Raw genomic sequence first — 134,380 nt, 5'->3', positions numbered from 1 at the left:
TATCTCTCTGTCCCGACCTTCTCTCTCAGGGACCTCTCCCACCAGAATTTAAGGTTGCTACATTTAACCGCGTGGCTATTGAAGCTGCTGTTCTGAGGGCTCGTGGTTTTTATGAGAGTGCTGTCCTCACTATGCTTAAGGCCAGAAAGTACTTTTCAGCCCGCATTTACCATCATACATGGAAGGCTTACCTTGGTTAGTGTGAGGAACGCAAGCTCCCCCGTCCTTGCGTTTCTCATTGTCCAGGATTCTATCCTTTTTACAAGGGGGTTTGGATCACAGTTTAGCTAACCGCTCCCTAAAGCTGAGAAGACTTTTTAGCAGGGGGAGGATCATGCGGTCCCCCCCCTTATCGTCATCCGATTCGCTTGTAGGATCTGAAATTGGTTTTGGATGTCTTACAGTATAATCCAGTTGAACCCTTGAGAGAAGTCTTTGTTTTCTCTCCTGGAAGGTGTTTTTTCTGGTTCCAATTACCTCTATCTGGAGGGTCTCGGAGTTGGCGGCTCTCGTTGTTTTCCGTTTCTGACCTTTCACCAAGACAAATTGGTCCTCCGCACAGTGCCCTCCTTTATGCCTAAAGTGGTTTTGGCCTTTCATGAGTGTCGTCTTCCTGTCTTTTTATCCTTCTCCCAGTCATCCAAGGGAGCATTCCCTCCATAACCTAGACGTCACCCGTTCTCTGCGGATTTACCTTTCTATCTCATCTTCCTTCCAGCGGTCGGATTCCCACTTCATCCTCCAAGAAGTTCCCAGGAAGGGTTTGGCGGCATGTAAGTCCACCATTGCTCGGTGGATTCGAATGATTGTTTGCGAGGCTTATCGCGTCCAGGTGAAGGTTCCCCCTTTCCGAGCCATGGCCAACTCTACCAAATCGGTTGGGGCTTCCTAGGCTGTGTGCAAACAGGCCTCTGCCCTTCAATTGTGCAAGGCAGCCACATGGTCTTCTCTACACACCTTTGTCAAGTTCTAAAAGGTGCATACCTTTGCCTCTGCAGGCGCTTTTCTGTGTCGCAAGGTATTGCAGGCATCTGTGAAATAACTGACCATATCCTGTCTTCTGTTCCCACCACTGGGGACTGCTCTAGGATGTCCCAAGATCTGTGTCCCCAATGTAACGAACGAACGAACGAGAAAACAGGATTTTTTTCAGTACTCGCCGTAAAATCCTTTTCTTGTCCAATTCATGGGGGAACACAGCTCCCACCCCATTGTTTTCAAGGTTTTTTTGCATTACGGTTGTCAGTTTGAGGAATTCCCTTTTAGTGTTTGACATACTTATCTTACCTTGTAGCTTCTCTAACTGCTTGGGACAGACAATAGCTGAGTGTCTGTGGGCAGGGTAAATCCTGTAGTTGGAGTCACTTTTTTCTTTATTTCATAGTGTCAAGCCATCCGAGTGGCAACAGCATATACCCACTGTCTGTGTCCCCCAATGAACTGGACAAGAAAACTCATTTTATAAATCTTCAACCAATAGCTAACATTTCAAGACTTGGAGTTTCTTTTTCAAGGTAACCTCAGCAGGTTCTCACAAAAATAAATTGGTTTTGTGTGTTTTTTTTTTTTTTTCCTTTTTTATGTGCAACCACTGTTTTTTTTTTTTTGTTTTACTGTAATTTTCTGAAAGTTGCAACATAAAAAACATGACAAAACCAGCATGTGAATACACCCTAACACCAATCCGAATAAAAATTAAACTATAAGGCGTTTTAGAGCAGCTAGCCTGCTTATTGATGCTTTCCTGGCAAAAATGTTAAAAATACAAAGTCCTAAACAATGCATGATAAAGCAGGTGACACCGTTTTTTGTCACGCAACAGTAGCAATCGTACTACTTTTTCTGACCCAAGTCTCAAGTCATGATCTGTCATGTGATAGTTGCAGATGTGTTCCTATAGACTGCGGCTGATACTTCACAAGAAGTTTTGTGTACAACCCAAGACTTATTCTGCTGCGGTTTCCTTTCTAAACTGTAGGTGTAATTATGACTGCAGCAAATTGCCTTTTTTATAAGAAGTTCCTAAAACAAAGTCTTTTGAAAGATACAAAAGAATATTTGTTGTACTTCTTAAAACGAGGCATGAATATGCTTTTAGTGACCATTAAATAGCAATAGCAGTGAGTATTATGGAATAGTAGTCCACGCATTAAGATGTGGTAGGATGCATAAACAGTGAAATTCCTTTAAATCTAACATCCGATAAGCCAAAAACTCTAAGAATCCACCACTTGTTTTTATTGCCATCCTGTCCTGGAATTTCACAAGACAAGAAAACTGAGCAGAGAACCAATAAGAGATCCTCAGATTATAAAATAATCTAGTTTAGGCAAATGGAGCCAGAATAAACCCAGATTTACACCTGAATTAATAGTGAAGGCAATTGAATGCTTGGACAGATTCCTGTCCTCTGCTAGATTCTTAGGGGTGTGCGACCTGTGCCTTGACACAGGGCGCATTGCTCCAGCAGGTGGAATGTGGCGTTGCGCTGGCTCCCTTCGCCTGCTTGTTTCATAAGCGCCCGGGCCCGGTGACTCAGCAGTTGCGTTTCCGCCGGGGCGATGCTTCACTTAGTGGGCGTTGCTATCGCTGTAGCGGCTGCTTGTGGCGACACCGGGCATGAGGGCCCTGGCGCCAATAGCAGCCGCTGCGGCACTAGCTCTGCTATCTCCCTGCTCTGCTATCTACTAGTGCCACTGTAGCTTCCTGAAGAAGCGTAATCCCCGTGTGGCTGGAGATTCCGCTCCTGGAGCGCTCCTTGATGCCTCTGTCCATATATGGACAGTGACATCAGGGGAAACTCCTGAAGCGGAATCCCCGTCCACAGCGTTGCAGATGCTGTGACCGGGCATTCCACTCCAGGGGAAGCCAATGACGTCACTGTCCATAAATGGACACAGACGACAGGAGCTTCTCCTGGAGTGGAATCCCCGGTCACAGCGTCGGCAGCGCTGTGGACAGGGATTCCACTCCAGGTGATTTCACTCCATGGGATTCCACTCCAGGAGTTTCCCCTGATGTCACTCTCCATATATGGACAGAGACATCAAGGAGCACTCCAGGAGCAGATTCCCCGGCCACGGCTACAGTGGCGCTATCTACAGGAAGGGGGGGTTTGCTATCTACCAGGGGGCTGCGTGGTGCTCCCTACCAGGGGGCTGCGTGGCGCTACCTTCAAGGGGGCTGTGTGGCGCTACCTACAGGGGGAATCTGTGAGTGGTGGGCTGATAGTCTTCAAGCGGTTTCCGCCTCTGACCTGGCACTGTCTACAAGGGGGAAGTGGGGGGGGGGCTGTATGGCACGATCTACAAGGAGGAGGTGGGGGATTACAGGGAGGCTGTATGGCAAAATCTACAGGGGGGCCACTAAGCAGACATTATACTGTGTAGCGGTACTACAGGGGCATAACTAGAAAAGACTGGGCCCCATAGCAAACTCTTCACTGGGCCCCCCCCCCCAGGTGCCACAAGCAGCCCCCCGTATAGATAGTGCCCCTGTAGAATGTGCCATACAGCCCCCCTGTAGACAGTGCTATACAGCCCGCCTACAGAATGTCACTCTTAAGGATAGCAGCACCACCCCATGACCCTTTAATGAGTAATTGGCACATAGTGTGCGACAAATTAAAAGGGGATTTTAAAGATTTTGCTGCATCTGATAAAAATATACATTTGAAAATATTGTCAGGTCATGTATTACTGCATGGTGGCGGTTCAAGGGGTTAAAACTACAAGACACGTTCCCATGAAATATACAATGAATTGAGAACAATTCCATCTGTACTGCAATTTTGTTATTATAAATATATTCTATATAATTACAGCTCCAGAACGAAGCTTTGACATATATACAGTACCAAAACCAAGCTCATACATATATACTGTCACGACGCGGGGTGTGGACCCACTGGGCCGTACCGTGTAGCGGGGTAGCAGCTGGCCAACAAGGTACAAAACAATGTCTATAGTTCTGAACGGGTACCTGATGCAATGTAGGCAGGGGCATGACTTGACTTTCACAGCAGGTGACGCCGCGGATGGAGCGGGAAGACAAGACTTGACTTTCGCAGCAGGTAACAATAGCACGGGATACAGGGTACAGGCAGCAGGAACGGGTAACACTGGGAACTGGAAAACACTGGGAGACCTTTTAGCAAGACAAGCTAGGGTATACAACAACGCTCAGGCAAGGAACCTGTGGGCAGGGCTCCTTATTATAGTCCAGCAGCCATTTGGGCTGATAATTGATGTAAGGCAGCTGGATGCGTACTGGCCCTTTAAGGCCGTGCACGGGCGGGCGCGCCCTGCAGGACACAGTCCGAGGACCCGGAAGAGAGTGCCGGCGTCTCCCTGGAGGGAGCGCACGCCGAGAAGAGAGGCGTCCATGGCCGGGATCGTCAAGGGGTAAGTCAGAACGACGACCACCGGCCATGGACGTAACATATACAGTACCACAACCAAGCTCAATACATATATACAGCACTAGAACCAAGCTGTGACATATAGGGCACGAGAGCAAAGCTCAGTACATAAATACATCACCAGCCCCAAGCTCAGTACATATATACATCCCCAGAACCAAGCTCAGTACATATATACAATACCAGAAGAAAGCTCAGTACTTAAATACAGCACAAGAACAAAGCTCAGCGCATAAATACAGCACCAGAACCAAGCTCAGTACATATATACATCCCCAGAACCAAGCTCAGTACATATATACAGCACCAGAACAAAGCTCAGTACTTAAATACAGCACCAGAACCAAGCTCAGTACATATATACAGCCCCAGAACCAAGCTCAGTACATATATACAACACCAGAACAAATACAGCTCAATGTAGTGTAGCCTCTGCCGTAAAACTACAGCTCCCAGCATGGCCCGAACAATAGTAAAGATGTGCTGGGAGATGCTGTTTCACAAAATCATACCACCCATCATCTCGCTGCAGATCATACAGTGACTACAGTGCTGATTAGAGGCAGAATAAACATTTACATTAAGTGACTCACCGGTGACGTCTCAGATTCTAGTTATTTTCTTCTCCGTCCCGTCCAGACCTCTATGATGGATTTCTTCCGGCCACGACTCATTTCTGCAGTTTTCCGCTCAGATGTCTTCACTACTCACTTTTAAAATATTTCTGCACTTCTGCACCTATAAAAGTTAAAATTCTCAACACCTCTAAATATAATAAAGCGCCATACACTGCACCACTAACTATAATAGCGCCATAAACGGTGTCCCTGATTATAAGAGCACCATACACTGTGTCCCTTCTTTTAACAGCACCATACATCGTGTCCCTGATTATAATAGTACCATACACTGTGACACACACACACCCCCCCCCCCCCCGCCCCCGTGCCCCCTGTAGATGGTGACCCCCCCCATAGAGCCTCTGTAGATGGTGCCCTACATAGAAGGCCCTGTAGATAGTGCCCCACATACAGCCCTCTGTAGTTACTGCCCACATATGGACTCCAGAGCTGCAAGGCAATATTGCTAACCACTGAGCCACCGTGCTGAACTACATATAGCTTCCCCATAACGGCTGCTAGCGGCGCCACCGAACATATGTAGGGGTGTCGGCTAGCGGCACGGGCCCCCTCAAGCCGCAGGCCCCATAGCAGGCGCTACGGTTGCTACCACGGTAGTTACGCCACTGACAGGGGGCATAATACTGTGGGCACAATTAGAGGACAAAATACTGTGTCCTTGAAGGGGTTGTAATATATTATATTTTTAAATATTATTATTATACTGTATGGAGGCACTAAAGGGGCATTAGAATTTTTTTATGGGGCATTTTTTTTAAATGATGGGGTTGGGGCGCCGAAAGATCATTTTGCACGGGGCGCCATCTAACCTAAGGCCGGCCCTGATCATTATAATAAACGGCTCTAATTCAGGGAAACTTATAAATACAGTAATGCCCAACGTTAAAAAAATAAAAAAAAGTGTTTTAAACAAAGTTGGCTTCTCTAACTCTGACGATCACCTGCTATGACTGTGAGATGCTGAGTCTGGCCACTCATTTTCCCTGCAGGAGAAATATAACCGTGCTGAATTGCAGTACATGTAACGTTATTGACGTGCCGAGCCTGCCAGAGCAGCTCCCTGTTCTGGCTCATAGAAAGAGGTACCAAATGGAGGATCCCTCTCTATAACATCCCTAAGCACTTTAGACATTAGACCTCATATTGACAGCGATGTCTGGGGCTTCCCCAGAGCCTTGAGTCCCATGCAGAGCGCTAGTATAGGCTCTGCTCCGGGACTCTGGGGAATCCCCTGACATCGCTGTCCTCATATTGACAGCGATGTCTGGGGCTTCCCCAGAGCTGGAGTCCCGTGCAGAGCGCTAGTGTCGGCTCTGCTCCGGGACTCTGTGGAATTCCCTGACATCGCTGTCCATACATCGATAGTGATGTCAGGGGCTTCCCCAGAGTAGGAGTCCCAGTGATGTCAGGAGCACAGCTGGAGTCCCAGGAAGAGCCTACTAGCGCTCTGTCAGGGACTCCAGCTCTGGAGTTGCCCCTGATATCACATTCCCATCCAGGAGAATCCCCTGACGTCACATTGTATGGACAGTGACGTCAGGGGCTCCAACAGCAGAGGAATCCCCAGCCAAAGCGTCGGCAACGCTCTGGCTGGGGATTCCACTCCTAGAGGGAGCGCCAATGGAGCGCTCTACTTGGGGTGTGTGTGGCAGCATCTGCGGAGGGCACTGTGGAAGCATATCTACAGGGAGCACTGTGGCAGCATATCTACAGAGGGCACTATGGCAGCATCCACAGAGGGCACTGTGGCAGCATCTACACAGGGCACTGTGGCAGCATCTACAGAGGGCACTGTGGCAGCATCTACAAGTGGGTGTGTGGCAGTATCTGCAGAAGACACTGGCATTATCTAGGGATGTGTTGCATTAACTACAGAGGGCACTGGCATTATCTACAGAGGGCACTGTGGCATTATCTACAGAGGGCACTGTGGCATTATCTACAGAGGGCACTGTGGCAGCATCCACAGAGGGCACTGTGGCACTATCTAAAAAGGGGCTGCCCAATCTTGACGTGTGTCTGCCAAACGCTGCCAACTGAGCCACCGGACTGCATTTAGCGACACTTAAACTGGAAAACTGGATTGTTTAAATAAGCACGTGGAGAATTCTCTCAAATTTTAAACCTAGCGGTATTATTATAGTAATGTAGTATTAGTGTTATAGTAATATAGTGTTATCGTAGTTCAAATAACTAATTGATTAACAATTATTTTGTATTGTATCGAATTTGAAAGTAATGCGGCCCATCAATTTCCCATTTTTTCTATATGTGGCCCACTTACCCGGCCGAGTTTGAGACCCCTGTCCTAGAGCATCATTTATGGCATATCATTTGCATAAATGTCTAGAAAAACATGGCTGCTTTCTTACAGAAACAGCTCCACACTTGTCCATTGGCTGTGTGTGGTATTGTAGCTCTGCCCCATTCAAGTGAATATAGCTGGGCTGCAATACCATGCACAACCCATAGACAAATGTGGCGCTGTTTCTGAAAGAAAGCAGCCATGTTTTTCAACTCTCATACAACCACTTTAAATATTTGAGACATTTGACGACATAGTGAGGCAATATCATCCATAATACATATCGTATTACGGATATTTACAAATACGTTCATCTGAAGGAGACCTTTGGCTGGATTCATACACGTGAGTGTTTACTCGTGATTTTGTTGGCGTTTTTTTCACATATTGTTTTGCCCAAAAATGCTACAGCCAGATGATGATAAAATATGAGAACGTCTACATACACTGCGTTTTGGTTTGTGGTGTTCTTGTAGCATTTTTGGGGTCAGTACTGTTTTCTTCAAAACGCAGCATGCTTTAGGTATGGTGTTTGTTCTGCCGTTTTTTTTCTCATAGGCTTCTATATGGGACTTCTAAAACGCCACCAAAAAGGCATGTACAAAATGTCACAAAATAAACTTTAAAAAAAACGTTATTAGAAATGTCTTGAAAAACATGACGTTTTTACATGCATTTTATAGCACTACAAAAAAAGTGTGTGAAGTCATGTTCACACTTAGCATATACACCGCGTTCCAAATTAATATGCAAATGTTATTTTTCGCTGATTTTCCTAAATAGTCGATGCAAATGACAGTCAGTATAATCTTCAAGCCATCAACCGTTGGAGTATAATGCAAATTGTATTGAACAAATCTCTTAATGATAACAGATTTTTTTAGAAGTAAAAAACTCAAAATGCAGTTTCAAATTATTATGCACAACAGAGATCAAAACATTTTAAAGGTTGTAAAGAGAACTAATATGGTAATTTGTTGAATTTGCAGCATCAGGAGGTCATATTTACAGAAATCAAAAGCTCTTTCAATCAAAAAAAACTTAAACAGGCCAAGTTACATGTTAACATAGGACCCCTTCTTTGATATCACCTTCACAATTCTTGCATCCATTGAATTTGTGAGTATTTGGACAGTTTCTGCTTGAATATCTTTGCAGGATGTCAGAATAGCCTCCCAGAGCTTCTGTTTTGATGTGAACTGCCTCCCACCCTCATAGATATTTTGCTTGAGGATGCTCCAAAGGTTCTCAATAGGGTTGAGGTCAGGGGAACATGGGGGCCACACCATGAGTTTCTCTCCTTTTATGCCCATAGCAGCCAATGACACAGAGGTATTCTTTGCAGCATGAGATGGTGCATTGTCATGCATGAAGATAATTTTGCTACGGAAGGCACGGTTCTTCATTTTGTACCACGGAATAAAGTGGTCAGTCATAAACTCTACGTACTTTGCAGAGGTCATTTTCACACACCGTCAGGGACCCTAAAGGGCCTACCAGCTCTCTCCCCATGATTTCAGCCCAAAACATGACTCCGCCACCTCCTTGCTGACGTTGCAGCCTTGTTGGGACATGGTGGCCATTCACCAACCATCCACTACTCCATCCATCTGGACCAACCAGGGTTGCACGGCACTCATCAGTAAACAACACGGTTTGAAAATTAGTCTTCATGTATTTCTGAGCCCACTGCAACCGCTTCTGTTTGTGAGCATTGTTTAGGGGTGGTCGAATAATAGCTTTATGCACACTTGCAAACCTCTGGAGCATCCTACACCTTGAGGTTCGCGGGACTCCAGAGGCACCAGCAGCTTCAAATACCTGTTTGCTGCTTTGCAATGGCATTTTAGCAGCTGCTCTCCTAATCCTATTAATTTGTCTGGCAGAAACCTTCCTCATTATGCCTTTATCTGAATGAACCCATCTGTGCTCTGAATCAGCCACAAATCTTTTCACAGTACGATGATCACGCTTAAGTTTTCTTGAAATATCCAATGTTTTCATACCTTGTCCAAGGTATTGCACTATTTCACGCTTTTCAGCAGCAGAGAGATCCTTTTTCTTTCCCGTATTGCTTGAAACCTGTGGCCTGCTTAATAATGTGGAACGTCCTTCTTAAGTAGTTTTCCTTTGATTGGGCACAACTGGCAAACTAATTATCACAGGTGTCTGAGATTGATTACAATGATCCAAAGGGCCCTAAGACACAATACCATCCATGAGTTTAATTTAAAAACTAATAATTAAATGTTTATGACCCTTAAATCCAATGTGCATAATAATTTGGAACACGGTGTATGCTGCAGATTTTTACATTCCGATTGGTGGGTGAAAAATCCACAGGATATACAGTAGCAGAAAAATGGATAAGATTCTAAAAAAATCTCATCCACATGCTGCAGCAAAATTCTGCACAGAAAATGTGCATAAATCAACTTGCAGTGCAGATTATAAATCCGCAGGATGTAAATTTTTGTTGCGAATTCAATATGCATTTGTTGCAGGATTTCCCCATGGAGTTTAATAGGGAAAACAAAGTTCTGCAACACATGCCATTGTCTGCAGAATTCGCTGCGTTTACGCTGAGTATTCACAGTGAATTCCGCAGGTTATGGCACTGCCATAACAACACATCCTTGCTCTTCTGGCTACTCTGTGTCCAGGCTGCCCCCTGTAATGATGTTTCATTAGGTGACCCCAATCACATGCTGCAGCGGTCACATGTGATGAAAAGCAAGGATATGCTGTTATGGCAACGCCCCAAGAGGTAAGGATAGGCTTTTTTTTATTTTTCTAACAGTTGTTTTCTGCAACGGAAAATCCGGTCGAATATACGCACACCATTTGGTGCAAATATTCGGACGGATTTCCTGGCATGTTCTGGGTCTACGCTGTGAACTTTTCCGCAGTGTATATGTCCTGTGTGAATATACCCTTAAAGAGATTGATGATCACCACTTCAGGTGGTGCACTGGTTAAAAGTCAGTATCAAGGACCCACCACTAACCCTGAGTGAGCCCATCTTATACTTTGTGCAATGGTGGCAATGTATGTAATATATATGGCTTGTCCAGATGTAGCGGATTTGCTGCAGAAAATGTCCGCAGCATTTACGCATCAACTAGCAGACCATCCGCTGCAGAAAATCCGCCCCATTTCATGCGTTTTTTCCAGTGCAGATTTTTGGTGCGTTTTTTTCAAGGGTTGTGTGATGGTGATATTTCTTTTTCCTGTGATGTCATTTCCACCCCTGTAAGAATCTCCGCAGCAAATTACGCAGTACATCAGAAAACGCTGGAAATCAGTCCACTTTCCGAAGCAGTAATTGACATGCTGAGGAACTAAAATTACTCACCACAGGTGAATTTCTGGACTGATTTTCTGCAGCGTATGGATGACATTTGTTAAATCTCACCCGCTTTGCTGCTACTGTATTCTACTGCGTATTTTGCATCTGCAATTCTGGACGGAAAATACGCAGCAATTCCGTTACGTGTGGACAAGCCCATATAGGAGTAAGGGTACGCTCACACGTGCCGTACTTTCATTGTATTTCCGCAGTGGAAAACTACCTTGTACGCCTATAGGGAAAATATTCTGCAATGCAAGAACTAGAGAAACCTGTCTGCGTTGCGGAATATTTTTCCCAAAGGCAAGCAGCAGTTTTCCGCAGCGTATTCTTACATGTATTTTAAATGTTAAATTAAACGTGTCATTAGAAAAGATGGAAAACTGAACATAAGTAAAAGTTTCTAAATTCTTTGTATCTATAACTAAACAATACAACTTCTCCATCACAGAAAACATGATCGAGATCGCCACCTCGTGGATTCAATGAATTTTCCATTTGTGGTCTTGCTTGAGAACCATGGTTTACCCAACACATAGTTGACATACCTCATAAATAATTACTATACCGCCCAACTTTTTGGATGGTCAAAGAAGGATAATTATGATTCATTGTATGAAATATATTTTTCATGCATGTATATGCACTTGAAGTTTTTATTTACACACTACCAGAAAAATTATCTCAATAGATAATGGTTTTAAATAAGACACAGGTCCATCAAGTTCAATCCTTCGCAATAAATTACACGTCATTTATTGCTAGATTAGTTATAACCCTCAATGCCATTTGTCAGTAAATAATCTTCTAGCCTTTTTTTAAATGCTGACATAGTATCTGCCATTACTACCTCTTGGGGTAGGGAATTCCAAAGTTTGAATACTCGAACTGTAAAGAACCCTTTCCTATATTGATGTCTCAAATTCTTATAAATAATATCTGCTTACAACTGGAGGCCATTACACAGCAACAGCCCATGTGACATCATGTGACCTCTAAATGACATCCATAATTTTTTTTAACTCGAAAAAAAACAAATAACACTATAATGTATTACGAAATGAATCAGCACAACATTTTTAATCTAGAAACTGAATAGTGGACATTTGGCAGAACTTGCAGTGGGTCCATTCTGAGTTTACTGAGGCACATGCAATTTATAGTACTGGTCTCCTTTTCTGAGGGTGCAACCTTTGCACTTCATATATTTACATCTAATTCGTATATTTACACACAGTGATGTCAATGCACAGGAATCATTTTGCGGCTTTTCACCTCAGTGATAATGAACACAGCATATCACAGTACAGGGATAAGAAAAAATGATGTCTCCACAAGACAGTGATGTCACAGCACATATGTAATAACCAAATATTACTAACAATCACTGTCACAGTGCACCACTGTATGGAATAATGCACAAGTGATGCCACAAAACAGGAATTACAAACATAGTGATCTCACAGTACATGGATAATAAGCATTGTGATGTCATAGGAAAGAGTTATTCCATACAGTGATGTCACAGAACAGGGATAACATGGGGATGTCAAACCTAAGGGCAAAGGACAAACCACAGTGACTTCACAGTGATAATGAACACAGTATTATAACACAAGGATATGCAACACAGAGATGTCACAGTACAGAGGAAATAAACACTGATATTACCTTATCTGGTAGAGTAGCCTTCAGGCACTAGGTCCCAGGTGCAACTGCTACGTCTACATCTCCTATGGTTACGCACCTGTATGGGACCCTATGATTTAAAGCATACCTCACTATTCAGATGACTTTTCAGAATCGCTGTCATATCTGTGTAACATGAGGAATAACACTATTTCTGGCCATAATATGACAGTATTAACCCCTTAACGACATGTCACGTACATGTCATGACAGCCGTTAAGGGGAAGTATTGGAGCGGGCTCACGAGCTGAGCGCGCTCCATACTCAGCGAGTGACGGCTGTGTAATATAGTCAACATCTCACTGCAATAGGCAGAATCAAAGATCACTTAGATACCGCCCGTTAAACAACTTAAATGCAGAGGTCAATCGTGACCCCGGCATTTAAATTGTTCGAATCAGGGGGGCGCCTCACTGCAACGCGCCAGGGCTTCAAAGGAGACTGTTAGTATCACCATATACTGCAATACATTAGTATTGCAGTATATCATGCAAGCAATCCAACGATCGCTGGTTCAAGTCCCAAGGGGGACTAATAAAAAACAGTTAAATAAAGTTGTTTTTTTAAATGTTCCAAAAAAATATATATTAAAAGTTAAAAAAAAAAAAACTTTGCCCATTTTCTGGCTCTCAGAATATTTTTTTCTTACTTAGCAAATAGTTTTTGTTATAAAAATGGTAAACATAAAACAAAACATGCAAATTTGGTATCGCCAAAAACAAAACTCCCCAAAATTAGCGTAATCGCTGTTTTTTGCCGATGTCACCCTACAAATATTTTTTTTCCAGTTTCCCAATCCATTATGCTGTAAAATAAATTGTACCATGAAAAACTACAACTTGTTCCGCAAAAAACAAGCCCTCTGCTGCCTATGTCGACGAAGAAATAAAAAAGTTATGGCTTTTGGAAGGCGGGGAGGAAAAAATTACAATTAAAAAACTCAAAATTGGCTAAGTCATTAAGGGGTTAGCAGTGTAGCTGTGAATGCAGTATTGGGTGAAATATAACATTCACTAGGAAGCAGATGCAGAGACTGTGCCTCTCTCATTTTGCTCCTGCACCCTCCCCATAGAATTCTATGGGCAGCTTTAACCTGATCCCTCAATGAGCTGATGGTCCGTCTCCTAATGAGAAAACGGAAAAAGCATTAACATCAGAGTGAGTATACAGTTCGGAGGGATGGGTGGGGGGGCATAAAGACATATTACAAAGTTTGTTTGTACTATTGATTAATGGAAAGTTTGTTGAAAGGTTAGTGACCATTTAATTCCAGAGCTGCATTCACAATTCTACTAGTTGACAGATACTTGCCTAACGCCTCATGCACACGACCGTGTGTGCCATCCGAGTCCCGTCAGTGATACAAAGAAAGATAGAACATGTCCTATCTTTCCTTGGATTGGAGACTCGGACCTTTTTTCACAGACCCGATTCACCCGCTAAAATGAATGAAGACTATCGGGTGCCACTCGGATGCCGTCAAAAACGGCCCAAGTGGCACAACGGTCGTTTTGCAGTTTTGCAGAGCTTTTATAATACAATGCTCTATGTTGCATTGCATCATTAGTCTTTTTTCTCACATTATTGTACAGTGCCAGCACTGCCAAGTGTACAGACTATTCTTCTCAAAATGTAAATCACCAGTAAGCTATGTACAAGAAGAAAATGCTGAAACACAGGATCAGTACAAGGCAAATAATGTGTTGTACATTATTTCCAGATAATGATAATATCTATGAAGCTGTAAATACAACAAAGTTAATTAAATACTTGTCTCCTTACATTCCTAAGGGCTTATTTACACAAACGTATAATACGTCCGTGCTACGCGCGTGGAAATCACGCGCGTCGCACGGACCTATGTTAATGAATGGGGCCGTTCAGACTGTCAGTGAATTTCACGCAGCGTATGTGCGCTGCGTGAAACTCATGACATGTCCTATATTTGCCCGTGTTTCGGGCTGCACGCATCCATTAAAGTCAATGTGTGCGCGCAAATCACGCTCGGCACACGGAAGCACACGGAAGCTACAGTAGTAAAAACTATGAATGAAAACAGAAAAGCACCACGTGCTTTTCTGTTTGTAAACATAAAAACAGAGTGTCATCATGATGCCGGCTGCGCGAAAATCACGTAGCCGTGCACCATATGCTGATGACACACGGACCTTTTGGTGCGCGCAAAACGCAGAGTTTTTTGCGCGAGCAAAACACACACGCTCGTGTGAATCCGGCCTTAGGCCAAGTTTACATTTGTATCCCCTCTATCCCTTAGCAAATGCTGAATACTGTCCTAGTGTACTTGCTCAGGCATTCTCTTGTGCTTTGTTGTATTCCATTTGATCTCCGCTTGACAATGAGCTTTATTCACTATTTGTGACTTATGACATCAGCTTCTTTATGACTATCTGCCTGTGAGCTAACTCCACCCATGGCTGTCCGTGTCTGAGCTTGCTGCTCCTTCCATATGATCTACCACTATGTTCTTGCATTTTAGCTGCATGTTCTTTATTACATGTTTGTCAGAGGTGCATCACCAAGAGCTGCTACCTGTAAAACACTTGAAGGTGTCCCTGGCAGTCGGTAGATTCTGTGACTCGATAGTTGCCATCAAATATCTGCAAAGACAATTGCTGCTGTTGAATAATAAAGGAAAAAAAGTAGACCACTCTCCTGTGTGAGAACCCCAGCCACATTAAACATAATATGAAATGCTGTTTTAAGTGACAGGCAGATCATACTAGGTACATAGGTCAGATGCCTCCAGCCATTGTAAAACAAATTGATTGTAGTCCTAAGTGCATAAAATGGAAAGAAGAGTGTGCTATTCTGTGTAAACAGCAAAAAAGTGGGGTATGAATTAAAAACTCAACTCACTCTGAATAAAAGGTAACATCAGGACTTATTAGTAAGACTTCGTTCATATCTGCATCAAGGCTTCGTTCTGGCGTTCCATCTGAGCTTCCCGTCAGAACGGAACTCTGAAACAAACGGAAACCATAGGTCCCCATTTGGTGACGGATCCGGAGCAAATTGTTTTCATTTGTCTCAGTTGTGCAAGGGTTCCGTCATTTTGGCGGAAGCAGTACCGTAGTCGACTATGGTATTCAGTCCGTCAAAACGACGGTACCCTTGTACAACTGAGACAAATGAAAACCCTTTGCACTGAATCCGTCACCACTGAATTCAATGGTGATGTAAACGGAAACCTATGGTTTCCGTTTGATTCAGTCAGAGTTCCATTCTGACACGGAAGCTACAACAGAACGCCATAACGAAGCAGTGATCAGATGTGAACAAAGCCTTACTGGTGGAAATTCATACATAGTTACATAGGTTGAAAAAAGCATGTCCATTATGGTCAACCTTTGTCGATCAATTATACATAATTTATTGCTAGATTATTTATAACCCTCAATGCCATTTGTCATTAGATAAGCATATAGCCCTTTTTTAAATGCTGACATAGTATCTGCCATTACAACCTCTTAACATTCCATAGTTTAACTTCTCTAACTGTAAAGAACCCTTTCCTATACTGATCTGTCTGAATTGCCTTACCTTCACACGTAATGAATGTACCTGGGTCCTTTGTAAAGTCCAGCTCTTTGTATTGACCACACAAATATTTTATACTTGTAATAAATTAGATCATATCTAAGGCGTCTTTTTTCCAAGCTGAACAAGCCGGAGTAGTCAAGCCATTAGTCGTGTCTTTTCAAGGTATTTCAAAACTAATGATCCTTTCTTTTTAAAATAGAGATTAAAAGAGTTCAATCACCTGAACCAACCCATCTCTAGGGAACCTGACCATCCATCTACTACTTGTTACAGCTATGTACAGCCCATGCATCCAGCTTGATTCCTTTGCTTGGTGCTCCACATTTTGTTGGATCTATTGCATGTGCAAAGACTGTTATAGATAGCATTATGCTCGGATATTCTTTTTTTTGTGGACATTTTTTTCCTCTAGTTATAGATTTTACAGTGAACACATAATAATATAGCACTTAATATTAAAGCGCTTCTCCAATCACAGGATCACACTTTAGAGACTAATAGTTATATTTAGCTGAATATTGTATTTCATCACAAATAGTGCTAGCAGCCAATAGCCGCTAATTACTATTTTCATATATGTGGAAGCAGTAGTCTAAACTGTGATGCACATCGTTAGATGTCCGCACACTCCAGTGAATGGCGGAGACATATTTGAGAGACATATTCGAGGGTATTCTAAGACTTGAACTGCAAAAGTATATAGCAGAGAGAAGTCTAATACCTGATAACCATCATGTATTCATAAAAAACAGGTCATGCCTAACTAACATGTTCGGTTTCTATGAGGAGATAAGTGCAAATATGGATGTTGCTCAAGTGGCTGATGGGATTTATTTGGATTTTTCAAAAGTATTTGATACTGTTCCACACAACAGTCTTGTTCTGAAGCTACAGACACAGGGACTGGGGGACCATATATGCAAGTGGGTAAGGGACAAAAAACAAAGAGTCGTTATAAATGGAACTTACTCAAAATGGGCTGAAGTCAGCAGTGGGGTACCACAAGGACCTTGTGGATGGGATTGATAGAAAGAGTCTGTTTTTGCTGACGATATAATTCTTTGTAGGATACTTAAAACTTATCTTGACTATAAAATATTACAGAAAGACCTAGATAAGAAGGCAGCATGAGCAAAAACATGGCAGATTAAATTTAGTGTTGATAAATGTAAAGCAATGCACCTAGGACGCAATAATGGCATTGATGCATATACATAAAATGGAATAAATCTGGGGATAACGGAACAAGAGAAGAACCTGAGCGTCACAGCGCGGGGTGTGGACCCACTGGGCTGTACCGCGTAGCGGGATAGCAGCTGGCCAAACAGGTATAATGCAATGTCTATAGTTCTGAAAGTGTACCTGAGACAACGTAGACAGTAGCGGGGGTTTCAGGCTAAGATGAGACTCCGACAGTAGACAGACACCCAGCGGGGTGCGACACAATAGATGCAGAGGGGGGCATAACACGACTTCAACTCTTGAAGGCACAGAGGCACAGTAGCACGGGATACAGGGTACAGGCAGCAGGAACGGGAAACACTGGGAACTGGAAAGCACTAAGAGACCATTTGCAAGGACAAACTTAAGGTAACACAACAACGCTCAGGCAATGATCGAGAGGGCATAGCCCCTTTTATAGTCCAGAGGCATTCTGGGCTAATTGCAGCTATTCTGCAAATGTGCGCATACTGGCTCTTTAAGACTGTGCATGCGCGGGCACGTGCACCCTACGGGAGACAGTGTCCAGACCAGGAAGTGAGTGCCAGCGTCTCCCAGGAGGGAGATGCCGTCGGGAACTCGCTCGTCCATGGCTGCGGTCGTCAGAGGGTAAGTCAGGACGACGGTCCGCGGCCATAGACGTTACACTGAGTATTCTGGTAACAAATAAGCAAAGCAGCAGCACTCAATGTCAAGCAGCAGCTGCAAAAGCAAATAGGATTTTACGGTGCATAAAAAGAGAGATAAAAACCCGGGATTCAAATGTAATATTACCACTCTATAAATCCCTTGTAAGGCCACATCTAGAATATGGAATTCAGTTTTGGGCTCCACAATGCAAAAAGGATATAGGAGAACTGGAGAGGGTTCAAAGACGGGCAACTAGATTATTAAATGAGATAGAAGGTGTCGCTTACAATGAAAGGCTAGAAAAATTGGGCTTGTTCACCTTGGAAAAAATACATCTTAGAAAGGTTGAACTCGATGGACCTGGCTCTTTTTTCAACCTATGTAACTATGACATGTAGATCAAATCTGTGGCACTCTGCAAATGGTCTGGGTGCTATAGGTGGGGCACCCACCCCGTCAATATTAACAAGATAAACTCAAGCACTCCTCTGGTCAATATGCAAAGAAAATATTAAATTTTCGGATCAGGTAATGAAGTAGAGAAAATATGTTAACATTTCGGCCACAGTCCGTGCTTTGTCAAAATTCTATTACCGCTGGTCAATAGAAAAACTACGGGAGCGCAATAGGAAAGGTAACTAGTACCATGGAGAAATGCGTCCCCCCAAATTAATTCAAAGCCATAAGTTGGTCATAATAGGAAAATAAGGACAAAAAATTTCATGGCATACATATTTACAAAGGCCACAGACAACAGTATGTTATAGGCCTGATTAGTCAATTCTATATACAACGATCAGCCATAAAATTAAAATCACCTGCCTAATATTGTGTAGGTCCCCCTTGTGCTGCCCACACAGTTCTGATCTGTCAAGGCATGGACTTCACAAGACCTCTTAAGGTGTCCTGTGGTCTCTGGCACGAAGACGTTAGCAGCAGATACTTTAAGTCCTGTGGGGCCTCCATGGATCAGACTATCATTACGTCCTACAGATGGTTGATCAGTTTGAGATCTGAGAAAATTCGAGGCCAAGTCAACACCCTGAACCTTTTTGTCATGTTCCCCAAACCATTCCTGAACAATGATTGCACTTTAGCATGGCACATTATTCTGCTGAAAGAGGCGACTGCCATTAAGGAATACCTTTGCCATAAAGGGGTGTAGTTGGTCTGCAACAAGGTTTAAAATGTGTAAAACGTGTCAAAGTAACATTCACATTAATGCTGTCAGGGATCATTATCATGTATATTGTTTGAAAAATATTATCCTCACACATATGTATATACATTTCAGTTCTTTGTGTAATATACTGATATATATAACAAGTTCTTTGTTCATGTCGGACACACCTATGGAAGACACCGCCCCCTGGAATGCAAAGAGGAGTGTGCAGAAGAATGTATAGCAAAAGTTACAGCAGAAGAGCCAATGGAATTCAAGCAAGTCACACATCTATAGGGAGGGTCATGTGTCTTCTCTGTGTGTGTTTCTTTGTTCTGAATAAAGTTCAGTCCCTCCTGGCTGACATTGAAGCTGTACCTCAGACATTTGTGTGGTGTACTTCTCTCCAGGCATGCCTTCAGCTTTCAATTTACAGAGGTGGTTATTCGGTGTGAAATGCGGACCTGACAATGCCAGGACCCAAGGATTCTCCCAGCAGAACATTGTCCAGAGCATCACAGTGTCTTTGCCAGGTTGCCTCATTTCCATGGTGCATCCTGGTGCCATCTTTTCCCCAGGTAAGCAATGCACACACATCGGGCCGTCTCCATAATATAAAAGACAACGTGATACAATAGACAAGGACACCTTCTTCCACTGCTCCATGGTCCAGTTCAGATGCTTATTGTAGGCGATTTCAGCGGGCACTCTGATCAGTCTGTGGCTACGCAGTCCCAAACGCAGCTATCTCCAATGCACTCTGTGTTCTGATACCTTTCTATCATAGCCAGCATTAACTTTTTCAACAACTTTTGCTACAGTAGCGCTTCTGTAGGATCGGACCACACTGGCTAGCCTTTGATCCTAACAGCATCAATGAGTCTTGGGTGCACATGACCATGTTGCCAAATCACCAAGTCGCTCAGATCCTTACACTTGCTAATTTTTCTTGCTTTCAATACAAACTTCAAGAACTGACAGTTCACTTGCTGTCTAATATAAACTATTTATTGACAGGCTCCATTGTAACAAGATAATCAATATTATTCACTTTACCTGTCAGTGGTTTTAAAGTTATAGCCAAATGGTGTAAGCAGACAGTAGTCAGTAGCAATTCTAGCACATCAACCACATAAGAGACGGGTCTGGGGGCCGAGCGAGATCAAAGAACGGCTACAAAGCATGTCATAAATTAGTCCATGGTATTGCGTATAGTCACAGTAAAATATTTTTTATATTGCAGACGTCTTGTATCCATCTTGATCAGACCAAGTGATTGGGCCTATTGTTAAGTTATCAAGAGTTTTAGGAGCCCAATGGTTTATTAATGGGTCATGGGTTAAAAAGTTAAAAAAATATATATTTTTATTTCTTTCATATTATGTAATACCTTGGCTCAGACTGTGAAAAAGTTTTGGCAGTTCTGAGAAAAGTGGATCAGTATAAACTTACATTGTGCACATGTTTAAGCACTCTGCTGGTGAAGAACAGTCTAAATTATTTAGAAAAGTCTGAAAGTAAAGAAATAATCTTAAAGTATCTTCAATACAAAAAACAATTAACTCAGAGACAGAAAAAGAACACAGCGCCTAAGTGCAGATCACAGTAGGTAATATTGCTAAACTGTATGGGTTGTACTAGAACAGGCACAAAGCTGATGTAAGCTCACCAGGGTAGGTGAAAGTTGCAGCTGCAACATTATATTCTATAGCAAAGGATAACTGTCGACACTACTCAAAAAACGTAAATGGCGAGCGCTGCTGGGACCAGTGCTTCCAAAATATTCCAATGTCGGTGGTGCTTAGTGCAAATGAGAAGTCAATTGTGGAAATATCCAAGGAGATATATATCACAGCACTCACAGGTAGCAAATAGTATAAATTCTTTATTTTCGGTGCTCCATGACAGGAATTGTACAGGAGACAAACACATTTACGTCCTCTTATGCTTTCTCAAGGAAGATTGCATAACCACACCTAAATAATCCATCACGTGACATTACCATGGGAATACAATGAATCTAAAGTACAACATTTAGAAAATAAATACACATTATAAAAGAACAGCAACACACAATTACAACAATATCTATAGGAATGAGGATAAATAATTCCTATCATTGAAACCCAAGGGTCCTAAGGCTTCGGTTTTAACAATCCAGTTAGCCTCACTTTGCAAAAATGTAGTATGTCTATCCAAATCATTAGACAGGGAAAATACTCTTTGTAATCCTGCAAACTCTAATGTGGATACATCACTACTGTGAATATTCTGAAGACATGCAATAAATCTTGGGTTGGTTATACATTATTATTTACTGATGTAGTTTTCTATCAAAATCAGATAGTATATAATAAATGTATTATATACTATCTAATTCTATCTAATAGTATATAAAATTTATTTGTGTCTTTATGCATTTTTATCAGGATCTGATTAAATACAGTCAAATACAGTCAATCATGACATCGTTTTTTACTGGTCTTGGTGTTTGTTTTTTACTATAAATGATTGTTGTTTTTATGTAATTGTTATCTGGTCTGATGAAGACGCCGGTTCGCAATGAAACGCGTCACCAATAAAGTTTCTTATCCTTATGGATTTTGCCTTTGGTGGTCAGTAGCATTACAAGCCTCCTTTCTTCTGTACCATTATTATTCAATGCTAAAAAGACTGCAGCACTTGAAATTCAGTTTTGCAGTAAGAAAAGCTTGTCCCACACCCGAAAGTCTTACTTAAAATTGGTTCCTCCCTTTAAAAATGTAAGGGGGCTGGATGGCTTGCATCACACTTTCTATGCAATGATGATAACAAGTCTAATAAAAATCTCGAAACAAAATGGAATTTTCCACTTTGGTTGTAGTGTCCATTTAAAGGGAATGTGACGCTAGAAAAAAATTTATATTTTTTTTAGTTAAACAATTAGTGTATAGGTGATTAAACATTGTTCTAATTTTTTTAATTTTTTTTCACGAGTCAGGAAATATTATAAATTAGATTCTAATTTATAACATTTCCCAGTGCTGGTCACTAGATGGAGCAATTCCCAAAATTGCAGCATTGCATGTGGTAAAGCAACCACATTGCTTTATGCTGCAAAATTTGAGAAAACTCACTCGCTCTAGTGAGCTCTCAAAATCCCCCCCTCCTTTATCCTGGCTAGTGCCGGGAGAAACGAGGGGATTGAACGGTCAAACCTCCTACACTGTGTGTCACCATTTTTTGAGCTAACACACAGTGTAGTAGGTTTACATACACTAGTAAACACACAGTAAAACACGTACATACATAGACCTAACTTACCTGCTCCTGCCGCTCCCTCCGGTCCGTCCGCTCCGTCTGCTACCTCCCGCTCCAAGTGCAGAAGTCCGGAAGCCGCGACCGGAAGTAGTAATCTTACTGTCCGGCCGCGACTTCCGGTCCACAGGAAAATGGCGCCGGACGTCGCACAGTTCAACTTGGACTGTGTGGGAGCGGCGCATGTGCCGTTCCCACACAGACGGCGTACAGCATAGTGGATGGAACGGGCCCCGTTCGCATTCACTATGGGACTGTATGTGCCGTATTCCATGTCTGTATGTGTCATACAGAAATGGAAAAAAAAATGGCAGCCCCCATAGGGAAGAAAAAGTTCAAAAATACATTTTTTTAAAATATTTAATTGAATATCTATGGACAATAGTTAGATGTCACAGAGGCTAGTCTCCTAACAAATAATATAGAAGCCCCATGCAACTGCAACTCTGTTTGTATATGATTTTCAGAGGAAACAAAACCCACAAGGCTATAAAGTCAGTGACCAAAGTCAAATGTATTTACAGAGTGAACATCTGCAAATAAAACAAGAGCGTCTTGGAAAAGAAAGCAGATTTCAAGGCCCTGTGTTTTTCATTCAAGGATCACATAGTCAGGTGTAGATCAAGATGGTCAGGCACAAGTCAATTCAGTCTTTCAGAATGCAAAATATAATATGAAATATAAATAAATAGCAATTTTTTTTATATACCATAGGAGCCTCTATGGAGAGTATGGCTGGAAGCAATGTGGAATTTGTTAATGGAATATAAAACCCATGACACGGTTCAACACGATAACCCCTTGCCATAGGCCCTATTAGGACATATAGATGCCATAAAGGGGAGGGTCCCCCACTCAGGTTCATTTTCTTGTAAGTCGTAGCTGAGAGTCATATTAATGTTTAAAGAACCAACTTTGTTCTCAATACTGGAGGACATGGTCCACAGCCCATGAAGAGTGCCTAGGCCCTTTTTTCCCCAGGCAAACAAGAGGATACAGCCCTTTGTACATATTCTCAGCCCTTCTGCAGGGTGAAAGTCAGCACTAAAATTATTTCTACTATACAAACTCTTTGTAAATTGGGAGACCAATTGGAAGCAGTCAAAGATAGTGGACTCTATTATCCCCCCTATTATTCAGAAGGCGAAGACAGTACAGAGACCCGCAGAAGACGCTAGACACGGCAGATGTATGTATAGAAGAGATGGAAAATTACTCCAGGAACTACAGTTTTTCCATATGGGGTTGCGAGACACCTATACCAATATCCTGCCTTTAGTATAACCTGATAAAAACCCTTATTCCAAGAGTGCCCACTCACATTTAGAAAATCGATAGATAGGGCCCTTAGCACAAAATGTAGTGAAGAAATTTTCAGGAACATTTTGGTAAAACCCACTTGTTCATCATGAAAAAGGTCACGGAGACCTCTTGTGAACAGAGGATCACGCTTTCAGATACTGAAGTACAGGTATAAAAAAACCTTATACATAGCGCCGCTCAACCATGATGGACATGTGCCATAGTTCCCATAGCCCATTTTTATTATTGTCTGCTATGCTGCAACCCACTATTATGCTGCTTCATGTCACTTATTTTGATGAAAATGTACCACAATCTTCCTATTTTAATTTTGTTTTAAAGGCAGTGGGCACCCTAACTACGATGGTCCTTATAGTATCTACAAATGCATGCAAAGTACCGGTCTTTCCATTATCGTTTAGAGGACCAAATATTTTTCACAATTCGATACCCTGTACAATACTGGTTTCCTCCCTTTAAACAGTAATTTATTGGAAAAAGATTTACAAACCTGGTTGTCTTAGGCCCCATGCACACGTCGGTGCAGTATTTACGGTCCGTAAATACTGCACAGACAGGCCGCGGAGTGTCATCCGCATTTGTGGACCATTGTCACAGTGATAAGTATGGGAGCACGGTCCGTAAATGCGAAAATAGGACATGTCCTATTTTTTGCGGCTCCTTTCTAGGGCACACACCCTTAAATATACGGGAAGGTGTCTGTGGCCGATGGAAATTAATGTGTCAGTATTTTATCCGCAATTACGGGTCTGTAATTGCAGATACAAAATACGGATGTGTGCATTCGCTCTGATTTGCATGGCATTTAGGTGCTAGTCCTCTTTACTATATATGCCCCCTATTTTAAAATATAAAAAATGTATTACCTCCTGACGACCCCTTGTAGACAATGCCATACAGCCCCCCACCTCTGCCTTGTAGACAGTGCCATACAGCCCCCACCTTCCCCTTGTAGACAGTGCCATACAGCAAAAATTGTACTCACCTAGGCCCCGTTCCCACAACGTAGGGAGCTGCTCCACAACGCCGACGACGAGATCCTTGCATAGGCTGGCGTGATCCAGTGACGTCATCACGAAGGCCTGTAGCCTAGTAAATAGCAGAGCAGGGAGATACTTAGAAGTTGATAGGGAAAATAGGGGGTAGGAGGAAACCTCCAGCTCACCAGCTCCACGTTCGTGTGTTCAGGTCTCGCCCGGATCTCCGCGTCGGCCCGCGGTAATGAGCACAAGAGAGAAGAAAAGAGGATCCAGCGAGATGAAAATACTGTGGGGAAACTATGTTTCCAATTTATTCGTTTGTGAACAGCAAATGACGTACACAGGAACAAAGTAATATGGCAAGGTGGTTAAAATGGCAAGGTATAAAGCAGCCAAAAGCTGAAAAAAGGTAGCATCTCTAGTCCACACAGATACTGGTATAGAAAGTGGCGTAATCTTAGTCAGTGTAAAAGTTAATAGCAATGATTTATGTTGTGACAGATTTATTAAATATGGCAGATGCAGTCATACATTTGTTGCAGCATATGTCAATAAAACAGTCTAGCCATTGACAAAACTACGCAACTTTTCATAAACGTAGGCCAATGTCTCCCTGCAGAAGATTTGCTTTAATTAAAGGTTGTCATAGACATGATCATTTTGTTGCTATACATTGGTCGAAGTCATAATCTTTACATCTATGGGGACAATCCAATTGTTCAGATGAATGGAATTCTATCCCATCACTCCAAAAACCTTGTTCTCCGTCACTCCAAATGCTTAAAATCTATTCTTCATCGCTACTCATCAGTATATTTGCATGCACGGATATAGCTTTATGTTACAATATATGATCATTTGATTGGGGGGGGGGCAATCTTTTTTAAAACACGTCTCTAATATGTAGGTACCCAAACAAAAAAAACAAAAAAAAAAACCACACAAGACTGGCAAGAAAACTAAAGCTAATGAGTGGCATAAGCTTTATAATACAAGGTCAGGATCTGACTTAGACAATTATCAGAAGAAAAGAGATTCATTAAATGACACATTTGATTTCTTGTGACTCCCAAGGCATTTTGGGATTGTATCCTCCTCATCATAGAAGGCAAAACAAAAATCTGGAATGGAAGCGTCTATCCTTGTGAATTGGATCTAGATGTAGGCAGTCTGTATACAGTGTGTGCCTGCTCATGTGATCACTGCCTTGCTTGTCTAGGTGGAAAGAGACATCTCATCTCAAGGATTTTCTGTCTTTGTTCTCCAGGATCAGTCTTTGCGGCTGATTCTGCTTTTTCTCTTTTCCAATCAGTATCACAGACTGTAAGAAGAAGAAGAAGAAGAAGAAGAGAGGTGGAGAGCTTGTGTTACGAGATTACAGAGAGGGACCAAAGAAGCAATGAGATTCAGGGTCAGCTCTCTCTCCCCTCCTCCTCTTTCACAGGCATCTGACATGATCTTGTATTGGAGATGTTTGCTGGGGGTGAAGAGCAGAGAGAGAGGCTTGTGTTCTCCCGGCAGTGCAAAGAGCCAGACAGGCTAAAGGAAAGATGCATTATATGTGGACATGTCAGGTAATTATTCTGAGATGGGCGCACAGAGCCAGGGAACCTACAGAGCTATGGGCTTCAGACCCTTGATTCTTGGACCAACAGCTAGAGCAGAGTCAGTGCAGCAAATGCAGTAGGTGGCAGAAGAATGGCCATGGGTTATAATGGCAGCTTGATCTTCAGAAATAGGAGTGAGATTGGCTTCTTCCAGGCTGGAGCCTTTGAAATCAGGAACATATCTCATTCACAAGTCCTATGGAGCAACCGCAGCAACAGTGATGGGCTGAGCTACAGACATTTTACCACAAGCGTCCAAGTTATTATTTTCATTGGGTCTCTGTTGGGTAAGTTCTGTATTCGACATACATAAATTTCCTCTCTGCGTCATAAATACAGTTCTATACATCTAGATTTATATACATCACTTAAAGACATGAAGATAATTCTGCCAAACTGACCATGATTTACGATAATCTTTGCAATTGCAGTCTTAGTCACTTATTAATACATTTGAAGCATTAAACTGAATTTGATCAATAACTTATCATGGAAATCTTTTGAATATTGTAGCCTGATGTTTGCAAACAAATATTTTAATATTGTATAACTATAGGACTATTCATGGGAGGGGATTATTGTTTACCTCTATGCCTGCCCACCTTTACTCACCATGCTTTTATGACCTACTGAATATTAATTGGATATTGAACAACTATACGCACCTCCAATGTGATTTTGATACTGGATTGCTGCAGGTTAAGGTTAGGGCTATTCCTAGACTTTTTATTGCTCACTACAAAAAAAATACACTCAGAAAATCACTGTCGATAGAAATGTATTGAGAAGCTTGAAAATCTTTGAAAAATCGCTCCAGTCAAGCGAGTTGCTAGCATTTTTTATCGCTACATGATGGGTTTTCTAAGTGATTTTAAAAAGTAGTAGCTTCCTGTGTAGAATAATATGAAAATTGCTTGGAAATCTCTTGGAAATCAGTCATTAATGTTCTGATGATTCCATGGTAAAAAGTCTGTGTGCAGCCCAACCCTCTAGGTTTCTAAACATCACAAAATTACATAATGTGGAAATTTCTGTACAATATTGTATTCAGACCATAATAGATAAAGAGCTGTAAAGTCAGTCTGAAAGTTCAGATTAAGTTACCTTATGCTTTACAACCCAAAAACCACTGAATCACTCCGATATAATTTGTCGTGTCAGTGGTTTGTACCTAGACTAATCCTGCGTTTTTCCATCTGTGCGACTAGTTGAGAATTTAACTGCAACGTTACCACACGGATCAAAGAGATTTTTTTGTATCTACAGAACTAAATATCTTTCCAGAGTTGGAAGTAATCACCCCTCTTCTGCAATCACATCTTAAGCCAGCCATACAGATGAGAAAATTATCAATTACTATTTATTCTGGATCAACAAACAAGCTAATGTGTATGGGGGCAGCCCAAATACCCACCAACTTCTGCTGTTGGGGAAAACAAGGTTGGGCATGTTGGATAGGGAATTGGGGCAGATAGTGGTCGGTCAAATGAGTATTTAGCTGCCAGCTTTCTTTCTTGTATGGTTAACATTACTGGCGGGGACACAGGTTTTTACTGGCCTGCATATTCTGTCCTGATCTTCTGTGTAAAGAAATAATCCAGCTGGTTAAAATGACAGAAACCAAAAAGATCAGGGCACCTCTATCCATGGGTTGTAATGTCAGTAAGCATGTTAGTAAGGCTGGGGTTACACAAAGACTTTTTGTGAATATACAACCTACTCATAAAACTCTGACAAAACTATTTTGTTAGTGAAAAGGTGTTCGTTCCCTGGAGTTTGGTGAATATTGTTGGTGTCTATTGGGTAAAGTGGCTTTCTGGTTGGACACTATATGGGTTATGGGCATTGAACAATTGTCCATACTTCCATAAAAATTGTGATCGGCCACTATATGTTTATTCACCTGTTTGTATGCCTTAAGCAAATCAATTTGAAGGCCATATACTACATGGGCATGTTGACTCTATATAGCTATATGCCTGATGCATATTAATTTGTATAACATTATACTATTCATATATTGGAGGTGTGATCTGGGATTTTCAGTGTGATCCATATCAACTTATGCCTATTTTTCTCTCCTTCTGATTGTGATATTTTAAAAACTTTTTTTTTATATTGGACTTGCTAATAAATTTAATTTATATATTTCTATACCTTTAGTGATTGCATTCCTTTTGATCTTTTTGAGCGTTTTTTTATAGCATGACACCTGAAATGACAAATATCATGTGATGCAAGTACATAAAACTTTCATGATATTTTCATGTGACTGTTGCACAATCAATGGCGTAACTACCGCTGTAGCAGCCGTAGCGGCTGCTACGGGGCCCGCGGCAGGAGGGGGCCCGTGCCACCCGCTGACATGCCCCCCCCATATGACCGGTAGCGCCGCTAACAGCCGTTATGGTTGCTACAGTGGTAGCAACACTACTACGGGGCACATGCCGCCGAATCTCTAACATTTCATTTCATGCCCGGTGGCGTTGCTAGCGACAGCCACCCCCTGTTGCAGTAATTGTAACTGCATCTATATCACGCAGGTACAAATACATGCATTAGCTTTGAATGGCTGGGCACCTTACAATGACGATGATTGGGGGGAGGCAAAATTACTTGCCCCGCCAATCAGCGCCATTCAATGATGCTAGCGGCGCAATGACGTAATCGCGCCGCTTCCGTGGTTGAAAGGCGCTGATTGACGGGCTAAGTCATTCTGCCCTGCCAATCAGCGCCTTTCAATGACGCGCCGCTTGCATAGTAGAGCTCAAGCAGACCTGTTCAGAAGAGAGCAGATCTGCGTTGCCACCGTTCATAGTGAACAGCTAAGTAGCCCATCACAATGGGGACAAGTACAGCCAATCACTGACTGGCTATCCCGTACACGTCTCTGCCTGCACCATGTGTCCTGTACTGGACTGCCCTCTATCTGTACAGCATGTCCTGGACTGCCCTCCACCGGTACAGCATGTCCTGTTCTGGCCTCTACCCGTACAACACGTCCTGGACTGCCCTCTACCTGTACATCATGTCCTATTCTGCCCTCTACCTGTACAACACGTCCTGGACTGCCCTCTACCTGTACAACACGTCCTGGACTGCCCTCTATCTGTACAACACATCCTGTTCTGCCCTCTACCTGTACAGCATGTCCTGTTCTGCCCGCTACCTGTCCAGCATGTCCTGTTCTGCCCTCTACCTGTACAACACGTCCTGGACTGCCCTCCACCTGTACATCATGTCATGTCCTGCCCTCTACCTGTACAACATGTCCTGGACTGCCCTCTACCTGTACAGCATGTCTTGGACTGCCCTCTACCTGTACATCATGTCCTGGACAGCCCTCTACCTGTACAGCATGTCCTGTTCTGCCCTCTACCTGTATAACACATCCTGGACTGCCCTCTGCCTGTACAGCATGTCTTGCACTGCCCTCTACCTGTACAACATGTCCTGGGCTGCCCTCTACCTGTACAACATGTCCTGGGCTGCCCTCTACCTGTTCAGTATGTCCTGGGCTGCCCTCTACCTGTACAGTATGTCCTTGGCTGGCCTCTACCTGTACAGCATGTCCCAGACTCCCCCCTACCTACCAGTATAGCATGTCCTGGACTGCCCTCTACCGGTACAGCATGTCCTGGACTGCTCTCTACCTGTACTACATGTCCTGTACTGCTCTCTACCTATATTAAATGTCCTGGATTGCCCTCTACCTGTACAGCATGTCCTGGACTGCCCTCTACCTGTACAACATGTCCTGGACTGCCCTCTACCTGAGCTACAGCTTCTGGATTACCCCTTTACCTATACTACATGTACTGTAATGCCCTCTGCCGAAAAGATGGCCTGAAATTTGTGGAAATATATGCATGTGTTACATATGGGCTTTGCCTTGGATTTTACCCTTTGCATTGCTCTACATTTGACTCACAGATTTTTTCCTGGTGCAGGTGATTGGTGTTTTGTAAATACTATTCACTTTACATTGCTTTTCAGTGCAGAATACATGCCAAAAATTTAAAATGTGGCCTGACCTTAATTTTTTCTTATTCTTGTTGAAATTTTGGAGCTTTCACACCAATTACTAGTTTCCCATAGTTAGGGCTAGTTCATGCAGAGTTTTTTTTAGCGGTTTTTGACACGGAAACCACACAAAAATGGCCAAAACCACCGCTCATTGATTTCAATGGGAAGCGGAGGCGTTTTTTTCCCGTGAGCGGAAAAAATTGCTCGCAGGAAAAATAGCGACTCCTCTTTCTTTCGGCAGGTCCGTCTCTGACCTGCCGGAAGAAAGCCTACACAGCCTACACAGTATCAAGCTCCCATAGAACCACAGTTTAATGCTCCCATTGAACCCACACACAGTATAATGCCACTATAGCTGCCACCACACAGTAAAATGACCACACAGAAGCATTATATTGCCCACACAGATGTCCCCATACAATATAATTCCCCTTTAGCTGCCCACATACAGTATTATGCCCCCTTAGCTGTCACCATACAGTGTAATGCCCCATAGTGCTGCAATGCCGCTGTAGATAGTGCCACATTGCTCACTGTAGATAGTGCCCACATAGATGGTGCCAGTGCCCACATACTACCACAGTGCCCACATAGTGCCACAGTGCCCACTGTAGATAGTGCCACAGTGCCCACATAGTGCCACAGGGCCTACATATAATGTACCATAGTGCCCACATAGAAAGTGCCACAGTGCCCATGTAGATAGTGCCGCACACAGTGCCATGTAGATAGCACCACAGTGTCCCCTGTAGATAGTGTCCATATAGTGACACAGTACCCATGTAGATAGTGCCATACCCCCTTGACTATAACGCCACCCCCACTGTAGATAGCGCCCCTCTGTAGATTGTGCCATTGGGCTCCCTCTAGGAGCGGAATCTCCAGCCAGAGCATCGGCCGATGATTCTACTCTAGGAGGAGCCCCTGACGTCACTGTCCATATATATGGATCGCGATGCTAGGGGCTTCTCCAGGAGCAGAATCCCCAGCCAGAGCGTTGGCAATGCCCTGGCCAGGGATTTTGCTCCAGGAGGAGCTCCTGACTTCACTGTCCATATATGGAAAGTGATGTTAGCGGCTTAACGATGCCGGAATCCTCAGACAGAGCATCGGCAACAGTCCGCTCCTGGAAGAGCCACTGATGTTACTGTCCATATATGGACAGTGACGTCAAGGGCTTTCCCAAGACAGGAGTCCTCGGCCAGAGAGCTTGCGTTGCTCTGGCCGGGGACTCCATAGTTGAATGCTGAAGCAGGGAGCTGATGGTTCCTTGCTTCAGCATTGGATTCAACTGTATCTGCATATTGAGGTCGCAGATACAGTTGACACTGGAACATACCTCCGGCCGTCCAGGACAGCGGGATACTGCCCAGAATCTGGAACTGTCCCACTGTTGGGAGGTATAGCTACAACCATGGCACATATCCAGCACAATCAGGTTTGGATTGAGTGACATAACATACTGAGCTTCTCAATGGAACTTTATGCAGCCAATAATATAATTTCTATTATCAGAACCCTTCATGACAGTGATATTATAAAAGTCCCTCTCCTTTCCCTGCTACATCCCAGGCAGAATACAGGCTGTCACGAAGCGGGTTAGTGGACCCACTAGGCCGTACCGCCGTAGCGGGGAGGCAGCTGGCCAAACAACAGGAAACCCCAGTAATACAATGTCCGGCACAAGGGTACCTGGATAGTTCAGACGGTGGCCGCAGCTCTGGCACTGTTGGAGATGGGTGCAGCAGATAACGCCAAACGTGGCGGATGACACAGGAGCCGCAGGTTGCACCAGACGTGGCAGATTCCTCCGGACGTGGCAGATGACACAGGACGTGGCGGATTCCTCCGGACGTGGCAGATGACACAGGACGTGGCGGATTCCTCTGGACGTGGCAGATGACACAGGACGTGGTAGACTCAATACTAAAGGCACAGCACGGGAAACAGGAACAGGTAACAAGGAACGGGTAACAACTGGAACGGGAAACACTAAGGGACCATTTGCAAGAAAGACTGGGAAAACTAACAAAGCTCAGGCAAGGCTCAGAAGGCCTGGGGCCTTCTTATAGACCGGGAAATCGTGGCAGTTGATAATGATGACGACTTCCTTTGTGTGTGCGCTGGCCCTTTAAGGCTGGGCACGAGCGTGCGCGCGCACCCTACGGGACCCAGCAGACCAGAACGGAAGTGAGCGCTGGCGTCTCCTAGGAAGGAGATGGAGGCCAGCGCTCACAGATCCATGGCTGCGGGCGTCGGGAGGCAAGTAAACTCGACGGCCTGTGGCCCTCTTACGCCCCCTCTTCTTGGGGCCAGAGCGAGAGAGGAATTTCTTAATAAGCGCAGGGGTACTGAGGTTCTCTTCTGGCTCCCAAGACCTCTCCTCAGGACCAAACCCTCTCTAGTCCACCAAATAGAAAGTCCTTCCTCCTACCCTCTTGCAGTCCAAGATCTCCCTCACCTCGAATATATCAGAAGAACCGCTGGGAGCAACTGTGGAACTAGAAGTCTTGCTGTAGCGGTTCAGGACCACTGGCTTCAGGAGGGACACAAGAAAGGAGTTGGGGATTCTGAGGGTAGGAGGCAGCTTATAGGAGACAGGGTTTATCTGTTGCAGAATCTCGAAAGGACCAAGGAACCTGGGAGCAAACTTGTATGAAGGCACCTTCAAGCGAATGTTCCGAGAGGACAGCCAGACTTTAGTGCCCGGAAGATACTGAGGTGGCTCTCTTCTCCTAGTATCTGCTTTTCACTTCATGCGATCGACTGCCAGTAAAATAGAGGATCGAGTCTATTACCAGATTTGCAAAAAGTCCCCATAAGCAGAGTCAGCAGCGGGTACTTGAGATGTGGTCGACACTGGAAGAGGGACTCTAGGATGTTGACTGTACACAATGGGAAATGCAGTGGAAGTGGTGGACTCACTGGTGTGGTTGTTGTATGTGAACTCGGCCGATAGAAGAAGCTGTACCCAGTTATCGTGCTGTGAAGAGATGAAGTGGCGGAGATAATTCTCCATGATCTGGTTTATCCTCTCAACTTGCCCATTGGACTGGGGGTGATAAGCTGAGGAAAAGTCCAATCTCACATCCAGGAGTTTAGAGAGGGCTCTCCAGAACTTTGAAGTAAACTGAACCCCCCGATCTGACACGATGTGAAGAGGCAAGCCATGCAAGCGAAAGATGTGTCGAATGAAGAGACTCGCCAGACGAGGAGCAGAAGGTAGGCCGGTCAGCGGGATAAAATGTGCCATATTAGAGAACTGGTCCACCACACCCAGACAGTGTTGCATCCTGCTGAGGGGGGAAGGTCTGTTACAAAGTCTATCGCAATGTGCTGCCAGGGGGCATTGGGTACAGGCAGAAGTTGAAGCAGGCCGGCAGGCTTGGAGTGAGTAACTTTGTTAGTGGCACACAAGAAGAGACAAAGTCAAGAACATCTTTAGGTAGCGTGGGCCACCAGAAGTGACGAGCAATCAGGTCTCGGGTTTTACGGACACCAGCGTGCCCAGCCAGTTTAGAACTGTGTCCCCAGCGGAGAATTCCTCTCCTGTCTGCCAACCGAACAAAAGTACTCCCCGGAGGGATGTCTCTAACCTGCAGAGCATTAGCAGTGACAATGCAGGACGGGTCTATGATAGTCTGAAGGGACTCCACTGTGTCTTCCATCTCAAACGATCTGGAAAGGGCATCGGCCCTCACATTCTTGTCCGCGGGATGGTAGTGGAGCACAAACTGGAAACGGGTGAAGAACAGCGATCATCTGGCTTGACGGGGATTCAGTCGTTGTGCAGACTGAAGGTAGGTAAGGTTTTTGTGGTCGGTGAAGATCAGGATGGGGTGGGCAGCGCCCTCTAGAAGATGTCTCCTCTCCTCCAGAGTCAATTTGATGGCCAGTAGCTCCCGATCTCCAATAGAGTAATTACGCTCAGCAGAAGAAAAAAGTCTTGAGTAGTTGCCACATAGTACCGCCTTTCCTTTGGAGCTCCTCTGGAACAGAAGTGCATCTGCACCAACAGAGGAAGCGTCCACTTCCAGTGAGAACTGCCGAGATACGTCAGGATGATTGAGGATCGAAGCTGAAGTGAAGGCTTTCTTGAGGCTAATGAAGGCGGACTCTGCCTCTGGAGTCCACACCTTGGCATTCACCCCCTTCTTGATAAGGGTAGAGATGGGAGCCGTCAGAGAAGAGAAGTTAGGAATAAACTGCCGGTAGAAATTGGCGAATCCCAGGAACCGCTGTATGGCCCTTAAGCCTTGAGGACGTGGCCACTCCAGGACAGCTCTCACTTTCTCAGGATCCATCTTGAGACCCTGATGCGAGATGATGTAGCCCAGGAAGGGCAGAGAACTCTTCTCAAAGACGCACTTCTACAGCTTGGCGTATAAATGATTCTCCCTTAATCGCAGTAAAACCTGACGGACATGCCTCCGATGAATCGTCGGATCTGGGGAGAAAATCAAAATATCATCGAGATAAACAACAACACAGACATAGAGGAGATCTCGGAAGATATCATTAACGAACTCCTGAAACACTGCGGGAGCATTACACAGTCCGAAGGGCATCACTAGGTATTCGTAGTGCCCGTCCCGGGTGTTAAATGCCATCTTCCATTCATCACGCCGGCGAATCCGGACTAGATTATAAGCCCCACGCAGGTCTAGCTTAGAAATTTTTTTGGCTCCTCTTATGCTGTCAAACAGCTCAGATATAAGTGGCAACGGGTATTTGTTCTTGACCGTGATCTGGTTGAGACCACGGTAGTCAATGCAGGGTCGAAGGGATCCGTCCTTTTTAACGAAGAAGAATCCAGCCCCGGCCGGGGAGGAAGACTTTCGTATGAAACCCCTCTCCAGATTCTCCTTGATATAGGCCGACATGGATAGAGACTCAGGCAAGGACAGAGGATATACTCGGCCATGGGGGAGAGAGGCATTAGGAACCAGTTCAATGGGGCAGTCATAAGTCCAATGAGGAGGCAGTGCCTCAGCCTCCCTTTTGCAGAAAACATCTGCATATTGAGCAAACTGTGGAGGCAGTCCCGCCAATGACTGAGGCAGAGGAGACTTGACAGGATGGATCTGCAACAGATAACGACCATGGCACTTGGAGCCCCATTGGAGAACCTCTCCAGAATTCCAGTCCAGGACTGTGGCATGTAGTCGAAGCCAAGGCAGGCCCAGTAGATCAGGATTGATGACCTTGGGCAAAACAAGGAAAGAAATTTATTCAAAATGAAGGACTCCAACCTGAAGCTTCAACGGCTTGGTTTTAGAAACGATGGGATCAGGCAGAGGCAGTCCATTAACTGAGGCAACAGCCAAAGACGTCTCTAGGGGGGACAGTGGGCAGCTGAAGATGATCCACAAGCTCTCTCTGGATGAAATTTTCAGCAGAACCAGAGTCAAGATAGGCAGAAACTTGATGCATCCTCTCGCCGGTTTCTAGGGTCGCAGGAATAGTCAGCTTGGAACTGAATGCTTTATTAGGTACCGTTCCATCTAGGGTTTTTTCTCTATTCAGTCCTAGGCAATGGGGTCTCATTGGCCTCTGGGGATACAGGCACACAATATGGCCTCCGAGGCCTCAATACAAACAAAGTCCAGAAGGGCATCTGCGTTGTTTCTCCTGGGTAGACAATCTGACATAGTTACTCTGCATCGGATCCTCTGGTGGGACGACTGAGGAGGATTGCTGGAAAGTAGAATCCAGCCTAGGAAGCTCTCTCTCCCGGAGAACCTCTTGGGAACGCTCCCGGATCCTCATGTCAACCCGGGAGGCGAGTAGGATAAGATCATCCAGGGTAGATGGCAGATCGCGAGTAGCCAGCTCGTCCTTGATCCCTGAAGACAGTCCCTGTTAGAATGTGGCCACCAAAGCCTCGTTGTTCCAGGTCAATTCAGCAGCCAGGATACGGAACTGAATGGCATACTCGCCCACGTAGAGGTCTCCCTGGTGTAGGGTCAGCAAGGATGCAGCAGCCGAAGAAAATCTCCCAGGTTCCACAAAGATCGAGCGGAAGGTCTGTAAGAAGCACCTCAAGTCACGGGTCTCTGGTCCCTGATGTTCCCACAGAGGATTAGCCCATGCCAGGGCTTTGCCAGTAAGAAGAGAGATGATGAAGGCGATCCGGACGTCATCCGAAGAGAAGGACCTGGCATGTAGTCTGAAGTGGATCAGGCACTGATTCAAGAATCCCCTGCAGGACCTCGGGTCTCCGTCATAGCGTGGAGGTAGCGGCAAGAAACACAGGGGATTGGTACCATACAGACAGGAAGTGTAGCAGGAGGAACAGCAGGAATGGGTGCAGTGACAACTGTGGTTGGAGCAAGCAGCCGATGGGCAATGGCGTTCACCGACAGGGGGAGTTGGTCTTGTCGTGACTGGAGAGCCTCCATCTCGGCCAGCATGGCTTGTGTCGTCAAAGTCTCAGGTTGACCAGCGGGTTCCATGGCCTGAGCGTACTGTCACGAAGCCATTAGGCCGTACCGCCGTAGCAGGGAGGCAGCTGGCCAAACAACAGGAAACCCCAGTAATACAATGTCCCGCACAAGGGTACCTGGATAGTCCAGAAGGTGGCCGCAGCTCTGGCAGTGATGGAGATGGGTGCAGCAGATAACGCCAAACGTGGCGGATGACACAGGAGCCGCAGGTTGCGCCAGACATGGCGGATTCCACCGGACGTGGCAGATGACACAGGACGTGGCGGATTCCTCCGGATGTGGCGGATTCCTCTGGATGTGGCAGATGACACAGGACGTGGCAGACTCAATACTAAAGGCACAGCATGGGAAACAGGAACAAGTAACAAGGCACGGGTAACAACTGGAACGGGAAACACTAAGGGACCATTTGAAAGACAGATTGGGAAAACTAACAACGCTCAGGCCTGGGGCCTTCTTATAGACCAGGAAATCGTGGCTGTTGATAATGATGACGACTTCCTTTTAAGGCCGGGCACGAGCGTGCGCGCGCACCCTACGGGACCCAGCAGACCAAAGTGAGCGCTGGCGTCTCCTAGGAAGGAGATGGAGGCCAGCGCTCACGGATCCATGGATGCGGGCGTCGGGAGGTGAGTAAACCCGACGGCCCGTGGCCATGGACGCTACACAGGCATAGCAGTCTATATTCCGATAATGATTAGCTCTGCCAACTCATAAGTCCAACACATGACAAGAGTAGTTCCACTAATAGAAGTACAGTACATTGGGAAATTGCTGTATAGGCTTTAAATTTGCTGTCGCGATACAAAACATAGCAGGATAGAGGACTGGATACAGCCAACCAACAAATGAGTAAGAAGAGGTTTTAATTGCATCTATATGTATATAAAGAACTACTCTGTAAGTTCAAAAACAGTCACTGCTGGATTTTTTTTAGACCAAAGCCTTTCACAGAAAATTAGAGATAGCCAACATTAAAGTCCCTGAAATATATCACAGACAATCCTGTGCTGTGATGTGTGTCTGGAGGCATGAATGAAATCATTTGGTAATGAATGCCAACAAACAGATAAAGTTCTAAAAAGCTATATTTGAAATCAATAGTTATATACTCAGAAGACTCGTTCAGTCATCCCACACAGATGTAGCTTTTTAGAGCTCTGATTCCCTTAAGAATTTTACACGGGCCGTGTTTACACATTTCTAGCAAAATCCTTACACATGCAAGAGCAGTAAGAATCCCAAAATTGATGGGACAGATGGAACATGCCAAGCTCACCCTGGTCCAAAATCTTTGTCATCTTCAGCCGAGTCCAAAAGTATTTGGACAGTGAAACAATTTCCATTATTGAGCCTCTGTACACCACTACAATGGATTTGAAACAAAGAAATAGAGGTGTGATTGAAGTGTAGACTTACAAGTTGAATTCAAGGGGTTTAAAAACAATATTGCATTAACCGTGTAGGAATTACAGCCATGTTTTACATAGTCCCTCTATTTTCAGCGGCTCAAAAGTAAATTGGACAGACTAACATAATTATAAATATAAGGATTATTTGTAATACTTGGATGTAATACTTTGCAGCCAATGACTGCCTAAATTCTTGAACCTATGGATATCACCATATCCACAGTCACATCATTAATAATCAACCCCAGACGAAGGCTCGAGGGCCGAAACGCGCGTCGGGGTTGATGCCAGACAGTGCCAACTGTGACATGGGTAAGACGTTTTGCTTCATTTCAGCTATTTCAGCCGTTCCTTCTATGCATGTATTCCTTTGATGGTTATACATGTGCGAGTGGACTGTTGCTCTCTCCAACTCCTGCATCTGGCTGTGATTAATATCACCGCCTGGTGTGATCCTCACCCATTACACTGGGTGCAGGACTGTGTGCACTATAGCTACACTCATATTTATTTATATATTTATTTATTCATTCATTTATTTATTTCATTTATTTATTCATTTATGAATTAGGAATTGCTCATTTCTTCCCCTTGTCACTTTGTTATTTAATGTATTACAACTCTAACATTGCCTACATCACTGTCTGGCATCCTTTTCACACTGTGGCCATCATCTTTAACTTTTAAATGTCTTTTGTTATCTGTTCTAATAAAATTTGTCATTTTTAACCAAACCTTGGTGTGTCGGACTCCGTTTCTAGGTTTATAATATACATCATTAATAAACCCCAGTGAACCAGTTCCATTGGCAGCCATACATGAGCATATTTCATGCATTTCGGTTCCCTGTGGCATCAGTGGGCTTTCCGTGTGGCATCAGTGTTCCTGTTTTTTTTTTCTCATCATTTCTTTAGCAAATGGTGCGTGAAAAACATGGACAGCACACAGATGTCATCCGTGTTCTGTCCATGTTTTTCATGCACCCATTGACTTCAATGGGCGATGTGGACCACAAAAACGTACCAAAATAAGACATGCAGTGAGTTTCACGCAACGGACACACGTTACGTGAAAAACCACAAACGTGTGAATAGCGCCATTGAATTGCATAGGTTCGTGTGATATCCGTTATTTCAATGCACAGTACACTGACGTAATTTATATTTGTCTGAATAAGGCCTAAGCAGTGGTCTGAATTTTGAGATAAACCCTTTGTATTTACATTCATGAAGACATCTCTTAATTGTAGATTTTCAAAGATACGCCCACCTTCTCAAGAGTGTTCTGGACTTGGTGAAATGTTGGTAAACTTTTTTTCCATCCAAGGAAAGAATTCTGCGATCTTCCGCTTTAGTTGTCTTCTGTGGTCGTCCAGGCCTTTTGATATTGCTGAGCTCGCCACTGAATTCCTTCTTTTTAATAACTAAATTGTCAATTTGGCCAAAAGTCTACACTTCAATCACATCTCTATAGCTTTGTTTCAAATCCATTGTGGTGGAGTACAGAGGCTACATTATGAACATTGTTTCACTGTCCAAATACTTCGGGACCCGACTGTTTGTGATCCTTTATACCTATTTAGAGAACATTGTACTACAGAGCGCAATATCCACCAATTCCCTAGTATGGATGTGAGCAAAGTCCTATAAAAGAACCTGCCATTACCCTAGGAGAATATAGCTTTACACAGGGGGCACTATGGCTATGGCTAGTAATATGTATACACTACGACGTGCAATTCTGTTTTACTAAAATTTGCGTTGAAAAAGTATTCTTGATTCCTAATTTCTTTTGCACATATTAAATGTTGTTTGACTTTATGAAACAATTAAGTGTAACAAAAACAACCAAATTAAACGCAAAAATTAAACTTTTATTCAACACCTATATCCAGGGGTGGGACAAGTTCTCTTCGTGACCAAGTCAGGAGTTTTAGAATTTGCCTGCCCTCTCTTGCCACCGCCCCCAATTGCACACTGGGTGCTATTTTACCTACCCCTCTTCCTTGCCCTGCCTATATCATCTAATTAAGCCGCCTTTATCAGCAGTAACTGCAAGAAAACAGATCAGTCTTCCCCATTCACAAATGTCTCCACTCTTAACTTTTGTTCACCCTACTAGCACTTTAAAACCAGGTTCACAAAACAAAGTTTGGTGCAGTTACTCCATCTCTTTAACTCCTCAATGACCACCCCATATGCTTTTTTCTCGATAATCATTAAGGGTACTTATGCAACAGTGCCGGCTTTTCTAAAGACAGCCAAGCTTCTGCTCTAACAATGCTGGATCAGAGTGACCTCCGATCCAGCCTGTGTAACCTCTTAGATACTGTGGTCAATAGCCACCGCAGAATTTAGGTAGTTTTAGAGGGAGGGGGCTACCTCTGTTAACCGGTCGGCACCCTCTACAATGCGATTGCGAGGTGCCGATTGTTTCTATGGTACCTGGGGTCCTAAGTAAGGACCCAGGTCTGCCATCAGTGTATGCCTATTAGAGGCAGGACCTAATAGAATGCCTGTCAGTTTTACATTGACAGCATAATACACTGTGATACAGAAGTATTGCAGTGTATTATGAAAGCGATCACATAGTGAAGTCCCATAGTGGAACTAAAAAAAAAAAGTAACAATTTTATAATAAAGTCACTGATAAATAAATGAAAAATCCCAAGTAAAAAAAATGAAATCCTATCTTTTCCCCTTCCATCGTTCGCGCTCAGCTCAGTAATAGTACATTGGGGCTTTAACCCAGTGCCATTCTTCTCCCCGTCACATGTCCCCATCGATTAACCCCTAAGATGCTGCAGTCAATAGCGACCCCGGCATCTAAGGTGTTAGAACACTATTGGCGCCCCCATGATGTGATCGCAGGGTGCCTATGGTTGCTATGGCAACTGGAGGCCTAACAATGGCCTCCGGGTCTGCCATCTACAGAAGCCTCGAGCGCGATATCGCTAATTTAACCCCTTATGTGCCACGGTCAATAGCGAACGCGAAAAGCATTAGTAAAAGAGGGGCGAACCCCTCTGACAGCCCATCGCCCCAACAACGCAATCGTGGGATGCCGATGGTTGGCATAGCAGCCTTTGGGCCTAATGAAGTCCCCATGTCTGCTATCTTTGTACTGCCTATTTTGTACTTAATACTGCAATACATTAGCATTGCAATGTAAAGGGATAGTGATCCAACGATCGCTGGTTCAAGTCCCCTAGGGGACTGGTAAAAATTAGTTAAATAATGTTTTTCTGTCCAAAAAAATAATAATAAAAAGTGGAAAAAAAACAAACCCTTTTCTGTTTCAGCATTAAAAGGGAATCCCTAAAGCATTGTGAAAGTGACACATGTCAGATATGAAAAAAGTAGTCTGGGCCTTATGGCCCAAACTAGGCTGTGTCATTAAGAGTTTAACCTACGCGGTGAATGCCATAAAAAAATAAAATACTTTAACAGAATTGCTGTTTTCTATTCATCCTATCCTCCAGAAAATACAATGAAAAGCGCTCAAAAAGTCATATGTACCCCAAAATCTTACCAAGACAAACGACAAATCATCTCGCAAAAAATAAGCTTAAAAGTTATGGCTCTTAGAATATAGCAATGCAAAAACAATTTTTTTTTAAAAAAATAATGTTTTTTTATTGTGTAAAAGTAGTAAATCTATATAAATTTGGCATGGCAGTAATCGTAACGACCCATATAGTTAAGTTATTATGTTATTTATGCCTCATAATAAACAGCGTAAATTTAAGACGAAAAAATACTGGCTAAATTTCTGTTTTCTTCGGATTACTTCCCAAAAAAGTTAATAGTTAAATCAATAAATTATATGTACCCCAAAATGGTGGGATTAAAGAATACAACTGGTGCTGCAAAAAAGAAGCTCTCACACGGCAATGTCCACAAAAAATAAAGAAAAATGTTATGGCTTTTGAAATGCGATGATCAAAAAACTGGGGAAAAAAACGCTCCGTCATAAAGGCCCAAAACAGACTGGTTACTAAAGGGTTAACATATAGCTTGCAGTGGACGCTAAAGACAGAATATGTATATAAAAAAAAAAAGACTTCTAGGGTAAAAGTATCAAAACTGGTGCATAGAAAAAGTTTAGTTGTTTCCCATGGCAGCCAATCAGATTCTGCCTCATTTTTCACATGCACTTTAGCAAAAGTAAGCAGTTACCTGATTGGTTGCCTAGGGCAACTACTCAACTTTTTCTTTGCACCAGCTTTGACGCATCTCCCGAAAGCCAATATTTTTATTAAATTGTAATGTGTGAACAAGGCCTAACAACCAGTTCCATTTATAGTATTAGCTTTAAGGCAGGTTTCATTTTTTTATTTATTTATTTTTTCATTATCAAAAGCAGGGAGACGTAAAGCAGAAAGCTTTCCGAGTCTCCTTTTTTTTTTTTAAGAGGTTTTCCGGGGACCAGGAAAAAAATAAACATGAACAAACAAATATGTGTATGTACATTAAAACATGGCTACATGTAATCTGACTGCAAAAAAAACAAACTTCAGCATTACTCACAGCTCCCCTATGTAACGCTAGCGCCGTTTACAAACTTCCGGGTATGAGGCAGGAATTCTTTCCCCTATTCTCAATTAACCCCGTGCACCCCTCTGCTCATGTAGTGTTTACGTGTGCATGTGCAGGCATGCTGAGAAGAAGGGGGCTGGCTTGCTGTAATGCCGGGGGTAGGGAAACGGATAAGTGTGCCCTAATCTACCCGCCACTCTGTCCCTGCCTACTTGCAACGACCCGCCCTAGGCGACGGGGTACAACTTGGCGGCGGTCCCTACGCTCAGTAAGTGCATAAGACAAACAGACAAGGGAACACAAAGCAAAGGGAAAGGGGCAGTTGCCCACGGCAACACCTTGAGCAACAAGAATGGTGAACGAGCCGAGTCAAAACCAGGAGTGCACGAGGTACCAAACGCAGAGCAGGAGAGTAGTCAGTAAGCCAGGGTCAGTATGGAGCAGGATCAAATAGACAGAAGCTGTAGCTGGGCCAGGAAACCACACGAGAAGAATCACAAGCAAAGGAGGAACAGGAAAGGCAGGTATAAATAGACAGAGGGTGGGAGCTAGCTCCGTCTGGCCAGGCTGCGATAGGCTCTCCCACTCCTAAGCCTGCCATCCTGAGTGGTGGAAGAAGGAGTCAGTCTCAGAGACACGGACTCAGGTGCAGACTGATTACCTATGGGAGTATACACAGAAGTTGTGCCTGGCAGATTCTTTACACTTGCTTCCTCTGCATCTTTACAGTGCCAGCCCCCTAGAGGTCACATGCTTTGATGACACGCTGACACAATGGAACGGGAGACTGCTCTTGTCTCGTTAGTCTGTGTCGTCTAAACAGACAAAACGACGGGACTTTGTTCCCGAACAGGGAATCGGCGCCCTATTGGAACAATATTTATATAATTCCGTTTTCTTATTTCATGCATTTAGATCCTTGACATATACATTTTTGCAGCTGGATAACCCTTTAATCTATTCCAAGCAGGGCTGGATTTACCTATATAGCTACAGTAGGCCTGTGCATATAGGCAGCCCTAGGGGAATATTTAAACATGAATACAATAAAGTGTGTATATAGTCATATGTAACTTGGAGATATGCACACAGATTGCACAACAGCTCACATTTTATGTGACTTTTGTATATTTTAAATATTTACACCAAAACTCGTCATCTGGGATACAAGTATTATGGATTGAACATGTTCCTAAAAATTTGAGATTTCAGACATGGTGGATATATTCAGCACAGATTTTGTTCGCGGATCGCACCCTTTGATTTGCAAAGGGTGAAAATCCACACCATTTCTGCAATAGAATGAGCATGTTGCAGATCCGACGATCCGCAGAAAGCTGTAATATTTTTTTTTACATGTGGTTAAGGTGTTGAAAACCTGATACACATGAATTTCGCTGTAATTTACCACGGATTTGCTGTGCAGAAAAATGCGAAACATTTGATGTAAAATTCGTGACTTCTCTCATTGCTCAACAAATTTGCAAATTTTGTCGCGAATTTACACCTGCTCAGATATAGATATTATTTTCTGCCAACTATTTCAAAATGCGCCAAATTTATTAAGAGGCGTACACCTTTTAATACATTTTGAGCAAATAAGTCCAACTACACCAGTCTTAGTAAATGTGGGCCGATGTATGCCCCCAATGTTTATATACAAAAATAGGCTACGCGTGGGTTAGGCCCAAAGAAAGTTACTAACACTCCTATGAGAATAGTTTCCGACTCATATTTAATAACTAATGCCACTACTTTTTTTTAGCAGCAGCAATTATAACCAAACCTTTCTATTATTTGATATCAGTCTGCTGTTAACCAATTTTAGCTCTCATGTCTGCAAAATTTTACACACAATTTGTTTTTGTGCATGAACGGTTTGTTTTAGAAGAAAAATGTATTTCTCTGTAACACAAGGTTAAACAGTTATTCATTTTTAAATGGTTGTAGGCAGGGGTGGGAATCAAATTTTTTACAACAGGTTCCCTGTTCCTCTTTTGTGGTGTATCGCGCCATGGAAAATTGTTCTGATAATCAAATAAAATAATTACAATATTCCTAATACACCCTATATTAAACTGGAATCTAAATAAAGAAATTCCCTCTCCAGAATATTTAACTGGATTTACACACTATGTATATATCTACATAAACAAACATACCTACCTACCGACACTCATTACCCCACATTACGTATGCGCAAATTCAATATCCTTAGCGTGCTCAGCCCATTTAGTTAGGCTGTGGACTGTGAAAAGGGTAGAAGACAGTGCGGCGTGCGCAGTAAGCAGCAACAAATCTCCCAGCTAATGCACAGATGCGGTACCAGAACCAAGATCAGTACATATATACATACCCAGAACCAAGCTCATACATATATACACAGGGCCGCCATCAGGAATTTCAGGGCCCCCTACAGCTAAATTTTCTGGGCCCCCCTACCGTGGCACCGCTTGTTAACAGTACTCCGTCCAGCACTATATCATGGTACCCAGGGACGCCATCAGGGGGGGTATTAGGGGTACTGATGTGAGAGGCCCGGCCAAACCTAATTGAAAGGGGGGCCCGGCAAACTTGCCTTTGGTAGAAAAAAAACAGCCCCTGCAATGGGGCCCGTTTTTTTCACCAAAAGAATGTCATGAGCTGCGGGCCCCCCTTTCAATTAGGTTTGGCCGGGCCTCTCACATCAGTACCCCTAATACCCCCCCTGATAGCGGCCCTGGGTAGCATGGGGGCCGTCAAACACCGCCGCCCGTGCGACCGATCGCGCGCACCCGCAAACTCCCGCGCATGCGCACCGGCGACCGCCTGGAACCGCGCACCGAATTTTGAGGCAGATTTTGACCTGCCCACACTATCTTGCCGCGTTTTTTGCCCGCGGCGATTGAGGACAGCAGACAGAAAACGCAGCGAATAATGCATTTTCTGCCTCCCATTGATTTCGATGGCAGGTCAGAGGCGGAACCGCGGCAAGAAAGGACGTGCTGCTTTTTCTTTTTTCCGCGACTGGCTCCCATTGATTTCAGATTAAATCAATGGGAGGCGGTTTTGAAAGTTGTTTGGTGCTGATTCTGACGCAGTGTCCGAGTCAATATCAAGGCCCAAAAACTCTGGGCCTTATTGTTAGGGCTTATTCACACGAACGTGTAATACGTCCGTGCAACGTGCGTGATTTTCACGCGCCTCGCACGGACCTATGTTACTCTATGGGGCCATGCAGACTGTCAGTGATTTTCACGCAGCGTGTGTCCGTGTGTCCGCTGCGTAAAACTCACGACATGTCCTATATTTGTGCATTGTTGGCACATCACGCACCCATTGAAGTCAATGGGTGCGTGAAAATCACGCCCAGCACTTCCGCAGCAGTATAAACTATGAATGAAAACAGAAAAGCACCACGTGCTACAAACATACAAACAGAGTGTCATAATGATGGCGGCTGCGCGAAAATCACGCAGCCACGCATCATACGCTGCTGACACACGGAGCTGTTATGGACCTTTTGCATGCGCAAAACACCACGTTTTTGCGCGCGCAAAAAGCACACGCTTGTGTAAATCCGGCCTTAGGGTAGGAACACACTAGGCATGAACACTGCGGATTTTATGCAACACATTTTATTGTGGAAAATCCGCAGCGTATTACAGTCGCAGTAGAGTGGATGAGATTTGAACAAATCTCATCCACACGCTGCAAAAAAAATGGACCTGCAGTGTGGCTTTTTAAGCCGCATGTCAATGTATTCTGTGGAATCGCTGCTCCTCTGTTGCGGAAATGCTGCGGTTCTGCCGCAAAAATCACAAATGAGAAAAAAAAAAAAAAGCCACTTTTTTAAATTTATAAAAAAAGTTTAGACTTGCCCCGGCCGTAGTTTAGGGTGACGCGATCCTCTATTCTTAGCGCAGCCCCACCTCCTGTCATGACGTTTCATCCCATGTGACCGCTGCAGCAGTCACATGGTCTACAGCGTCATCCCAGGAGGCGGGGCTACGTTCAGAAGAGAGAGACGTGTCGCCCTAAACTACGGCCGGGGCAAGTCTAAACTTTTTTTTCCCTGCAGGATTCCCGCAGCGGACACGCCTCACCAAACCTGCGCCACTATTTGGTGCGGTTTTGCTGGCAGAATTCCCTGCGGCTACCGGGGCGGATAAGCTGTGTAGTTTTACTCAGCATATCCGCCTAGTGTGTCCCTTATGATGTCGCTCCTGGAGCTGCTGCCGGTCTCTAAATAGGCAGTTGGTTCAGTAGAATTTGAAATTATTTTTTTTTGTGAACCAGCTTAAAAAAATACAAAACTTTTGTGTTAGGGCCTGTTCACATCACCGTTCGCTTCCGTTCCGGGGTTCCGTCTGAGGTTTCTGTCGGGTGAACCCCGCAACGGAAAGTGAAAGTGACAGCACAGCTTCCGTTTCCGTCACCATTAGCGCAGTCGACTGCGCTATTGATTCCGTCCGAAAACCTGCCGGAACGGTGACGAACGGAAACCATTAGCGATGTTTCCGTCACCATTGAGATCAATGGTGACTGAAACGGAAGCTGTGCTGTCACTTTCACTTTCCGTTGCGGGGTTCACCCGACGGAAACCTCAGACGGAACCCCGGAACGGAAGCGAACGGTGATGTGAACAGGCCCTAACACAAAAGTTTTGTATTTTTTTAAGCTGGTTCACAAAAAAAAATAATTACAAATTCTACTGGACCAACTGCCTATTTAGAGACCGGCAGCAGCTCCAGGAGCGACATCATAAGTGACACACTAGGCGGATATGCTGAGTAAAACTACACAGCTTATCCGCCCCGGTAGCCGCAGGGAATTCTGCCAGCAAAACCGCACCAAATAGTGGCGCAGGTTTCGTGAGGCATGTCCGCTGCGGGAATCCTGTAGGGAAAAAAAGTTTAGACTTGCCCCGGTCGTAGTTTAGGGCGACACGTCTCTCTCTTCTGAACGTAGCCCCGCCTCCTGGGATGACGCTGTAGACCATGTGACTGCTGCAGCGGTTACATGGGATGAAACGTCATGACAGGAGGCGGGGCTGCGCTAAGAATAGAGGATCGCGTCACCAGGACTATGGCCGGGGCAAGACTAAACTTTATCAATTTAAAAAAGTACCTTTTTTTTTTTTCATTTGTGATTTTTGCGGCAGAACCGCAGCATTTCCGCAACAAAGGAGCTGCGATTCCACAGAATAAATTGACATGTTGCGGCTTAAAAAGCCACACTGCAGGTCCATTATTTTTGCAGCGTGTGGATGAGATTTGTTAAAATCCCATCCACTCGGCTGCGACTGTAATACGCTGCGGATTTTCCACAATAAAATGTGTTGCATAAAATCCGCAGTGTTCATGCCTAGTGTGTTCCTACCCTAAGGCCGGATTTACACAAGCGTGTGCTTTTTGCACGCGCAAAAAACGTGGCGTTTTGTGCATGCAAAAGGTCCATAACAGCTCCGTGTGTCAGCAGCGTATGATGCGTGGCTGCGTGATTTTCGCACAGCCGCCATCATTATGACACTCTGTTTGTATGTTTGTAGCACATGGTGCTTTTCTGTTTTCATTCATAGTTTATATGGCTGCGGAAGTGCTGGGCGTGATTTTCACGCACCCATTGACTTCAATGGGTGCGTGATGCGCGAACAATGCACAAATATAGGACATGTCGTGAGTTTTACGCAGCGGACACACGCTGCGTGAAAATCACTGACAGTCTGCACGGCCCCATAGAGTAACATAGGTCCGTGCGAGGCGCGTAAAAATCACGCGCGTTGCACGGACGTATTACACGTTCGTCTGAATAAGCCCTAACAATAAGGCCCAGTTCACAGCGTTTTTGGGCCTTGATATTGACTCGGACACTGCGTCAGAATCAGCACCAAAAAACTTCCAAAACCGCCTCCCATTGATTTAATCTGAAATCAATGGGAGCCAGTCACAGAAAAAAGAAAAAGCAGCACGTCCTTTCTTGCCACGGTTCCGCCTCTGACCTCCCATCGAAATCAATGGGAGGCAGAAAATGCATTTTTCGCTGCGTTTTTTGTCTGCTGTCCTCAATCGCCGCGGGCAAAAAACGCAGCAAAAAAACGTGGCAAGATAGTGTGGGCAGGTCAAAATCTGCCTCAAAATTCTTTAAGGAATTTTGAGGCAGATTTTTTTTTTGCCTGCAAAATACTGTGTGAACAGGGCCATACATGATCAGCACTTTGAGATAATTTACTCACTGTGTCAGAAGAGCTGCTCCCACTCCAGTCCTCTTCCGGCGATGTCTTCCAGGCGAGGTCTTCGGTCCAGACGTCCAGTCCTTCACCTCCAGCCAGGCTCCAGGTAAGTTCTGTCCATGTGTGTCCGCGGCTGCGCCGATACCGGGTGCGCGCGCGGGCAGTCTCGAGTGCCGGCGTTCGTGGGTGCGCGCTCGCGAGTGCGCACGCGCGGGAGTTTCCTTGTGCGCGCGATCGGGTGCGCGCGCGTGGGCGGACGGTTTGATGGCCCCCCATGGGGAGGGGAGGGGGCCCGCAGCAGCAGCAGCTCACGACATTCTTTTGGTGAAAAAAACGGGCCCCATTGCAGGGGCCCGTTTTTTTCCTACCAAAAGAATGTTGCGGCAGTTGCCGGGCCCCCCTTTCAATTAGGTTTGGCAGGGCCCCTCACACCAGTACCCCTAATACCCCCCTGATGGCGGCCCTGTATATACAGTACCAGAATCAAGTACAGTAAATAAATACAGCACCAGAACCAAGCTCAGTACATATATACAGCACCAGAACAATGCTCATAACATATATAAATTGCCAGAACCAAGCTCAGTACATAAAAACAGCACCAGGAGATTTAGTGCCCCCAATGCTGCCCACTGTAAAAGAAAAAAACATTACATGCTTGCCTGTCCCCAGGCTGTGCCACTAGATATGCCATCAATGCCTTTAGTTAGACAACCTGTTTAATAATCACAACCAATCCATGAGAAATATATATACGATATTAATGGACATCTGAAATGGTAGCAAACTATTTTACAGTGGCGTATGTGGTTTTAGTTCTTCATGGATCTAGAGTTAACCCAAAAACATTCTTATTTATTTAATGGCTGTTGTGGTCCTGCCTACCTTATATTGATCGTATTTAGTCAGAGTTTGTACTTTTGTTTCTAATTCTCTTTTTATCAGTTTAAATATATAACTATTGTATACAGTATATGAATGCATTATATAATTTAGGTAAATTCATAAATTACAAAGGAACTGGGATTTATTTAAAAATAAATATGCACATATAATACCTATACACAAAAATAGCTTATTTGTGGGTCCAAATTCACTTTGTGTAATAGCAAAAGGGATGGAACCAGAGTCGTAACTATAGGGGGTGCAGAGTTTGTAGTCACACCCAGGCCCTGGAGCCTCAGTGAACCCAACAGGTCTCTCAGCCTATATAAGTAAACCAACACTACAAATGATCAATGATAGTTAGTGAGCCCTGTTACAGATTTTGTAATGGGGCCAACAGGGGCGTAACTAGGAAAGACTGGGCCCCATAGCAAACTTTTGACTGGGGCCCCCCCCTCCCCTGGGTGTCACACAACCCCCCCCCTTGTAGATAGTGCCTTTTTTACAGCCCCCCCTGTAGATAACGCCATACATCCCCCTGTAGAGAACGCCATACAGCCCCCCTGTAGATAACGCCATACAGCCCCCCTGTAGATAACGCCATACAGCCCCCCTGCAGAGAGCGCCATACAGCCCCCACTGTAGAGAACGCCATACAGCCCCCCCCTGTAGGGAACGCCATACAACCCCCCCCTGTAGAGAACGCCATACAGCCCCCCCCTGTAGGGAACGCCATACAGCTCCCCCCTGTAGGGAACGCCATACAGCCACCACCCCCTGTAGGGAACGCCATACAGTGTTCCCCCCCCCTGTAGGGAACGCCATACAGCGTCCCCCCTCCCAAAAAAATGCGACCTACAGTGTGTCCTACAAAATACATGTATCCCCTCTCCACAGGATCTCCACAGGATAGGGGATACATGTGTGATCGCTGGCATTGATAGGGAGAACGGGGGACTGAAAGTCCCCTGAACTTCTCCATGACAAACCTCTGACTTCCGGCGTCTGCGCAGCTCAATAAAAATGAAAGGAGCGCTGGTCACGCTTGCGCACAAGCACGACCGGCGCTCCATTAATTTCTACGGAGCTGCCGACACAGACCCCGGAAGTCCGAGATTTGTGATGGAGAACTTCAGGGGACTTTCAGTCCCCCATTCTCCCTATCAATGCCAGCGATCACACATGTATCCCCTATCCTGTGGATATCCTGTGGAGAGGGCGGGATACATGTCTTTTGCTCTATTTTGCGCCTTCAGGACCAGACATCGTTTAGCCCTCTTTAGCACGCGTTAGTTAAATGGCTATAACTTTTTTATTTGTTGGGCTAACAACGTGATTTTTGCGACATTTTTTCCGTAGACAATGCAGGTTTCATTTTTTATCGTTTTTATACACACCTTTTTTGCTATTTTAGAATTTTTATTCATAAAGTTTGAAGATAATAGTAAAAAAATAAGCTTTTTTACATTTCAGCTATTTTTTTTTGGGTAATAACATAGTTTTACCCTAAAATAGACCTTTTATTTGTGATCGTCATTGTCTACCGTAAATTTTTATATATTACATGTCTATATTAGGGTAATTGGGTCAGCGCTAGCGTTACAACAATGATTGGCGGGGGGAACGTTTTTTTTTGGGGTGGGTATTTTATGTGTATTTATTATTTAATTTTTTTTTGCACTTTACTTTACTATTTTTTTATTACTATGGTCTGTTCCTCAAAGGTCAAAAAAGACCTTTGGGGAACTTTATATATTTTTTTTCTTTCTTTTACACCATGTTTTTCCACTGTAACTGGAGCTGCACAGCAGCCCCAGTTACAGGGGAAATCAGCCCTCTCATAGTAACGATTGTCACTAATAGGGCTGTGCTGGGTCTAGTAAGACCCAGCAGCAGCCTGCCACTAACGGCACCCGGCGATCATGTGACCAGTCACATGATCACCGGGAGGAATAGAGACAGCGCCTCTGCTGCTGTCTCTATTCCTGTACACAGCGCGCATTCAGCGCTGTGTACAAGTGATCGGAGAAGACAGAAGCAGCGAAAGCTGCTTCTATCCTCTCCTCAGGGTCCCCGGCAGTCACTGACAGCCGGAGACCCGACATTCAGCTGCCCGATCGCGCGGGCAGCAAGTTAAAACCCGAGCTGTAGAAAGTCTATGGCTCGGGTTTTAAGGACCCTGACCGCTGGCCGTAAAAATACAGTCAGCGGTCGGGAACCAGTTAATGGCAGAACGGGGAGATACCGTAGTGTTCAGTGGCGTCTCGCTGTAGCAGCCATAGCGGCTGCTAGCGGAGCCTCCGCCCATGGTGGGGGCCCGTGCCGGCGGGCGACATGGGCCCCCTCATGCCGTGGGCCCCGTAGCAGACACTACTGCTGCTACGGCGGTAGTTACGCCACTGGGGGCCACAGAGTAAGAGCAGAAGTTAAAGAGTCTCTGTCACCAGATTATAAATGCCCTATGTCCTACATAATCTGATCGGCGCTGTAATGTAGATAACAGTGGTTTTTATTTTGACAAACTATCATTTTTGAGCAAGTTATGAGCAATTTTAGATTTATGCTAATTCGTTTCCTAATGACCAACTGGGCGTGTTTTTACTTTTGACCAAGTGGGCGTTGTACAGAGGAGTGTTTGACACTGACCAATCAGTGACCAATCAGTGTCATACACTTCTCATTGTTCCAGCCCAGCATGATTCACAGCACAGTGTGATTGTGCAGTGAAAGAAGCTGGGCTGGAACAATGAGAAGTGTAGGACACTGATTGGTCAGCCTCATACACTTCTCTTTACAACACCCACTTGGTCAAAAGTAATTGGTAATTAAGAAACTAATTAGCATAAATCTAAAATTGCTCATAACTTGCTCAAAAATGATAGTTTGTCAAAATAAAAACCACTGTTATCTACATTACAGCGCCAATCAGATTATGTAGGACATAGGGCATTTATAATCTGGTGACAGAGACTCTTTAAACCTCTAGACTGTAACCAACACTGCTGGGCTCCCTTTCTTCAAGGCCCAATAGCAGAAACATGTCGTGCCTCTTTGGTGTGTATGCCGTTACCCACTTCCTGGGTGGGTGTGGGGTTACCACCCAGCTGCCAGTAGAACAGCTGTACTTATGTATTCCATGATTCACCAGCCGCTGCTGTGTGTAAAGCCAGCATGATGTAGGAGGCCATATTTTTCATGTCACAATCAGCAGGACACAGAAGTTTTGGTTATAGAGTACTGAAAGCTTGTGGGCTGAGAGTGCTATTGAATGGGAGTTTAGTAGCTTAAATGTAACAAGATAGACTAAAGGAAAAACACTTCTAAATTATACACGACAGCAGGGGGATGTGTGAAAAGACATTGTTACCAAGGCGACCGAGCCGGGGATAGTGACAGACTCGGGGGAGAGGAGTGTGAGGCGAGCATGAGAGAATTTATATTTAGCAGTTAGAATACACAGTAATTAGAAAAAACAAGGTTATATTTAGAAAGAGCCGTATTAATACATGATTATAGGAAACACTGAAAAGGAAGGAAGTAAAATCATTATTTACCACATTGATCCATACCGCCTCTGAAACCAACATACTTTCCTTCCTATATCTGCAATGGTTTAAATGAACATTACCAGCTTCTCCCCAGAGTAGATACTCATACTGATGTCTTATGAGCCTCCATTGAGAATGACCACCCTTTACAGTCATAGATTTCCTGTACCTTTGCTTCGTAGCATTTATATATGCCACGAAAGAGTAAAAAATTACATGCATGGTTTAGTGCCACTTGGTTTTTATGCTTTATGATCATGACCGCTCACTTTAACTTCTTCCTGACATCCGCCGTATAAATGGCGGAGGCCAGGGAAGGGAAGAATGGAGAGGGCTCATGGGTTGAGACCACTCCATAAGTTTAGCTTGTCGGCTGCATGCTACAGCCGACACTTCACTGTAACGAGTGGGATCCTGCTAGTTTAACCCCTTTGATGCCGTGGTCAAAAGCAACCTCAGCATCTGAGAAATTTTGTCACATAAGAACATAAGAAGACACCAGTATTATAAATGGCACATGGAGGGGGGGGGGGGTGGTCCTGTTACAGATTTTACATTGGGCACTAGGAGCAGTTACACCTCTGAAGCCCCTTGTTTAGTTTTGGTTTAGATTATTTCAGAGAAGGTTTTTACAGAAGATACAAATGCTTCTAATTTGCAACTGCACATTTATGTCATGTAATGTGTACTCAAGAATTTGAGTATGTCCTTTCCATTGGGTATGTGAAAAGGCAAAGAAATAATCCAGGATATACATACAGAAATAGATGCATGCCACATGCCCGGAGCACGGCTGTGTGTCTGCATTTATTCTTGCAATTGGCAGTTAAAGTATCATTTAAGTACCATCTGTGATCAGAAACAGAGCAATGAAGCCATGCGCTCAGGTACAGGCTGTGACTTACAATGATGGGATTTTTCCTTCCTCGATAAGGACCATTTTAGTCTGTCAATCTGGGGTTTTTAGAGCCCATTTCTAATCATGGATACAAAAAGGGCATATATAGGAGGGTTAGTTATAGGAAAGGGCTTTTGTAAGACATTGAAGCAAATTCTGTTGACTTTATGTCTATAAAGAGTGAACCATAAAGAATGTATAGACCATGAAGGATTTAAGAAGTTAACAAGGATTTGGAATGGTGATATAGTTCAAACAGTAAAGTTCAGCAGTACGCCGGATACACGGGACACGTAGTACCAGGCTTGTAACATATCCCTACCAACCAATAACATTGCTCTTGATTAAACTCATTTTCTTAAATATGTTTTCTTAACATCCCTGTAGCCTTTTATTTAAGTATGGTGCAAATAATTTTGTATCTGATATGTATTAAATATTTATTTAAAACAGACATTCTACTTAAAGGGGTTGTCTCATCATAGACGTCCCCTTTATATGGGAGCTGCCACGAAAAGACCCCTGGCAAACAACTGATTCTAGCAGCAGAGCAGTTGCTGGGAAAAAGTAGTAATACTCAGTAGTATTCAGATAATACATGAATGGCCAAGTCCACCAGAGCCACTGCTTTTAAACGTTTCTATGCTCTGGCTCATAGCGGGGGTCCCAGGCAGGGGACGCCCCCCCCCCCCATATGATGTCCATCTGCCATAATAGGGCATATAGATAGGGGTCTTCCTGATTACAACCACTTTAAACTAAAACTTAGAAAACCCTGAATATAAAAGTACTGCAAAGACTCATTGTCCCTTCTTGGTTCTCTAGCTGGCCATACAAGCTTTTGGCTGCCAGTTGTCCTTCCGACCTCATGGTAAACATGCACGCTTGGCCGAGTGTGCTTTTTCTTTTTATGGTAGAACAAATGATTGGGCATTTTGAAATACAAAATGCACGATCCAGGTTCCGCCCCAACTTCTACTGTCAGGGGACTACCATACACATTACATAGTCAACAGACTCTTGCAGACATTTATCTAATGTGTATGGGTAATTTAAGGGTTGAGTAATCTAAGACAGATTGATTATTAGGCTTGTGCTGCCTGACAACCACTTTGAAAAGGCTATAGCTGTTAGGCAAGCATGCATTTATAACAAGTGCCGGAGTCTGGGGTGGCAGGGTTTAGGGGACGTCATCTTACTGTCCCATCTAACGTGGACAAGCGTGGACATGGAGCTTAGATTATTATGTAGAGTAGGAGGGCTGGCAGCTACATCACACGTTAGCAGCCAATCCTGGGGAGGTGTGGTCTACTTGCTGACGCCACTGAGCCAGCCACCTGTGCCTGCCGCTTCCTCTCCTGGCCCTGTCTCGCTGAGGAGCCGCTGAGCATGACTTGCACAGTAGGATGAGTGATAGTCCATCTGGCGTCTTAATTCATTTTAAAGGGTATCTAAACTTTCAGAAAACTTCTGGCATGCCATAGTAACATGTCAGAAGTTTTAATCGGTGGGGGTCTGAGCACTGAGACCCCCACCGATCGCTAAAATAAAGCAGCAGAAGCTAGGAAAGCCGAGCAGTTGGTCATAGACTCTCTATTGAGTCCGTACACCAACTGCTCGGCTTTCCGAGAAAAGACGATCAGAAAAGAAGCCGCTCAGCGCTCACCCAAGCGCTTCTGCTGCTTAGTTTTGGGGATCGGTGGGGTCTCGGTGCTCAGGCCCCCACCGATCAAAAATTATGACGTATCACTATGACATGTCAGAAGTTTTCTGAAAGTTTAGTTACCCTTTAAGTTCTGATTTAATATCGGGGCCTGAACCTTCCGTCTGAGTTCATTTGGGGATCTAAGTATGGGGTCTGAATTAATTTTGGGGTTTGAGATCGCAGGTGCCAATGGTTGCTATGGCAAGCAGGAAGCCTAGCAATGGCTTCCTGGTTGGCCGGGAACGGAAGCCTATTAGGTCCTGCCCAAGGCAGGACCTCATAGGCTTAATTGTCAGATGAAAAATGACAGTTACAATACACTGCACTTCATTGTACTGGGGATCAGAAGATCAGATCTTCAAGTCCCCGGGTAAGTGTAAAAAAAATGTTTAAGAAAAATAAATAAATAAAAAGTTTTAGGTAATAAAAACAATAATCACCCTGTTTCTCTGATCAAGTACTTTATAAATGAAAAAAAATTAAAAAATTAAAAATAAACTATACATAATAGCTATCACCACATTCAGAGCGGCCTAAAGTATAAAAATATCATGTTATTTTTACCGCACGGTGAACACCGTAAAAAGTTTTAATCAAAAACTATGAGAGAATTAATTTTTTTGGTCACCTTGTCTCAGAATTTTTTTTATAAAAAGTAATCAAAAAGTCGCAAGTACTCCAAAATCATACCCACACAAACTACAGTTTGTCAAAAACAAAAACCACAAAAAACAAGCCCTACAACAGCGATATCAACTGAAAAATAAAAAAGTTATGGCTGTCACAAAATAGTGACACTAAAACATGAATTTTTTTTAGAAAAGAGTATCTTTATTGTGGGAAAGTAGTAAAACGTAAAAAAAGAATATAAATTTGATATCGCTGTAATCGTATCGACCTGCAGAATAAAGTTAAGATGTTGTTTATACTGCACGGTGAACACTGTAAAAAAGAAGAAACAAAACGGTGCTAAAATTGCTGTTTTTTGGTTTTGTCTCCCAAAAAATGGAATAAATAGGGATAAAAAAAAAAATTGCATGTACCCCAAAATGGAACCAATAAAAATTACAGCTCATTCCACAAAAAACAAGCCCTCACACAGCTCCGTCAACGGAAAAATAACACGTTATAATTCTCAGAACGCAATGATGCAAAATAATGCTAAATGACGGCCCAGACTAATTTTTTAGGTCCAGTAGTTTTTCACTAAAAATCCCACATCTTAATTTGCTAGACCCCACAGGTGGACCCCGAGGATGCAGCGGAGATGAGGAAACTTTAAGGCCTTGTGCTGCTTATAGGGCTAGTGAAGAAGTCAAAGATAAGGCAATACTGGAGCGCAGATATTTTGTACAATACCCAAAAAAAAACGGCCTGTGCATAAAGGATTGGTTCAAAGCGTACCACACCAATCCATGGATTATTAATTTTATAATTCATTCACCCCATTATTACATCATCCTATTATGCCCTGATGAACTCCACCCAGCTTACATATACCCTGATGTACTCCGCCCAACTTACATATACCCGGATGTACTCCGCCCAGCTTACATATACCGTAATGTACTCCGCCCAGTTTACATATACCCTAATGTACTCCGCCCAGCTTACATATACCCTGATGTACTCTGCCTAGCTTACATATACCCTGATGTACTCTGCCTAGCTTACATATACCCTAATGTACTCCGCCCAGTTTACATATACCCTGATGTACTCTGCCTAGCTTACATAAACCCTGATGTACTCCGCCCAGCTTATATATACCCTGATGTACTCCACACAGCTTACATATATCCTGATGTACTCCTCACAGTTTACATATACCCTGATGTACTCCGCACAGCTTACATATTCCCTGTTGTACTCCGCCTAGGTTACATATACCCTGATTCACCCCGCCCTGCTTACATATACCCTGATGTACTCCGCCCAGCTTACATATACCCTAATGTACTCCATACAGTTTACATATACAGTGATGTACTCCACACAGCTTACATATACCCTGATCTACTCCTCACAGCTTACATAAACCCTGATGTACTCCACACAGCTTACATATACCCTGATGTACTCCTCACAGCTTACATATACCCTGATGTACTCCTCACAGCTTACATAAACCCTGATGTACTCCGCACAACTTACATATGCCCTCACATTATAAGCTGAAATACCAGTAAAACCCCAAACAACACTACTACCAATCAAAATCTACACTCCAAAAGCCAAATGGCGATCCTTCTGAGCCTGGCAATGTGCCCAAACAGCAGTTTATGACCACATATGGGGTATTACTGTACTCTGGAGAACCCGCTTAACAATATATGGGATGTGTGTCTCCAATGGCACAAGTTGGGCACAACATATTGGTCACTGAAATGGCAGATCAGTGGAAAAATGGCAATTTTCAATTTGCAACATCCACTGTGCACTAATTTCTGCAAAACACATGCGGGGTCAAAATGCTCACAATACTTCTAGATAAATTTCTGCAGGGATGTAGTTTCCAAAATGGGGTAATTTTTCGGGGCTTTCCACTGTACTGGTACTTCAGCTCAATGCAACATGGTGTCAGAAAACTAATTTTGTAAAATCTCCACTCCAAAAATCTAATTACGCTACTTCCCTTTAGAGCCTTGCTGTGTGTCCAAATAGTAGGTTATGTCCACATGTGGGGTATTGCCATACTTTTTCTCCTTTATCCCTTGTGAAAATGACAATATTCAACTTTTTACTGGAACAAATTTGATATAAATTTTTACGACCTAATTCCAATAAATTCTGCAAAAGACCTGTGGGGCCTAAATGCTCACTATACCACTAGATAGATTCCTTAAGGTGTGTCGTTTCCCAAATGGGGTCACTTGTGGGGGCTTTCCACTGCTTTGGCCCCGCAGCGGCTTTTGAAATGTGACATGGCACCTGAAAACCATTCCAGCTAAATTTGAGCTCCAAATGGCGCTCCTTCCCTTCTGAGTCCTGCCGTGTGTCCAAACAGCAGTTTTACGACCACTTATGGGTATTGCCGTAATCGGGAGAAATTGCTTTTCAAATATTAGTGTGCTTTTTCGCCTATATTCCTTGTAAAAATTTAAAATGTCCACGTTTTATCGGAAAAAAATTAGCTTTTCAATTTCATGGCCTAATTACACTAAATTCGGCAAAACACTGTGGGGTCAAAATGCTCCCTATAACCCTAGATAAATTATTTCAGGGGTGTAGTTTCCCAAATGGGGTCACTTTTGGGGGTTTCCACTGATTTGGTCCCACAGGGGCTTTGTAAATGTGACATGGCACCTGAAAACCATTCCAGCAGAATTTGAGCTCCAAAAGCCAGCAGTTTATTGCCACATATGGGGTATTGCTGTGCTCAGAAGAGATTGCGTTACAAATTTTGTGTGTTTTTTCTCCTTTTATTTATTATGAAAATTGAAAAATCTGAGCTAAAACTACATTTTATTGGAAAAAACGTAGATTTTAATTTTCACGGCCTAATTTCACTTAAGTCAGCAAAAATACTGTGGGGTCAAAATGCTTACTATACCCCTCAATTAATTTCTTGAGGAGTGTAGTTTCCCAAATGGGGTCACTTTTCTGGGTTTTCCACTGTTTTGGTCCCACAGGGGCTTTGCAAATGCGACATGGCACCTGAAAACCATTGCAGCAAAACTTGAGCTCCAAAAGCCAAATGGTGCTCCTTCCCTTCTGAGCTCTGCTGTGTGTCCAAGCAGCAGTTTCTTACCACATATGGGGTATTGCCGTAATCGGATGAAATTGCTTTTCAAGTGTTGGGGTGTTTTTTGTTCTTTATGCCTTGTAAAAATGGAACATTTCTACATTTTATTGGAAAAAAATTTAGATTTTAATTTTCACGGCCTCATTACACTAAATGTAGAAAAAAAACCTGTGCGATCAAAATGCTCACTATACCCCTTGATAAATTCCTTGAGGGGTATAGTTTGCCAAATGGTGTCTTTTTGGGAGGGTTTACACTGTTTTGGTCCCACAAGACTTCTCCAAATCTGACATAAAATATATTCTAATAAGAAGAAGGCCCCAAAAAAGGTGCTCCTTTGCTTCTGTAGCCTGTGTTTAAGTCCATAAGCAAACTAAAAAAAGGATTAAATATACATTTCTGCAAAAAAAGGAAATTTGTAAATTTCACCCCTACTTTTCTTTAATTCTTGTGAAACACCTAAAGAGTTAAGAAACTTTCTTAATGCTGTTTTGAAGGGTGTAATTTTTAAAATGGGGTGAGTTATGGGGGTTTGTATTGTATGGACCCCCCAAGCCACTTCACAATTGAAATGGTCTCTGAAAAAATAGCCTTTTGAAATTTTCTGGAATATGCAAGAAATTGCTGATAACGTTCTAAGCCTTGTAACGTCCTAGAAAAAGCAAAGAACTTTCAAAAAAATTATGCCAACATACAGTAAACATATGGGATATGTGAAATAATAACTATTTTGTGTGGTATTACTATCTGTTTTACAAGCAGATACATGTAAATTTAGAAATATTAAAATTTTTGCAAATTTTGTCAAAATTTTGGTGTTTTTCACAAATAAATATTGAATTTATCGACCAAATTTTTTCACTAACATAAAGTACAATATTTCACGAGAAAACAATCTCTGAATCGCTTGGATAGGTAAAAGCATTCCCAAGTTATTACCACATAAAGTGACACGTCAGATTTGAAAAACACGGCTTCGTCTTTAAGGCCAAAACGGGCTGTGTCAAAAAGCTGCATTTCCACCGCAAAAATCGTGAACCGGAAAAAAAATATGCTTTTTTGGGTTTAAAAATAATAAAAAGATTCATACTTACCCCAGGCTGTTGTCATAGCGACCCGATCCTGAGAGCAGCCTTGTCTCCTGGGATGACATTTCATCCTATGTGACTGCTTTCATCCTATGTGACTGCTGTTCTCAGAGCAGAGTGACACGTGGCCATGACAACGGAGAACAGGGTAAGCATGAACTTTTTTTTTCTACCAGTATTTCCGTAATTTGGTGCAATTTTTCGGCTGGAATTCCCTACAGCTTCCAGGACGGATATGCTCTGTACTTTAACACAGCATATCCGAGCAGTGTGCACTTATCCTAAAATGGTCAAGTTTAGTCGTAGGTGCCTAGGGCAGCATGAGCTATGAATACGGCCCTGCTGTTTGGCACTATATACCTAGCAACCAGTTTTAAATGATTCAGCTGCTCAGTTCTAGTAAGCTCACATGCTTACTAAAAAACGTCTAAAAATACGGAGCTGAAACAGCTCCTGATTTTCAGCCATTTATTTAGCAACTCGTGTTTTTTGAGGGGTTTTTTTTACAGCTGTTTTTGGAGCTGTTTTTCTATAGAGTCAATGAAAAACGGCTCCAAAAACGGCTCAAGAAGTGACATGCACTTCTTCTTCGCAGGCATTATTTTACGTGGCGGTTTTTCAAAATGGCCGCATAAAAAAACGGCCCGTCGGAACAGAACGCCCTTTTTCTCATTGAAATAAATGGGCAGATGTTTGGAGGCGTTCTGCTTCCGATTTTTCGTATGTTTTCAGCCCGAAAAACGGCCAAAATAAGCCGTGTGAACATACCCTAAGGCTGAGATTCCACAGAGTGTTTTTATTGCGTATTTTGCAGCAGTTTAGTTGTAGTTTTTATGTTCTTCTTAAATGCTTAAAAAAGCATTAAAAAAACCGCATGCGTTTTGACGTAATTTCCTGTAATAGCTGCACAGACGAAAACCACTGTAATGACCGGGGGGTAGGGAAACGGACAAGTGAGCCCTAATCTACCCGCCACTCTGTCCCTGCCTACTTGCAACGACCCGCCCTAGGCGACGGGGTACAACTGGGCGGCGGTCCCTGCACTCAGTAAGTGCACGACAAACACGACAAACATACAAGGGAACACAAGCAAGGGAAAGGGGCAGTTGCCCACGGCAACACCGTGAGCAGCCAGCGTGGTGAACGAGCCGAGTCAAGCCAGGAGTGTGCGAGGTACAAAACGAAGAGCAGAAGAGTAGTCGGTAAGCCAGGGTCTGTATGGAGCAGGATCAAAAATAGCAGGAGCTGTAGCTGGGCCAGGAAACCACACGAAAAAGAATCACAAGCACTGGAGGAACAGGAAAGGCAGGCTTAAATAGACCGAGGGCGGGAGCTAGCTGAGTCTGGCTAGGTTGCAATAGGCTCTCCCACTCCTAAGCCTGCCAGCTTGAGTGGTGGAAGCTGGAGTCAGTCTCAGGGATGTAGATTCAGGTGCTGACTGATTAATTAAGGGAGTTAACCCCGAAGCTGTGCCTGGCAGATCCTTTACAGTACCCCCCCCCCTTTTATGAGGGGCCACCGGACCCTTTCTAAGTGGACCTGGCTTACTGGGGAAACGCAGGTGGAACCTCCTGACCAATACCCCAGCGTGAACATCCCGGGCGGGTACCCAAGTCCTCTCCTCGGGCCCGTAACCTCTCCAATGGACCAGGTACTGGAGGGAGCCTTGGACCATCTTGCTGTCCACAATCCTGGCCACCTCGAATTCCACCCCCTCAGGGGTGAGGACGGGAACAGGAGGTCTCCTCGAGGGAGCCAAGGACGGGGAGCAGCGTTTAAGGAGGGAGGCATGAAACACGTCGTGTATACGAAAAGACGGGGGTAACTCCAGCCGGAAGGAGACAGGATTGAGGACCTCAATGACTTTATACGGCCCAATAAACCGGGGAGCAAACTTCTTGGACGGAACCTTGAGACGCAAGTTCCTAGACGACAACCACACCAGATCCCCGACCATAAACAGGGGGTTAGCAGATCGTTTTCTATCAGCCTGAGTTTTTTGTACGCTCTGGGACGCCTCTAGGTTCTTCTGAACCTGGGCCCAGACTGTGCACAGTTCCTGATGAACGCCCTCTACCTCGGGATTGTTGGAACTACCAGGTGAAACGGAGGAGAACCGTGGATTAAACCCAAAATTACAGAAAAAGGGAGAGACCCCTGACGAGTTACTGACCCGGTTATTAAGGGAAAATTCGGCGAGGGGAATGAATGAGACCCAATCATATTGACAGTCAGAGACAAAACACCTTAAGTATTGTTCTAGAGATTGATTAGTCCTCTCCGTTTGGCCATTGGTTTCAGGATGGAAGGCAGAGGAGAAGGACAGATCAATCCCCAACTTCATACAGAAGGCTCTCCAAAACAATGAAACAAATTGTACCCCTCTGTCCGAAACAATATTGACAGGGACCCCATGGAGACGCAGTATGTGTTTGACAAACAAGGTAGCCAGCGTCTTCGCGTTGGGTAGTTTCTTGAGGGGCACAAAGTGGCACATCTTACTGAAGCGGTCTACCACCACCCACACCACCGACTTGCCTTGGGATGGAGGCAAATCGGTGATAAAATCCATGGAGATATGTGTCCAAGGTCTCTGGGGAATGGGCAACGAACGCAGTAAGCCCGCTGGTCGGGACCTGGGAGTCTTGAACCTAGCACAAACCTCACAAGCGGCGACGTAGGCCGCAACGTCTTTAGGCAACCCAGGCCACCAATAATTTCTGGTAATGAGGTGTTTGGTACCCAGGATGCCTGGATGACCAGATAGAGTGGAGTCATGATTTTCCCTAAGTACCCTTAGCCGGAATTGCAGGGGAACAAACAGCTTGTTCTCAGGAAGGTTCCCGGGAGCTGAACCTTGATCAGCAGCAATTTCAGAGACTAAATCAGAATCGATCGAGGAAATGATTATACCTGGAGGCAAAATACAAGCAGGATCTTCCTCCGAAGGAGGGCTGGCCATGAAGCTACGCGACAGTGCATCAGCCTTAATATTTTTAGACCCAGCCCTATAGGTAACCAAAAAATTTAATCTGGTAAAAAATAACGCCCATCGAGCTTGTCTCGGGTTTAGCCTCCGGGCAGATTCTAGGAAAACCAGATTCTTGTGGTCGGTAAGGACCGTTACCTGGTGTCTAGCCCCCTCCAGGAAGTGGCGCCACTCTTCAAATGCCCATTTAATGGCTAAGAGTTCGCGGTTGCCAATATCATAGTTACTCTCAGTTGGCGAAAACTTCCTGGAGAAGTAGGCACAGGGGCGGAGATGGGTGAGGGACCTGGTACCCTGGGACAAGACAGCCCCACTCCCACCTCAGACGCGTCAACTTCCACGATAAATGGCTCCATTTGGTTGGGCTGAACCAGCACCGGGGCCGAGATAAAGCACTTCTTAAGGACCTCAAAAGCCTGGACAGCCTCAGGAGGCCAGTGGAGGAGATCAGCACCTTTGCGAGTGAGGTCCGTAAGAGGCTTAGCGATGACCGAGAAGTTAGCAATAAATCTCCTGTAATAATTAGCAAACCCCAAAAAACACTGTAACGCCTTCAGGGAGACAGGTTGGACCCATTCCGCCACAGCCTGAACCTTGGCGGGGTCCATGCGGAATTCATGAGGAGTGAGGATTTGACCCAAAAATGGTATCTCCTGTACCCCAAACACACATTTTTCGGTTTTGGCAAACAGTTTGTTTTCCCGAAGGACCTGGAGCACCTTCCTGACATGCTCAATGTGGGAGGACCAGTCCTTGGAAAACACCAGTATGTCATCAAGGTACACTACAAGAAATATCCCCAGGTAATTTCTCAAAATCTCATTTATGAAATTCTGGAAGACCGCAGGGGCGTTACACAACCCAAAGGGCATGACGAGGTATTCGAAATGGCCTTCGGGCGTGTTAAACGCAGTCTTCCACTCATCCCCCTCTTTGATGCGAATAAGGTTATACGCCCCCCGTAGATCCAATTTAGAGAACCATTGGGCCCCCTGAACCTGATTAAAGAGATCAGGAATCAAAGGAAGGGGATACTGGTTCCTTACCGTGACCTTATTCAGGCTACGGTAGTCAATGCATGGCCTAAGACCACCATCCTTCTTCCCCACGAAGAAGAAGCCAGCACCTACCGGAGAAGAAGAGGGACGAATGTAACCCTTGGCCAGGGATTCCTGGATATACTCTCTCATGGCTTCACGTTCGGGACAAGAAAGATTAAATATCCTACCCTTAGGAAGCTTAGCTCCTGGTACCAATTCGATAGCGCAATCGTATTCTCTATGAGGAGGTAACACTTCGGAGGCCTCCCTAGAGAAAACATCAGCGAAGTCCTGAAGAAACTCGGGTAGCGTATTCGCCTCCTCAGGGGGAGAAATAGAATTAACAGAAAAACATGACGTACAACATTCATTACCCCATTTGGTTAGCTCCCCAGTATTCCAGTCAAATGTGGGATTATGCAACTGCAACAAGGGAAGGCCTAGAACCAAATCGTACGATAATCCCTGCATCAACAGTACAGAGCATTGCTCCAAATGCATGGAGCCAACAAGGAGTTCAAAAACCGGGTATGCTGTGTAAAATAACCATTAGCAAGAGGAGTGGAGTCGATACCCACTACCGGGACAGGTTTAGGCAAATCAATCAGAGGCATAGCAAGAGACATAGCAAATTCCACAGACATAATATTAGTAGAGGACCCTGAATCCACGTGTTAGGGATCTGCCAGGTACTTCATCTAGCTACACTCCTGGGATTAATCAATCCACACCTGAGGCCAGACCTGTTCGACTGACACCTTCTCCCACCAACCAGGGTGGCAGGCTCAGGAGTGGGAGAGCCTATCGCGGCCTGGTCTCTCGGAGTTAGCTCCGCCCCCTGCCCTTTATTACCTGCCCTGTGCTCTCCCTCAGTGCTTGTAATTCTTTTGGATTCCTGGCCCCACTGCTGCTTGCTCCAGCCTGCTTCTGCCGTGCTTCTGCCTTGCTGCAGTTCTGCTTGCCCTGCTTTGCTTGCCCTGGCTTGCTTCTGTCTCCGTGCCCGCTCGGGTGTACTCACTTCGTCCTGGTCCTGACTGTTCGTTCGCCGCCCCGTTTCCTCGTGGCGTTCCGTGGCTACTGCCCCTTCCCTTGCGTGTTCCCTGTTTGTCTTCCTGTGCACTTAGCCAGCGTAGGGACCGCCGCCCAGTTGTACCTCGTCGCCTAGGGCGGGTCGTTGCAAGTAGGCAGGGACAGGGCGGTGGGTAGATTAGGGCTCACTTTCCCTTCACCTCCTTCCTGCCGTTACACCACGAAGGCACTGCCGGTAGCAGACCTACCACCAAAGGAGACCTGAAAGGGAAGCAAGATCTTAGTACGTTTCCTATTTACTGGAAATACCTGTGCGCCCAAGTGACCTCCCCGATTATCACTTAGGCGCGGAAGTTCTCTGGCTGCATTCTTACGCTTAGGACAGTTGTTCACTTGATGCTTGTCATCCCCACAGTAGAAGCAGAGACCATTCTTCCTGCGGAATTCTCTACGTTGTTGGGGGGACACGGAGGCCCGAGTTGCATAGGTATCTCTGAATCTTTTGGGGAGGAACGAAGCAACGGAACTTCGGGAGGCATCATGGGGGAGTCGGAGGAGAAAACACATAAACGTTCATGTTGTCGTTCCCTGAGACGTCGGTCAAGTCGTACCGCTAAAGCCATAGCCTGGTCTAGGGAGTCAGAAGAGGGATAGCTAACTAGCAGGTCTTTCAGGGCATTCGACAGACCCAACCTAAACTGGCACCTTAAGGCAGGGTCATTCCACCGAGAAGCTACGCACCACTTCCTAAAGTCAGAGCAATACTCCTCAACAGGTCTCTTACCCTGACGTAAGGTCACCAGCTGACTCTCGGCAAAGGCAGTCCTGTCAGTCTCGTCATAAATAAGTCCGAGAGCAGAAAAGAAACAATCAACGGAGGAAAGTTCAGGGGCGTCGGGAGCCAAGGAGAAGGCCCACTCTTGGGGCCCTTCCTGGAGCCGGGACATAATTATACCCACCCGCTGGCTCTCAGAACCTGAGGAATGAGGCTTAAAACGAAAGTAAAGCCTACAACTCTCCCGAAAGGAGAGAAAAGCCCTCCGGTCCCCTGAGAACCGGTCGGGCAACTTAAGGTGGGGTTCAAGAGGTGCGGTGGGGGGAACTACCAAGGTAGCATCAGGCTGGTTGACCCTCTGAGCCAGGGCCTGGACCTGTAGGGAGAGACCCTGCATTTGCTGAGCCAGGGTCTCACGGGGGTCCATAGTGGTGTCAGGGACCAGGGTAGACTAGGTATGGGCTTGTGATTATGTAATGACCAGGGGGTAGGGAAACGGACAAGTGAGCCCTAATCTACCCGCCACTCTGTCCCTGCCTACTTGCAACGACCCGCCCTAGGCGACGGGGTACAACTGGGCGGCGGTCCCTGCACTCAGTAAGTGCACGACAAACACGACAAACATACAAGGGAACACAAGCAAGGGAAAGGGGCAGTTGCCCACGGCAACACCGTGAGCAACCAGAGTGGTGAACGAGCCGAGTCAAGCCAGGAGTGTGCGAGGTACAAAACGAAGAGCAGAAGAGTAGTCGGTAAGCCAGGGTCTGTATGGAGCAGGATCAAAAATAGCAGGAGCTGTAGCTGGGCCAGGAAACCACACGAAAAAGAAATCACAAGCACTGGAGGAACAGGAAAGGCAGGCTTAAATAGACCGAGGGCGGGAGCTAGCTGAGTCTGGCTAGGTTGCAATAGGCTCTCCCACTCCTAAGCCTGCCAGCTTGAGTGGTGGAAGCTGGAGTCAGTCTCAGGGATGTAGATTCAGGTGCTGACTGATTAATTAAGGGAGTTAACCCCGAAGCTGTGCCTGGCAGATCCTTTACAACCACATCACCAAATCGTGGCAAATGGCTGTGAAATGCATGCGACTTTTAAAATGCATTTAAACCACAATAAAACTGAAATAAAAATGAGTAAAGAAAACTTGATAGAAAAACGCCCTGTGGGAAACCCAGCCTCACAAAGCGCTATAGTCTAAATCAAGCTGAAAACCTCAACAACATTGATGACATATTGATTTCAAGTCAGACCCTCTTAATGCCACGACGGTCCCTTCAGGAGATGTGTCGGAAATCTGTATTAGGCTGGGCTCACACAACCTATTTTCAGACGTAAACGAGGCGTAGTATGCCTCGTTTTACGTCTGAAAATAGGGCTACATTACGTCGGCAAACATCTGCCCATTCATTTGAATGGGTTTGCCGACGTACTGTACAGACGACCTGTCATTTATGCGTCGTCGTTTGACAGCTGTCAAACGACGACGCGTAAAATGACTGCCTCGGCAAAGAAGTGCAGGGCACTTCTTTGCAACTTAATTTGAGCCGTTCTTCATTGAAGTCAATGAAGAGCAGCTCAAGATTACGGGCGTCACAGACGCCCCGCATAATGCGAGGAGGAGCTTTTACGTCTGAAACGAGGCAGCTGTTTTCTCCTGAAAACAGTCTGTCTTTTCAAACGTAAAAGGCACTTCTCGTGTGCACATACCCTTAACATTCATTGCAAGAAAACACCTCCAATACCTTAACAATGCAGCTAATTTTGGCCTTGAGGATGCAGGGAATTCTTTTGTTTTGCGTATCACAGCCATATTCCTGTGGGTGATGGCACGGGTACAGATTCTTTACTGTACATTTACAGCGCTAGTCCTCAACAACAGGCTTCCAGCGCTGTAAATGTAGTGTATGGTACCAAAGGGTTGTCTCAAAAAAGGCAACCATTACAATATGGCCATTAGTTAGGAATAACATGGAAAAAAGAATATGTACTCCTGGTGGAGGCGCTCCTGTGTCCATGGTGGTAGTGCGGTGGCCTATATTGTTAACGGCAACTCGAGTTTCATAAAATAAGGATTTTATTAAAACCCCGTAACAGAGGGAGTTAAAAATAAATAAATAATGGAGGAAATGCAACGCATTTCAACCCTGTACCAGGATCTTCATCAGGTGTATAAAAGGGTTTAAACACGTTGCAGTTTCTCCATTATTTATTTATTTTTAACCCCTTCTGTTATGGGGTTTTAATAAATTCCTTATTTTATGAAACTCGAGGTGCAGTTATCAATATAGGCCACCGCACTACCATCACGGACACAGGAGCGCCTTCACCAGGAGCCATATTATTTTTCCTTGTTATTCCTAACTATACTAACCATCGGAAAAAGTCTGGTTCCATACCAACACCCGATGCCAACTGCGGAGGCTTTGCATACTGTGGATCTCTCAAGCGCAGTGACACACTGCCAAACACATGAAAATTGAGTTGTGCCGACTATCCTGCACAACCCAAATAGGTGAGTGGACCGTAACTACTCACTTACAAATTTATGTCTTTTCATCTGTACGTATCCTGACAATATTTACCTTAGAGGAGCGCCTGTCTGTTTTGTTCTCCACACTTTTTTCCCTCCCTACTTTTTTTCGTTACCCATATGGGCTTTAGGGAGTTAGAGGGAGATCCCAAAGTAGGGACCCGCATCTTTGAGCCAGAGAGGAAAGATGCCAACAAAGAATGGCTCTGGCGGGCCCAGCCCTTACATGGTCAGCCATTCAGTAGTACATGCATTCCCAAAAGAAAAAATCAGCTAATTGCCGGGGGTTTCTGAAGCTGATACTGCGGCGACCAGCTTATAGATAGGCTGGTTTCAATTTAAAAAGGGGTTGTCTTCCACTTTAAAGGTATATTTCCAACTTAGATATTTCTGGCATTTCCACAGGATATGCCATAAATGTCTGATAGATGCAGGTCCCAGCTCTGGGACCCCCAACTATATCATGAACGGGGGTTACCAGTCCCCTGTTTCACCTGATGCAGCAGCTGCTGGCAGCAGATTCCAGGCAGTGACTAGTGGATTATGCCATAAATGCCTAAATTGGGAATACCCCTTTAACTAATGGGATGCGTGAATGGAAAGTTATACATTGTTTGGCAACTGGGATAAAATAGCACTTCTGAAAAATTGCTAGAAAATAATCTAGTAACACCCAAAGCTTTCTAAATACAAGAATGCAAAAAATTGTAACGTGCTGCAATTTACCAATATCTTGCGGTCATTTCAGCAAACAAGGATTCTCATTTGACTAACATCTTTCTCGGACAATGTTTATGTAGGAGGAGAATGTCTCCTCTCCATCTGCATTACATGAGGGCTCTTCTATTTTCAAGTGCTTACCGATCATGCTGCTTGCATTAGTACTTTGAACACTTAACACGGAGTGGCCAGAAAAAACAGGCAATAGATTTGCAGGGACAAGGACCAACTCTGGGTAAGCATTCAAAGTGAACTATATGTAGCTATAGTAAAAACTTTCTGTTAACCTATAGTTGGCAGCATTGACACGGGTGGAACAACCGGAATCAACGAGCACGTTGTTTCGGCTGCATCCATATTGGTAGGGGCTCCTGGCCAAAACATTGAGTGGGGGTTATTTAGGGCATTCTGTTTTTTATTTATTTCTTAATTTACTTTAACGTCTATAGCAAAATATGACAAAGCCTACTGTACATACATGTTGTTTTGGTTTGTGCAGTTTTTGGGGTCAGTGGCTTTTTTTCAAAACACAGCATGCTCCGAGTATGTCTTTTTTTTCTTGCCAGAAAAAAATGCACAGTACAAATTGACAATAAAAATAGAACGCCACCAAAAAATATGTAAAAAACACCATTAAAAATGCTTGATAAAAGTTTAATAAACAAACGCTTGAAACGCATGTGAACAAATAAATATGGCAGATTGCATCACAGATGTCTGGCAAATTCCCCTTCTTTTTTCTTAAACTCACTAGAATGGTTTCTGACCTTCAATAAGTAGATGAAGCTGCTGAGTGTGAACTTCTGACCTGCACGATGGTTTCAGACATTTCTTCGCAGACAGATTGATTTTAAATGGAAGCAACTAAGAGAAACATTTGGTAGGGAGCCCCCTCCTTTGTAAGTGGTGGTACTTTGCCTTTTTTTGGAAGAAAGGAAACAGAAAATATATGTATAAATATATCTCTAAAAATCAGGAGATGATCCTTAAAGGGAACCTGTCTCCTCCAGTCTAGTGACAGACACTCTTATTTAAGCGGTCTGTCACTTATATCTTAGGGCTAATGCACACAACAGTGTTTTCCTTTAGGGTGCTATCGGCATTATTTGCCGATAGCACACTGACCCATTCATTTCTATTGGGCCATATACACATCAGTGTTTTTTGCGGATCCACTGTTCCGTTCCGCAAATTATAGAATATGTCCTATCCTCGTCCGCCATTCAAGTCAATGGGTCTGCAAAAATAATGGACAGCATATGGAAGCCATCCATGTTCCTGTCCACATTTTGCAGATACGATGCTAGGAAATGCCTAGGAAATACGATCACGTGACCTTCCTATGGGCATGGACCGCAAAATACAGATGACACATGGAAACAACATGGCCGTAATATACGGACATACGGAACTGTTTGCGGTAGCAACTCTGAGTCATTATGGACCCAAATACGGACACTAGGATCCGTGAATGGGTGAGACGGACCGCAAATGCGGACAGGTATCGGACCTGTTCTATAATTTGCGTAACAGACACACAGATCCGCAAATAAACAGATGTGTGCTTGGCCCGATAGAAATTAATGGTTCAGTATGGTATCCACAAAAAAACACATAGGACCTGAAAAAAACAACGGACGTGTGCATAAGCCCTTAATGTGAGTCATGGGGGAATAAATATGTTAAATATATTCTGCAGGTCGCTAAGATTACAGCAATACCAAATTTAATTAATGTTTTTTGTTTGACTATTTTGCAGTATTTTATGGAGGTTATTTTTTGTGGGATGAGTTGGGATTTTTATTAGTACCAATTTTGGGTACATTGGACCTATTGATTAACTTTTATTGCTTTTTTTGGGAGAAAAGGGGAAAATGAACTAAAAAAATTTAATTTTGTCCTTGTTTGTTTTTAACAGTTTTGGATAAATAACGCATTAATTTTATAATTTTTATGGGCTGCTACGGTTGTGGGAATGACAATTATATGTACATTTATATGTTTATTTTTTCCCAAAAATAAACACTTTGTAAGGAGCAAAGGGCCAGTCATGCCCTTCTGTACAGCGCACAAACATCGGGATGCAGACATGCTATGTGGTTGCCAAAAGATTGCCCTTCTTTCTTCCTACACTGCATAAACAATATGGTTATAATATGGTGTTGTATGGAGGCACCATATATCATTCAGCCATAACATTAAAATCAACTGCCTAATATTGTGTAGGTCCCCCTCGTTCCGCCAAAACAGCTCTGACTCGTCATGGCATGGACTCCACTAGACCACTGAAGGTGTACTGTGGTATCTGGCACCAAGACATTAGCAGCAGATCCTTTAAGTCCTGTAAGTTGTGAGGTGGGGTCTCATTGGACTTGTTTTCCAGCACATCTCACAGATGCTCGATCGGATTGAGATCTGGGGAATTAAAAGGCAAGATCTTGAAATCTTTGTCATGTTCCTCAAACCATTCCTTAACAAATGTTTGCAGTGTGGCAGGGCACATTATCCTGCGGAAAGAGGCCACTGCCGTCAGGAAAGCTGCCATGAATTTTGTGTTCAGACACATTTCTAGGCATCACTGAGTCTTGGGCACCTATCACCCTGTCGCCAGTTCACCAGTGTAATGCTGGTGCTTGTTGGCGTACTACCGCTCTCAGCAAGCACAACAGCCAGGTTACCTTTGGTACACGCTGTATAGTTCCTGGGTCACCACACTGCCAAGCACGTGCACTTTTTTGTGTTACTGGGTCTGACCATAGGGCGGGAGGGCGCGCACTCACTTCCTGTACACCCAAATCCATCCCCAGCCTATTCCAGTCAATCATCAGGTATATTAGTTTGCTTCACTGGACACACCCTTCCTGAGCAATGTTGGAAAAACCTAGAGTTATCCTGCAAAGTTTCCTGCATGCACCTTATCCTGCCTGCTATTGCTACCAGTTATTAGCCTGTATCCAGTTGTCTGTTACCAGCCTGTATCCAGTTACCTGCTGTTCACCTGTTACCAGTTACCTGCCTGTGACCTGTTATCTGCTGCCATCCCATTGGTCGTTACAACCAGTTGTCCTTCCTTTGCCACTTTTGGTAGGTACTAACCACTGCATACCAGGAACACCCCACAAGACCTGCCGTTTTGGAGATGCTCTGACCCAGATGTCTAGCCATCACATTTTAGCCCTTGTCAAAGACGTTCAAATTCTTATGCTTGCCAATTTTTCCTGTTTCCAACACATCAACTTCAAGAACTGAGTATTCACTAGCTGCCTAATATATCCAACCCCTCGACAGGGTCCATTGTAATGTGAAAATAAATGCTATTTACCTCACCTGTCAGTAGTATTAATGTTATGACTGAACCGTGTAAGACTATAGTATGCCGCACATAGCCCTTGTAGCGTCCATGGCAGCGGGCTGTCGGGTTTACTCACCTCCCGACGCCCGCAGCCATGGATCCGTGAGCGCTGGTCCCCATCTCCTTCCTAGGAGACGCCAGCGCTCACTTCCGCTCCGTTCTGCAATGTGTCCCGTAGGGTGCGTGCGCACGCTTGTGCCCGGCCTTAAAGGGCCAGCGCGCGCACAAAGGAAATCGTCATCATCATCAACTGCCATGATTTCCTGGTCTATAAGAAGGCCCCAGGCCTTCTGATCCTTGCCTGAGCATTGTTAGTCTATCCCAGTCTGTCTTGCAAATGGTCCCTTAGTGTTTCCCCGTTCCAGTTGTTACCCGTGCCCTGTTACCCGTTCCTGTATCCTGTATTGTTCTTTTTCCTCTGCCTACCAGTGTGGAGTCGTGTCTACTGCACCTGCTGTCGTTTGCCACATCCAGTGTTGTTTGCCACGTCCAGTGTCTTCTGCCACGTCCAGTGTCTTCTGCCACGTCCAGTTTCTTTTGCTACATCGGATACTGCCTGCCTGCCTGCCATGTCTGGCGCTACCTGCCGCACTGGCCTCCATCTGTGTTGAAGCCACAGCCACCGTCTGGACTAGTTCAGGTACCCAAGCATTGCTATCTGCTATTGACTTTCGTGTAGACTGTGACCTGGTCAGCTGCCTCCCCGCTACGGCGGAGCGGCCTAGTGGGTCCACATACCCTGTGACCGTGACAGTATGCTCAGACCATGGAACTCGCTGGCCAGCCCAAGACCGCAGTCCAGAAGATACAGACAGAGATGCATGACCTACGCACATGTCAGGATCAACTCCTTGAGGCTGTGAATTCTATCCTGGTCCGCCTTGATCTACTCACTGTTCCACACCCGGTTCTTCCTCCTGAGGCTGTTGCTGTGTCACTGCCCGTTGCTCCTCCTGTTTGTTCCGGATCCACAGTTCCTCTGCCTCTTCCTCCTCGCTACGTCGGTGATCCCAGAGCATGTAGGGGAGTTCTTAATCAATGCACGGTTCATTTTAGGCTGCGGCCTCATCTCTTCCCCTCCAAGGAGGCCAAAGTGGCGTTTATTATCTCCCTCCTCGCTAGCAAGGCCCTCGCATGGGCGAACCCAATCTTGGAGCAACAAGGACCTGTATCCTCGGACCTAGCCTTGTTCTGGCAGTGCTTTGTGCCGTGATCGAGGAGCCGGGTCGAACATCCTCTGCCGTAGCCACTCTGTTGACCCTCACATCCGAGCTGGCATGGAACAATGAGGCACTGGTGGCGACCTTCTGGCAGGGACTGTCCACTCACATCAAGGACGGACTGGCGGCCCGCGACCTTCCTTCTACCTTGGATGCCCTCATACTGTTATATGAGAATCCGGGAGTGCACTCAAGAGGTTCGACAGGAGAGCCCACAGTGCCCACAGTGCTGTGCTGGCCCACAGACCAGCACCCTCGGTCCAGAGACCACTATTGTCTTCCCCTAGTGCGCTAACTGAAGAACCCATGCAGGTAGACAGAGTCCGGTTATCTGAACAGGAGAAGCAGCGCAGACGCTCCTCTGGACTATGTATGTATTGTGGCCTTAAGGGTCTTTTTGTGCGCCAATACCCACAGAAATTGGGAAACTCCAGTACCTAGGGTTGGTTGGAGAAGCAACTCTAGGTGGAACGTCTCCAAACGTTAAAACCTCTTCCAGATTATAGATTCCAGTGGCCATCGTCTCCGTAGAAACGTCACATCCTTCCTCCGCCTATCTTGACTCTGGAGCGGCTGCTAATTTCATCCAGCAGGATCTAGTGGATCGTTTACGCCTACCCACAGTCCGTCTGGAGAGACCCCTGGCTGTTGCCTCTGTGAATGGTCTACCATTGCCCGATCCGATTATACTCATCACGGAGCCGTTGACACTACGGGTCGGAGCTCTTCACTCAGAACAGATCACCTTCCTGGTACTACCTAAGGCTATCAATCCTATCCTGCTTTGGTCTGCCATGGCTCCGCCTACACGCCCCGGTCCTTGACTGGAAGAGGTTCTTCAATGGGGTTCCAGATGCCATAGCCATTGCCTGTCACAAGTTCTTCCTGTTATGCCCCCTCTGCCTCAATCACTCCCCGGTCTACCATCTCAGTATGCCAGTTTTGCGGATGTCTTCTGCAAACGAGAGGCTGAGACGTTGCCTCCACATCGGAATTATGACTGTCCCATTGAACTGGTTCCTAATGCTTCTCTTCCCTGTGGATGAGTATATCCTCTCTCCTTGCCAGAGACTTCATCTATGTCAGCCTATATCAAACAGAACTAGGAGAGGGGTTTTATTCGAAAATCTTCCTCCCCGGCTGGGGCAGGCTTCTTCTTCGTTAAGAAGAGACATGGTTCTCTTCGACCCTGTATTGACTACCGTGGTCTCAACCAGATCACGGTCAAGAACAAAAACCCGTTGCCACTTATATCCGAGCTGTTTGATCGCATACGAGGAGCCAAAATTTTTTCTAAGCTAGATCTGTGGGGGGCTTATAATCTAATCCGGATTCGCCGGGGTGATGAATGGAAAACGGAATTTAACACCCGCGATGGGCACTACGAATACTTAGTGATGCCCTTCGGACTGTGTAACGCTCCTGCAGTATTTCAGGAATTTGACAATGATATTTTCCGAGATCTCCTCTATATGTGTGTTGTAGTTTATCTCGATGATATTTTTATTTTTTCCCCAGATCCGATGACCCATTGGAGGCATGTCCGTCAAGTTCTTCTGCGACTAAGAGAAAATCGTTTATATGCCAAGTTGGAGAAGTGCGTCTTTGAAAAGAAATCTTTGCCTTTCCTGGGCTACGTCATCTCGGATCAAGGTCTTAAGATGGACCCTGAGAAACTAAAGTCTGTCCTGGAGTGGCCACGTCCTCAAGGCCTAAGGGCCATACAACGGTTCCTGGGATTCGCCAATTTCTACCGGCAGTTTAATCCGAACTTTTCATCTCTGACGGCTCCCGTCTCTACCCTTACCAAGAAGGGTGTGAACGCCAAAGTGTGGACATTAGAGGCAGAGTCCGCATTCATTAGCCTCAAGAAAGCCTTCACTTCAGCTTCGATCCTCCATCACCCTGACGTATCTCGGCAGTTCTCACTGGAGGTGGACGCTTCCTCTGTTGGTGCAGGTGCAATTCTGTTCCAGAGGAGCTCCAAATGAAAAGGTAGCAGTATGTTGCTACTACTCAAGACTTTTTTCTTCTGCTGAGCGCAATTACTCTATTGGAGATCGGGAGATACTTTCCATCAAATTGGCTCTGGAGGAGTGGAGACATCTTCTAGAAGGCGCAGCTCACCCCATCTTGATCTACACCAACCACAAGAACCTTACCTACCTTCAGTTCGCTCAAAGACAATCCTCGTCAAGCCAGGTGGTGGCTGTTCTTCACCCGTTTACAGTTTCTGCTCCACTACCGTCCCGCTGACAAGAATGTGAGGGCCGATGCCCTGTCCAGATTGTTTGAGACGGAAGACACGGTGGAGTCCCTTCAGACTATCATAGACCCGTCCCGCATTGTCACCGCTAATCTGCTGCAGATTATAAACATCCCTACGGGGAGAACTTTTGTTTGGGTGGCAGACAGGAGAAGAATTCTCCGCTGGGGACACAGTTCTAAACTTGCTGGGCACGCTGGTGTCCGTAAAACCTACGCTACCTAAAGATGTTCTGGACTTTGTCTCTTCTTGCACGGTGTGTGCCTCTAACAAAGTTTCTCACTCCAAGCCTGCCGGCCTGCCTCAACCTCTGCCTGTACCCAATGCCCCTTGGCAGCACATTGCAATGGACTTCGTCACAGACCTTCCTCCCTCAGCAGGATGCAACGCCATCTGGGTGGTGGTGGACCGGTTCTCTAAGATGGCACATTTTATCCCGCTCACCAGCCTACCTTCTGCTCCCCGACTGGCGAGTCCCTTCATTCAACACATCTTTCACTTGCATGTCTTGCCTCTTCACATTGTGTCCGACCGGGGGGTTCAGTTTACCTCATATTCTGGAGAGCCCTCTGTAAACTCCTGGAGGTGAGTTTGGACTTTTCCTCAGCCTATCACCCCCCCCCCCCCAGTCCAATGGGCAAGTTGAGAGGATCAACCAGATCATGGAGAATTATCTCCGCCACTTCATCTCTTCAGAGCACGATAACTGGGTACAGCTTCTTCCATGGACCGAGTTCTCATACAACAACCACACAAGTGAGTCCACCACTTCCACTCCATTTCACATTGTATACAGTCAACATCCTAGAGAGTCCCTCTTCCTGTGTCGACTTCATCTCAGGTACCCGCTGCTGACTCTGCATATGGGGACTTCCTACAAATCTGGCAACAGACCCCGTCCTCTATTTTGCTTGCAATAGATCGCATGAAGCGAAAGGCAGATACTAGGAGAAGAGAGCCGCCTCAGTATCTTCCGGGGACTAAAGTCTGGCTGTCCTCTCGAAACATTCGCTTGAAGGTGCCCTCATACAAGTTTGCTCCCAGGTTCCTTGGTCCTTTTGAGATTCTGCAACAAATCAACCATCTCCTATAAGCTGTGGCTGCCTCCTACCCTCAGAATCCCCAACTCCTTTCATGTGTCCCTCCTGAAACCAGTGGTCCTGAACCGCTTCAGCAATACTTCTAGTTCCACAGTTGCTCCCAGCGGTCCTTCTGATGTATTCGAGGTAAAGGAGATCCTGGACTGCAAAAGGGTAGGAGGAAGGATTTTCTATTTGGTGGACTAGAGAGGGTTTGGTCCTGAGGAGAGGTCCTGGGAGCCAGAAGTGCTCCTGCTCTTATTAAAAAGTTCCTCTCTCGCTCTGGCCCCAAGAAGAGGGGGCGTAAGAGGGGGATACTGTAGCGTCCATGGCCGCGGGCCAAAGGATTTACTCACCTCCCAAAGCCCGCAGGCATGGATCCATGAGCGCTGGTCCCCGTCTCCTTCCTAGGAGACGCCAGCGCTCACTTCCGCTCCGCTCATGCCCGGCCTTAAAGGGCCAGCGCGCACACAAAGGAAATCGTCATCATCATCAACTGCCATGATTTCCTGGTCTATAAGAAGGCCCCAGGCCTTCTGATCCTTGCCTGAGCGTTGTTAGTCTATCCCAGTCTGTCTTGCAAATGGTCCCTTAGTGTTTCCCCGTTCAAGTTGTTACCCGTGCCCTGTTACCCATTCCTGTATCCCGTATTGTTGTTGTTCCTATGCCTACCAGTGTTGGAGTCGTGTCTACTGCACCTGCTGTCGTTTGCCACGTCCAGTGTCGTTTGCCACGTCCAGTGTCTTCTGCCACGCTGCTGAGAGCTGCAGGAGAAGGGTGGTTCTTCCCTCATGAACACAGCGGACTCATAACCATGAGTTCACGGTATTCTTTGGTAGGTGCTATTAGGCACAAAATTTTATGAACCTGTCTCCATACTATACTTTCCTCAAACAGGGCAGCATAGTATGGGGACAGATTCACTTTGAACCATAAAATGGCCTCCCCACATTACACTCACTTTGCAAATGCTGTACATATGCTACATGACATGCTTTTATGTAGGGTGGTTTAGGGGTTAATAATAGTAATCCTGGTAATATCCCAGATGGTCTAGAGTGGGTTAAGGTGCTCTAGGGTGGTTATGTACCGAATATCCTTGCAGGTCCAGAGTGGATTAGGGATTTAGGGTATGTTCACACGGCCTATTTACGGACGTAATTCGGGCGTTTTTGCCCCGAATTACGTCTGAAAATAGCGCCTCAATAGCGCTGACAAACATCTGCCCATTGAAAGCAATGGGCAGACGTTTGTCTGTTCACACGAGGCGTATATTTACGCGCCGCTGTCAAATGACGGCGCGTAAATAGACGCCCGCGTAGAAGAAGTGACCTGTCACTTCTTTGGCCGTAATTGGAGCCGTTATTCATTGACTCCAATGAATAGCAGCGCTAATTACGGCCGTAATCGACGCGGCGTTCAAGCGCCTGCACATGCCGGTACGGCTGAAATTACGGGGATGTTTTCAGGCTGAAACATCCCCGTAATTTCAGCCGTTACGGACCCCCGCCGTGTGAACATACCCTAACACCTAATATTTCTGGGGGTTTAGGATGGTGAAGCGGTTTGTAATATTATATTGGGTGGTCTGCAGCAGAAAAGTGTATACATAATTTCACTTTAGTTAATCTACAAATTTCCAAAATACTGGGGCAGATTTACTACGTTATAGACAGTGTAAAGTTAGACCAGGCAAAAGATGCACCACATTTTTAGAGTGGTGCATGCTATATGATAAATTTGGTGCTTCTAGATAGACTTGCTAGACACTTTTCTCCTCCTCATACCACTTTGATTTGGCTTAATTTGAGACACAATTTTAAGCCAGATCTTTGGTGCGATTAAGACCCTTTCCGTTAAGCCTTACCCCTTTTTTGGGACTTATTTTAAGTGTCTAGAGAGGTGCAAATATCTGTTCTAAAATGAAGTGCGCCAAAATGCACCAAATTGGGGTACATTTTTAGACACATTCTGGATGCAGACACATTAATAAATCTGCCCCGCTGTTCTGATTGATTTCATAATATCAGTGCTCAATTTTTTGTTTGTCACAGAGCTTCAAATTACTCACTTCCATTGGTACAACTAAATAATAAACTCTCCTGCCTGCAGGGGCAGCTTACTGCATACAGTTTTAAACATTTCCCATTGAACTTAATACTAGCTATATAAAATTATATGTAAAATGCTAACACTAGTGGGGCATTTTGACATCTCCACCATGGGCACCAATAAATTTGGAAACCGCTAGTAAAAATTCTACTTTTGGCCTTGATATCAATATTTTTCAGAATCGTTGGAATTATATTAATAACAGATCTTTTCAAGAAAACACAGCGGCTGTCATATGTGACCACTACTGCCAGAATATCAGTGCATGATGTGATAGGGGCCCTGAGCAGGGGATGGTGGACAGCAGACACTCTACTTTTCACCACTCAACAAAGGGAGCTGTATAAATCTGCATGCAGTAAGCTCCCCCTAGTGGTGGATGCACATAGATAGAATTTCATTATTTACCTTAAGGGAAGAAAGTGATTCAGACACCTATGGAGCAATATCTAGGTAAAAAACTATGGGACCCCCCCCCCCCCCCCCCAAATGACCTGAGCCCTCAGGAAATGTTGAATTGTCATTCTGCCCCTTCTTTCAAATGCACAGCAGATTGCTATGCATTAGAGAAACACTGATCCTGTCATCATCAGTAAGCCCCAGGGCCAGCCTCTAGGCTCTTGGCAACATCATCACCACCACATACGAAGCAGTGCATTAACCAAACCCCTGTAGAGTTTAATGTATTATAATAATTCGAATTTCCTTTACCATCATTGTCTCTGCACCCTTTTCCTAGCCTTGGCCACATGGGCTTCCGTAAAGCCTCAGGCCCTGGGCAAACACCCATTTTAACCTTATGATAATCTGCCCCTGGTGACCACACATGTATGATCTTGATCCATTATAATGAATGAGAGTTACAGAAATCTAACACAAAAAATGTATAGGGGTCCCAGCTAACAGACCCCTCAAGTTGGACTGTTGTGATACACTTGACTGACATGTCATACAACGCTTTCATAGAAAAAAAATCCATTTAAGACTCTTTATTGTAAAATAATCATGTCAATAATAAATTGCACCTTTAATTTTCTTTTAGGGAACATCATTGTACTTTGGTCGACCTGCAGAACAACCGTCCTGAAATCTGTGACCAATCGCTTCATGAAAAATCTTGCTTGTTCTGGTATCTGTGCCAGTTTGGTGTGTGTGCCTTTTGACATTGTTCTCAGTGCCAGCCCACAGTGTTGCTGGTGGATTTACACTCTACTTTTCTGTAAGACCATCAAATTCTTGCACAAAGTCTTCTGCTCTGTGACCATCCTCAGCTTCGCTGCCATTGCTTTGGATAGGTAAAGAAGTCTTTTATAATCTGTATTATCTTTAAAACTTTCAGAATTAATGTATAATGTATTCAGGTTTCTATTCTGCTATATTCTGCTTTTATTTGTGAACTAAATCATTAAGTAAATATGTAAAGTGAAATTCTAGCTTGGATAATAAATTGTGAAGTTTTCCTGCAGTTCATTAGCATTGGTATCTTACAAAGATACAAGAGGAACAGGTTGAGGGCAGGGGAGGACTTCTATAAATACATTTAGGTGGAATTCCTCTTTAAACATTATACAAGGCAATTGCATTATCAAAAATGACCTAACATAATGTTATTATTGGAATTGGAATTGGTCCATTAGCAAGTGGAATGATTCAATTTCATGTTTTCCGCCACTGCCCTGCTGGTGACATTTGCATCAGCCTGTATTATGATAGTAATAAATATTTAAAATTTGACTATTATGTTATCAGTTCCGATTGTAAATGGAGTGATTCCAACAATAATATTATAAAATGGAATTGCTCATCATTTATTTCTGTCACAGCATATACAGTGGATTCGGAAAGTCTTCAGACCCTTTCACGTTTTCCACATTTTGTTACATTGAGGCCTTGTGCTAAAATAAAAAAAATAAAAAATAAAGTTTTTCTCCATCATTCTGCACTCAATACCCCATAATGACAGAGTGAAAGCAGAAATATTTGCAAATTTATTAAAAATGAAAAACACATTTCGCATGGACATAAGTATTCAGATCTTTTGCTATGACACTTGAAATTTAGCTCTGGGGCCTCACGTTTCTGTAAATCATCTTTGAAATGTTTCTACACCTTGATTGGAGTCCACCTGTGGTAAATTCATTTGATTGGACATGATTTGGAAAGACACACCCCTTTCTATGTAAGGTCTCACAGCTGACAATGTATATCAGAGCAAAAACCAAGATATGAGGAGGAAAGAACTGTCTGTAGGGCTCAGAGACAGAATTGTGTGGAGATACAGATCTGGAGAAGGGTACAAAAAAAATTCTGCTGCACTGAAAGGTCCCAAGAGCACAGTATGTGGAGAAGAAAAAGTTGCAGCATTCGGGACACGGCGCCTGACAGGTAAGTATTCTGCAACTTTTTCTTCTCCACATCCTGTGTTCGTTTTCCCGGGAACATAATTTTTTCTCATGGGATAGCAGCGGGTGACATCCACAACGATCTTCATGAATTCTCGTTTCTACGCTAAGCAGTAGTGTTGTGCCTAGCCTAGAACAACACTGCCAGGTGAGTGTATCAGCTCACCTCTTTGCTCACACTGTCCCCCGTTCCTCACAATATTACCTTAGAGAAGCGCCGTTGTCCTCCTCTATCCTTTTTCTTCATTTAGATATCCCAAGAGCACAGTGGCCTCCATAATTCTTAAATGGAAGAAGTTTGGAACAACCAGGACTCTTCCTAGAGCTGGCCGTCCCACCAACCTAAGTAATCAAGGGAGAAGGGTCTTGGTAACGGAGGTGACCAAGAACACAATGGTCACTCTGGTTGAGCTCTGTAGATCCTATGTGCAGAAGAGAAAAACTTCCAGAAGGTCAACCATCACTGCAGCACTCCACCAATCTGGGCTTTATGGCAGTGTGGCCAGAAAGAAGCCCCTCCTCAGTAAAATCCAAACACGAGAGACAAGGAAGCACTTTCAAAAATCAAGGGAATTTATTCACCCAACAATGCAATGCAACGTTTCAGTCCAACAGGACCTTTCTCAAGCATGCTTGAGAAAGGTCTCGTTGGACTGAAAGTGCTGCCTTGTCTCTCGTGTTTGGATTCTGCTGTGGGACTCTGGATCAGGTTCCTATGAGACTTGAACCCATTATATCCTCTATATCTGCTGCTCCGGTGCTGTGACAGCCTTCCCTTTGTTTCTCCTCAGTAAAAGACACATGAAAGCCTGTCTGGAGTTTGCAAAAAAGCAGCTAAAGGACTCTCAGACTGTGAGAGACAAGATTCTGTGGTCTGATGAAACCCTAGATTTAACTTTTTGGCCTCAATATCTGGAGGAAACCATGCACTGCTCATTACCTGCCCAATACCATCCCTACAGTCAAGCATGGTGGTGGCAGCATCATGCTGTGGGGGTGTTCTTCAGCAGCTGGGACAGGGAGACTGGTCACGGTTGAGGGAAAGATGAATGGAGCAAAGTACAGAGATATTATTAATGAAAACATGATCAAGAGTGCTCTGGACCTCAGACTGGGCCGAAGATTCACCTTCCAACAAGACAATGACTCTAAGCACACAGCCAAGACAACATAGGAGTGGCTTAGGGACAACTCTGTGAATGTCCTTAAATGGCCCAGCAAGAGCCCTGACTTGAACATCTATGTAAAGACCTGAAGATGTCTGTCCACCGACGGTCCCCATCCAACCTGACAGAGCTTAAGAGGATATGAAGAGAAGAATGGTAGAAAATCCTCAAATCCAGGTGTGCAAACCTTGTGGCATCATACCCAGGTAGACTGGAAGCTGCTATCGCTGCCAAAGGGGCTTCAACTAAGTACGAAGTAAAGGGTCTGAATACTTATGTCAATGCAATATTTTAGTTTATCCTTTTCAATAAATTAGCAAAGATTAATAACATTCTGTTTTCACTTTGTCATTATGGGGTATTGAGTAAAGAATGAGGGGGGAAAACGTTTTTGTTTTTTTAACATAACAAAATTTAAAGGGTCTGAAGACTTTCCGAATGCATTGTATTCCAGTACAGAAGATTATTCTACATACAACTATAGCCAACATTTATTTGCAGCTTCTCTGATTAAACAGACATTCAAACAACAGAAGTCCAATTATAACAGTACAGAATCATTGCAAACATACATATAACACATATATATTTATTATTTTATTATTTTATCTACAGTGAAAAATCACAGAAACAGCAAAATACAATAAAAAAAATCTCAGCAGCACCATCTGGTGGATAATCCTCTACAATTTAAACATCCCTTCCTTTCATTTATTACTTGCCAAACATTTAAAGAAACGCCATAAAAAACAATAGAACATCATAAAAAGAAAAGAAAAACATTGGCTACATGGCGTGATACACGAATGGGATCAATGGGAGGAGATGTGCTGAATGGTCTGCACACTATGTGATGTCCTGTATTGCTTAGTGTAAGAAAAGCACTGGGACGCAGAAGTCAACTGTAATTATTTTATTATAAAAAGGAATTGCTCATTCCCCTTCTAGCCCCTTCATCAGGCTTGACCAGACAGCTTGAGAAAGGCCCATGCTGGGGCTGAAACTTGCACTGCCAATGGGTGAATAAAAATGCAATTTTTCACTTGAAAACCATCTGCTGTGGAGTGCTGCCTTCCTTTGTTTTTCTATATATGGAAAAACAATTAGTCATCTTCTCTCTGTCACGCTGGATTGCTGTTAGTGGAGAGTGAAGAGGGCTATAAGGCTATATTCGCACGACGTGGAATAAAAGGGCAGTTAACAACGGATAAACTGTCAGTTTTTCATAGCTGTTTTGCATCAATGTGTCTCGAAATTAGAATCCATTTCCCAGCCATTTGACCGTTTTTCACCGTCATTTGGCATCCGTTTTTCATGGACGTTAAAAAAATGGATGAGTTTTATTTGTTAGGTTTCTTTTTTGTCCCAGCCACCTGAAAACACCACAGTGCCCATGTAGATAATGACAGTAACGGAATCCCCTGTCAGAATGTCGGCCGGCGATTCCGCTCCTAGAGAGAGCCCTGATGTCACTGTTCAAATATGGATAGTGACACCAGGGGGTTCTCCAGCAGCAGAATCCCCGGTCAGAGTGTCGGCCGGGGGTTCGACTCCTAGAAAGAGCCCCTGTCGTTGGACAGTGACGAGAGGGGCTCTCTAGAAGCAGAATCTCCAGCACAGAGCGATCTGACACCGGGGATTCTGTACCTAGTGGGAGTTTAGGTGGTGCTATCTACAGGGTGATGGGGGGTTCGATTCTATCTACAGCGGGGGTGTTGCTATCTACAGTGGGGGTGGCACTATTTATAGTGGGGATATTGAGACAGCAGAGGCTCCCTCTAGGAGGGGATTCCGCAGCCAGAGCGTTGGCCAGGGATTCTGCTTTTAGAGAGAGTTTAGGTGGCGCTATCTACAGGGGGTTTTGCGGGGGTTCTGTGTGGTGCTATCTACAGTGGGGTATGTATTCCGTGGCTCTTAAAGCCCCGGCAGACATGAGAGTGCAGCGCTGCTCACACTGAAGCAGCACTGCACTCATTAAACTCTGTTATCGGCTACCAACGTTTATGTACGTGACAACTGCTTGGGTCATCGGTAGTTGGAACGCATATAACCGTATTGGGAGTCGTAAAGGGGTTAATGATATTTGCCTCTACACATGAATATGAATGAGAATTACTAAAGTTCCCTCCCTTACCACTGTAAGGCCTAGTTCACACAAAGTATTTTGCAGGCAGAAAAAATCTGCTACAAAATTCCTTTTCTACCTCCCTTTGATTTCAATGGGCAGTCAGAGGCGGAACAGTGGCAAGAAAGCACATGCCGCTTTTGTTTTCTGTGAGCGGCTAAAAGCCGTTCTACACTGATGTATGCCCACTTCCCTGATCCCATATCATGCCATTCAGGAATCTGAAAGGAGAGAGACTACCTCACTTTAAAACCCTGTTCACACTTCTCACATTTTCCGTGTATTTTTCGCACATCTCTGTGCAGACTTGACAGAAATTTTGAGTGCAGATTTAAAATTTCGTCAATAATGACATGCCATTTATTGAAGCAGATTCTGCTTGGAAAAGCTGGCAGATCTTTACACAACGATAAGCCACACGTCTAACTGCATATCTCCGGCAGAAATACACAATATGCTTTGGATTTCTGCCGCAGATGCTTAGAATTGCTCAAGAGCATTTTTAACAACATAAAATGGAAGAGGGTGACTCAAGGTCATTTAAACATACAGTATTTGATGACTTAATCAATATAATTGTGTCACCTAGCAAAACCTTTGTGTTTGATGTCGTTGCAGGTATTACTCCGTGCTGTACCCTCTTGAGAGGAAGATATCAGATTCCAAAGCTAGAGACTTGCTTATCTACATTTGGACTCATGCAGTTGTTGCCAGTGTTCCTGTTTTTGCTGTGACTAACGTGACTGACATTTACGCCATGTCCACCTGCTCCCCGTCTTGGGGTTACTCTCTGGGTCACTTGGTATATGTGCTGGTGTACAATGTCACCACTGTTTTAATACCTGTTGCTGTAGTTTTCCTGTTTATGCTACTCATCCGCAGAGCACTTAGTGCAAGTCAGAAAAAAAAAGTGATCATAGCAGCTCTGAGGACCCCACAAAACTCCATATCTATCCCATATGTTTCACAAAAGGAGGCCGAGTTGCATGCTATGCTGCTGTCCATGGTCCTTATATTTATTCTTTGCAGTGTTCCCTATTTGACAATGGTTGTTTATCGCACTGTGCTCAATGTATCTCATATCTCAGACTTTCTAATGCTTACTGCCATTTGGTTGCCTAAAGTTTCACTGGTCACCAACCCTCTCCTGTTCTTGACCGTCAACAAGTCTGTGCGCAAGTGTGTCTTGGGCACCATTGTGCAACTCCATCGTCGGTATAGCCGTAGGAATGTGGTCAACCTAGGATCGGTGGCAGAGGTGAACTTGGAGCCTAGTGTTCGCTCAGGAAGCCAGCTTCTAGAGATGTTTTATATTGGACAACAACAGATCTTCAAGTCTGTTGAGGATGAGGAGGATAATGAGGTCAAATCAGAGGCTTCCAGGAACTATAAACTGAAGGAAACAATGGCCAGTACCAGTCAAGAAGTAGAACAAACTTTGGTTCAAAAGTTAATTCCTCAGATTGCAGAATCAGCAGCACAAGTGGCTCCTGTGATGCCTGGTGAAGCCGAAATACTTAATGACAAGTACTCCATGCAATTTGGATATGGGCCCTTTGAATTGCCTCCACAATGGATGTCTGATAAAAGAAACAGCAAAAAACGTCTATTACCTCCTCTCGGAAATACCCCTGAGGAGCTTATTCAGACCAAACAGCCCAAATGTAAAGCAGAACGCAAAATAAGCCGGAACAATAAAGTTTGTATTTTTCCGAAAGTAGATTCCTAGCACAGCCTAGTAACTCAACCCCAAAAAAGATCCTATGGATCTGAGCTCCAGTCTTGTTACATAGTGTACACGACAGGAGGAAGATGCACAATCAAAGTGTTCCTTATTAAGATGGACATCGTGCTGTGGTGGATTTCCTCTTGTGTGATCTCTGTGCAACTGTGAGTTTTTGTAACAAATTCGAGACGATAACTTCAGACTCCTATGGTGCTGGAAGAGAACGCCGGTTTATCAGATATGCTGGCCCTTCCTGCTCACATTTTATCAACACTTGATATGACAAATTAGAGAAAAAGAACTTGAGAGGTACATGCCCTATGTATAAACTGTCATCTCACAACACCGTATCGCCTCAGGTTAATTTTCATATGATACAAGAAACTAAGATTTATGACTGTAGCGTGCGGTAACATATCAATGGTGTTTCTAACTGCTGTCAACCTGTTTGCTACTTAGTCTTCTCAGTTTTTAGTAGATCAGTAGAAATACGACATTTTATATATACAGATTTATTTTCAGTTACATATACATCAACATAATTGGCAGGGCTGTACACAGATTGTAATCCTTCACATCAGTACCCGACTCGAGAGGGGCTCACAATCTAATTTCCCATTAGTACATTAATTAACACTATCTGTATGTTTTTGGAGTGTGGGTTGAAAGTGAAGCACTCAGAAGAAACCCAGTCAAACGTGCAGATGTTACCCCTGGTTGGATTCAAAGTCAGGCTTGTAGCGCTGCAAGACAACAGTGTTGCTCCACTGCATTCCTGTTGAAAACTATTAAAAGTGTTAAAGGGTTTTGTAGTATTTTCAATGTGTGATCATTAACGTGAGCAGCAGCCACACTGGTATGTATGTTGCTGGGCCTGGATAATGAAGAGGACGCAGCACTCCAGTAAGGACCACAACCCCTTCTTGTTGCTGTTCAGTGGGGATCCTATGGGCCAAACACCAACCAATTATGCATTGATGGCCTATCCTAAAAAAAGACCATCCATTGAAAACCCCAGAAAAACACATTTGATGGTTATTCCCATGTTGTAAAGTGAAGGCCATGGGCGCAACTATAGCCGTAGCAGCTGCTATGAGGCCCAGAGGCTGAGAGAGCCCAGTCAAGTGCAAGAAAATCATTATTTTTATTGGGAAAAAACAATTGAATTTCTGTTTTCTGTCTAATGTGGGTTCTCCTTCTGTAAAATATGTTTCTACTATCCTCTGTACTGTTGTCTGTAGTACAATTTACTATCATCTAGGTTGGATGGTCATCCTTGTCAATGCTATGGGGCTCTATAAATCCTATTTACTCTCCTGGTCATGGTATATGGCTGGGAGTTAGCAGCTCACTCCTTATCACTGCTGGAGTTCCCCTTTAATTATATGAATATTGAAATCCAGGCAGCTTCCAGATGTAGCTGTGGTGTTCATGGGGCTAGAAGAGCTGAATTTCTTATTTTACTGTTTCTTATTTGGATTTTGATAACTTTCTGATTTCAGCTAATGCAGTAGGTGTTCCTGCAGTCCTATGTAAAACTAGGAATAACACATAATAATACCATGAGTTATGTGAAAGGACGGCTTTGCTATATCTGTAGGTGTAACCTGAATCTAAAGAATAAGGTATTGATAAAATGACATATTGCCAAGTACCTATGTCCTCAGTTCAGTGCCAAGAGTTGAAGACCTGTGTCCATTAAGGGTGCACTGCCTGATAACCTCATGTTGAAGGTTATATGTTAGGCTATAAGTATATCCATAGCAATTAGTCAGTCTGAAATAATGCTGTTCAGCTCAAAACTAGATTGGCATTGTGCAGACAGCAAAGAAGGGAAAAAGGGAAAAACTACTGGGCTGCAATCCAGTCTTTCCCCATGTAATGCTATATTTGTTATTTTTCTAAAAAATGAATTTAGGTAGAGAACCTCTATATGATTGTCATGGTGCAATGTTAACCAGGCACTTGGATGCCAACCATATTTTGAGTATAGGAATCCAGCATATGTGAAGTGTTTATGTTTGCATATTCTAGATAGTGGAAATCACAGGCATTCATATGGTGGTTTTTCAATGCTTGTGCCTGTTTGACACCTTACAAAAGGTATACCTGCCATGAAGCATGCCAGTTTACTCCGAATGTGTGACATCACTGTGGCAAAAAGCTATCTGTGCCTTAGAAATTGGCAGCTTTCATAGTATGGATACAAAACAAACAAATAAAAAAATATTTTTCCAAGTGAATGGATGCCCCCAAAACGGGGTAATTAGCGTTTTCTCAAGATAATGACAACTGGGCCTTAAAGACAAAGGCCACATTTCATTCAAATTGTAGAAACACCTTCTGTTTGTTCCATCATCAGTATAAGCATTATAGTAGATATAAGACTATAAAGGCCTCATCCCAACTTACTTATGAAACACTAGTCAGCAATATTTAATTATTACATACTTGTACTAGTTGCAATGGAACCTTTGTAATTGATCTTCATTGGTGCATTAGAATAAAGAGCATCTGTTCCTTACATTCACGTTTTATTGCCACGGTTTTTGCAAAAACTGTGTGGATGTGTCGCAATTAGGAAAATTGAAGCAAAAAACAACAACATCGCAATGTAAATCGTTAAAAGAAACTAAAGTAAATACACCCTTTGAAGTTTTCTTTGAGAAACACTAGTCTACTGGGCTGGTGGACAAAGGCACTTTAAGTGCAACAATGAGTTGCCTATATGTAAGAAAACAGTGCCCCCCCCCCCCCCCCGAGCTGTGAGCATTCAGAGACTAAGGGTGTGTTCACATCACCGCTTGTTTGCGCTGAGGGGTTCCATCTGAGGTTTCCGTCGGGTTAACCCCTCAAGGGAAAGTCAAATGGAAACCTTAGCTTCCGTTTCCCTAACCATTGAACTCAATGATGACGGAAACCTAGCTAATAGTTTACGTCTGTCACCATTGTGACAGGGTTCCGTCGTTTTGGACGGAATCAATAGCGCAGTCAACTGCGCTATTGATTCCATCAAAACGACAAAGGTTTCCGTCAGGTTAACCCCTCAAGGGAAAGTCAAACGGAAACCTTAGCTTCCGTTTCCCTCACCATTGAACTCAATGGTGACGGAAACCTAGCTAATAGTTTCTGTCTGTCACCACAAAACGACGGAACCTTGTCACAAAGGTGAAAGACGAAAACCATTAGCTAGGTTTCCGTCACCATTGAGTTCAATGGTGATGGAAACAGAGGTTTCCGTTTGACTTTCCCTTGAGGGGTTAACCTGACGAAAACCTCATATGGAACCCCTCAGGGGAAACGAACGGTGATGTGAACAGGCCCTAAATCTCAGCAGTGACTTTATTACATCTTGTGCAAAGTTACTTAATACATATTTCCTGGAGAAACAATTTACATGTATTTTATGTTGTGTGTATGCCATGTTAATAATTTACATAGTGCACTAACGATATTATTTTTAAGAATTCAGCACCAAAGACAGTTTAATTAGGATTTCCATACAGATATCAATTTTTGTTGTGTTTTTACTACTGTAAAAAGTACATGTGAGGTTTGTACATGTGGTGCAGCACATACGGATTTCTATAGAAACCGATCTAAGAACATTTCCTGGAAATGTGAGTTTAAATTTTTTTTATAAAACATGGCGCTATAGTAGTGCATTTCTCTAGCACATTACTATTGCCCATGATGGTTCTTGTGTAAATGAGACCTTACGTCCTTCCATAAGAACCTCTCCCATTTCCCAAAACAGATGATTACAGCATGCTAAACGTCCACTTTCCAGGTTTTTAAGGTAATTTTAGAGGTGGGAATAGGACAGTTTTCAAGCTGAGGCCTTAGTGCTCTTATTTGTTATATCTTATATCTAATGTCATTTGTTCTGCACCAGCAATAGTAACAATGTGTGATTTGAGACCATTCTATTATAGATGTTTTGCTGTATAGAGTCCAAGCCGGTCCATTTTTACAAACAGGATGAGCTGTGAATCTTTTGTAATTCCTGACTTTTATTTTTGTATAAAAAGCAACATCACAGTGATGGCACAAATGATCATTGCTCAGTTTATGTGTCAGGAGGTTAGGTGGCACGGCATGGGGGTAGTAGTACCTGCCTACGTTGTAATGCTCATCAGCACTGTGACTCATTATAAGAAGGAGCATGAAGTAGCAGGATGCATCAGAACAATGAAGAAACTGACTGGTCTTTTAGCGCATGCATATAAAGGGAAGCTTTTTTCTATCATTGATATAAATGTATCTTATTATTTATATAACGTGACTATCTTTGGATACCTCCATTGTAATATGCACATTGAATAGTTGTCTCATGCTGTGTCTGCTGTATGTTGCAATAAAATTCAGTTGAATTACTTTGTTTTATTGTATAATTGCTCAGGAAAATATCTCGCCACAACTGGCTACAGCGAGAAGCTGAACATCCGGGATAAAGTCAGATACACATAAAATACTCTAACCCGAAGCTGCGAAACCGTTAGATTGTGGGGAATATTTTAGACTTGCCCACTATTTAACCACTTTCTGCCTGTGTCCAATGTCAATGTTTTCAACCTAGCACATCATGTTTCTTTAGTTTCTAGCAGGTTAATAATAGTAATGTAGCTGTTGCGCAATAGGATTAACAACACATCACTGGTAGCTACTGGTTTAGTAATCATATGGTCTCCAAAGGGTTAAATTCACCCCTAGTGGCTAGTGAGCTATTAAAGGGATTTTCTGGACTTTTTTTTTATCTAGCCTTCTTATTCTTGAAGAATAAGAGGTTTTACCCAAAAGATGCTATACAGAATATAACATACTGATACCATGGGATATAGCTATAGCAGGGGACATTCATGGACCTGAGCGCAGCTGTAATGTTTATATGCAGTGGCGCCCAGGTCAGTGGGTGTCGTAGGGAGGGATGGCAATTTTCTGGTACTACAACTCCCTAACATAATATATAAGGTAACTTCACGGTGGATATTTACTTGAAGAAAATGATAGTTCTTTATTGTAGATTACATAACACTACCCCCTAAAAGGTAATTTCATCTCAAATACACCTTTTGTCTAAGTCATGATCACATGGAGGATTTTTGCTGTGAAAAAATCTGATGTGGATTTGTCTGAGATTCTGCTGTGGTTTTGCATTAAAAACTGTCACGGTTCTGCACACAGAAATTTTGCACGGAATATCCCTCAAAAACAGCCTGAAGTCACTTATTTTTTCTCACTGATTCGGTTTTTAATTTTGCACGCTGAAAATTCCATATGAACAACAGGGCAGTTTTCTATTAAAACAATAGGAGGCATTTTACAGGCGGATATTCACATGAATGTTCCTTCATGTGAACAAGTCCTAAATCTGGATTTGTAAATAGCGTACATGCGACAGCTGTAAACTTAATAATCAGTAGGGGCAATAACACTATTTTACCTGCACTACTTAAATAAAGTATAAATCTTCTGTAATGGCAGGAAGGAGGTGAAGGGAAATTGAGCCCTAATCTACCCACCGCCCTGTCCCTGCCTACTTGCAACGACCCGCCCTAGGCGACGGGGTACAACTGGGCGGCGGTCCCTACGCTGTCTAAGTGCACGGGAGAACAAACAGGGAACACGCAAGGGAAGGGGCAGTAGCCCACGGAACGCCGCGAGGAAACGGAGCGGTGAATGAGTTGTCAGGACCAGGATGAAGTGGAGTATACCCAAGTGAGCACGGAGGAGGAAGCAAGCCGGAGGCAAAGCAAAGCGGGTTAAGCAGAACAGCAGCAAGGCAGAAGCACGGCAGAAGCAGGCTGGAGCAAGCAGCAGTGGGGCCAGGAATCCAAAAGAATTACAAGCACTGAGGAGGAGAACACAGCAGGTAATAAAGGACAGGTGGCGGAGCTAACTCCGACTGACCAGGCCGCGATAGGCTCTCCCACTCCTGAGCCTGCCACCCTGGTTGGTGGGAGATGGTGTCAGTCGAACAGGTCTGGCCTCAGGTGTGGATTGATTAATCCCAGGAGTATACCTAGATGTAGTACCTGGCAGATCCCTAACAGTACTCCCCCTTTTATGAGGGGCCACCGGACCCTTACTAAGAGGACCCGGTTTAGTAGGGAAGAGAAGGTGGAACCTCCTGATCAATACCCCAGCGTGAATATCACGGGCAGGTACCCAAGTCCTCTCCTCCGGCCCGTACCCTCTCCAATGGACCAGGTACTGGAGGGAGCCCTGGACCATCCTACTGTCAATAATCTTGGCCACCTCGAATTCCACCCCCTCAGGGGTGAGAACGGGAACAGGAGGTTTCCTCGAGGGGGACCAGGACGGGGAGCAGCGTTTAAGGAGGGAGGCATGGAAGACGTCATGTATGCGAAAGGATGGGGGCAGCTCCAGACGGAAGGATACAGGGTTGAGGACTTCAATGATCTTATAAGGCCCAATAAATCGGGGAGCAAACTTCCTGGACGGGACCTTAAGGCGCAAGTTCCTGGACGACAACCAGACCAAATCCCCGACGACAAACCGGGGGTTAGCAGAACGTCTACTATCCGCCTGAATCTTTTGTGCGCTTTGGGACGCCTCTAGGTTCTTCTGAACCTGGGCCCAGACAGTGCACAGTTCCCGATGAACATCCTCTACCTCAGGATTATTGGAACAACCAGGGGAAACAGAGGAGAACCTTGGGTTAAACCCGAAATTACAGAAAAACGGGGAGACCCCTGACGAGTTACTGACCCGGTTATTCAGGGAAAATTCAGCAAGGGGAAGGAATGAGACCCAATCGAATTGACAGTCAGAGATGAAACACCTTAAATATTGTTCCAGGGACTCGTTAGTCCTCTCCGTTTGGCCATTAGTTTCGGGATGGAAGGCGGAGGAGAAGGACAGATCAATCTCCAACTTTTTACAAAAGGCTCTCCAAAATAAGGAAACAAATTGTACCCCTCTGTCAGAAACGATATTGACTGGGGCCCCATGGAGACGCAGGATGTGTTTCACAAACAAAGAAGCTAACGTCTTGGCGTTAGGTAGCTTCTTAAGGGGCACAAAGTGGCACATCTTGCTGAAGCGGTCTACTACCACCCACACCACCGACTTACCCTGAGATGGAGGCAAATCGGTGATAAAATCCATGGATATATGGGTCCAAGGTCTCTGGGGAATGGGCAAGAAACGTAGTAGGCCCGCAGGTCGGGACCTAGGGGTTTTGGACCTAGCGCAAACCTCACAAGCGGCGACGTAAGCCCTAACGTCTTTAGGCAACCCAGGCCACCAATAGTTTCTGGTAATGAGGTGTTTGGTGCCCAAGATGCCAGGATGACCAGATAGAGCGGAGTCATGGTTTTCCCTGAGTACCCTTAGCCGGTATTGCAGGGGAACAAACAGTTTGTCCCCAGGGACGTTCCCGGGAGCTGCACCCTGATCAGCCGCGATATCAGAAGCTAAATCAGAATCCGTGGCAGAAACGATTATACCAGGGGGTAAAATACAAGCAGGATCCTTCTCGGAAGGAGGATTGGCCATGAAACTACGTGACAGGGCATCAGCCTTAATATTCTTGGACCCAGCCCTATAGGTAACCAAGAAATTAAATCTGGTAAAGAATAGTGCCCACCGAGCTTGTCTAGGATTAAGCCTCCGGGCAGATTCTAGGAAAACCAGATTCTTTTGATCTGTAAGGACCGTTACCTGGTGTCTGGCCCCCTCCAGGAAGTGTCGCCACTCTTCAAAAGCCCATTTAATGGCTAGAAGTTCGCGGTTGCCAATATCATAGTTACTCTCCGTTGGCGAAAACTTCCTAGAGAAGTAAGCACAGGGGCGGAGATGGGTGAGGGAGCTGGTACCCTGGGACAAGACGGCCCCCACTCCCACCTCAGATGCGTCAACCTCCACAATAAATGGCTCCTCTTGGTTGGGCTGAATCAGCACGGGGGCCGAGATAAAGCACTTCTTGAGGGTCTCAAAGGCCTGGACGGCCTCAGGGGGCCAATGGAGGACATCAGCACCCTTGCGAGTAAGGTCCGTAAGAGGCTTAGCGACGACCGAGAAGTTGGCAATAAATCTCCTGTAATAGTTGGCGAACCCTAAAAAACACTGTAACGCCTTAAGGGAGGCAGGTTGGACCCATTCCGCCACAGCCTGAACCTTGGCAGGGTCCATGCGGAATTCATGAGGAGTGAGGATTTGCCCTAAAAATGGTATCTCCTGTACCCCAAAGACACATTTTTCAGTCTTAGCAAACAGATTATTCTCCCGAAGGACCTGGAGCACCTTCCTGACATGCTCCACGTGGGAGGACCAGTCCTTGGAAAACACCAGTATGTCATCAAGGTACACAACAAGAAAATTACCCAGGTAATCTCTCAGGATTTCATTAATAAAATTCTGGAAGACAGCAGGAGCATTACACAACCCAAAGGGCATGACCAGGTATTCGAAATGACCCTCGGGTGTGTTGAACGCAGTTTTCCACTCATCCCCCTCTTTGATGCGGATAAGGTTATATGCCCCCCGTAGATCGAACTTAGAAAACCATTGGGCTCCCTGAACCTGATTAAAAAGATCCGGAATCAAAGGAAGTGGGTACTGGTTCCTTACGGTGACCTTATTCAGGTTATGATAATCAATGCACGGCCTAAGACCACCATCCTTCTTCCCCACGAAGAAGAAGCCAGCACCTACAGGAGAAGTCGAGGGGCGAATGAAACCCTTGGCCAGGCATTCTTGGATATACACCCTCATAGCTTCACGTTCAGGACATGAAAGATTAAATATCCTACCCTTAGGAAGCTTGGCACCAGGCACCAAATCGATGGCGCAATCGTAATCTCTATGGGGGGGCAACACCTCGGAGGCCTCCTTAGAAAACACATCGGCGAAGTCCTGAACAAACTCAGGAAGCGTGTTTACCTCCTCCCGGGGAGAAATAGAGTTAACAGAAAGACATGACATAAGACATTCATTACCCCATTTGGTAAGCTCCCCAGTATTCCAATCAAACGTGGGATTATGCAACTGCAACCAGGGAAGACCTAATACCAGATCAGACGATAATCCCTGCATCACCAGTACAGAGCACTGCTCCAAATGCATGGAGCCAACCAGGAGTTCAAAAACAGGAGTATGCTGAGTAAAATAACCATTAGCAAGGGGAGTTGAGTCGATACCTACTACAGGGATAGGATAAGGTAAATCAATAAAAGGCATTTTTAGAGACCTAGCAAATTCCACAGACATGATATTAGCAGATGAGCCAGAATCCACGAAAGCACTGCCAGTGGCAGACCGGCCAGCAAACGAGACCTGAAAGGGAAGCAAAATTTTATTGCGTTTCACATTAACGGGAAATACCTGTGCGCCCAAGTGACCTCCCCGATGATCACTTAGGCGCGGAAGTTTTCCGGCTTTTTATTCTTGCACCTGGGACAGGTGTTCAGAAGATGCTTGTCGTCCCCACAGTAGAAGCAGAGACCATTCATTCTGCGAAACTCCCTACGTTGTCGAGGGGACATGGAGGCCCCGAGTTGCATAGGTACCTCCGAGTCCTCCGTGGAGGGGCGAGGAGACGGGACCTCGGGGGGAATCGCAGAAAGGTCAGAGGGGAGCACATTGAAGCGTTCAAGCTGACGTTCCCTGAGACGTCGGTCAAGTCGTACTGCTAGGGCCATAACCTGGTCAAGGGAGTCAGAAGAGGGGTAACTAACCAGCAGATCCTTCAGGGCGTCAGATAATCCTAACCTAAACTGGCACCTTAGGGCCGGATCGTTCCACCGAGAAGCTACGCACCACTTTCTAAAATCAGAACAGTACTCCTCAACCGGTCTGCTACCCTGACGTAAGGTCACCAGCTGACTCTCGGCTAAAGCAGTCCTGTCAGTCTCGTCGTAAATGAGTCCGAGGGCAGAGAAAAAGCGATCAACAGAGGAAAGTTCAGGGGCGTCAGGAGCCAAGGAGAAGGCCCACTCTTGGGGCCCTTCCTGGAGTCGGGATATGATGATACCCACCCGCTGGTTCTCGGAACCTGAGGAGTGGGGTTTAAGGCGGAAATACAGTCTGCAACTCTCCCGGAAGGAGAGAAACGTCTTACGGTCCCCTGAGAACCGGTCAGGTAACTTGAGGTCGGGTTCTAGAGGTGAGGTGAGGGGAACTACTACGGCAGCGTCACCCTGGTTGACCCTCTGGGCCAGGGCCTGGACCTGTAGGGAGAGGCCCTGCATCTGCTGGGTCAGGGTCTCAAGGGGGTCCATGATAGCGTCAACGTAGGGGAAATGGTAGACTAGGTAAGGGGCTTGTAATTATGTAATGGCAGGAAGGAGGTGAAGGGAAAGTGAGCCCTAATCTACCCACCGCCCTGTCCCTGCCTACTTGCAACGACCCGCCCTAGGCGACGGGGTACAACTGGGCGGCGGTCCCTACGCTGTCTAAGTGCACGGGAGAACAAACAGGGAACACGCAAGGGAAGGGGCAGTAGCCCACGGAACGCCGCAAGGAAACGGAGCGGTGAATGAGTTGTCAGGACCAGGATGAAGTGGAGTATACCCAAGTGAGCACGGAGGAGGAAGCAAGCTGGAGGCTAAGCAAAGCGGGTTAAGCAGAACAGCAGCAAGGCAGAAGCACGGCAGAAGCAGGCTGGAGCAAGCAGCAGTGGGGCCAGGAATCCAAAAGAATTACAAGCACTGAGGAGGAGAACACAGCAGGTAATAAAGGACAGGGGGCGGAGCTAACTCCGACTGACCAGGCCGCGATAGGCTCTCCCACTCCTGAGCCTGCCACCCTGGTTGGTGGGAGATGGTGTCAGTCGAACAGGTCTGGCCTCAGGTGTGGATTGATTAATCCCAGGAGTATACCTCGATGTAGTACCTGGCAGATCCCTAACATCTTCCCTAGCATATTAGGTTAAATCGTCTCTTAGATATACTACAAAACATCTTGTATTTTAGATATAATTTTCCTTAACAAAATGTAAATATCATATAATAGGACATAGTTGTTAGTTATCTTGTATATGCCTAAAGGCCATATAGAGAGCTAGGTATAGATCAGGAGTCTCAAGCACGCGGCCCCTGGGGCTGTCATCTGCAGCCCGCGGGACACAGAGACGCTAGTGCAGACTCTGCTCCGGGACTCTGTGGAATTCCCTGACATCGGTGTCCACATATGGACAGTGTGTCAGGGTCTTCCCCAGAGCGGAGTCCCGGGCAGAGCGCTAGTATAGGCTCTGCTCCGGGACTCTGTGGAATTCCCTGACATCGCAGTCCATATATGAAGACTGTTGTCAGGGTCTTCCCCAGAGCGCAGTCCCAGGAAGAGGGCTAGTATAGGCTCTGCTCCGGGACTCTGTGGAATCTTCTGACATCGCTGTCTACATATAGACAGAGATGTCTGGGGCTTCTCCAGAGCTGGAGTCCCGGGCAGAGCGCTAGTATAGGCTCTGCTCTGGGGAAGCCACTGACATCGCTGTCCATACATCGACTGTGATGTCAGGGGCTTCCTCAGAGCAGAAGTCCCAGTGATGTCAGGAGCACAGCTGGAGTCCCATGAAGAGCCTACTAGCGCTCTGCCCGGGACTCCAGCTCTGGGGTTGCCCCTGACATCCATGTCCATATATGGACAGTGATGTCAGGAGCAGAGCTGGAATCCCAGGCAGAGTGCTAGAAGCAGCTCTGCTCCTGGACTACAGCTCTGGGCAAGACCCTGACATCACTGTCCATATATGTACACTGATGTTAATGGCTTCCCCAGAGTTCCGGCGCAGATCCTATACTAGTGCTCTGCTCCGGGACACCGGCTCTGGGGTTGCCCCTGATATCACATTCGGTCCAGGAGGATCCCCTGACGTCACTGTGTATGAACAGTGACGTCAGGGGCTCCAACAGTAGAGGAATCCCCAGCCAAAGCATCAGCAAAGCTTCTCCAATGGAGCTATCTACTTGGGGTGTGTGTGGCATTATCTGCAGAGGGCACTGTGGCAGCATCTGTAGAGGGCACTGTGGCAGAATCTACGGAGGGCACTGTGGCAGAATCTATGGAGGGCACTGTGGCAAAATCTACAGAGGGCACAGTGGCAGCATCTACAGAGGGCACTGTGGCAGCATCTACAGAGGGCACAGTGGCAGCATCTACAGAGGGCACTGTGGCAGCATCTACAGAGGGCACTGTGGCAGCATCTACAGTGGGCACTGTGGCAGTATGTACAGAGGGCACCATGGCATTATCTAGGGGTGTGTTGCATTATCTACAGAGGGCACTGTGGCATTATCTACAGAGGGCACTGTGGCATTATCTACAGAGGGCACTGCGGCATTATCTACAGAGGACACTGCAGCATTATCTGCAGAGGGCACTGCGGCAGCATCTACAGAGGACTCTGTGGCAGCATCTACAGAGGGCGCTGTGGCAACATCTACAGAGGGCACAGTTGCAGCATCTACAGAGGGCACTGTGGCAGCATCTACAGAGGGCGCTGTGGCAACATCTACAGAGGGCACTGTGGCAGCATCCACAGAGGGCACTGTGGTAGCATACACAGAGAGCACTGTGGCAGCATCTACAGAGGGCACCGTGGCAGCATCTACAGAGGCTATAGTAGATCAAATAACGAATTCATTAACAATAATTTTGTATTGTATCAAATTTTAAAGTAATGAGGCCCGTGAACTTCCCATTTTTTCAATATATGTGGCCCACTTACCCGGCCGAGTTTGAGACCCCTGGTCTAGATGATATTCATCTCTATAAGTTTTAGCCACCAATGCCAGGAGTGATGAAGACCGAACCAACATAAACCCTGGCAAACATGAGGACGGGATATTTTTTTTTTTTTGGGGGGGGTAATTCTACGGCAAAGGTGAGTTTTCATTTTGGTTATACTGACTTTTAAGTATTTTCTATAAGTTAATTGTAGCATTTTAAAAGTAATATTGTTAAATATAAAGGGAAACAATATTATAATTCTATTTTTCTACTAATCTTTATTATTGAAGTTTATATTATTAATGAGCTATACATTCCACTATTACATACAGTTAATTACAATTTGCATTTGTTTATTCAAGCTTATGCTGGTATAATGAATAATACATACAGTGGTGAACATTGTGAAAAATAGTAGGGTTCTAATAAGAGAACAATAATCTCCACATTAATCCCTCAACAAAGTAGATTTATTGTGTAATTATCTGTATTGTTTTCAACATCCCATAGATGTACAAGGGCTGTTTCAACATTAAAGGGGTTATCCAACTAAACACATTGATGGAATATTGCTAGGACATGCCATCAATGTCTGCTATGTGGGGGTCCCCACTGATTGCTAGTATGAAGTGGCAGCTTTGCTAGAACAGCACCGCGACCCCAAACCCCCCAACACAGACTCTGTTGGCTGTACTCAGCTTTCTTCAAAGGGCCACATCGTTGGACCATTTTAATTAATTACCAACCATACGGCCTCTGGAAAAAGTCAAACCGAGCCGGTAGTTGAAGCAACACATCCTCTTTCAGCAAGTCGCCACTTCACTCTAAGTGTATGTTCACACGCTAGAGTAAAAACGGCTGTAAAATACAGAGCTGTTTTCAAGGGATAACAGCCTCTGATTTTCAGCAATTTTTTAAACCACGAACGTTTTTGATCCGTTTCTTGGAGCCATTTTTGGAGCTGTTTTTCTATTGACACTATGAAAAATGGCTCCAAGAACAGCTCAAGAAGTGTCATGCATTTATTTTTACGGTGCTTTTTTTAAACAGGCGCGTAAAAAAATGCCCCGTCTGAACAAAACAACGTTTTTCCCGTTGAAATCAATGGGCAGATGTTTGGAGGCGTTCAGCTTCTGTTTTTTTCAGCCGTTTTTTGAGGCTTTTACGCCCCCCAAAAAACGATTGAAAACACAGCGTGTGAACATACCCTAAGGGTGGACTCACATGCAGCAGATTTTGTTGATGAAAGTTCTGCAACGGAAAAGTAGTTTCATTAATCTGAATGGAACTTACAGAAATCCATGTGCTTGCTGCAGAAACAACCACATTCAGATGAACTGAACTAATTTTCTGCAATTTAATGCATGTTAATTCACCCTAATGTCTCGTGCACTTGCAGCTGCAATTTATCCACATTTTTGGGAATAAATTGTGAACCCATTAATTTCTATGGCTATATGCACACAACCGTGGTTTTCACGGATCCATGCTGGGGCTGCAAATCTGGACTACAAAAAATCAGGACAAAATATTTTACGGTTCGGATCTGCGGGTTCACTAATACTGGTGAATTGAGGTGAATCCGTGAGTACTGATGACACACGAATGAACAACAAAGGTTTTTTGCGGTCCGATGGATGTGTGCATGTGGCCTAAGACAGTCTACACCATGTTATAATGTGAAATTTTTGGCTTCAGTGAGCATGTAGGAAAAACTAGCACTTACAACATACATTTTATATTCATGTGGCCCATTACTACCTTTATTGCTCTGTGTATCCTTGTTTTCATAGTTTCTATGTAACTTTCCTGTACAACTGTTCTTAATTTAGTTTAGTGGTTGATGAGGTAAGCCATGCTAATGCATCAGTTATACTAATTCAGCTATTAGTATCTCTTGTGGTCCTGTTCATAAAACTTTATTCGATTTTTTTTTTTTACAAAACATGTTGCTATCATCAATGAATATGTAATGTAAACTTGGTTTCTGACTTAAATTAGTATATTTAGTACAATTCAAAAATAAGTGGTCCATGATGACTATCTACGCTAACATTACTTGGAGGCCACAGCGAGATTCTCCATCACCCCTGCCTGATCTGAAACATGTGTGGAAGCACCCTCTGGAGGATGGGAGAGACACAAAAACCACGGTGAGTATGCCATTGTCTTACTATTCTAACGCTCTTCCTCCCTCTGTGGGGTAAGTCCTTTTCGGGTCTGGTGGACAGCAGGGAATCTCAGTGAATTTGTCTAGGATTTTGTCTTTGTTATATGTGTCTGCTTTATGTAGGTTAAGTGTGTGATTAAATGTGTGATTGAAACACGAGGGGACTACTATATTGTTTAGGAGCCTCCTGAATACTGAAAACACTTGTAGAACGCTGTGAGAAGTGACAGGTAACCAATCATGCCCACTAATTTTGGACAGTTTTTCTGCAGTTCTGATCTGTGACCCATATGAGGCTCAGACGGCCAGAAGTGAGAATAGGAAAATAACTGATAGTCTGTTACTGTCTTAATTGTACTTTGCAAATGAATGATTCATAGGTGTATACTTCTGAAAATAAATGATATGAGCCATATCTGAGTCAGTGGAATGGTTCATTATGGTGTTAAAGGGAAGGTGTCATGAATATTTTTTTTTTATCATATTGTTTTTAGTATGATAATAAAATAAAATTTATTTATTTGTGTTCTTGTGTTGTACTTTTAATTTTTTTCTTACTTTTACTTCTCTATGGGTCTGTCATTTTTTTTTCATCTCTGTATGTGTCGATTAACGACACATACAGAGATGGAATACGGCACATACATCCTCATAGAGAATGCGAATGGGAGCCGTTCCATTCTCTGCAGAGTACGCCGTCTGTGTGGGAACGGCGCATGCGCCGCTCCCACACAGACCAAAACCAAACTCGTTAGCAGAGCGAAATCCGGCGCCATTTTCATGTGGACCGGAAGCCGCTGCCGGACAGTAAGATGACGACTTCCGGCCGCTGCTTCCGGCCATATGTTCAAGGAAGCGAAGGCGCAAGGAAAAGGAGCGGAGGCAGCAGCGGCGGTAGGAGCAGGTAATTTATGTTTGTGATGTGTGTATTATGTTCGTGTGTGTTCGTGTTATAATGTCTGCTTAGCACTGTATCTAATCCTCCTACACTGAGCAGTCGCTCAGAAAATGGCGGCACACAGTGTAGGAGGTATGAAGATTCAACGCCCTCCTTCTCCTGGAACTAGCCAGAATAAGGAAGGGGGGATTGTGTGAGGACACTAGAGAGTGTGTCTCTACCCCAAATTTGCAGCATAAAGCAATGAGGTTGCTTTACCACATTGACCATGCTGCAATTTTGGGAACTGCTCCCTCTAGTGCCCAGCACATGGAAATGTTATAATTTTGAATCTAATTTATAATATTTCCTGACTTGTGAAAAAATTAAAACAATGTGTAATCACTCAAATAATAATTGTTTAACTAAAAAAAAATAAAAAAAATTCTAGCGACACATTCCCTTTAAAGGGGTTATCCCACCACAGCTTCTACTGCCAAACTATCCAGAACTACTAGCAATCCTCACAGAAAGGGTTAAAAGTGAATCTTTTTGTGCACAGCTACCTTTTATCTCACATGACTGGCTCTTTCTGCTTCTGCTGTGCCAGGCTAAACTTTAGTAAATTTGGGAGGGATCCAGTGGTCCTCTCACAGCTGCCTTATTTCTCTTTGAAGACTCCTTCCCCTTGCAGCTAGATCGTGCATAATAGTCCCTGCAAGTGTTAAAATGCAGGCTGAGCAGGGAAACAGTTTTTATCTTATCTCACAAAGCTCATTCAGTTCTGTCAGTTCATCTCCTAGTCCCCCTCCATTTTTGAAAGTCCTGAAATGTCTCCAACACAGGATTTAAATCCTCTCTCCCTCCTTGTAATACTATAGTATGCCTAAAAAAAAACAACCCATAAAACAAGCAGGCAGTAGATTCAGCTATCTCTTGTACTCTGCAGTGCAAGGAACTTACTGATCTTGAGATAGCCAAATAACAATGAATGAATCAATGCGCCTGAACGACAGAGGATAGATCCGGCAGCACAGGGGTTTCACTGCACATGCGTGACCTCGACCTGGATTATTTCTTTGCCTTGTCACATACCCAATGACAAGGACATACTTGAATTCTTGTATACACATTAAATGCCATAAATGTGCAGTTGCAAATTGGAAGAATTTGTATCTTCTGTAAAAACCTTCTCTGAAATAATCTAAACCAAAACTAAACAAGGGGCTTCAGAGGTGTAACTGCTCCTAGTTCCCAATGCAAAATCTGTAACAGGAACCCCACCTGCATTGTGCCATTTATAATACTAGTGTCTCCTTATGTGGCAATATTGCTCAGATGCTGCGGTCACTATTGACCACGGCATCAAAGAGGTTAAACTAACAGGATCCCACTCGTTGCAGTGAAGTGTCAGCTGTAGCATACACTTCCCTCCCCCTGGCCTCCGCCGTTTATACGGCGGATACCGGAAAGCAGTTAAAGCCCAAAAGTGAGAGGTCATGACTCATGACCACAAAGCATAAAAACCAAGTGCCACTAAATCATGCATGTAATTTTTTACTCTTTCGTGGCATATATATATGCTACGAAGCAAAGGAACAGGAAATCTATGACTATTGCAGCATCCCAGAAGATACCCTTCTGGTTCCCTGTTATTTGTATGTCATGCATTGTATGTGTTTTACATGTCTTTATTATTTTTCACACAGTGTGCTGTTCACCAGCTGAAGAGAAGGATGAAGGTATCAGTGGGGAGCCACTAGAGGGTGCATTGTACATCTAGCATTGTTTGAAAAGGGGGTGGAGCCTGGCTACAGCCCGAGAGCCTCACTCTGACGCTGTCTCACAGTCTGCACAGAGGAGTCGGGTCGTGTCTGTGAGGAGACAGACATGTCTGCTAGCTGCTCTGACACAGCAGATTAATACAATCCTTTCAACTGGCAACAGGTCTCAGCACCTGCAGCCCAATGCAAGAGGAGGAACAGTAAGGAGATTGTAACCAGCATATCATCTCTATCATCACCACAGCAAGTATTATTTAGCTGAAAAGCTGTCTGTTTGTTTCTGAGGAGAAGTCTATATAATATTGGGCCTCAGAACTCCTGCTGGCGCTGTTACCGGTTCTGCCGCACGCCACAATTAATATAAGAAGTGTCTATCAAGTCACTCAACTACAACCCTCATCACTGAGAAAAGTGAGTTCATTTATTACACACGCTGCTGGAAAAGTGAATGATTTCTAGATATAGCTGGACAATTGAAACCCTCATTGGTCACCCACTGGTCCCTTCTTCCCCTCAACTGTTGAAGTGGACAGAAGATAACGTGCCTCCATTTTGGAAGACTGTATAAAGTTCTTCAGTAAACGTGAGTTATTCAAATCCCCTGTGTCGTCTGGTCCCTGCACTGCATAACATCAAGGGCACCCCACATACCACCTTGCCAGGCGCACACATACTACTACCACCATCACGGGAGTTGCTACGGGGGAAAAGACTATCACCACCATCATCCATAGTGCAGCCCCCCTGTCACTGTGCCAGCCCGAGAAGGAGCGAGGGAGGAGAGGTAGAGATTCCTACAGATACCTCAGGCCATACACCGTGCACTTCACTACTGCTCCCATCCTCCTGGGAAGCTCTTCCTCGTGGTTGCTGCATATAAACTTTGGCGTCACGAACAGGATACGTTTAAATCTCATGTGGGCCCCAAACCAGAGAGACTTTGTCCCAAAGCCCTGGCCCCCACCGTACAAAGCTGCAACCGCAGCTGCAAGAGACTATTTCAGCCCCAAAAGGGGTTAAAATCACTGTTTCCCGGCAGTTCCAGCCCAAAAGGGGTTAATCCGCCATTTTACCTCACAAACTGCTGCGTCACAGTTCCATTTACCCGCTCCAGACAGGTTAACCTGCGGCGCCAGTCTAGCGCCACCATCTGGATGATTATAGGAACTCACAATATCCAGCACAGGCAAGAGGGAACGGCCGAAAACTGCTAGGCGCCGCCATCTTGGATGAGTGAAGCCTCTGCACGGCACCTCCACCGCGGATCCCCTGCAACCAGCAACTCTCCCAAAAACATCACAGGAGAGCAACGGAACAGCCCGGTAACAAAGTACAGCCCAGAGGGAAGCAACAGCATACCATCGGTGAGTCCAGATTCAATTGGCCATCAAGTTAACCCCTGCTGTACCACCACCGGTGCCCAATAAAAAGCCCGGGAGCATCCTGGACATCACTCCGGACCCAATAAAAAGTCCGGGAGCACCTTTAACAAGACCCCCGACTCAGTTAAAAGTCCGGGAGCGCCAATAATAGACATTGGAAAAATTTAAAGGGACAGTAACAATGTCGGACTCAAGTGACACGGAAGAGCCCGTTCTCAGCACGGTCACTACACCGGCCATGACAGAAAGAACAACACCTGCTGCAGCACCCTGCATCATGCCGCTGTCCATGCCCTACTATGCAGGGGCCCCATGGCTGCCCCACTACAAAGGTGAACCACACACCTTAAAAGACTTTAGAAAAAAAATGCTTGCCATGTTCCGCCTCTACCCCATTCCAGAAGAACAGAAGGTAGAGATTTTAATGGGACAACTACAAGATGTGGCCCTAAAAGAAGTGGAGTCCTGGCCACGTATCCAAAAGAAGGCTGTGGATCAGATCCTGGTCCAGCTACGTACCACCTTTGAGCCCAAATCCATCTCTGAGCTCAGGATGAGGTTCATGGACAGAGTTCAGCAACCAGGTGAGACACTCCGAAATTTTGCTCTTTCCTTACAGGAGACCATGAGGGCCATGATACAAGCCGACCCCCATGAGGCTGAAAAAGCAGACAGAATCCTGAGGGAGCAGTTCATTGAAGGAGTCGCCTCAGATTCCATGAGTCATCAACTACAAATGATGTCCGTCCAGAACCCTGACAGCACCTTCCATGAGTTTAAAGAACTGGCCATAGAGGTACTAGAAAGAAGGCCCAGAAGAAGAACAGTCAGGGCTGCCACCCCTCTTAAAGAGGCAGAAGAGGAACCTGCCCCGGTAGCACCATATCCAACACCTTGCAAGCCCATCACCTACCAGGCTACACAGGCTCAAATCACAGCTGGAGGAGATCAGTACCAAGATCAACTGAAACTCATTGCCAAAAGCCTGGAGCAAGTCTGCCAACGACTGGAGAATCTAGAAGCTAGCTCTCCAGTAAAATGTGAGCTGCCAACATCTAGAGACAGTTATCCAAATAGTCCTAGCAAGGGCTACCGCAATAGTCCCAACAAAACGTCGACAGATCGCTTTGATGAACATGGGAGACCTGCCTGCAGACACTGCCATAAGATAGGTCACCAAGAACGTCAATGCTGGGCGTTAAACGGACGTCTCCCGAGGCAGAGGACCATTCCTCGGGAGGAGAAATAATAGGTCCCAAAGATCCAAAATGGCTGCCACGGTTTGTCGGACCTCGTCCAGAAGTTACCATCCGCATCAATGGAGTACCATTTGCTGCCCTCCTGGATACGGGATCCCAAGTGACAACCATCCAGCGGGCCGCCTTTGAACAACACTGGAGTAGCGAGATCCTGATGCAACCTCCAGAAGCCTGGTTAGACGTCATCGCTACCAACGGCCAGTCCCTACCTCTGCACGGGTACTGGGAGCCTACTGTCCAAGTGGGAGGAGTGCACTTACCTCAGCAAGGAGTCCTCGTGATCAAAGTTAAAGATCAAGGACAACCCACAGTAATTCTGGGAATGAACATCCTAAAGCACTGCTATGGAGAAATGCTAGAGGCCCTACGACAATCCGTCCCCACGGCTTCCCAGGCTGCCCAGAAGGTAATACACAAGACCATCCGTGTACTGGCTGCCCAACAGCGATTCACCAACGCCAGAGGAGAGATCTGCAGAGCTCGCATCAAGGACCACCATCCAGTAACCCTAAAACCTGGCACAGAAACACTGCTATGGTGTCGGGCCCGTTCAGGCCTACAAGGACTTGACTACCAAGCCCTAGTGGAACCAATACCACTAGATGAACATCCAATGGTTATGGCTGCCCGAAGTTTAGTGACTGTGGTCGAAGGGAAAGTACCCATCCGTCTTCTCAACTTAGGAGACCATTCAGTAACCCTGAGGAAGTACTACCCTGTAGCACAGCTGTCCCAACTCAGTGTGCAAGACCTGGTGGACATTCCAACTGTCACTGCTAAACAGGCTGCACAGCAACTAAAGACGTCAGAAGAAGCACCAGTAACACCCTGGTGGGGAGAAATCCATGTGGGAACTGCAACAACACCTGCCTACCAGATCCAAGGAGTACTTGAAGTGGCTCAGGATAACCATGAAGCCTTCAGTAAGCATCCTCTGGACCATGGGAGAGCAAAAGACATTGAGCACACTATTCCCACTGGTACTCATCCTCCCATTAAGGAAAGACACAGGCCTATACCACCTGCCCTATACCAAGACGTGAAGCAGATGGTCCACGACATGAAAGAGGCTAAAGTCATCCAAGAAAGTCACAGCCCCTGGGCTGCACCACTAGTTCTTGTCAGGAAGAAAGATGGCAACCTTCGCTTCTGTGTGGATTACAGAAAAATTAATAACATTACCCACAAGGATGCCTATCCTCTTCCAAGGATTGAAGAATCTCTGACAGCCCTGGGATCAGCTGCCTACTTCTCTACACTGGATCTCACAAGTGGTTACTGGCAAGTACCAATGTCTCCAGCTGATAGGGAGAAGACAGCCTTCACCACCTCAATGGGCTTATTCGAGTTCAATTGCATGCCCTTCGGACTGTGCAATGCTCCTGGAACATTCCAAAGGCTGATGGAAAGATGCCTAGGTCACAGGAACTTTGAGACTGTGCTCCTATACCTGGATGACGTCATAGTCTACTCCAAGTCCTATGAAGATCATCTCAAGCATCTAGCTGAAGTGTTCCAGGTCCTAACCAAAAATGGCTTAAAAATCAAACCCTCCAAGTGTCACCTCCTCCAACCTCAAGTCCAGTACTTGGGACATATAGTGAGCGCAGAAGGCATAAAGCCAGATCCTGAGAAGATAGCTGCTGTCCACAGTTGGCCTACACCTACCACTGTGAAGGAAGTAAGAAGCTTTCTCGGATTTGCCGGGTACTACCGGAGATTCATTCCTCATTTTGCCCGCATCGCTGAACCGCTACAAGAACTCTTGAGGGGGCACCCTAAAGAACACTTGAAGAGGAGAATTCCCATTAACTGGAAAGAAGAACAAGAAATTGCCTTCCAGTTACTGAAAAGATTATTGACTGAACCACCCATTCTGGGCTACCCAGATTACAGCCTGCCCTTCCATCTTTACACAGATGCAAGCAACCAAGGACTTGGTGCAGTGCTGGCCCAACAACAAGGAGACAAAGAAAGAGTGATCGCCTATGCAAGTAGAGCACTCAAAGGAGCTGAAAGAAACGATCAGAACTATAGTTCCTTCAAGCTGGAGTTCCTTGCATTGGTCTGGGCCGTCACAGAGAAGTTTAAGGACTACCTTGCCGCTTCTTCCTTCACTGTCTTCACAGATAACAACCCGCTAGCACACCTGAACACCGCAAGGCTGGGAGCCTTAGAACAGAGATGGGCTTCACGATTAGCAAATTACAACTTCGTGGTCAAATACAGAACAGGCAAGTCCAACATCAATGCGGATGCCTTGTCCCGCCTGCCTACAGGAGAAGACCCGGAGAATCCTGATGATGACAACCACAAAGAGGAAGTAGAGATGCCTGCATTCTACAACCGCTTTGCAGATCCTGATGCTATCAACAACAAAACCCAGGTACATTGTTCTTCCCAACAGGCCAAGAAGCAGTCACCAGAACAAGAACAATGGGCCCTGTTGCAAGCTGAGAGCAGAGTGATTGGAGATATCCTAGACTACCTGGATACCAAAAAAATACCCATTAGAATCCGCCGAGGCAACACAGACCCAGAACTACTTCGCCTTTGGAGACAAAGGAAACGTCTCTTTGAAGAGAATGGTCTGCTGCTGAGGAGAGTGCTGGATCCCATCACCAGTAATCGGCTGCACCAAATTGTCATCCCAAGGAGAGATGCCAAAGTTGTCCTTGAGGCATACCACAACAAGTCTGGACACTTTGGAGTTCAAAAGACAGAAGCTACAATTCGCAGAAGATTCTATTGGATCGGAATTAGAGGTGATGTCGAGAAATGGTGTCAAGAATGTACTGCTTGTGCCTTAGCAAGAGGAGAGAAGCCAAACCAAAAGGCCCCTCTGCATCCTATCGTGAGTCATCGACCGCTGGAGATCGTGGCCATCGACCATGTGAAAATGGAGCCAAGTAGAACAGGATACACCTATGCCATGACCATCATCGACCATTACACCAAATTCACAGTCGCAGTACCAGTAAAGGACTTGACAGCAAAGACCACCGCTGCAGTCTTCCTAAAAACTTTCCTTCTACCCTATGGCTGTCCTGAGAAGATCTTGACAGATAGAGGTTCTGCATTTGAATCCCAACTATTTCAGGAACTTTGTCAGCTGTACAACTGTAAGAAACTAAGAACAACCGCTTACCATCCCCAAGGAAATGGGTTGTGTGAGAAGATGAACCAGATTCTGATTGAGATGCTCAGAACTTTACCGCCTCATCAGAGAGCTGTCTGGCCAAATTATTTGCCTGAGTTGGTGTACATCTATAACAACACTATGCAAGCCTCCACAGGTTACACCCCATACTTCCTATTGTTCGGAAGACAAGGAAAGCTGCCTTCAGACATTTCATTGAATGTGTCCGTTCCAGATGACTTGAACCCTCTACCAACCACAGAGTGGGTGAGTGAACACCAAAGACGCATGGCTGATGCAAATGAAATTGTTGAAGCTAGGATGGAAGAAGCGAGAAAGAAGCAACAACATGATTATGACCAACATGCTAATGCTAAACCCTTTCAAGTTGGAGACCTTGTCTGGTTGAAAAACTTTCAAAGAACCAGCAAATTGGACACTAAGTGGGAAAGAATCCCTTATACCATCAAGGCTGTCCCATACCAAGGAACAGATATCTATGAGATCCAAAGAGATGGTAAACAACCGCAAATTGTCCACCGTAACAGGCTTAAACTGTGCCTACAAGATCAACAGTTGCCTACCATTGAACAGGAAATATCAATTGAAGAACCAGTTGCAATTGATCTACCAGAAGTAACTGAAGCTATTGAAGCAACAACTACTGAGTCCTCAACTCAAGAGCAACACTTGGACATAAAGAACCCACTGAGTTGGTGGTTTACCCCAATTTTGTCATTCCTTGCACCTGATCCTACACCTACAGTGTCTACAACTCACACAGAGGACAGATCACATCATGTACCTGCTGTTGTTGTACCTGAACCTGTCAGGAGATCAGAGAGAACCACTAAAGGAGTGAAACCAGTTCGCTTTAGGGATTGAATATAATTGCAAGTAGGGAACAAGAAAGACTCTTATGTTCTAGAGCCCCTTCTTCATTTATTCCTATCCAAGTTAGGCCGAAGCCTACCAACCCTTGTTACGTTCAAGAGGGAATATCCCCATAGACTCTGACGTACCAGAGCCCCTCATATCCTAAGTGCCATAAACTGTTGGACACTGCCGCTCATCTTGACTTGAGACTTCTGCCCCTCATCTTCCAACTGTTACAGAAGAAATCTTCGCCCCTATTCCCCCTTCGAGAGTCAAGAATACAGGAATACAATGTTATTAAGATGTTTGCATTTCATGTTAACCCTTTTTACATCTTTTAGGCTGTTCATATCCAAGAAAACGACGAGGACGTCTTGTCTTAAGTCCGGGAGTATGCAGCATCCCAGAAGATACCCTTCTGGTTCCCTGTTATTTGTATGTCATGCATTGTATGTGTTTTACATGTCTTTATTATTTTTCACACAGTGTGCTGTTCACCAGCTGAAGAGAAGGATGAAGGTATCAGTGGGGAGCCACTAGAGGGTGCATTGTACATCTAGCATTGTTTGAAAAGGGGGTGGAGCCTGGCTACAGCCCGAGAGCCTCACTCTGACGCTGTCTCACAGTCTGCACAGAGGAGTCGGGTCGTGTCTGTGAGGAGACAGACATGTCTGCTAGCTGCTCTGACACAGCAGATTAATACAATCCTTTCAACTGGCAACAGGTCTCAGCACCTGCAGCCCAATGCAAGAGGAGGAACAGTAAGGAGATTGTAACCAGCATATCATCTCTATCATCACCACAGCAAGTATTATTTAGCTGAAAAGCTGTCTGTTTGTTTCTGAGGAGAAGTCTATATAATATTGGGCCTCAGAACTCCTGCTGGCGCTGTTACCGGTTCTGCCGCACGCCACAATTAATATAAGAAGTGTCTATCAAGTCACTCAACTACAACCCTCATCACTGAGAAAAGTGAGTTCATTTATTACACACGCTGCTGGAAAAGTGAATGATTTCTAGATATAGCTGGACAATTGAAACCCTCATTGGTCACCCACTGGTCCCTTCTTCCCCTCAACTGTTGAAGTGGACAGAAGATAACGTGCCTCCATTTTGGAAGACTGTATAAAGTTCTTCAGTAAACGTGAGTTATTCAAATCCCCTGTGTCGTCTGGTCCCTGCACTGCATAACATCAAGGGCACCCCACATACCACCTTGCCAGGCGCACACATACTACTACCACCATCACGGGAGTTGCTACGGGGGAAAAGACTATCACCACCATCATCCATAGTGCAGCCCCCCTGTCACTGTGCCAGCCCGAGAAGGAGCGAGGGAGGAGAGGTAGAGATTCCTACAGATACCTCAGGCCATACACCGTGCACTTCACTACTGCTCCCATCCTCCTGGGAAGCTCTTCCTCGTGGTTGCTGCACTATAAAGGGTGGTCATTCTCAATGGAGGCTCATAAGACATCAGTATGAGTATCTACTCTGGGGAGAAGCTGGTAATGTTCATTTAAACCATTGCAGATATAGGAAGGAAAGTATGTTGGTTTCAGAGGCGGCATGGATCATGAAAGCCTCACTCAAAGGACATGCACTAACCCAGGATGAGGAAACAGCAGGGGACACTAATCAGGACTTGTAACTGGAATAACTTCAGATCTATAAAAAAAAAAAAAATAGCTTCCAATGGGGAAAAATGTTAGTTTCATGTAAGGAGTGCTTTTAGAGGCACTTTGTTCCATGGGACAACCCTTAGACTAACCTAAGGGATTCAGCTGATTTGTCTGGCCTGACTATTGGGTGCTCCTAACACTGAAACGGAGGAATTGACTATCTACTCAGTGAGGCAGCAAGAAGTGGGGTTGTATAAAGCCATCCAGATTGAATCATTACGTAATCTCTGTGGTTCTATGAATTGCACACATGAGGTGATTGCAGCCAGAGATCAATAGGTGTCTTGTCCAGTATGTATATGTTCTGTAACTTTATAAGTAGTAGTTTTAAGAGGGTATTGGAATTCGTAGACCTAAATATTTTGGTTAAACCAGAACAAGGTTTTAGTACATTTAAGCAAGTGTTAACATCTAATTGTCACGCAGGAATTAATGGTACTCACTGCTGTTTATATAGCCAGAATAGTAGCTTCAGTATTGTTCTTACTTGCGGTGTTATTTCATGTGTGTTTGAAATATTGATCCCAGAGAGTAAAAAACGTATCCTTAAAGATAAGGGAACTTTAGGTTAATATTTTTAGGATAAGGGGAACTTAGGTAAATAGTTTCAGTATTAGACCTCAAGAATTAGTGTTTGCTACCCTATAGGTGGCGGTCGGGAATAAAATGGGCTCACTAAATAGCAAATTTGGTTCTAAGGGCCAAGAAAAAGCGAGGAGGACAAGGGCTGTGTATTTAGTGAGACCACAGAAGGGATGATGGGCGGTAGAAGGAATAGGGGAGGTTTTGAGGAAAGGAAAGATGTATAATCGGCTGTAAGTGAGAAGGATTGGATCTATAAAAAGGGATTCAAGAGAAAGTACAAGCTTGGTTGGAGGTATCAGAGAAAGTGATGAAAAGGAAAGGGAAATATTTTAGTGCCAACATTTGTAGTAGAACCAGATATAAACACACAAGGTAAGAAATCAGAAGAACACACTGCAGTTAGGGACATATTTACCTTTAAATGTAAATCCCCCAATTGATACCTCAGGTACCTAAACCTCCACTTCCGGTAGGACAAGTACAGGTTATATCCCCACCCTATCCTCATGTCAGGTATCACTCTGGAAAAGAATGTAAGAGAATGATCCCGGTTGTATCGAGATCTTAAAACAGTTATCTACAGAGGGTTGTAATGTCCCACAGATAGTCAATGTAATCCTATAAATGCCCCCTTTTGTTCTAAATGTAGAAATGCCAAACCGCTAGGGGCTAATGAGTGCTTGCTCTCATGGACCGACAGCTGACACTCAGTCCACTGCGGTTACACATACTTCCTACACTCATTACCTGAGAAGAACAAGACAAAATACGTGGGTACATTCTTGCAATGTTTCACACCCACAACGAGATTTGTGAGAAATGTGCTGACAATAAATTTTGATAGGCTCACCACTCACTTATGTTAGTATAAACTACCTATCCACCTCCAATACCTCTTCCCCAGTTGCAGAGTCTACTTGGCCGACCGCACCTATATTGTAATGATGGGGGTAGGGAAACAGACAAGTGAGCCCTAATCTACCCGCCACTCAGTCCCTGCCAACTTGCAACGACCCGGCCTAGGCGACGGGGTACAACTGGGCGACGGTCCCTACGCTCAATAAGTGCACGACAGACAAACAGACAAGGGTACAAAGAAGCTAAGGGAAATGGGGCAGTTGCCCACGGCAACACCGTGAGCAACAAGAGTGGTGAATGAGCCGAGGTACCAAACGCAGGTACCAAACGCAGAGCAGGAGAGTAGTAAACAAGCAGAGTCAAACCAGGAGTGTACGAGGTACCAAACGCAGAGCAGGAGAGTAGTCAGTAAGCCAGGGTCAGTATGAAGCAGGGACAAATAGTTCAAGAAGCTGCAGCAGGGCCAGGAAACCAAACGAGAAGAATCACAAGCAAGGAGGAACAGGAAAGGCAGGTATAGATAGACAGAGGGCGGGAGCTAGCTCCGTCTGGCCAGGCTGTGATAGGCTCTCCCACTCCTAAGCCTGCCACCCTGAGTGGTGGAAGATGGAGTCAGTCTCACAGACATAGTAGCAGGTGCAGACTGATTACCTATGGGCGTTGACACAGAAGCTGTGCCTGGCAGATCCTTTACATATATACCCCGTTACCTCTAATAATCCATTTTATGTTGATGACTTACCAGTAATTACTCAGTCCACTAAAATTCTGCAATCAGCTGGTGCGGATGGTGTGGTTCCAGTAGATAGAGAATAAACTACTACTTGTTATAAGCCATGGACCCAACCTGAACATCTGGCAATGTGAAGTAAATTGCCAGATACTACAGGATTGAGGGACATACTGTACTGATGGCTAGGAAACAAGACTGTATTCTGATAACTTTGGAACAAACATTTTGGTCCTAAGGGCATTAGAAGAGCAGAAAGTAAGACAGAAACAGAAAAAAGGCAAATAAACCCCAGCCCATCATGATTAAGTGAGTCACAGACACTCAGAGCAATGCCAGACAACAGGGAAATAGACCTAGGGGAAACGAAGTAAGAAAGCCAGCTGAGGAATTGACAACACTTCAGCCGCTCAAGGAGGCAATTTTAGCTGCACCAGCCTTAGGCATAACCAGACTACACAAAACCTTTTAACCTCTTTTGTCATGAGGCAAAAGGACATGCACAAGTGTCCTTACACAACTACATGGGTCAAAACAAAGACCTTTGGGGTAATACTCTGCACATCTAGACCCTGTGACCAGAGGCGCACCGTCATGCATCAGAGCAGTAGCAGAACTTTTAAAAGATAAATTAGCAGATATTGTACTTGAGAGCCCTCTCCCCATACAGGTACCACATTCAGTACAGGACATTTTGTCACAGCCCAGGACAATACATCTACCAGCTGCAAGACTTACAAAATACCCATATAGCATTACGCACACCTCCCTACCTCACCATTAAAAGATGCACAGTTCTGAACCCGGCGACATTACTTCCGCTTGGTCCAGAAGAGGGGAGTGAAGAATGGAAGGAAAAAAAAGGCCTATGAGAAAGCATTAGAGAGAGCAGGACATGAAGCTGATCGCTAATAGTCAGATAGATTGCGAATGGAAAGAGAAAGGTGATCGCAACATACCACACAAATTCTTCTCATTTGATGATCCAGATGACATGCATGCTTGTTTTGAATTAATGAAAAAAAAGCACATTAACTCGATAATGTGGTGGGAACACTCAATGCTAATGCAGATCTTAGGCTTTTTGTAGATGGATCCAGATCATATCACAACGGAAAACCCAAGACAGGATATGCCGTTACCACCTTGCATAAAATTATTTTCAGCAACAGGAGGCAGAGCTGAAGATAATCACTGCAGCGTGAACACAAGCCGAGGGTCAAACGGCAAACATTTACACTGACTCAAGATATGTTTTTGGTGTTGCACATGATTATGGCCCAATTTAGGAGAGCAGAGATTTTGTTGGCTCATCAGGTATATGTGTGAAAAACAGTGAAGCTGTAGCAGCTCTATTCAGAGCCTTACAGAAGCTGCTCAATGAAGTGGTATGTAGGTCTGGTGTTCCAGAAACTATAGAAAGCGATTGAGGTACACACATCACATGAGAAATACTTAGATAAGTAATGTCAGCATTAAACATTGAACAGATGTTCCATACACCCTATCACCCCTAAAGTATTGGAAAGAATGAATGGTACACTGAAGCTATAAATTCAAAAGGCAATGGCTGAGAAAGGAAAAGCATGGACAGACTGCCTTCCTATAGCATTACACTTAGTCAGAATCACTCCAAACCGAAAGATAGGGTTGAGTCCATATTTTTATATTGTTTGGATGTCCACCCAAAACTAGACTATGTTCTCCTCAACAGCTCCAACATTTGCACTCGGATCTTACTGTATATGTAGAAGCATTGAATTCAAATCTAATTTCTTTGTATCATCGTGTCTATGGTTCCCTTCCAGATTCAGACTCCCTTGCAGGGTCTTATTGCATTAAGCCCGGAAACTGGGTAATGGTGAAACAGCATGTCCGGAGAACTCTCAAAGGGAATGTGTCGCAAATTAAACCCTTTTTTTTTAAGTGTCGTTACTTATTTCTATTATATTTTTTACGTTTTTTGCTGTCTTTTTTTTTTTTCGTATGGTGGAAAGTATTACAAATTAAATAATAATTTGACATGTTTTCCAATGTTGGCCACCAGGGGGAGCACTTCACAGAATTACAGCAAGGTGAATAAGGCAAAGCAACCTGACTAACAGCTGCTGTAAATGTGGGAGGGAACCTCACCCCCCCTCTCACAAACCAGGAAAAGGTGTCTTCAAATTGCTAAGCAGTGTCCGGCAGCCATATTGGGTGTGATTCTGCAGCTGGAAGAAGTTATAGGACACACCAAAAGGCTAAGTGTATGTTCACACGCTTACTAAACAAAGGGAAACCAGCTCCTGATTTTCAGCCATTTTTTAATCAAACTCGCGTTTTTTAACGGCCGTTTTGCATTTTGCGAGGCGTCAATTACAGCCGTAATTTGGAGCTGTTCTTCATTGAAGTCAATGAAAAACGGCTCAAATTACGTCCCAAGAAGTGTCCTGCACTTCTTTGCCGAGGCTGTTATTTTACGCGCTGTCTTTTGACGTATTGGAGCCGTCTTTTCAGGCGTAAATCGAGGCGTAAAACGCCTTGTTTACGCCTGAAAATAGGTTGTGTGAACCCAGCCTTAGAATGATGAAAGTGAAGTGAATGACTTTTCAGTTGACCGGTTCACACGCCGTGTATTTGACATGTTTTTTTTTGCACATTTTACGTGCAAAAAAACACATAAAAAACGCTTGATTACACTTGATTTTGCGTGTTGGGGGATTTGTGTGTGTGTGTGTGGGGGGTGCTCGCCGCTGATTCTTCAAAACAGCTGATAAGCGGCTATGAAGTATCAGCGGCGCCCGTGCACACTCCGCTCTGCCACACACGGGAAAAGTCTTAAAGGGGTCGTCCAGGAAAATATGGCGCCGCACCTGTCCTCAGGTCGTGTGTGGTATTACAGCTCTGTCCTATTCAGTTAAATGGAGGTGAACTGCAATACCAGACACAACCTGAGGACAGGTGTCTCCAATCCGGACACCCCTTCTGTCCTGAGATGACCCGACAGGGGAGGCGGGTGTCAGAGCCACCCACCGCCATCACTGCAGACAGAACCACACAACTACGGCATGAGGGCAGGGCTTGTCCTGAGTGCACTGTCTCTTGTTATGGACAGATTTATAGTCACATGAACCCCGTCTGATGAATCGGTAACCTAGGTCCGATCACATGACAGAGGGGGTCACCAAAAACCCTGTGAACCCTCAGCCCGTCCATCCAGCCCTTTCCTGGTTATATCTGTGTCTGGGAAAGCTGGGTGACCACCATTACCCCTCATACTGGAGTGTTTAGGGATGTGACTAATGAACCTCTTACACTCCAGTAGGAGGGGTAATGTGGTCACCCAGCTTTCCCAGACCCCTGAACGGTAAATCTCTCTAGTTGTGCTGAGACTGTTTGGGAATGTGACTAATGAACCTCTCAGTCTCAGCACAACTAGAGAGATTTATCATTCAGGGGTCTGGGAAAGCTGGGTGACCACCATTACCCCTCCTACTGGAGTGTGTTTGGGGATGTGACTAATGAACCTCTTACACTCCAGTAGGAGGGGTAATGTTGGTCACCCAGCTTTCCCAGACCCCTGAACGATAAATCTCTCTAGTTGTGCTGAGACTGAGAGGTTCATTAGTCACATTCCCAAACAGTCTCAGCACAACTAGAGATTTATCGTTCAGGGCTTTCCCAGTACAGTTTCATCATGTGTCCTTCATACAAGGAGAAGGGGCAGTCGGGGGGGGGCGTTAGGGGGGGCAGTCGGGGGGGGGGGGCGGGGCCGTTAGGGGGGGGGGCCGTCGGGGGTCACTAGAGCGGGGGTCTGTGAGATAGAGAGTGGAACAGACAGAGACACACATCTTACCTGCAGTGCAGCTGGTCTTCAAGATGGCGCCTGCTCTCTCCCTGCAAACAGCTGATCTGCTGTGTGACTCTGACCTGCATCTGCGCAGTATAGAGCAATGGAGCAAAGTCAATGGAACGGCTCCCGTTCATTGACTCCTATGCACTGTAGCTGCCGTATTCCATCTCTGTATGTGTCGTTAATCGACACATACAGAGATGAAAAACAAAATGGCAGCCCCCATAGAGAAGAAAAAGTTAGAAAAAAGTAAAACACAAACACACACATAAATAAAAGATTTTATAATAAAACACTAAATGCAAATTGATATCCAAAATTTTTTTTCGTGACACTCGTCCTTTAAGCCCAGATTTGACTGACCATATTAAGTCCAGCTAACCACTCCCCCTTCCGTAAAGCTTAGAAAGAAAGATTACTGGATACATGCCAGTCACTGCAAGCAGGTCATGCTAACCGATCTTCTACTCCTGTCCATTGTCATCACCTACATCACAGCCTTAAATGATGTCCTAAAGGAGGATTGGTACAAAAAATGGATCAATTATCATCAGACTGTGCTAACAATGGCAAACTTGTATTCGATTGTTGGAACTTGACATTGTACGATTACAATATGTGGACAAATAACAGTTCACATGCCTCAATTCATCAAGGATGATGGATGAATATACGCCTACTGTGATGGACGGAACCCTTATCAAGTCAACATGTGTTCATTGTGGTGTTTTTAGGAAGGAATCAGATATCTAGGGATAGATTTGTGTGTGGCCAGGAACACCCCACTCTTCTTAGGAAAATGATTTATAGTTGATCTGTGTAAAAGGACTAGACAAAATTGTTATATCCAGTATTTTGTAAAAAAAAAAAAAGAGGGGAATGTGAGAGTAACATGTATAAAAAGAATATTCTTTATCAAAATGGCTGCAGCTAACATAGTAGAGATATATTTTAAATTGTGTATGTAAGAATACTGTACGTCCCCCATTACCCAGGGACCGGATGTAGATGACATCATGAGACATTCCAGATAAACGTATTCCAGATGTATTCGTAAAGTTTTGGTTGGGAAGGAAAGTGTTAACATAAATAGAAGTAACTTTAAATATATATATATATATATATATATATATATATATATATATATATATATGGACTAGTTGTCATTACCTGATTCGTTAATGTGTGTTAACTGAAAGTGTATAAATAAAGGCAGCCACGCAGACTCTCTGTACATCAGTAGTGATTGTATGCAGTTTCTCCCAGTCGCAGCCAGTGATTTCTCTGATCCTGGACAACTTCTGTTATTGAGAAAATTACTCAGTTAGGGTGGTCCATGATGACTATCTACTCTAAAACCCTTGATCTATTAAAGGAGTATTTCCATTTTAAAAACTGATGGCATATCGCTAGGATATGACATCACTATATGATGAGTGGGGGTATAAACTCTGGGACCCCGAGCAATCCTGAGAATGAAGGAGTTGCAGAGCTGATTTAACACCACAGTTACTTCACTGTTTTTCCCTGCACAATGGCGCCCCAGACTACCCACTTTGCAGTTCCGTGCACAGCTGAATGGCTGGAAGCGCCGCTATAAATTCAAAACGTAAACAGGAACGGAGAACTAAATCAGCGCTCCGGCCCCTTTAGTCTCAGGATTAGTAGGGGTCCAAGATATGCCATTTGTATGTATACTTTTACCATTTGTATGTATAAACCACTCATTTAACCACTTAGATGCCTCAGTCAATAGCGACAGCGGCATCTAAGCCGATAGAAACAGGGAGCGGTCCCCTTTGATGTGCTATCACCCACCCCCGCGACACGATCGCATGGTGTTGATGGTCGGCATGGCAGCCTCAGGCAGGGCTTTATAGGAGTCTGTCAGCATAACGTTTTTGCAGTATATCGTGCAAGGGATCCAACGATCGCTGGTTCAGGTCCCCTATGGGGACTAGTAAAAAAAAGTTAATACAGTTTAACAGTTACAAAGTTTAACAGTTTAAAAATCGAAATATTAAAAGTAAAAAAAAAAAAAAAGTTTCCCCCAAGCGCAATGTAACGAAGAAAAAATTAACATAACTGGTATCGCTCTTTCTTAAAGATACGAACTATTATGATACAACATTATTTAACCCCCACAGCAAATGGCGTAATTTTATATATAACACCAGAATCACTATTTTTTGGTCACTTCATCTTCCACAAAAAAATTGAATAAAAAATGATCAAAAGGTCTTATGTACCCCAAAATGGTACCAATAGCAACTGCAGCTTACCTTGCAAAAAAATAAGCCCTCATAGCGCTCAATCGATGGAAAAAAAAAGTTATGGCTCTCAGAATATGGTGACAAAACACATATTTTATTTTTAGCAATCAGTTTTTTCCTTGTAAAAGTAGTAAAACATAAAAAAACGATATAATTTTTTTATCGCCATAATTGTATTGACCGCTGTATTTTCACATTCCACCCCACAAAGAATTTTTCCCCAGTTTCCCACTACATTATATGGTACAATAAATGGTTTTTATGAAAATATTCAACTCGTCTCACAAAAAAGAAACTCCCTATGGCTATATCGATAGAAAAATAAAAAAGTTCAGGCTTTTGGAACGTGGGCAGGAAAAAACGAAAGTAAAAATATGAAAAATGGCTGCGGCAGGATGGAATGCAAATGAAGAAATAGTAATATTTTCTTGTGTTATTATATGTACTCAACATTATCTAGAATCACATTTAAAAATACAATCTGAGCATTTTTCCTTGTTTCATGTTTTTTTTCCCATACATGTGGATTTGGGAATTCTGTAATAATATAGATTATGTTTATGATTGTGAACTAATAATACTTTTCCTTGCGACATTATATACAGAATTTTCCTTCCCAGAATACGGTTCAAAAAGAAAATAAAGCTACTTATATGCTTTATTCAAAAATATAACAACTTCCTAACATTAGCCTTAGGCTTCATGCTGTAACGTCCATGGCCGCGGGTCGTCGGGTTTACTCACCTCCCGACGCCCGCAGCCATGGATCCGTGAGCGCTGGTCCCCATCTCCTTCCTAGGAGACGCCATCGCTCACTTCTGCTCTGTTCTGCTGTGTCCCGTAGGGTGCGCTTGCACTTAGGAAATCGTCATCATCATCAACTGCCATGATTTCCTGGTCTATAAGAAGGCCCCAGGCCTTCTGATCCTTGCCTGAGCATTGTTAGTTTTCCCAGTCTGTCTTGCAAATGGTCCCTTAGTGTTTCCCATTCCAGTTGTTACGCGTGCCTTGTTCCTGTTCCTGTTTCCCGTGTTGTGCCTTTAGTATTGAGTCTGCCACGTCCTGTGTCATCTGCCACGTCCGAGGAATCCGCCACGTCCTGTGTCATCTGCCACGTCCGGAGGAATCCACCACGTCCTGTGTCATCTGCCACGTCCAGAGGAATCCGCCACGTCTGGCGCAACCTGCGGCACCTTTGTCATCCGCTACGTTTGGCGTTACCTGCTGCACCCATCTCCATCAGTGCCAGAGCTGCGGCCACTGTCCGGACTATCCAGGTACCCTTGTGCGGGACATTGTATTGCTGGGGTTTCTTGTTGTTTGGCCAGCAGCCTCCCCGCTACGGCAGTACGGCCTAGTGGGTCCACTAACCCGCTTCGTGACACATGCACATTGCGGAGCCATATGCACAGAGCCTGTGCGCAGCATAGGGAGTCCCTACAGTTCTATATTATGCCAACTTATTGTGCCTTCATAATGTGGCTTATGATGTAACATGTCAAAAAACCTCAGTATGCCTCCATAAGAAATTGGAGGCCCAGAGATACAGTAGGGTCCCATACTCATATTACAGATCCCTATAACATGGCTCTGTAATACTGTAATGAGCCCTTATAGGACTTTTGTAAATGTAATAAATTGTGTAGTTATCAATAAACCGAATTTAAAAACTACCTGCTCTGCACCTTATACATACTGTATTAGAAGTGACCGCCCCTTTAGATTAAGCTAATTCATATCTGAACTGACAGTTCTATTTGTGCCTATATAAAACATTTGTGAACATTTACCTAAAGGGTGAACGATGGTCAGGGGCTCTTTTATAAATAAGTGGGGGCTACTGATTAATTCACACTGAATCTGAATCCCACCTCTGCACTGCAACCTCTTCTCATCAGCCAAGCATAATTTAATAATTAGCCCATATTGGGGACTTGTCCTCGGCTCCCTTTTCACTAGTGGAGGGTGATAAGACCTCACATGCCCGCGCTCACATGAATAGGAATTCTCTTAGAAATGCTGCCTGTGGCTGCCGTAGGGCTCTGAAGATCTGCCACAACTTGAGTACAGATCTCACACAGCCTTGGAGATTTTTCTGGGATTACTCGTGCAGCTAAACAAACAGAACTATGTTCACACGGAGTATTTTGCAGAGTTTTTTGATGCGGAAACCGCGTCGCAAAACTCAGCAAAAACGGCCCGAAAATGCCTCCCATTGATTTCAATGGGAGGCGTCGGCGTCTTTTTCCCGCGAGCAGTAAAACTGCCTTGCGGGAAAAAGAAGTGGCATGCCCTATCTTCGGGCGCTTCCGCCTCTGACCTCCCATTGACTTCAATGGGAGGCAGAGGAAGCGTATTTCACAGTGTTTTATGCCCGCGGCGCTCAATGGCACTCAATCGGCGTGCAGGGAGAGGAAAATCTGCCTCAAACTTCCAAACGGAATTTTGAGGCAGATATTCCTCCTGCAAAATACTCTGTGTGAACATACACTTGGGATTGCTCTTTATGCAATTCTATAATATATTATTTAAAGCCTTGGCTACACTTCAATGAAGCAAAAAGAACAAAGTAATTTCGTTTGCATGGCCCATTAGCACCACCTAGTGGAGAATGTGCTAGTTTCATTGAGTGAATCAAGCTTCAGGGCAAATCTTTCAGACTACTGATAAAAGGCAGCTGCCTATCAGTAGTATAATCACTGCTGGCCTAAGAAGTGTGCGACTTGTGAGGGTGCACAGTGCGCATCACTTATTACAACTGAAGGGGGTGCCAGTGTAATAAAGAGTTAAATGGGATTTTAGAAATTGATGGCCTATCCTCAATATCTGATCAGTTGGGGTCAGACTCCCGGCACCCCTGCCGATCCGCTGTTCAAGTGAATGGGAAAAGGCTGCAATACTGTGAACCACCGCCGTAAAAAGGGTGTCGGCGATTTACAGTACGAGCAGTAGCGCTCGCTCGACAAAACAGCTGATTAGCAGGAGTGACGGGAGTTGGACCCCAACTGATCAGATATTATGGTCTATCCTGAAGGTAGGCCGTCAACTTCTTATGACTGGAGAACCTCTTCAAAAGTTATACAACTTTCTAATATACTTTCTGTATTAATTCTTCATAGTGTTCAGAATCTCTGCTTGTCGTTATTCAGTAGTAACATTCATTGTGCCTTCTAACTATCCCAGCACCTGTGTGACCATCACACTACCTGGACTGAATTTTATCCATTGGAAGTAAGCAATAATTGTTCCTACTCAATGACAACAAGTAGAGATCTTGAAAACTGTGAGGAATTAATACAGAAATTATATTGTAAAATTGTATACATTTTAAATACACAAAAAATAACATTGATTTGCTGAAACCGGACAACCCCTTAAAGCCTCGTTTCTCTTGTGTGGAGGACAGCCCAATCATTTTTAGTTTCCAAATATCTGAAATACTAGGGCTGGGCCTGTTCTAAAGTTTCCTTTTAATTCCAATCACCCTCCCGCTTTGACAATCTAGATCTTGGCTTAACCACATTAGAGTAAGAGTGGCTAAAACTGTCCGTAGACAAGTTTACGATAATTAATAAATTATTATGTCTGTGGTAACAATAATTATCAATTCACACCCATGGAAATTTCCCAGGTCGGAACACTTACTGTTAATGCTCTATGATATGAATATTTTTCCATTGGAAAACAATTCCATATTGTGGGGGATATCTTTTTGTGTATGCCCCTTTTGTGACAAGCTGCTACTACTATACCTGTGGTCAGCTTCAGGTTCCAGGGATTGCATTCAGTGGTTTCAGACCTAACATCACTGACTCTGGTGCTCCCCTGCCGCCTTCATAATTACTTGCAATACTTGTTATACAGGGTACGAACTCTGATGTGATAGGAACATTGGCCCTTATTTATTAATGTATTTGCACCTTTTTTTTAAGGCACATTTTACTCCAAAATAGTGTCTAATCTGCTGTGCAAACATATTTAATAACCATTTGCGCCAGAATTTAAAGCCATTTGTGCTATGCACGTCAGGTTGAAAAGTAGAGCGAAAAGTGAGCGTGTCTTATTGCTTGGTCAAGTTTTAGACACTTTTATGAAATTACGACTTATTTAAAAAGCCTCACAAATGAGAAAAAAAGTTGCATCTTTATTCCATACAGACCCTGGCGTAGAAAATTTGGAGTATTGTTAGCAAGTGTGAAAATTAAAAGCAATGATGTATGTTCGACATATTTATTAAATAGGGCACATGCAGTCATAAATTTGTTCTTGTAATGGACAACTGGGCGTGTTTTACTTTTTGGCCAAGTGGGCGTTGTGCAGAGAAGTATATGACGCTGACCAATCAGTGACCAATCAGTGTCATACACTTCTCTCCATTCATTTACACAGCACATAGCGATCTAGCTATATCACTATGTGCAGCCACATACACACACTATAACATTACACAGAATATACATTACCTCCAGCCAGGACGTGATGTGTATTCAGAATCCTGACACTTCGCTAACACAATCCCGACACTACAGCACAGCAAGCGTAATGAAATTAAAGTTTACATCGTAATCTCGCGAGATTACGGTTGCTGTGCTGTAGTGTCGGTATTGTGTTAGCGAAGTGTCAGGATTCTGAATAGACATCACGACCTGGCTGGAGGTAATGTATATTCATTGTCAGGACACTGCAGTAACGTTATAGATTGTTTATGTGGCTGCGCATAGAGATATAGCTATATCGCTATGTGCTGTGCAAATTAATGGGGAGAAGTGTATGACGCTGATTGGCCAGCGTCATACACTCCTCTGTACAACGCCCACTTGGCCAAAAAGTAAAACATGCCCAGTTGTTCATTAAGAAACTCATTAGCATAAAATAGGTCATAACTCCGTCAAAAATTATAGTTTTTCTAAATAAAAAACACTACTGTAATCTACATTACAGCGCCGATCACATCATGTACAATACAGGGCACTTATAATGTGGTGACAGAGCCTCTTCAAAGAGGCTCTGTCACCAGATTATAAGTGTCCTATCTCCTACATAATGTGACCGGCGCTGTAATGTAGGTAACAACAGTGGTTTTTATTTAGTAAAACGATGATTTTTGAGCAAGTTATGAGCAATTTTAGATTTATGCTAATTAGTTTCTTAATAGACAACTGGGCGTGTTTTTACTTTGTACCAACTGGGCGTTGTGAAGAGAAGTGTATGACGTTGACCAATCAGTAACCAATCAGCGTCATACACTTCTCATTGTTGCAGCCCGGCTTCTTTCACTGCACAATCACACTGGAACAATGGGCTGGAACAATGAGAAGTGGATGATGCTGATTGGTCAGCGTCATACACTTCTCTTCACAACGCCCAGTTGGTACAAAGTAAAAACACGCCGAGTTGTCTATTAAGAAACTAATTAGCATAAATCTAAAATTACTCATAACTTGCTCAAAAATGATCGTTTTTCAAAATAAAAACCACTGTTGTTATCTACATTACAGCGCCGATCAGATTATGTAGGGGTTTGGGCATTTATCATCTGAGCCTCTTTAATACTGCACAAAAATCTATACAATGTCTCCCATAACTTGGGTTCAGAGTGTATTCTTACTTATAAATAACTTAGTTAACGGCTGCATTAAACATTTAGGCCTCCTTCATACGTGTTTGATTTGAAATGGATTTAGTTGTGGAGACAGCGCGCGCAATCCACATCAAATCTGGCAACAATCCAAATCCCATGAATGTGAATAGGGTTTTCCACAACCCCATGCACATGTTACAGAAAAATTTGCACAGAAAAAGATGAGGTTTAGTCTCATTGAATGACAATGGAGCTAATCCCCGTGTGGATCTGCAGCACATATTTGGCGTGTCCGCAGCAGAAATTTCTTGACTTTGATGTGTTGTAAACTGGAGAAATGGTCAAGCGTAAATATCTGAGCAACTTTGACAAGGGACAAATTGTGATGGTTAGACAACTGGGTCAGAGCATTTTCAAAATGGTAGGTCTTGTGTGGTGTTCCCTGTGTGCAGTGGTTATTACCTACCAAAAGTGGTCTTAGGGTCATCAATGTGCCTGAGAAGGCTATCCCGTCTGATCCGATCCCACAGAAGAGCTACTGTAACACAAACTGCTGGATAAAGTTAATAATGGCAATGTGACGCTATGAGAAATGTTCTGCTAGGAAACCTTGGGACCTGGCATTAATGTGGATGTTACCTTGGCACGTACCACCTACCTAAACATTGTTGGGACCAAGTACACCCCTTCAAGGCAACGTTATTCCTTAATTGCAGTGTCCCTTTCAGCAGGATAATGCGAACCTGACACACTGCAAAAAATGTTTAGGAATAGTTTGAGGAACACGACAAACTGTTCAAGGTGTTGACTTGGCCTCCAAATTCCCCAGACCGAAATCCAATCGAGCATCTGTGGAATGTGCTGGAAAAACACGCCCTATCCATTGAGTCCCCACATAGCAGGTTACAGCATTTAAAGTACCGTATATGCTGCTAATGCCTTGATGCTAGATACCACAGGACACTGCCAGAGGTCTTGTGAAGTCCATGCCTCGATGGGTCAGAGCTGATTGAGCAGCAGGAGGAGGATCTACACAATATTAGATATGTGGGTTTAATGTTATGGCAGTACGGTGTATGTGAAATACGGACACCATTTACGATAAAACCCACCTCTTCTTCCTCCAGCTTGTTCTATCCCTTATCTCACACCAAAGTGTGAAAATAAAAAATATATATGGATATGTCTATTCCTTTCTTCCTTCCGACAAACCTCTGAGCAAGCTAATTCTAACCATGGCTAGGACTCAGTTTTAACCCGTTAGTGACCGGCCCATAGTGTTTTTACGTCGGTCACTAACGTGCCTTATTCCGATGCCATAGACTTTTTACGTCGCGGCATCGGAATAAGTAAACAGAGCAGGGAGCTGTCAAATCTCCCTGCTCTCAGCTGCCAGAGGCAGCTGAGAGCTGGGAGCGTCCCTGCTCTGCCGGGTGAGATCGATATTAGTATCGATCTCACCCGTTTAACCCCTCAGATGCGGTGCTCAATAGCGAGCACCGCATCTGAGTGGTTTTGGAGAGAGGGAGGGAGCTCCCTCTCATCCCACTGACACCCGGCGATAAGATCGCCGAGTGTCTGTGTCTCCCATGGCAGCCGGGGGCCTAATAAAGGCCCCCAGGTCTGCCTGTAATGAATGCCTGCTAGATCATGCCGCAGGCATAACCTAGCAGATGCCTGTCCGTTTTAAACGGACAGGCATTATACACTGCAATACAAAAGTATTGCAGTGTATTATAATAGCGATCGCAGAATCGCATATTAAAGTCCCCTAGTGGGACTAGTAAAAAAGTAAAAAAAAAGTTTAATAAAGTTAATAACAAAAAAATGTGAAAAAAAATGAAAACCCCACTTTTTCCCCTTACAAACTGCTTTACTGTTAAAAAACAAAAATAAAGTAAAAAAGTTACACATATTTGGCATCGCCGTGTCCGTAACAACCCCGCCTATAAAGCTATTACATTACTTAACCCGCACGTTGAACGCCGTAAAAAATTAAATAAAAATAGATGGAAAAATTGCAGTCGTCCCGCAAAAAAAAAGCCCTCATACAACTGCATCGGCGAAAAAATAAAAACGTTACGGCTCTTCAAATATGGAGACACAAAAACAGATAATTTTGAAAAAAAAAGCGTTTTTACTGTGTAAAAGTAGTAAAACATACAAAAACTATACAAATTTGGTATCGTTGCAATCGTAACAACCCGCTGAATAAAGTTATTGTGTTATTTATAGCACACGGTAAACGGCGTAGATTTAGGACGCAAAAAAAGTGGCGAAATTTCAGGTTTTTTTCTATTCTCCCCCAAAAAAAGTTAATAAAAGTTAATCAATAAATAAGATGTACCGCAAAATGGTGGTATTAAAAAATACAACTTGTCCCGCAAAAAACAAGACCTTATACAGCGATGTCGACGCAAAAATAAAAAAGTTATAGCTCTTGGAATGCGACGATGGAAAAACTTAAAAAATAGCTTGGTCATTAACGTCTAAAATAGGCTGGTCATTAAGGGGTTAAATAATACAAGCCCGGAGACTTCTCCCATTGTAATATTGTCGGACTTTATTTAAGACTGAAACTTTTATAGGGTCAATAAACAAGATATACATTCATTTACATGAATTTCTTTTCTCTGAGGCCGTACCATTCATGTAGTTGATAACTGTGAACAAGGTACATGTTGAAAATGATTAGGAGGTGAAAAGCAGAAAATTTCCACCACTTCCGCTCCAGTCTTAATTCCTCCTTTCTTTAGGCGCCCTTCACATACAGAATTTTTCTGGCAATTAAACTGCACAAAAAAAAATGTTTCTAAAAACACTAGCATGTTTCAAATGTAACATGCTATTTTTAAGGTGTTTTTGATGTTATTTTGCACATGCCTTTTTTTATGGCAATTTTAAGGCCCTATGAAGGAGCCGAAGAGAAAAACGCCTGAAAAAAACACTATGCCCAGAGCATGCTGCGTACGGAAGAAAAAGCCACTGACCACAAAATTGCCTCAATAACACCACAAACCAAAACGCAGTTGTGTGTAGTGCATTTGATATTTTACTATAGACTTTAATGTCATACCTGGCCGCACTTAAAACTACATGCAAAAACGCCGCAAAACGCTGTGTGTGATGCCACCCAAAGGGTATGTGCACACGATAACTGGCTTTTACGTCTGAAATTACAGACTGTAGAAAACAGCTCCGTCGTTTCAGACGTAAATGCTCCATTTTGCGAGGCGTCATTGACGCCCGTAATCTTGAGCTGTTCTTCATTGAATTCAATGAAAAACGGCTCAAATTACGTTTCAAAGAAGTGTCCTGCACTTCTTTGACGAGGCAGTCATTTTACACGTCGTCATTTGACAGCTGTCAAACGACGACGCGTAAATGACAGGTCGTCGGCACAGTACGTCGGCAAACCCATTCAAATGAATGGGCAGATGTTTGCCGACGTATTGGAGCCCTATTTTCAGGCGTAAAACGAGGCATAATACGCCTCGTTTACGTCTGAAAATAGGTCATGTGAACCTAGCCAAAGGGTCCACACGTAGTGTAAATACGGATTTAATTGCTGGAAATCCGCAGCATAATACAGTAGCAGCAAAGTGCATGAGATTTGAACAAATCTCATCCACACGCAGCGTAGAAAACTCGGCGAGAAAACTTGACGTGTGGTGCATTTTTTTTATCCGCAGCATATCAATTTATGTTGCGTTATCGCTGGGTTTTCTGTTGCTGTTTTCCTCATTGAATTCAATGGGGAGGTAAAACCCACAACAAATCGATGTTGTGATTTTTGCGGAAGAAAAGCTACAATTCCGCTGCAAAAAACACAACTCAGAAAAAAAAAGCGACACTTACCCAGATCTCTATGCTCCTGCATCCAGCCTGGCCTCCAAGGATAATGTTTCATCCCATGTGACTGCTGCAGCCAATCACGTCATCTCAAGAGGTCGGGCTGCAGAACATCAGGGGGACGCCTCGCCTTGACTACGGGTAAGTATGTTTTTTTGTTTTTTTATTATGTGCTGTTTTCTACAGAGGACAATTTGGTGCGGTTTTTCAGCCAGAATTCCCTTCGTCGGTCAGGGTGGATACGCGGTATACTTTTATGCAGTGTATCCGCCCTGTGTGAACATACCCTTAGGCTTATAGGACCTGAAGCATTTCACATAGTGAACAGGATATCCTACTTAAGGCCCCTTTGCAAAGAATAATCCTTTAAAAAAATGGTGGGTTAAAAAGTATATCCTGAATATCAAGCAGCATTTACATTTACTGATCGTGCCACTGATAATGTAAATTTTTACTGCGGTACGATCGTTTATCGCTGATTTTTTTTCTTAATTTACACAGGCCAATTACTGTTACAACCACTAGGAAATTAATGAATCATAACTATAGTTGCTTAGTGTAAACGAGCCTTTAGGCCACATGCAGACATTGCGTAATGGTCCCATCCGAGCCTGTCTTGCTACTGTCTGAAGCTACCACAGGTACAACCATATGAACTATAGACTTTGTCCTGTGTCCTGTTGGCCAGCTGCCATACCGTTAAAGCGGTACGGCACAGTGGATCCACACACCCTACGTGTCAAAATCGCAGTAAAATGTATGCGTTTGTCTGATGCGTTTTTCTGCCGAAAGGCAAAACCGCCGCAAAACCGCACTGTGTGAATACACCCCTTAGAGCCCACTCTTAACAGGTCACTTCCACAGCATTGGCATATGGCTGATTCAAGAAGGGTAAAGGGGAAGAACCAAATAAGTTTTTTCAAATATTTAAAGAGGCTCTGTCACCATTAGAAGTGCCCTATCTCCTACATAAGGAGATGGGCGCTATAATGTAGGCGACAGCAGTGCTTTTTATTTTTAAAAAAACGATCTGTTTTCACCACTTTATTAGCGATTTTAGCTTTATGCTAATGAGTTGCTTAATGCCCAAGTGGGCGTGTTTTTACTTTAGACCAAGTGGGCGTTGTACAGAGGAGTGTATGACGATGACCAATCAGCATCATACACTCCTCTCCATTCATTTACACAGCGCATAGGGATCCTTTTAGATCACTGTGTGCTGTTTTATACTAACACATTAACAATACTGTGTTTAGACAGTGAATAGACATTCCACGGGATGTCTATTCACAATCCCTGCAGTTCGTTACTGTTTCTGTGGTAGTTACAGCAGAGCAAAGCATAATCTCGTTGTAACCTGTCATCTACAGCGTAATCTTGCGAGATTACGCTTGCTCTGCTGTAACTACCACAGAAACAGTAACGAAGTGCAGGGATTGTGAATAGACATCCCGTGGAATGTCTATTCACTGTCTAAACACTTCAGTATTGTTAATGTGTTAGTATAAGACAGCACATAAGGATCTAAAAGGATCCCTATGCTCTGACTAAATGAATGGAGAGAAGTGCATGACGTTGATTGATCAGCGTCATACACTGCTCTGTACAACGCCCACTTGGTCTAAAGTAAAAACACGCCTACTTGGGCATTAAGCAACTCATTAGCATAAATCTAAAATCGCTAATAAAGTGGTAAAAATAGATAGTTTTTTTAAATAAAAAGCACTGTTGTCACCTACATTATAGCACCGATTTCCTTATATAGGAGATAGGGCACTTATAATGTGGTGACAGAGTCTCTTTAAGTGTATTTGAATGATGAAATACAAGAGGATATAGAAGAAAATAATAAACCAGAATGGATTCATGAAAAACAGGTAAAAGGATTAAAGGGGGCGTCCCATCTGAAGCATTTATGCCAGGTATGGGGTTCCCAACAGCTGCTTGCTACATTGGCTACAATGGAGAGCTGAGACACCCACGTATCAAGTTTTTCTAACATATGTAGTGGGGATTGCCATTAATGCTTTAGATGGGAAAACTCCTTTAAGAGGAGGAGGTCATGTGTCTTTATGTGATATATTAGGATTTTGCTAAGTAATTTGAAAATGCAGTGTCCTTTGTATAGTCCAGTGTGCAAAGGGATTGGCTAGGGAACATTTACTTTGGTGTGCAAGCTGGCCCTTTAAGGCGCATGCACCCTATGGGCTGCAGTGGGGAAAAGGGTTCAAAGGTGGGCAACTAGATTAATAAACGGGAGATGGTACGGTTTAAGTAATATGACAAAATATTAAAATCTATGCTAAACTGCGTTCACATCTGTATTGGAGGCTCCATCATTTGTCTCTGTCACAGATTCTGCCAAAAATCCCGGACAAAATAGCGCCGCACGCAGCACCATTTTGTCTGGGAAAATCACGGAAACAAAGACAGAAAACCGACAGGACCTATTAAAGACAATGGGTTCCATTGGGTGCCGCTGACATCCATTATATAACAAATTTGAAGCAAAAACAAACTTTGTAAGCCTGTTCATGAGCCAATGCTCTGATTTATCCACATTTCAACAGTGGTACAACTTATCATTACCACTAGATCTGCGCTCCATGAAGTCAGGAGGAAAACTCTACAGGTGAACTGATGATTCTGACAAGGTAAGCCAACAAGACAGGCCAATCGCATGTTGATATTTATAGATAATGGATGCTATTATATTTATAAAGCAAGACAACAAATGAAAAGACACGGGCACAAGAACTATTGTGAAAATGGTATGTATTGACAAACAGAATCTTCACACCATTATGCAAACATAAAAACACATTTATTATTACTTATGTATAAAAAAGAACGATTTTGAATGAAAGACAAAATTCATTGGAGATTCTGTGGTACTGGAATTGAAGAAATTTGAGTTTTTTTCTTTACCATTTAATTTCTGTCTCCTGTCTTTCATCCTTTCTTACCTCTGTACGGCTTTCCTGTATCGGTAAACTGTGTGTACTACTGTACATGATCAGAGTTCATCAATTGTATAACCTAGATCTGAGAATTCAATGTAGAACAGTCTCAGCAAGTATATATTATATCAGTATCATGAGAAGCAGCATAGAACAGTTTAACAATCATAATTCACCAGTGCAATTCCAACCCTAGGATCATTTTTACTATGTAGTAGCTATGTATTCTAATAGTCTGACTGTCCTACCAGATCTAGTACTAGGAGGGTACCTAATGTGGTCCTTTCGAACAATGCAATATGTGTAAATCCACTTAGTACTACTTTTTAGGTAATCTGAAGGGTGTAGTTACTTGTTGTTAAAATGTTAACTTTGTTCTGTTCACAAATTAATTATATGAGTGGTAAGGGTATATGTGCCAAAGAAAGCTAAACACTATCTAAAATAGTTAGTGATATGCTGGTAAGTAAAAGGAAATAATTTTTGGTGAAGGCTCGTATTTTATCCAAAAAATTGGAAACCATTAGAAAACATTGTACTGCTTTAATAATAGACATATCAATGCTTCAAAGTTGATGTTTACTTTATCAAGTTCTTAATTCATAAATCTTCTTGTCAGTTACATTGATGCA

General features: G+C 44.3%; 2 protein-coding genes across 2 annotated transcripts in view; one reads left to right on the top strand and one right to left on the bottom strand.

The window, feature by feature from the left end:
• Positions 1-25,700: 25,700 nt before the first annotated feature.
• GPR176 (G protein-coupled receptor 176) lies at positions 25,701-89,143 on the top strand. The gene is made up of 3 exons (XM_075843341.1): positions 25,701-26,472; positions 80,839-81,091; positions 86,108-89,143. The coding sequence occupies exons 1-3, from the start codon at positions 26,277-26,279 to the stop codon at positions 87,216-87,218; spliced, it is 1,560 nt and encodes a 519-aa protein (XP_075699456.1). The 5' UTR covers positions 25,701-26,276; the 3' UTR covers positions 87,219-89,143.
• Positions 89,144-133,627: 44,484 nt separating this feature from the next.
• CHRM5 (cholinergic receptor muscarinic 5) overlaps positions 133,628-134,380 on the bottom strand; it is a 173,636-nt gene continuing 172,883 nt past the window's right edge. The window contains exon 2 of the mRNA XM_075844919.1: positions 133,628-134,380. This exon is cut by the window's right edge and continues 2,442 nt beyond it. The gene's annotated coding sequence lies outside the window, so the exon portion shown is untranslated.

Source organism: Rhinoderma darwinii, chromosome 12, assembly GCF_050947455.1.
Source record: "Rhinoderma darwinii isolate aRhiDar2 chromosome 12, aRhiDar2.hap1, whole genome shotgun sequence".
In the NCBI taxonomy this organism is placed as follows: Eukaryota; Metazoa; Chordata; class Amphibia; order Anura; family Rhinodermatidae; genus Rhinoderma; species Rhinoderma darwinii.
The sequence above is the reverse complement of the archived record's forward strand: the minus strand, read 5'-3'. Positions and strand labels throughout refer to the sequence as shown.

Coding starts and splice junctions, on each gene's coding strand:
- GPR176 (XM_075843341.1), top strand. CDS start 26,277: ATGGCCATGGGTTATAATGGCAGCTTGATCTTCAGAAATAGGAGTGAG. Junction 26,473..80,838: donor TTTCATTGGGTCTCTGTTGG/GTAAGTTCTGTA, acceptor ATTTTCTTTTAG/GGAACATCATTGTACTTTGG. Junction 81,092..86,107: donor GCTGCCATTGCTTTGGATAG/GTAAAGAAGTCT, acceptor ATGTCGTTGCAG/GTATTACTCCGTGCTGTACC.